Raw genomic sequence first — 144,179 nt, forward strand, 5'->3', positions numbered from 1 at the left:
TGCAGGTGCGTTCCTTCCGTCTACAGCCAGTTCTGGAACCTTTGAAAAGGCTCTGAGTCAGCAAGAGGCCAAAGGACCTGGGGGCTGAGCAGCGTCTTCTAAGGTGCTGACTCACCCTCGATGGTCCGTTTCCCCCCAACAGCCTCTACCCTTTTGGCCCAGAGGGTCGAGCTGAAAGCGGGACACGGGTCAAAGCCACTGCACCTGACGCATTCTGATCAAACAGAACGTGGCACAAGCACGGGCCCCAGCCCAGCTGGGGGCGAAGCGCTGCCGCTGAAAATCACGCCGACTCCTTAAATACGCTCCTGCTCCGCCAGGATCCAGGGCCGGGCACTCAGGGCAGCGGGTTTAAGAAGGTCCTGCCGTCTGTGAGCTGTTTTGCTGCACAGATGACCGTTGTGGGGCCCCCTCTCCCCAGAAGCTTCTGGCACCAGGGACCCCGAGGGCCCTGCACCCCTGCACCCCCAGGGCTTATGCCGTGCCCAGGTCCTCAGTACATGTTCACTGAATAAGACAATTTTTATAAAATATTTTATTTATTTATTCATGGGAGACACATACACACACACACACAGATCGAGAGAGAGAGAGAGAGAGAGAGAGAGAGAGAGAGAGGCAGAGTCACAGGCAGAGGGAGAAGCAGGCTCCATGCAGGGAGCCTGACATGGGACTCGATCCCGGGACTCCAGGATCACACCCTGGGCCAAAGGCAGGTGCTAAACCCCTGAGCCACCCAGGGATCCCCTAGTTTTTTAATGCCTTTGTCTCTGCAGTGAAATGGGAAGGAGCCTAAGCTGTTCCTCCTTCATGAGGCGCTCAGAGTGAGGAAACCCTGACCCTGCTGCCAACTGAAGGTCCCTGTGGGCTGGTGGTGGCCCAGCCCGGGGGCTCAGGGCTCGGCGGGGGTGGGGGTGGGCAGCACATGCTACCCAGGGGCCCGTCCTGCCCCGTCCCCATCCCTCCCCCCCATCCCCCCGCCTCTTCCGGGCCACCGGGGGCCCAGCTGACTCAACATGCAGGACAGGTGACAGCAACACGGGCCTTCCGCTCGGCCATCGGCACCGTCGCCTAGGCTCCTGGGGAAAACCAGCAGAGCAGAGACCAAGCTCACTATAAGTTCACCTTCTTTTTTTTTTTTTTTTTTTTTTTTTTTTTATTTTATTTATGATAGTCATACAGAGAGAAAGAGAGAGAGGCAGAGACACAGGCAGAGGGAGAAGCAGGCTCCATGCACCGGGAGCCTGATGTGGGACTCGATCCCGGGTCTTCAGGATCGCGCCCTGGGCCAAAGGCAGGCGCCAAACCGCTGCGCCACCCAGGGATCCCCTAAGTTCACCTTCTTGATTCCAAGTGAGGATCTTGGTGCTTTTTCGAAAATGCTTGATCCACCTCCCATCAGACCCTAGGACGTGGCCCAGGACGTTCACCCCAACACCTTCCTCTGCCCTGAGGATAGAACGGGTCTGTGTAGAACCCCCTCAGCTCCCCGTGTCTTCCCATTACAAAGGGTTTGAATTTTCGCTCATCCTCTCCTCTCTCTCCTGTCCCTCCTCCTTAGGAAGACCCCAAACCCGGCTCCCACCCTGGCACTTACTTCACCCCTCCCTCCCCCCTCCTTCCCTCCCTCCCTCCCTTCCTCCTCCAGTGACCCCGCTTCTCTCCCTCCAGATGCTTCCCCTAAAATCCCTGACTTGTCCGAGAGTCCACCAGGAAGAAATCTTGCCCTAGGCCTTTCCCCGGGCCCCTGCCCCCTTCCCCGGCCTCACCACCTCCGGCTCAGCCCCTGCCTCTGTCTCCAACCCTGGGGACTCTCCCAAGCAAGGGGGCCTCGGGCTGACACTGAGAAGAAACGAGAGGCCATGGAGCCCAACCCTCTCCTTTCTAGGCTGAAGGGTGGAAGGAGGGGACGGTCCTGCCCAACCCGAGGTCACAGGAGTCAGGGTGAGCCCGGGATCAGAGCCCTGTCACCCTTTTCCCATTCAGAGCCCCTCGCTGGCTCCCACAGGGCTGCCCATCCCGGGGTCCCCCAAAGGCCACACGCTCGATCCCTCGGTCGCCCACAGCCCGGCTGCTCCTCTTCCTGCTCCGACTTGGGCTGAGTTCGCCACGGCCTGAGGCGCTGCCCTCTGCGCACAGACAATCCTTCACTCCCCCAAGGGTGCCCTGGGTCAGGCCTTCCGACCCCTACGCGTCCTCCACGGGTGTGATGCCCTCACCCCTTCTCTGCCACGGGCTCTCTGCTTTCACTTCTGTAGGCTTTGCCTTAGAAATGGGGACTCCTTCCCTTCTTGTTCCATTCCTGTAGGAGTTATGAAGGCGGTGTAGACAGATGGCCCCCGTGTGACCCGCCCAGTGGGGAGAGGGTTGAGGCAAAATAATCCAATATCCAGTTATGGGTTTGTTGCACATGAGTATTTTCATAATTTCCTTTAAGCAGCATACGGGTCTCCTCCGGGAGGGCAGGCTGGGCAGTCCTCACCAAGTGCTGGCAGCAGCCTTCCAGAGTCTTGAGTTAAAGGAGCCCTCTGGGTTAGTCCCGTGGAAGAGGGAACTGAGGCAGTAGCATCTGATTGACAATTAGGGTCAAGACCCCTTCAGAAGCAACGCCTCAAAAAAAAAAAAAAAGTCGCAATGACTCTGGTCAGTTGTACCATTTTAGTCATTCGTTTCCCATTTATTTCTTTAACAAGTTGTGTTTCGGGGGTTGGTTTCTGTCTGGGTGGAGCACAGGTACGTGCTGTACACACCGTGGACAGCCCCTGCCTGGGCAGCTGCTCAGAGAAGTCCCTTCTTCCTTTCCTTTCCGTCCTGTCCACAAGTCAGTCCTTATGCAGAAAAAGGAAGAAAAAACCCAATTCTAGAACCTGTTTACTGCATCCCAATAACAGGAACCGTCAGCCTTTGTGGGATCAGCTGTAATGAAGCCGTTTGCAATATCATCCCTGCAAACACTTCGCTGTTTCCAAGATGCTTTCTTCTACTTTTGCCATCTCACAGAAAGATGCTAATTTTTAAAACATTTACATAATATGTATAAATGCAGGGTGGAAAATAACACAAGTCAGTGAGCAGCAGAGACCTCCTTGGGTGGGGGTGGGGGTGGGGGAGGCGGTGGGGGTGGTGGGGAGCAGACCAAGTTCTCAGCTCTCTGGTGAGAGCCGTGGCCAGGTTACCTCCCTTGGGCCTGAACCTCCTCTTCCACAAGGCGGGTGTCATCAACACCTGCCCTGCCGCGAGGCTGTCAGCAATTTTGAGATCACAGAACTAGGACGCCTACCTAGTAGGCACCTACCTAGGTGCTTGATGTATTAGATTCATAATAAATAGTAGTGACTGGAAAAGAAAAAAAAAAGAGAAAGAAAAAGAAAGAAAGAAGAAAGAAAGAAAGAAAGAAAGAAAGAAAGAAAGAAAGAAAGAAAGAGAAAGAAAGAAAGAAAGAAAGAAAGAAGAAAGAAAGAGAAAGAAAGAAAGAAAGAAAGAAAGAAAGAAAGAAAGAAAGAAAAAGGAAGGAAGTGAAGGTACAAAGGAAGTGAAGAAAGGAAGGAAGGAAGGAAGGAAGGAAGGAAGGAAGGAAGGAAGGAAAAAGAAAGAAGAAAGAAAGAAAGAAAGAAAGAAAGAAAGAAAGAAAGAAAGAAAAAGAGAAGACAGAGAAAGAAAGAGAAAGAAATAGGAAAGAAGGAGGGAAGGAAGGAAGAAAGACAAATACAGAAAGAAAGAAATAGAAAAAGACAGAAAGAGAAAGAAAGAGAAAAGAGAAAGAAAGAAAGAGAAAAAGGAAAGAAGGAAGGAAGACAGAAAAAAGAAAGAAAAAGAGAAAAAGACAGAGAAAGAAAGAAAAAGAAAGAAAGAAAGAAAGAAAGAAAGAAAGAAAGAAAGAAAGAAAGAAAGAAGGAAAGAAAGAAAAAAATTAAAAATGGGCAGATGTAAATAGGCATTTTTTCCAAAGAAGGCCTGCGGACAGCCAACACGTCCGTGAAAAGACGCCCAGCACCCCTCCTCACCAGGGGAAGGCAAGTCAAAGCACGTGAGGTCTGGCCTCACGCTCAGCGTGGATCGTATGGAAAACACGAGAAGTTACAGATGCTGACGGGACGCGGAGAAGGAACCCCTGTGCCCCGTTGATGGGAATGTGAATTGGTGCGGCCACTCCGGAAAAGAAAAGATTGTTCTTTTGCGTGGAGGTTCCCCCCAAAAACTAAAGATAGAGCTCCTGTATATCCCAGCAATGCCCCCCGTGTATTTGTCCCCGTGTCGCTCAGCGCCCCCCAACGAAGGGGGAAGTCACGCCTTCAGGACAACAAGGATGTGATGCCGAGCAACTGAGGAAGAGCGAGGCTTGTATCAGGGCAGCGGCGGTGCTTCCGCAGAGCACCCCAAGAATTGGGTCAGGGCAGTCCACGGCCACGGCTCACGGAAGGGGAGCCCCCGGCGTCCCCGGACAGCCCCGGTGTCTGCACCGAGTCTCCCCTTCGCTTTCACGGTCGCGTGTTTATCGCTGTCTGCGCGGCCCGGAGGGGGGCGTCCCAGTGCACCCCTCGGGGGACGCAGCGCAAGGGGCCCTCGGGGCACGCTGAGCAGCACTGCGAGGCCTGAGGTGAGGACGACAGCCACCGGGCAGTGCCGTGTGCCACCCACGGCAAGGTGGGCTGCCCCGGTGCCTGGCCTTTGCCGAGGGGCAAAGCGGGGCGTGGTGGGGGGCTGCAGGTGTGCACGAGGCGGTGCGCGGTGCCCCCACGATGGAGGGTGGGCAGGGAATCGGGGTGACGGGGCTGCAGCAGGGACAGGGCCCCAGCGCCTGAGGATGAGGATGGACGGGGGCGCTGGAGGGGGCAAGCCGAGGGCGACGCGCATATCGGACTCTGGGATTCTGGAGGGGTGGCTCCTGTTACCCGACAAGGCCAGGGCGTGCCAGGTGTGAATGGCCGAGGAGGAAGGCAGACCCCCAGAGAGGAAAGAGGTGAGGGGCCTGGCCTCAGGAGCACTCGAACAGTGGGCACCCACGTAGGCTCTCATCCACGCGCCCCCCGCTTGCCGAGGACAAGACATAGCCCCCGAGGGCAGGGACCCGGCTGTCATACCCGCGGGAGGCTGGCACAGCTCCCGAGACAGGAAAGGAGTCGGACGCGTGCTTGTTGATTGAATGAATGAAGTTCGGTTAAACAAAAGCCAGGTCGGGTGGAGACATCGGCTTTCCCCGGTCATCAGGGTCCCCTTGGCTGGTGCACCCCCAATTACGAATTGAGTCGGGTCCCGAGAACAGTCATTTGATCGTGGTGATGACAGTGTCTATTGGCACAAGAGCGAGGACATCCAGATGGAGCTGGTGTGAAAACTCTCTTTGGGGGGGAGGGGGGCCTGGGTGGCCCAGAGGGTCAAGCGTCTGCCTTCGGCTCAGGTCATGACCCTGGGTCCTGGGATCAAGCACATCGGGCTCCCTGCTCAGCGGGGAGTCTGCATCTCCCTCTCCCCCTGCCTGCCCCTCTGCCCACTTGTGGTCTCTCTCTCTCTCTTTCTCAAATAAATAAATAAAATATTTAAAAAAATCTGTTTGACAAGATGAGTTCTATCTGGCGGGCCCCATCAGTCTCCCTGGCTTTGGGGCGCCCGCGTCGAGTCAGGAACAGGCCCCAGACGGAGACACGGAGGGCGTGCTGGAGGGAGAGAGGGGAAGGGCAGCCCCGAGGGGCTCACCGCGGCCCTGCTCCCCTCCCGCCTGCCAGCCAGCATGGGGGGTGGCTCTTTGCCTCTCGAGAAAAAGCCAGGGTCGTGTCCTGAAACAAAACTAGGCGATCCTCGGCCACGCCAGTCATTCCCCTGCCCGCAGCCCGCCTCGGAGCCCTGTGGCAATCTCCCGGGCTGGAGACCGCGTTCCCCTGCCACAGCGTTCCTACCCGACGTCTAAAATAGGACGCAGGGACCCCAGGGAGCCGCGCTTCCCCCGAGGGCCGGTCGTCACCCGTGGCCTGCGCCCCTCCTGCCGCAGACAAACCCCCGTGCCCACGGCATGCTTATCCTGCCTTTGGTTTTTACTCTTTTTCCAGTTGCATGAGCTGAAGTAAGTCTTCGGGAAAAGACACTGATTGCAAAGGACAGCTCTTGTGAGGACACACGAGGAAATGCCCTAGAGCACGCGGGCCGGGGTGGGGGTGACCGAGGTCCTCAAAAAGGCAGCAACGGCCCAGGCGTAGAAACAACCCAAGTGTGCATCCAGGAGGGAAGGACAAACGGAATGTGCTGGAGCCGACCAACAGGGTAGGGACGAGCCTTGGAAAAGAAAGGTCCCCCCCTCCTGCTGCTGCGGCGGCGCAACGTTAGGGCAGGCGACAGGGCCTGGAAGGGCCAGGGCCGCGTGGGGCCCTTCCGCGACATCCCCAGAGCAGCCACGCTGATAGAGCTGTTTCCAGCGGCTGGTGGAGGGGGGTGCAGGGCCAGTGTCTAAGGGGGACAGAGGGTCAGTTTGGGGAAAAGGACACGTTCTGGTGGTGGACGGAGGTGATGGCTGACCAACAGTGCAAATGCACTGAAAGCCTCTGAACCGTACACTTTTAAAGATGGTTAAGGGATCCCTGGGTGGCGCCGCGGTTTAGCGCCTGCCTTTGGCCCAGGGCGTGATCCTGGAGTCCCAGGATCGAGTCCCGCGTTGGGCTCCCTGCATGGAGCCTGCTTCTCCCTCCACCTGCGTCTCTTCCTCTCTCTCTATGTCTATCATAAATAAATAAATAAAATCTTTAAAAAAAAATAAAGATGGTTAAAATGGTAAATTTATGTTACGGATTTTTTTTTTTTTTACCATAATCTTAAAAAGTAAATAAGAGAAGAAACAGAGGTATGCAGGGGGAGTCCCACACTCCCAGGGCATTGACCACAGGCAGCAGGCCTGTGCCAGGCTGCACACGGTGCCCACGAGGGTTCTGCGCGCACCCCTCCTGGGGTGGTCTGGGTAGCTGGCCTCCTCGGGGGGGTGCAGACCCGCTGATCTCCGCTGCCAACCTCCCACCAGGTGAGGAAGCAGAGACGAGGGCGCTGGAGGCTTCATTAAGAGCAGGGTCTGGGTGCTGATGGGCTGCTGGTGTAATGGAAGCCAGTGCCAAGGGGGCCCATCCCATGTCAGGGGCTCGATGTGCATGTGAATATTCAACACAAGCCTGCAGGTAGTACTCTTAGCTCCCACACTAGGCTCCAGGCTGAACTGTCCCCCTTACACTCGTAGGTTGGAGGCCCGACCTCCAGGCCCTCAGAACGTGACCTGATTTGGAGAATGAGTCTCTGCAGAGGGAGTCAAGTTCAAATGAGGCCGTTGGAGTAGACCCCAATCCAACATGACCAGCCCCGCCGTTTCCAGGGGCTGTGTGACGCCCTACCACGACGAAGGCGGGGGGCTTACACGGCCGGAGTGCATTTGTCATGCTTCCGGAAAGTGTGAGCGTAAGATTAAGGTGCTGGCTGACTTGGTTTCCCGGAAGGCCGTCTTCCCAGCTTGCAGGCGGCGGCCTTCCTGCCGTGTGCTCACACGGCTTTTCCTCTGTGTGCATGCATGTGTGTGGGTGCAGAGACAGGGAGCGAGCTCTGGTGTCCCTTCTTAGCGGGACCCTCATCCTATGGGATCAGGGCCCCACCCTCACGACCCCATTTACCTGTGGTTACTTTCTGAGAGGAGCCATCTCCAAATACAGTCACACAGGGGGTTGGGGCTTCAACACGTGAATTTTGGAGGGACACAGCCGTTAGTCTGTAACACCGGTGTCCTGATAAAAAGGGGGCATTTGGGCAGAGAGCCCAACACTCAGAGGGGATATTTTGTGATGAGCTATGAGCCAGCGACAGGGGCCCGCGACAGATCCTTCCTCGCGGCCCTCAGAGGGGACCGAGCTCGCTGGCCCCTCGAGCGCACGCCCCCGGCCTTCAGAACTGGAATTTAAACCCCAGTCTGCGGTCCCTGGTGGCGGCAGCCCAGAAGCTGGGGCGGGGGACGGGGTCACGGCTGGGCCCGGGGTCACGGCAGGGCCCGTCCCGTGATTAGCTGAGGATCACGGGGCGAGCAAGCGGCAGGCGGCCTGCTGTGCGCTGGCAACACTAGACTACGGGCTCCCGGGTGGGGTGTGGGGAGCCCTGCCTCGTGGCTTCGGCCGGTCGGCGTGGCCTCAACACCCCCACCTGCTTCCAATGCCGCCGCACTGACAAGGGCGCTGGGGAGAAAGGGCGGCGGGTGCTCCCAGCAATGCGTCGTGGGTGCTGTGGTGCTGCCCGTGCCTCGCTGCCGGGGATCCCGCTGGTCTGCCCAGGCTGTCCTCTGCAAGTGCTTTTGGTTTTTGTTTTCTGTTTTTTCTTTCACAAAAATGCTTTTATATGTATGGGCTGGATAGGGTAGAGATTGGGATAAAAACCAGGAGACTGTTTTCCCATTACTTCCCTTTACACTGTGTTAAAACAAGGACTGTGGGACACACGGGGGGCTCAGCGGTGGAGCGTCTGCCTCCGGCTCGGGTCATGAACCCGGGGTCCCGGGATCGAGTCCCGCAACGGGCTCCCCGCAGGGAGCCTGCTTCTCCCTCTGCCTGTGTCTCTGCCTCTCTCTGTGTGTCTCCCATGAATGAATAAATAAAATCTTAAAAAAATAATAAAAGAAGGACTTTGGCAGCTCCAAGGCTTAATTAACATTGAGACTTTGTGCAAGGTCTGGAATATCTTGTAGCTTTTCTGGTCATTTATCTAAAAAATAGGGTAGGGGGGAAATGGGGAGATGTTGGCCAAAGGGCACAAAGTTCCAGTAATGCCAGAGGAAAGAGTCCTGGAGATGCTACAGAGTGATGACGATGGTTAGCGATACCGGATTGTGTACCTGAAAGTTCTCTAAGATTTAAGAATTAAGATCCTGAATGTCCACACACGTGCACCCATGCCAGCTGGGCAGAGGTGATGGGTAGTGTGACCGTGGTGCTCATGTCAGGGTGCAAACCGATGTCAAAGCATCACATGGTACACCCGAAATACATACACTTTTCCTATGTCGAAGATATGCCAATAAAGTGGCTTAAAATAAAATAGTAAAATAAGGCAATGGGGTGGGGGAAGCAGTAACAATTGTTAAGATAAGTGGGTGAGATAAAGTCTGCCCCTTGTTTTGGAAATACAACATAAATTAGCCACTTAAGAGTGTCTCTGAAGTCTAGTCTACCCCATGCACACGGGGTCCTAGCATCATGAAACCCTGCCTCCATTGTGTCAAAACGGCCACATCAAGACGTGTGTCTAAAGGCTCCTGGCAGCCGCGTGGCTGTGTCCCCCGGCACCCAAATCACCAGGAGGGGCAGGTTCCTATTGTCCACTCAATAGCACCACATCTCCTGCAGGTCTGCACCATCATTTCCGTAACAGCTATGTCTCCTCCCAAGCTGTCCTCACTGGGGGGACAAATAGTCTGGAGGCCGCATGACAAGGCCCATCCGACACGTAGAGGACCTTGTCGGCAACCTCTGGGGGACCCAAGGACCCAAGGAATGTCTGTCCAGACAGGATGGAGACATTGGGGGAAAGCTATGTTTGCTGACCCGGCTGGCCCACAGTAGGTCACTAAGTGGCCACAGAACAGCCCACTCCGGCCTGCAGGTGCCCAGCAAGGATCTCCTCAGGCTTGGTGGTGTCGCAAGGAACAGAAAGGAATGATCCGGTGCTAACTTGGTACCAGGCTTGGCAGAGAAGTTGCTTAGGAAACGCCAGCTGCGTGAACACAGAGGGGGGTGGATGAGCGCACGAGCCATAGACTTGCAGGGTGACGTAGAAGGTGGCACCGCTGATGGCCTTGGGTCCCAGGGGTGGGGCTCTTCCGAAGCCGTGCGGAGCTCACCTGTGACCCTTGGCGGAGCATCTCTGGGGATTTTCCTGCTGCGTGTTGCAGGTGAATCCTGATCTAGGGCCAGGACTCTATTTTCCCAGGAAAAGTCATCATGGAGCGATGGAGTGTTCCACTTGGTAGGAAAGGATGCAGCCTGCCAGCTGGAGGTGTCTGCTGTCCACGTGCCCGTCCTACGAAATCTCTTCTCGGTCTATATCAAATGCGCTTAAAAGTGAGGTTTTATGATTAGTGTTATCATAATAACAGGAACCAAAACAATTCAGTTTTTCCTGAGATTAACAGGGAGATGATCTTCAGGGATGCAGGAAATGTTAGAGGGGACATGTTGAACGAACTGGATTTTTTCTAGGAGGGCAAGCAAAACACTCATCAGATACATTTGCCGTCTACAACAAACCCACGCTAGACTGAACTACTGATTTTCACGTAACTCATATAATATAGTTCCTGTAATTCATATATCTTTACGTCATAGATATGCAACTCATATATTTGTATAAACAAAATACTATTGGTAACAAAGTAATCTAGAATTCTTTAGCAAGGTTACTATTTAAAGGTTTTCCACTCGGGGCGCCCGGTGGCTCAGTCAGTTGGGCGTCTGCCTTCGGCTCAGGGCATGATCTCAGGGTCCTGGGATCCAGCCCCTTGTCGGGCTCTCTGCCCAGTGGGGGCATCTGTGTTTCCCTCCACCCCTCCCTCTCCTCATGCTCTCTCTCTTTCTCAAATAAAATCTAAAAAAAAAAAAACCAAAAACAAAAAACAAAACCTAAGGCATTCCAAACATTTTTAAAGCAAATGTTGGTATTTTGAAAGGAAATGATGATTTTTCTAATTTACCTGTTTCCGCTCACCCAGAAAACTACGTATACGTGAATCCTGCTACTTTACAGGTTTTGGTCTGTGCAGCCAACTTGCAGGGCTTTATCTATTGTTAGAAACATCCCCTGAAAATTGTATTAACTGCGTTTCAGAGTAAGTTCTTCAGGGATCCCTGGGTGGCGTGATGGTTTGGTGCCTGCCTTTGGCCTAGGGTGTGATCCTGGAGACCTGGGATCTAGTCCCACATCGGGCTCCCGGTGCATGGAGCCTGCTTCTCCCTCTGCCTATGTCTCTGCTTCTCTCTCTCTCTCTCTCTCTCTCTCTCTCTCTGTGACTATCATAAATAAATTAAAAAATTTTTTTAAAAAAGGAAAGATCTTAAATTGTTAAAAACAAAAACAAAAACAAAAACAAAACAAAGTAAGTTCTTCAGTCCAATAATTTGACTACCTAGAAATGTTCCGGAATTGTTCATCGGACTTAAGAGAACCTCAACTTCTCCACTTAATTTTCTTCTCTAAAGAGTTAGAATTCCTGATCAAATTCTGAAAAGGAAGCCTGTCTCAAGATGACACTGTCTGTGAGCAACCCTTAGGGCAGCTTGTTGCCCGTGCAAAAGCGAACGTCTACTCATCCTGGGAGCAGCAGGCATGGTTTGCACAAGGAACATCCATGCAGCCAGCGCTGGCCCACCGATCCCATGGCCGTGGTTGGGGAAACATTTGAGTTCTATCAGATGGACTCTCATGTTTCCAACAGGGTCAACGGTGCTGTGGTCAGACTCCGGGGAAATGAAGTAGGAAATGCTTCTGACATCGTGACGTGCGGAGGACTCCAGGGCTGTGATCTCTGCCATTCGATGCGGTTTTTCCATGTGGAAAGAAAGCAGTCACCTAGTCACCAGCCTCAGATTGCTCGGTGGCCAGTGGGAACCATCCTCACAGCACCGCAGACGTCACACGTGGAAAATCGTCCAGTCCCAGGAAGGGCATCTTGAATGACTCCACGGGCTGGGGCGATGAAGCAATGGGCTTCCACCCTGTCCCGAGGGAGGCCTGAAAATTTAATGACTACCCACAATTGTACATTTCCTCTAGTTCATTTGCCTGTTTACATTTGGGAAGAGGGTTTGTGTTTTTGGGTTCTATTTTTTTTGGAAAACCAAGCCAAAAGGCATTATTTATTTATTTATTTATTTATTTATTTATTTATTTTAATTTATTATTATTATTATTATTATTATTTAGCCTAAAGATAATCGTTTCTCATTCATAGAAAAACATACCAGCTTAAAATTCGTATTGATCTCCTTGGACTTCTTTCAGTGAATTATACTGTCTTCAGGTAATAATGGCAAATTTTTGCCATTATTTTTGCCAAGCACTTGTTATGCATCAGACGTAAGGCCGCGATCCCTCAGGGAAGGAACCTTTTCTCGATGCTGCAAATGAAGAAACCAGAACTCAGGGAGACTCTTAGCAGGACCAAGCCGCAGGGGCCAGAAGCCCGCGCTCGTGACCGCAGGACATGGGAGCCGAAGTCCACACTTGGTCACCTCCCTGCCCATGACGGCTTCGATCAAGCTGGGAACGGGCACATTTTAATCGTGACCCTAAGAATTATGAATTATGTTGCAGATTATACTTGGGCCCCTACCCTTGTTTTAATGACATTCTGAAACGCTCTTCTGGCCACGACCCGCTTCAGACCTCGCCACGAGCTTTCGGCGGCGAGATGCTCCACCGTTGCGTGAAAACAAGGGGTGACCGGTCGGGGAACAGGCTGAGGCTTGTTTCTCCTCCGGGCCGCCGGCCTCTGAAGTCCCCGTCCACCCCAGGACTCAAAGGCCGGGCTCTCTGTAATCCCCTCTTTGCGACTCTTGGAAACTGGCCTTTGCTTTCTATTTCTGGCAAATAGCTTTCCCCTGAGGTCCAGAGAGAAAGCACATATTTCTATTTCTGGGTATTTTGCAGTGAAAATCTGTCCGTCCCCCACATGTCAGCGGGACCCGAACCAGTCGTCCCCACAACGAGCAATCTCTGGCTAAGAGCCCCGGGCCCCCCACAAGGCAGCCCTCCCATTCCCCATCCTCCGTGGAGCCCGGGTTCCCGGGGTGTGAGATGATGGACGTGGCTGCCTGGGGTACAAAGTGTGGGGTGGACAGACACAAGCCACCCCTGTTCAGCCCTGTCCTTAAGGTGGGGAGCCATCCCTCCTCCACGCCACCTGGGTCAGAATCACCTGGCAGGTGCTTACGACAGACAGGTGGTTTCTGGGAGCCTCCCAGACCTAGTGACACAGCCTCTGCAGGATGGACCCGAGGGGTTTCGTGGCCAGACCGTCAGGGACACTAACCCCGTCCTGTCCCTTCCGTGGGCAGGCCGGGGAGTCGCCCTCCACGGAGAGCAAAGCTGATGGAAAACTCTGCCTCTGTTCTGGCCGCAGCTGGGAGGCAGGACGGAAAGGGGAGGGATGTGGAAAGGCTCAGGTCCCCGCGGGTCAAGCCAGGGTCTCCCACCCACGGCTTCTCTTTAAAGCAGGGCCCACGGGGTCTACACTGCTGTCCCCACCCCAGTGCCGGGCTGACCCACGACCCCCTGGCCTGAGCCCGGTGCCAGCCGCCCACCAAGTCTTGTGGTTGTAACCGTTTTTGTTTTGCACTGCACACCTTTGTATTTAAACTCGTGGATAGGGATCCCTGGGTGGCGCAGCAGTTTGGCGCCTGCCTTTGGCCCAGGGCACGATCCTGGAGACCCGGGATCGAATCCCAGGTCAGGCTCCCTGCATGGAGCCTGCTTCTCCCTCTGCCTGTGTCTCTGCCTCTCTCTCTCTCTCTCTGTGTATGACTATCATGAATAAATGAATAAAATCTTTTAAAAAAAATAAACTCGTGGATAAACACCTACTTCATTATTTCCCAGCTGGGCTTCAACCTCAAGAGACCAAAAGGCAGGGGGTTGGGGTGCCTGGGTGATGGGCACTGAGGGGGGCACTTGGCGGGATGAGCACTGGGTGTTATGCTATATGTTGGCAAATTGAACTCTATGAAAAAAACAAATAAATAAAAAGAGAGACCAAAAGCAAAAGGGGCACCTCTCCGTGCACCACGCCACCTCCACCGGGTGGGGCCCCATCCCCAGGCTGGAGGGTGGGGGGGTGAGAAGCCAGAGGGATGTCAAGAGCAGACAAGATGGTTGGCAGGAACAAGGAGAAAGGCACCAAAAACAAATGCACTAAATCTGGGGGCCCCTCTCGGACAGCCTCTGGGATGCTTCCCATGAAAACCAGCACAGACCTAAGCCCCTGCCCCCCACCCTGCAATGTGCATGAGAACCGGGGTGCTGGGAACCTGCCGCTTTCTGCCCAAGGGCCCACGTCGGTGGTGGTTGTTTGTCTCTGGGCCTGGCCTCTCGGGAGCTCTGTCCCCCCACAGGAAACCCCTCGGTCCCTGGGAGGGGCTTTTCTCCACCGTCCAGGCGCGGGCGCTGCGGTTACGAGGCTGGTTGTAAATCCTTCGGAGCCAGTAGGCTGGGCCCTCGTGGGGCAGAACCTTGCCACCCTTGCCCACGGTCCTTGTGGGGTTGCTGTCGGTCCTTGTGGGGTTGCTGTCGTGACAACTGTCCACCTAGGCCAAGCAGAGCCAAGTGGCAGCTGCCTGCAGGGAGCTGGGCCGGAGGCAGGGGAGCCTGCAGGGAGCTGGGCCGTCCCCCACCCTCCGCCCCTGCAGGCCTGGGGAAGGGTATACAGAAACGGTCAGCCACCCTGCACGTTACCCCGGTCACCTTTGATAACGGTCTTCTCCTCAAAGGATAGGGGAAGGGCTTTCCTCGCCCCCTAACGTATCCCCAGTTTGTTCGGAAGTAAAAGGGGCTGCAACCGTAGCCCCAAGTTTCAATGCCATAACCTCCTAGGTTGCTTCAGGCCTGCGGGCTTGGCGGATCCCGGGCATCCCGGCAGCTCGGCCGTTCCCCTCCTGCTGGGGGACCCTCCTGGGCGCCGAGCTGTGCCGGGTGCTGCATGCAGAGCCCCCTCCAGGAGACCGCAGCTCACCTGGAAGCACGCAGCCTGTGTCCACAGGCAGTCGGCTCCAGCGGCTGTCACAAAATGCCACCGACCCGAGGCCTGAACAGCAGGCGTGTGTTCGCCGCAGTTCTGGAGGCTCAAGTCTGAGGTCAAGGGGCCAGCCGATCCGGTGTCTGGGGAAGGCCCGCATCCCGGTTCATGCACCCTGTCTTCCTGCTGTGTGTCCTCACGGGGTGGACAAAGCCAGCCCTGGTGTTTTCCTCTTCTTATCGGGATGCCAGTTCCAGCCCTTGAGCCCCGTGCTCATGGCGTCTTCTCACCCAAGCGCCTTCCAAGGGCCCCGCCTCTGAAGACCACCACACTGGGGGTTCGGTAGGGCTTTCACATTAATCTCAGGGAGATGCATTCAGTCCATAGCAACCGGGTCATCAGGTTGTTTTTTTTTTTTAAGATTTTATTTATTTATGCATGAGAGACATAGAGAGAGAGGCAGAGACACAGGCAGAGGGAGAAGCGGGCTCCCCGTGGGGAGCCCGACGTGGGACTCGATTCTGGGTCTCTAGGATCCCACCCTGGGCCAAACGCAGCACTAGACCGCTGAGCCACCCCAGCTGCCCATGTCATCATGTTGTTTAACAAAGAGTGATCGTGCTGAGGAGGGGCTACTCGGCTCAGCGGGGGAAGACGAAGCCCTGAGTTGGGTTTTGAGAGACGTTTAGGAGTTTTCAAGGATGTTGTCACAGACCTCATCTGTAATGTATGGGGACTTCAGGTAACAGCGATTATTCTTAATTGTTCAGAATAGGGACACCTGGGTGGCTCAGTGGTTAAGCATCTGCCCTCGGCTCAGGTCGTGATCCTAGGTCCTGGGATGGAGTCCCACTTCTCCCTCTGCCTGTGTCTCTGCTTCTCTATGTCTCTCATGAATAAATAAATAAAATCTTTTAAAAAATTGTTCAAAGAGTAAGATTATGAATAAACCCCTCCAATAAATCACATCTCTGCAAAGCATTTGATTCACTCAAATGGGCATCCCTCAGTGAACAGCACCAGTAAGGGAGTCCTTATAGACTCTCCAGAGCAAGTGCTCTGCTACAGCGGACCTTAAGAGGTCTCCAGATGGAAGGACAAGTATTTAGAATGTCAGTACTAAGAGGTGTATAGATCCCGTGGGGCACCTGGGTCTTGATCTGGGGTCCTGGGATTGAGCCCCATGTCCGGGTCCCTGCTCATCAAACAGTCTGTTTCTCCCTCTCCCTCCGATTCTCTTCCTCCCTTGTGCTTTCTTTTTCTCTCTGTCTAAAAAAATAAATAATCTTTTTTTTTTTTTTAAAGAGGAATATAGATCTCAGTGATTTTAGGACGGCGGGGAGATTTGAAAGCCTCAAGGCCGTCTCAGTTCACCTGCACCTGGCACAAGCTCAGTGAACAGGTGATGTGCCTGCAGTGGTGTCCTCAACCGGTAACGTAGTAGGGGTGCGGAGGAAGCACGGCACCGGCAGACACGGAGAGGGGCAGGCCAGCCCCGCAGGGGCCCCAGCAGCCTCCAGAGAGGACGGGGCAGGACGGGATGGCACGCTGCTTTTCCGCTGGAACACAAACATCTGGGGTGTGAGTCCCACCTCCAGACAGCGGGTCCTCCTCTGAGCCCGGGGTTGATTTCTCCTTGCCCTCCGTCAGGCTGCTCGGGCTGCTGCGCTCACAAAGCACCACCCACCCGGAGGCTTAAACAACAGGAGGCTGGAGGTCCAGGGTCAAGATGTGGGGCCTCCGGAGGCCTCTCTCCTTGATGTGTAGATGCCACTTCTTGCTGTGTCCCTGCTGTGTGCCCCCCACCCCCGCCCTGGGTGCACACGCATCCCTGGGCTCTCTTCCAATTCTTACAAGGACACCAGTCAGACAGGATTAAGGCCCAACCCTGGTGACCTCATTTTACTTCCGTCACCTCTTTGAAGACCCTATTTCCAAATAGAGTCACATTCTGAGGTTCTGGGGGTTCAGATGTCAACATATGAATTTGGGAGGACACAGTTTGGGCCTTAACAACCCCCACAAGGCCGGAAGCACGTGCTCGCACAAGGCACATTGGTGGGGGGAGGGTTGAGGCATATGATGCACTGAACCCGAACAGCTTTCTGCTCCCACTGGACTCCCCTCGGCCCCAGAACAACGGGCTGCCTTGTCAACAGTGGGTTTACAGACCCTGAACGTGAGGGGACACTTTGCCAACAGGGAGATCTGTGCTGGACCGACATGCGGGGCAGGCCTGAGAGCCAAGGAAGGGGGCAGGCGGAGGTGGGGGGGGGGCTCCTTCTCGGAGAAAGTCCTGCCTGGTGTCCCCCCCTGCTGCTCAGCCCCCGGGGTTCACCTGGACCGAGCACGCAGAGAAAGCCCACCCAGCCAGCAGACGCCCTAACCTGAGCGGGGATGGAGGGCTCACCGTCCACCCCAAATCAGTCTTGGCCTCTGGCATCACCCGCGGTGGGCAGAGAGGGAGCCCACTGTCTGGGCATCGTCCACACTCGCTTTCTTCCAGATCCGCGCACCTCCTGTCCCCCTCAGGGGCCTGCCTGGCGACACCGGAGCCGCACACAGCACAGGAGTCCTGGAGGAGTGGGACCGGAGCGGCCTGTCCTTTCTGGGTTTCTGGCTGAGCAGGGACAATGAGGTCATGCTTTCTGAGTCACAGCTCCCCCCCCCCAAAGGAAGACACTTGGTAAACAGGAAGAACAAGTCGGAAACAGGATGAACCGCTGGAAGAATCAGCTGGGCTTTGGGGCGCGATTGGGCCGCCGGGCAGGTGCGCCCTGGGGCCGGACAGGTGAGCCTCAGCGCCTCCCCCGTGGTTGTGCACGGGTGACCCGCCCACGTGTCCCGAGCCGCGGGAGCCCCTGCGGATTAACCGCATAGGTGGGAACCGACCCGGTCGGGGCGCTGGAGGAGCGGCAGGAAGGTGGGGGCAGACCTGCCTCTGCAGGTGGGGGGTGGTGGGGCTTGAGGCGGCACGGGCGCCCCGGGGAGTGTGGGGAGCCGGGGCTGCGGGGCCGCAAACAGGGCGGCCTTGCCGGGTGCCCGGTCCTTGCCCGGTGTGCGTCCACGTGCTCAGCAGCGAGGCCCGGGTGGGCCCTTGGGGTAGGAGCAATGGGCAGGAGCGTGCGCGCAAGGGCGCGGGGCCGCGCAGGTGCAGAGTGGGTGCAGCGCAGGTGCAGAGCAGGTGCAGCGCAGGTGCAGCGCAGGTGCAGAGTGGGTCCAGTGCAGGTGCAGAGTGGGTGCAGCGCAGGTGCAGAGCAGGTGCAGAGCAGGGGTGCGGGGCCACGCAGGTGCAGTGCAGGTACAGCGCAGGTGCAGAGCAGGTGCAGAGCAGGGGCGCGGGGCCACGCAGGTGCAGCGCAGGTGCAGAGCAGGTGCAGCGCAGGTGCAGAGTGGGTGCAGAACAGGTGCAGTGCAGGTGCAGAGCAGGGGCGTGGGGCCACGCAGGTGCAGCGCAGGTGCCACACCACGAATGCCAGGGCGTGGCTCCCTTGCTTCTCCGCCCCTGTGCCCGTGGTCCTCTCGTCCCCCCACCCCCGCTGTCACGTGTCGCTGCATCCCTGGACCCCCAGACTCTGCCCACGGAACCCCTGGCTGGAGCTGCCTTCCCTGTCTGCCCTCGGCCTTCCTCTAGGACTACGAGCGGGTAAGGCGGCGGGGGGGGGGGGGGGGGACGGCGGGGGGGCTGTCCCCTGCCAGGTCTGGGGCTTGGCCCTCTTGGCTGCCAGGTGGGAACCACCACGCCTACTTCCTACAGGGGTGCGGATGTGGTGACATGTGTGAAACACCTGCTGCGTGGGGGCTTGGGGCCTGGTGACCTGGTCAGCAGGTGCCCTTGCCAGTCAGGTTCAGCTCAAGATCTGTGTGGCCTATGAAGCCACATTTCTTTTATTTTTTTATAAAGATTTTTATGTATTTATTCACGAGAGACACCAGCAGATGGAGAAGCAGGCTCCCTGCAGGGAGCCCAATGGGGGACTCGATCCCAGGACCCCAGGGTCACACCCTGAGCCGAAGGCAGGCGCTGAACCGCTGGGCCACCCGGGCTGCCCCGAAGCCGGATTTCTGCCTGGAAATTAGAAGCCCCTAGATGCAGTCCGACACTCACAGGTTGGGGTCACACCCCAGGCCAGTCACACGTCTCCCGCTGGGCTGTGCGTGGGGTGCAGGGTCGGTGGCAGCGGGCGCAGGTGGCCGTGCTTGAGATGTGAGGACGTCGCCACTCGGGGCCCCGAAGGCCAGATGAAGTGTGGCCGTTAGCGGCCGGCCTGTCACCGCCACCCCCTGAGCCTTGCCCATGACGCCTCCTCCCAAGGGGGCTGCCTGAGGCCTCGCTATGGTTTTGAGCGGACTTAAAATCTGGTGAGGAGGCATCAGAGCAGCTCCTCCTGTTATTCCGGAAGGTGCCAGACGCCAACCATGGAGTCGACCAGAGTTCGGCTGGGGTTGTCTCTCAGGGAGGACACGGGTAAGGCCACAGCCGGGCTGTGAAGGCTTAGGCATCACCTGCGCCCGTCCCTGGGCCTTCCCCGCAGGGTTAGCCCAAGGACCAGGTCAGTGCTGGGGGAAAGCGGCCGAGGGACAGCCTGGAGGACAGCCTGGAGGACAGCCTGGAGGAGGACAGCCTGGAGGAGGATGGCCTGGAGGACAGCTTAGAGGAGGACGGCCTGGAGGACAGCCTGCAGGGGGACAGGGGGGCTGGAGCCGCGGCCCCGAGGGGCCCAGGGCCTGGACCGGGCAGTGCCCTGTGGGGACCGCCTCCCGGGACAGCCCCACCAGCCCCCGCTGTAGCTCCTGCTGGAGAGGGAGCTGAGGAGGGAAGGAAGGCCCCGGGGAGCACGGTGTCCCCGCCCAGGGCCCCGGAGCCCCTCCTGTGCGGACCCAGGCAGGGCAGGAGCTCGGGCTGGCGGGGGGGCCCAGGCCTTTCTTGGGGCACTCGGAGATCTGGGGCAGAGGGCCAGGGTGTGGGGACACGGTTGCAGAGGCCCCTGAAGCTGGGGGATGAGGGCCTGAGAATGCATCCAGCCTGTGGAGGGGACGGAGCCTTGGGGGGCAGAGGGGGGTCCTGTGGGGCAGCCGCGTGCTCAGGGTGCCACCTACCACCGTACCCCTGTCCCTCGTCTGCTGCCTTGGTCAGGGGGCGACGGGCCTATGGGGCGGGTGCCGAGCAGCTGCGAGACCCTGCTGTCCCTCAGCCGCCACCATCCGAGGGACCGAAGCTCGGGCCCCACGGTCGTGGATGTTCCACTACTGTCTCAGGCCGGGTGGAGGCCTCCCCTCTTCCTGCTGCTCCGAGATGGCAGTCACCTCGTCACACGGCCTAAGAGGGGACCCTGGCTCCAGTCCCGCCCAAGGAGGGGGGCCCAGGCTAGCGTCTTCTCCACTCTGGCCTCAGCCTCATCCGGAAGTCGTGGCCCAGCTCCAGGATGTGGAGCGGCTGGGTGGCAGGGGGAGGGGGGTCAGGTCCTGGAGGGTGTGGGGCCCGGGAGCGGGTGCTGGGGGGCAGGTGGGGTTGGGTCCTGGGGGGCGGGGGACGGGTGCTGGGGGGCCAGGGGTGTGTGTGGAGAACAGGCCGTGGGGCTCCGCAGCCAGGCACAGAGCGTCGTGTCACCCGGGCCTCAGGAGACCGCAGCTGCACCTGCCCGCACCTGCCCAGACCCAGAGCCCTCCCCGCGTCGCTGCCCCGCCCCAGCCAGTGAGGATGGTGGAGATGCTGCCCCCGAGCCCTCCAAGGGTGTCTGCAGCTGGGGAGGGCGGGTCCCCAAATGTCCCCGAAGGGGACGGGGCCCCAAGAGAGGGATGTGGTCCGGGCAAGAAGCTGTGGGTTTGCGATTTGCCTGCAGGGCGGCCCGGCCGGTGCGAGGACACCTTTAAGGCCACCGCGGCAGCGAAAGAGGCTAGAGGGGTCCGTGGGACCGCACGTGAGGTCCTTCAGGGGGCGGGCAGGGCGAGAAGCCGCAGGGAGCAGCTGCTGTGTGTCCCATTACGTGAGGGCGCTGCAGGAGGCCTGCGAGGGTGCTCCCCCCTCGAGGGTGCTTCCCCCGCCAGGAGGGTGCTTCCCCTTCTCCCCACGAAGGTGCTTCCTTTCCCCCCCTACAAGGGTGCTTCCCCCCACCACGAGGGTGCTCCTGCCCCACGAGGGTGCTTCCCCCCCACGAGCGTGCTTCCTCCCTCACGAGGGTGCTCCCCCCCTTGAGGGTGCTTCCCACCACGAGGGTGCTCCCCCCAGAGGTCAGGTCTTTGTCTCACTCCGAGCACTTCGCTGCCCTGAAGCGGCCACCAGGGGGTGGCAGACAATCGTGGCAAAGACCTGGATCCAAGGACATCCGCGGGGTCTGGGCTGGGGCTCCTCTGGGGCCCCCACACTCCACCTGAAGCCCAGCCCAGCCCCGCGAGCGCCCGCGCCACTCCTCACGCGGCCTCCACAGAGGTCTTGAAGGACCCACGCCTCGGGGGTCCCCTCCCTTTTGCAGAAGTTAGTGGTCATGGCTCTGGGGGCGTCTGTGGTCCTCAGCGCCCCCCGCCCTGGTCCTTGCAGGAGGGGCAGCCGCAGGCAGTCTTGGGGCGCAGCTCCCGGTGGCCCTGCCCCGGCCGGGGCAGTGGATGTCCCAGAGGCCGACCCGGAGCCCCCAAGGGCGCCTGCAGCTCGGGTGGCGGTTTTAAAACCAACTACTCCCCGAGGGCTGTCTGGGGCCCCGTCCCGACCCGCCAAGGCCATCAGGAGAAAGTGGAAGGCGCGGGGCGCGGTGCCGACGCCGGGTGCTCCAAAGGGACCGAGCCTAAGGGCAGAGGTTGGCCCAAGCCTGCCCATGCTGGGAACACAGCGCAGCAGCACCCTGCACCTCCCCCCCCCCGGCCCCGGGTGAGCAGGGACCCTCCCCGGAGGTCACCGTGGCCAGGCCTCCACCTCAGAAACGAGAAGGCGGGCGGTCAACACCCTGCAAGAGCCTCGCGGTCCGCGGGAAACACTGCTCCGCCTGGGTTCGCACACGCACACGCACACGCACACGCACGTGTGCCTCGTATGTGAAGGCGATTTCCGAATCGTGCGTCTTCTCCCAGCCGTGGTCTGTCCTTACGATAGAGTCCCGACCATACTGGGTGGTCGCCTTCAACCCGCTGAGCAGCGGCAGGGCCGGGGCCTCCTTCGGTCCCCACGGCCTGCGAGATCCTAACCAAGCGGCCCCATTTCCGTCTGCTGCGCCCTGCGTCTGCATCTGGAAGGTGGGCCCGGCCCCGGCAGCCGTCTCACCCACGTCCTCAGGTTGTGGGCCCCTGGGCACCTGCCGGGCTGACCCACGGAGCGCAGGGGGTCCTCTAGCCTCCCAGGCACTTCTGGGGGTTATTAGCTGTTGCCTCGCGGAAACTCTCGTGCTTGTGCTGTCACCAATTTTTTTTTTAAGATTTTATTTATTTATTCAAAACAGACACAGAGAAAGAGAGAGAGAGGCCAAGACCCAGGCAGAGGGAGAAGCAGGCTCCATGCAGGGAGCCCGACGCGGGACTCGATCCTGGGACTCCAGGATCAGGCCCTGGGCCCAAGGCGGCGCTAACCCGCTGGGCCACCCGGGCTGCCCCTGCTGTCACCATTTATAATATGCCCTCCGAGGCCGCTATAAACAGTCTTGGTTTCCAACGCAGTTCATCCCAAGTAATTTCCTTTGGGAAGGGATGAAAGAGGCAGACAGAAGGAACAGGTCTTTAGCCCTTTATTGCAGGCAGACGCAACAGCGAACAATTATTTGCATTAATCATTGGGGATCGTAGAACCAGGGAACAGCGACTGACCACGGCCATTCAGATGCCGCAGCGTTCTCCGTCGTCCGCAGATTGGAAGACTCTGCGGATCCCTTTCACGCGTGGGCGAGGGGTCAAGGAGGAGCGGGGGGTGACTTACTGAGCCAGCGGAGCTGGCCCGCTACGGAATCGTCTTCATAGATAACATTGCTTCAGCAGGACCACCTGTGGGCCTAGATTTAACTTTTTTTTTTTTTTTAATTTAAAATTCAATTTAAAACGCAAGGATGCAGAAACAACAGAGACTCGTACGAGGTAGGGTCCGCTGTCAGCCCATCCGAAGTGACACAATTCAGTGTTTGTCACATTTCTTCGGATTCTGTTTCTTGGTTGTGCTTTACTGTCCTGCACACCAGTAATTCCTCGCCGATCCTTCCGAGTCATAACTTCCACATCGCTTATTAAACATTTACCGTGTACACCGTGTACTTTTAAAAGGGATTTGTTGGCGTCAGAGTGTAAAGTCAAAGCATACTTCCTTCAAAAATCTGTAATCATTTATTCTGATTAGACGGTTAATCTAATCATAAGATGTCGGGCTTCATATTTCGAGCTATTGAATCAACAATAGGCTTTCCTGTTGGGAGCCTGATATGAGCTGGGAATTGTGGTTAAGTCTCCAGGCAGGGAAGCCCAATAGAAATATATGCCAGACGTCTATGGAATCTTTAATTTTCTAGTAGGTACATTTTTTAAATTTAATTTTTAATTTTTAATTTTTTTTGGATTTTATTTATTTATTCATGACACATGCACAGAGGGAGAGACAGGCAGAGACACAGGCAGAGGGAGAAGCAGGCCCCATACCGGGAGCCCGACCCGGGCTTGATCCTGGGACCCCAGGATCGTGCTCTGGGCCAAAGGCAGGTGCTAAACCGCTGGGCCACCCAGGGATCCCCAGGTACATTTTTTTTTAAAGGTACATTTTTTTTTAAAGGCGAAATTCTAATACATTTAATTGAACACAATATATCCAATGTTATTACAATAATGTGTGAGCAATAGAAGTACTAAGGAACTACCTTTTCTTCTAATTCAACAAAAGTGTGCTATGCATTTCACTCTTCAGCACGGCCCACATTCCAAGGGCCACCGCGTGGGCAAGTGCAGGTGGGGGGCAGGGTTGTGGAGGGGAAGTGGGGGGCTGTGTCCTGGCCTAGAATCTGGGGGCCACGGGGCCCGGGGATGGGGGGCGGTGCAGGGAGGGGGTGAGGACAGAGGAAGCTGCTGGAGGCACGAGGCAGCCACCGTCAGGGGAACTTGCCTAAGGTCACAGGTGGTGGCGCATCAGGCCCAGCGGGCTGGGGCCGCGTGTGTGAGGGTGACAGGCGGGAAGGGGGAGGCTCGGGCAGCCGGCCCCGTCCGTAGAAGTGACCCCACACCCCAGGCACAGCTCCGGGACCCGCCAGCCCCCTCCCAGGTGCGGCTCGGCCCAGCAGCCCGTGTGCTGCGCTGCCCTCAAGCCAAGCCCGGCCTGGGCCTGTTGCCGCTGACACTGGGGTCAGCGGTGGGGCCTCCGGGGTCAGAGCCGCCACCAGGGGGTGCGGCCCCCCAGCCTGGAGCACCTGGGCCGGGACACGGGGTGCAGGGGCGGAGACACACGGATGCGCGGGTTGCCCTCGGGGTTTTTAATCTACTTTAGTTCGTTTCAGGCGAGGCTGCGTGGGTCAGATGGCGAAGAGCTCGGCGCACCAAGAAGCTAAAACAAGAACGTTCCTGGTTCTGGGGCAGAAGGCGCAAGTGAGGCGGTTCACGGCAAAGGCACGGGGGTGCAGGAACCGGCCCCAGGGGACCCCGACACCGGCTCATGGCCTTCGTCGGGGCCCAGGGTGCCAGGGGAGCGCTTCCCTCCAAGTGGCAGGTGCAACTCGGGTCCTCCAGGTGCGTCGCTCCACTTAACCCTCACGGCGGGACAGGCCACCAGCATCCATGGCTCGTGATGGACGAATGAGAGACGGGCCAGAGCAGGTGCCCGGGCTGGCGGGTGCCGGAGAGGGATTCGAACCCGGGGCCGCACCCTAGGGCACGCTCTCGCCTCCCCACGTCTCCTTCACCAGCGACAGACAGTAAGGGGTGGGACGACCTCGGGGGAGCCTGGCTTCCAGCAGCGGGGCCACAGAGCCGCGGGGCTGAGGCACACGGGGCGTGTGGCCCGCGACAGGGCCGTGGTGTGGCTCTGCTGCGCCCACATCGTCCGGCAGCGACCGCGTGGGCTCCTCGTGGCTGCGGGTGACAGCCACCTCCCGTCCAGGAGGGCGCTGGGCACGGGGGTCCCCCCGACGTGGGGGCTCCAGCAGGCCCACCTTTCACCTCCTCCCGCCTGGGCCTGCTGGGCGCCCCAGGGGACCCCTCGGGAGGGGCTGTGCCCCCGGCTGGAGCAGCCACGCGGGGGCCGGGATGCCCAGGCACCCAGGACGGCCGGCGGGGTGCAGCTCCCCCAGGTGCTGTCCAGGCGGACACGCTCCCGGCTCCTCCGGACGCTCAGCTGCGACCCCGAGCCCCTGTCGTCTGGTTCTCCTCCCTGAGGGTCCCGGGCCGGTGCTCCTCGTCCGGGCCGGGCTCCCACTGCCCCTGTGGACGGCAGGCGGCCCCGCCAGGCTCCGCGCGCTCACTGACCTCCCGCAGCACGGTGCTTCGGGCCAGTGAGCCCGGGGTTGGGGACCGAGCCAGGGCCTGGACAGACAAGCCCGAGCCCGTGGGACCCGAGGCACATGCAGGGCCACGGGCAGAGCCGAGCACTGGAGGCCCCGGTAACCACGCACACTCCTGCTGACGGAGCATCAAAACGCATTTTTAGGACCATCACCTGCAAGCAGTGTCCCTGGCCCTGGGGTCGCTGCCCTCATCGGGCCCAGGTCGCCAGGGCACCTGATAAAGGAGGGAGCGGAACAGGTAGAGCGTGCTCCCACTCCCGGCTGGGCTCCCCGCAACAGGCCCCCTGTCTGATGGGCTGGTTCCAACCTTACCGCACCCCTGCACCCCGCACCCGGAGAGACCTTGGGCCTTGCCGTCGCACGCCAGCCCTTGCAGGCCGGGACGGTGCGACCCCCCAGCCCTCAAGCCCACCTGGGGTCCGTTTGGAGACTGTGACTTTTTTTTTTTTTTAGACTGTGACGTTTTTGAAACAAATACCGAAAATCTGTCCTTTTGCAACCTCTGTGTTCTTTGATTTAGGTTTTATTTTTTTATTTTTAAAGATTTTATTTATTCACAAGTGAGAGAGAGAGACAGACAGACAGGCAGAGGGAGAAGCAGGCTCCATGCAGGGAGCCTGACATGGGACTCGATCCCGGGACTCCAGGATCATGCCCTGGGCTGAAGGCGGCACTAAACCGCTGCGCCACCCAGGGATCCCCTGATTTAGGTTTTAAACGAAACATCTCTGCGTGGCCACGATTACAGTCACGACCAAGGCCCTACAGGCACCCGGGAGTCTGAGATACCGCGTCGCCACACCTTGGTTAAGAGGAAGAGAACGGGCACGCGTTTCTGCTAGAAGTATCAGCGTGACTTTGGGTATTTTATTCCAACTCTCCGAGTCCCCTTTTCCTCACCTGCTGGGAACAGGAGAAGTTGAAGAACAAGGTTTACTTACTAGCACCTGCCACATTTCACGAACTACAACCTGTGCTTTTGTAACTTACTGAGTCACCAACGACCTTTTGAGGTAAATGCAATTATCGTCCGTGATTTACCGATGAGAAAACTTAAACAGAAACAGCAAGCGGGAACAGAAACTCTAAGTAACCAGTCTAAGGTGGAGTACCAGCTGGGAGGACCAGGGCTCAAACCCCGGCAGTGCGCTAGCGCCCGGGCTGAGCCACAGGACCCGGGGTCAACGTGTGTGGAGGGCGGGAGACACCACTTGGGAGGTCAGCACACGCCCGGCACACGGCAAGCACCCAACAGATCACAAGTTATCAAAACAAAACACGATTCTAAAATAACGCATCTCCAATAAAAAAAATAATAAAATAATGCATCTTGCAGCTATTTGGCGGTAAAACATGCACATGCACAAAGCATACGCACGTTTTCACATATATGTGAAGTAACTATCACCCAGATCTTTTGCCATCGTGTATCACGAAGTCACTCTTGAGATTTATATTTTCCTTTTTTTGTTGGATTAACGAAGCACCAGGAAAGCCAAGGACGTAAATCGGAATTTATTCTGAACATACCATAAGGAGACAAGACGGTTGGTCAAATATTCTCTCCTCCTGAACACAAAGGGATATATCAGTAGTATCTTCTCCTTCTTCTTTTTTTTTTTTTAAGACACAACGATTTATAAAACTGCAGAGCAGGTCTTAAATATTCACGTATAAAATCATGAACCAACATTAATCTGGAGTAACTGGCCATTGATAAACATTTACTGAGAGTGTGTTCTACAGAGGGTATTTTCTTTAGGACAGAATTAACGGAGCTTTCTATTTGGAGGGGCTGAGAAATGCCTCTCTTCTCTCGCCCTGCTTGGGAGAAGGGATCGGAGTCTCTGACCTCACCTGACCACACGGAGAACGACTCCCCAGTTAGTAAAAGTAATGGATTTATTTTCTTGTCCACAGACTGGAAACGGTATCAGATGAAATCCTGGGCATAATGTTGAGTCAGGGCTACTGTAAACGGAAGTAATTTATATACCTGGTACTTCAAAATATCTGAATGAAGCTTTAAATTCAACTATGTGGGTATTTTACCCACCCAGTTGTCAAACATCTCCATGTTTCTAAATTACTGGTTTGACTAAGGCCCGGCTCTTGTTCCAACGCTTGTGTTAGGTTAAATTAGTCTGTTTATAATAACAAAATACTAAATGGTAACGCGACATTCCAAGGTAGATGATCTCTCATCTAAAAGTAGGCATAACTCATCATAAAGAAATGGTCTAACCGCTTCCCCCCCCTAAAAAAAAAAAATCCTACTGACGGGTGACCTCCTGCAAGGTGGCATTGGACGTATCTGCCAAGACAGCCTTTTCTTCAATCCAAGACGTTAAGGACAAATACTATCATGGTTACAACCTACGATAGACATTTCTCTGTCTTCTTAAGTGTGAGTCAAATGTGTATCAGCAGTTACTTTGTGTCTGTACCTGGTGGGCAAATTTTTTATGTACTGTATTTTTATAATGGTCCATTTTTTTTTGTTTTTTGTTTTTTAAATGGTCCATCTATTTAAAAGATCACTTTATTGACACAGGTCTTCTCAGTGAATGTAATAATAAACCATGTAACTTTACAAAGGAAAAACAAAGCCTACGTCGTCATCGTCTGGATATAATGGAAACTTGGTACCACTTTAAATGAAACAAAATCACATGGAAATGGAAGACAAGAAAAAAAGTCATTAGTATGTAGGAAGCAGGCATTACCCAGATTGGCATGTTACTTAGCGGCCTGGCTGATTTTAGGCACTGGCCAAGTCTCAGTGGGACAGCCTCGATTACAGAACCGTCAAGCAGCTAATACTCGCCGCACACATCGTCTAAGATACACAGATGAGTTTATATAATGAAACCAATATATTGCTTTGCAATTATGAGTACTGTAATGTATTTTTAAAAACTTGCTCAACATTTACGAAAAAATATCATAACTTTGTAAGCTCAGAACGCAGGACCAGCCACAAAGCCTATCAAAGTAACAGAAGACCGCTGGGGAATTTCTGGGTCGCAAAATGTTAAATAGCACAGACATGAGAGACAGTGAAAGGTTTTATTTTTTCTTTTGCTTTCATCCAAACACACCCTTTTCTGGAAAACGTAAAAGCATGCACATTGATGGCATTCTTATAAAGAAAAACTAAGTAATAACTAAGCTGCAAATCAACAATGATAGTAAGACAAAGGCTTAAATGATATGTGAAAAGATGTACAGGTAGATACAGGGCTCTTCATTTTAGAAAATAATAATTCTAGTCATATCAACACATGTTAAAAAGAAGCTTCTAATTTTCCAAATATCTTGATACAAAATTTTTAAGCTAACAAATATATTTTATAGAACTTTTGTGAGAATATAAGTATGTTCATAAGAAACATGATGTTCAAAGTGATCTTATGCAGTTCACTGTGACTCCTTAAAATCAGTTATAATCAACATAATTCCAATGGTATTTCTTCTTAAAATTTAAATTTAGAGCATATCCATGATATTCAAAGTTAAGTTATGCAACTTGCATTTACTTTGATCTAATTAGAAATAGGTTCTAACTTTAGGGTTGTTTAAAAAAAAAAAAAAGTATTAACAGAGACACGGGATTGATTTGAATTTCACCTTACAAGTAAGAGAAAACGACAATTGGCATGAGAACACTTTTCAGTTTTACTGACCCCGCCACACTTAACCAGGCCGGCCGTATCCTGTGGGGATGTGTGCACACACACACTAACGTATGTACAATTCCCGCCACCCGGCTCCGCAAAGGTGCCGACATGGCCTCCTCTCTGGGTCTGGAGAACCCGTCAGGCGAAATCTCCCTTATTTATTATTTTCATTTTGTTCATCATGATTCAGCTGGTGTGTTTCATCTGGGGACACGGATACAATTTTACAACAAAAATCCATTAAGCAGAAATGTTATCTTAAGGGACTAGTAGGCAATCACGTTTAAGTTGTGACATAAAAACAGAGCAGATCCACAAAGGCCGTCCTCCCGCACAGGACAGATTTTATTATTTTGAGACTGAAAACCCAATTGTGTGATTTGGTTCCTGAAACACAGCTCTTGTGTGGAGGTGATGTGGACAGTGGTGTAGCCCCACGGGGACTCATGACAACTATACACATCCGTCCAGGCCTGACGGATGCAGTCTCCCGGGCTCGTGGAAGGTGACCTTGACGTGCGACAACCGCAAACCATCTGCCGCAGCCAGCGAGGCCGGCCCCGAGAGCGTGGAGGAAGGGCCTCTGCCGCAGCACTGACACGCCTCTCCCCGGCGTGTGTCCCATGCCAGGCACCGAACAGCACGCTGCCAGGAATCCAAAGGAAAAGAATCCAAACACGGTGGGAATCGACCGTGATGACATTAAAAAAGTGACTTCTGAATTAAAGGTTTTGCTAAACTCAAGAGTTACAGGCAAAAGGCACATGCTAGTGAATCTAGTCAGACGTCTGGAGGCTCCCATCACCTCAAATATCTGCGGACTCAGGTCCAACAACAGTTCACACTGATTATTTTGATATAAAAAATGATAGGAAACCTGCAGGTTTTCAAGTAGTTATGGCACAGATGTCGGGAAGCACTAAAAGCTTCGCTGAACTCTTCAGAAAGCCGGGCAATGGAAAGTTCTGCCACAAAGAATCAGGGTCACAATTCTAACTTAAACTTAATTCTCATATTTTATACATTATTCTTTTGTATACAATACAGGGTGTGCAAATTAAGCTGTTTCAATAAATATTAGAAATGTTAATTACTCTGCAAATATAAAGTAAAATCAGCTAACGATGCAGTCCACTAAAAGCATGCGCTACCCAGAGCTTCCTCCCCACGGACAACTCCTTGCCCTTTACCTTGTATCCCTCTTATATTTAAATACAATTTCTTTCACTCACTTTGAGAAATTAAGCAAACAGCAAAATATCACAGAGCTCCAAGATACTAAATACCGTAGCGAGAAAGGCTGGATTAGTCAAGTTGTAAAAAATTAAAAATAACAAATACAGTAAAATATACTGCAAATTAATGTTCATGAATGCAGATATTTGAATTACAAAACAATAATCATACAATCCTATTAATCTTCTGAAGATGACATTAGTTCACAGGAGATGCCAAGTGATAGCATACACTGCTTAGCTTTTCCCTTTCCAGCAGCTTCTGTTCTAAAGTCGTGAAACCACATTATGTTTGCCCAAGACCAACTGCATATTGGCTTTAATCAGAAATTCTATTTTATCCAATGTTCAATCAACAAGGCTTTATTTACACTTCTTATTAAATTCGGGAAACAATCTGACGTAAGGTGTGGCTGCCAATACTAAACCATGCAGCGCATCCCGCTGCCTGCGGACGGCTGCCTGTTCACGCCTTTATACTAACCCACAAGCAGCCAATTAAGGTTCCATAAATCCACGTTCTCACATAGAGTTTCCTTCCAGCCTCGGTCATGAGCATTCCAGCAGTCAAACCACTTAAGATCAACAACGATGGTAAAGTCTTCTTGAGACTTAATTTAGAATTAACACTTTCCCCAGGAAATTTGTTTCTTCTTTCTGGATCCAGTGAATCATAAAATTCAATAAGCAACCTGTGGCCAGAATGGAAAAAAAGAATTCAAGTTCAGGCTTAGTCATTTAATATTCCAACTAAACAAATAGCTACTGGATGCCTATCACATTCTGGAGAAGCTATAGGTCCTTGGGGGTGGGGGGGTGGGGGTGGTGAGATGAATAAGGAAATACCCAGAGACTTAATTTAGTTAGTTTCTGGAATTTAAAAATACCTTTAATATTCTATTGTATGTAATTCTTTTTAAAACATGGTTTTAAGTAATTTTATGATTTTATGATTTTTTTAAGCTTTAGATTTTTAATAATTTTAAACCACCAGACTCGCACAGGGTAATAGCCCATCTCACTTTGTTTCCACCTTCCCCATCTTTACTCTTCCTTCCTATAGCTCTCATTCCATCAGAAGTCAAAGAAAGAGCAGCAGCTCTTGTAACATACATGGGGTTTCTCCCCAAAAGCCCCTATTGGCATGGAATTATAAAAATAGGTACAAGAAGAGAAAAACAGCATAGTTACTTCATTTTCCTATCTAATTTTAAAACTGTAAAGTTATAACAGCAGAACAGACTCGGCATAAAACTCCCAAACCCAAGTACAAAAGTGGAAAGTCCTTCTATTACCTTAACAGCTTCCCTAGAGAGAACCACTGTTTTAAAAGGTCCAGACTCGTCCCAAGTATGTGTTGGCGCCTATTACACGACGTACATTGGATATTAAGCATACTGTTCAAGCTTTTTTTTCTGAGAACTGATTTCCATGTCAAAACACATGTATTTTACTTTAGAACTTTCTTCCATAACCAGAGTGGGTAGCACTGAGCGGCTGGTGGAATTAGGTCACGTACATCTGACGCGACGAAATACAGAAATGCAGCTCCTTGTCTATACACTTCATAAAGCTTCATTTTCAATGCAGCACACTTTTAATAATTTTAACTCTTTAAAGTTAACTCGCAAGGGTCAAGGAGGAAGTCATTTTACTGTAATACAACCACAAAAGGGAGAACAGAGCAGTCTGCTGAGAAGCACATTTGAATAAAACAGGAAAGATTTCTGAACATAAACCTAATTTTGGAAGTCTTACTTTTGAGTCTGTAAAAATTCCACACTTTTCAACGTGGTTTTAGTAAACGATGCATCCTATAATTAATGGATCTATTTTTTTCAAAAAGAGGATAAATAGTAGAGATGTTTAAAATATTCTTTCAAAAAACAGGATATGCATCAGAAAGGATAAAACTCCCATTGACAGCAAACAGTAAATAATAAAGCCTGAAGTTTTCATCCAAGAGAATTCAATTTCTAAATATCATGTCAAAACCTGAGATCTACTTTTTATCTTCCTAAAAAGAGAAGAAAATTCTAAAATGTTTTCCTTTGGAAAACTGTATTAAATCCAGGGGGTTCTAATATCCTCTGCAGGGGGCACCAGCTTCGTTCAGGTTTGCTCTTCAGTTAAGTGGGACATCACGACCCCTCCCTCAGTTTGACCTCTTTAAGCTGTGCCTCACCCAAGAGGTATCTAAAGACACCTGTAATTTGCTTCCAGGCAACGCTCAGCAAGGGTCAATCCTGTTGTTCACAGTGTTGTTTGCTCTGAAGTGATGTTATTAGCGTGAACGAACTCAAGGTGCATCCTAGAAACTGGTTAGGCCCCAAAGAACTCACGGCAAAAAGACCCTTTGGTCAGAACCACGTCACCTGCCCTTTCCTCTTCTGACACTTTCCACACGTACATCAGACACTCCTCCACCCACAGCCTCGCCTTCTGGGCATCGGGGGCATGCCAGCCAGGTCTCAAGCACGCACCACGTGGCGGGACCGGGGGCACTTCACAGTGGAAAGTCTGTGTGTGTGTGTGCGTGTGCGTGCGTGTGCGTGTGTGTGTGTGTGTGTGTCCCCTCTAATTTCATATCTCACCAGAGTCCTGTCTAGGAATTACTGCAAATAAAAGCAGGGAGCCCTCCTGTAGTAAGTTCTCTCACAGACTTTGTAACAGTGAAGTTTAAACACGAACAGATTGGACCTGAGTTCATTAAAAAAAAAAAAAAAAGCATTTTTAAGATAATAAGACTGCTTACATTAGTTTCAAATTGTTTATTTACAGTGAAATTTAGCTGAACTCAAGTTTTTGAAGTAGGAGAACCGCTGTTACTCACTTATCTTTGATTTCAAAACGCTCATGAAGCCATCTTCTCATATATGCTTGTTCTTCTGGAACATCCTTTTTGTCTATACGGTCAATGTGGATATGAATTTTTGGACATTCTTTGCAGAGAAATTCTAACAAGAAACAAAAAAAATTTCATTTTTTTGTTATTTTGGAACTCATGGGTTATGTAAAACAATTCAAAATGAGGTAAAAAATACTTTTAAATGATGAAAAGCATTCTTCAGCAAAAAAAAGAAAGAAAAAAGCTAAAAGAAAACAAGAACTATAAACTGATTCAAGCTGAAGTAGAACCGTGTGTTAGAATTTCCAGTCCACTGCAACTGCCCGCGTGGTAAGTTGAGGCAGTAGCCGTACGGTAACGCTGACTTCCGAGGCAGCCTGGGAGGAGAGGCTGGACCCTGCCAAGTACAAACCCAGCCTCTGAGGGGTCCCCAAACACCAGGCGCCCTGAGGCTCACTGGCCACCGGTTTCCAAGCACATCACTCTGCGTTCCCACTGGACCATGGCCCCAGCAGGGCGGAGATGGAGCCTGTCTGGCTCCCTCTGCCAGAGCGCTGGGAGCGCGGAGGCGCGTAGCCCGGCACCGACCGTCACACACCCGGACCCAGACGTGGGAACGACGGCCCCCGCTCCAGGACGAGCCACTGGTCTCCCCTCGCTGCTACTCCCCGCTCTGCTGGCCTCGGCCGTATATTCACATACCATCCTCAGCTTAGGAACCAAAAGTTCTTGGTGGCACAGCCACGAGCTCTTGGATGACAGTTCCTCCAGCGCCCTACCTTGAGCAAAGCAGGCGGTCCCTTTGCAGCCTGGGATGCCCAAGCGATGAGGCCAAGATTTACTCCCGGACAGGAAACCCTGAGCTGGGAAACTCCCTTCCTTGGAGGCGGCTCTCGGTGAAGAGGCGAGGTCGTTCACATACTTCAAGGCCTGGGAGAACCAGGAGGTGTTCCTGAGGGACGTGAGGAGACGAGGTTCCCTAGGTGAGCGTGCAAGGAGGAGGCGGAGGCCTGCTGCCTCAAGAGGACGTGTGTTCAGCCATCTAGAAGCGGTGACTCACAGGCTCTGCAGTTGGAGGAAGACCCTGAGCTCAAGAAGTCCCTGTTCTTCGGACTCCACACACAGCTCCTTTTTGCTTCGTATTCTCTACCACGGTTCTTCTCCATCACTGGTGTCATCAAGCCTTAATACCACGTGGCCTTTCCGTCATCAAAACTCTCCTACTGTCACATACTTTCCAGAGCGAGCTGGCTTTGATGATAAATGGGCAAAAGGCACTGCCAGAGGGAAGACTTCACCATTCGGTATTTTTGTCTTAGTTTTCCCCAACTTCTGTTTTCATGAATGTCATCGAATTGCCGCTGAAGAATATTTTAGCAGCGGAACCGTGCGGAAGGCAAGAGCCAGACAGGTGTGGGTGGCCCCCTGGTCAGCCCTGGGCAGACGTGTGAGCTCTCAGCGCGCATCTCCCAGTGTGTGAGCCGGAGACTCAGAGACGGGGGTGGGTGGGGGTGAGGTGCGGGGGTGGGGGGCAGCTCCCGGCTGACAGGGTTGCTGAGCCCCACCTGCTCCGGGCGGGGAGGCGGTGCATGCACACCAGATGCCCGACGTGCCCCTCTGCATCACCGGAACCACACATGCATCTACCCTGACACTGCGGGTGCGAGGAGATAGAAGTGAGCAGACTTCAAAAGTCAGAACTGGCACACGTGTAAACCACGGTGCCTGGGAAGTGACAGCAGTGTCCTTCATGGGACGTCAGCTGAGGAGGGCAGAGGCACAGACCCTGTGAGTAGGACTCCCGGCTCCAGAGGGGTGCTTTCAGGGTGTGCCCCCTAAGGTTTACGTGGTACTCTGGTGTTTACAACCGTGTCGTGGGCGTTATTCCATCCCACGTCTGGGAGTCCATGGAGCCAAGTGCTACCACGCTTGTCTCAGAGAGGACCCAGGGCGCACGGAGGCCTGGGGTGCATGGAGGCCCAGGGCGCACGGCGCTGGAGCCCATCAGCCGGCCCCTGTGTTGAGGACCCAAATGTAAACCGTGACAATCATCAGATAAAACACTACATGACTTTCAGGAGACACGAAAGAAGTGACATAAGTGTTTTCTTCAATATTTAATAAAGCTCATGTATCTATACTTGTAAGAACTATTTTAGTTGAAGGTTATTTCATACTGTGTGAGCAAAAAATTTTCCCATAATATTTAGAAATATATGGTAAAAGTGTTCTAATTAAGGTATACTGTTTTCCTCCTCAGAACTTTCCTAGTAGAGCCCCAGAGTATACTGACATGCTAGGGTAATAGGAGTCTTCCAGGTACTCCCATATGTCACAAGGACTAGTCTCTAGAGAAAATGAGCTGCGTTTGCTCTGTGCCTGGGGAGACGGGAGAGAAAAACCGGGCTCAGAGAGTGGAGCAGAGGACGTCCATGTGCTGACCTGGGACAACCTGCACACGCCGGGACCTCACCTGGCCCCCCACGCTGCTGGCTGGCTGGCTGGCTTACAACCCCTGCCCTCTCTTCCTCTAGGGCAAAAAGATGACCCAAATCCCAGAGTAGAAAGCTGGGTAAACTGTTGTAAAGTCACATCAAGGGGCATGATGTGGCATTTCTTAAACATTATAAAAGTGTATATACTGATGTGTAAGGATGTTTATGGACACCCTACTAAACAATTAAAAGCAAGATAATAAAGAAAACAATATATACAAATGACCTCATCAAAAAAAATATCCAAAGGCACAAACATACTGCAACATGGATACATTATAAAAAGGAAGATTTTGAGGAAAATAACCCATTTGTTAACTGCATCTGGACGGGTGAGCCTGTAGCATTTTATTCCTTCTTTGGGATTACCTGTAATTTCCCCCTCTAATAAGTCTAAGTTTCATATAAGAAAATAGTAACAGAAAAAAGCTACCCAGCACCCTATTAAATAGTTTAACAGAACCTTAGCTTAACAATGTATTACGCATACCATCCACTAGAGAAATGGATTTTAAATAAGCCAATGATCATCAGACTGGCCTCTCTCTCCTCTGCCCAATGGACATGGTCCAAGGAGGACAAAGACCTGATGACAAGACCAGAGGAACCACAAAGTGCATGCCCACTGGGCTCTGGTCAATATTCCCCTTACAAGGAAAGGCACCACGAAATGAGAAGCACAAGCAGCACTACTGCCGCCTCTCTAAGGCCCAAACTGGAAGACTCGTGAGCACAAGAGTTCACGGACACTGCAGCTTCTGCCCTCACCTGCAGCCCGTCCACCTTAGCAGTCTAGAGCAGCGCTGAGGCCCTGCACACTCAACAGTCATCCCAGGTGACTCCGATGGAACTATAATACTTCTACCCTGCTCTGAGAAAGGCTGGCCTGGGGCATATAAACGCACAATCTAGCAACCACGGGATTTAGCAACTATGGAAATAATGTTTTTAATTGGGGTGTCAAATACGAATCTTAAATGACAGTCCACTATGTATGGAGATAATATTCAATACTAATTACACTCACCCATCAAGTACTTACGATGTTCTAAGGTATGGAATTTTATACCTAATGCAACTTACATCATAAATTTAAAGTGCATCTTAATCTACACTAGATTAATGTAGGGCAGACTATCAATCGATTTACAAGGTAACGAGAGCAAGGACTTTCAAGCTACGGGTCTCAAACTCACAATTAAAAACAACATGGAACACAGAAAACCAGATGTCACCTCTCATGTGCACAGGTACATTGGTGGAGTAATTTCTCAGCAGTGGAAATACACGAGCACTTGCAAAGCGGGCACACGCGGCCAGGGCAGCTTCTACAGAGGCTGCACTGTCCTACGTCTCTAACAGCAAAGTACAGACATGACTCTTCTACTTGAAGTTCACCCACAGGGTCTGTCTTCAAACCTGATACTGGGATTTTTGCCAACGTGATAATAAAACATGTTATCTTGCTATAAATTTTAATTGCATTTTTCTTATTATGAATGAGATTGAGAACTTTTTTTATGTGAACTATTACACAGTTATTGATCATCTTCTTATCAATCTGTAGAAGCACTTTATACATCAAGGGAGTCTGGCTTTTTTTCCTGTGATCTAAGTTGCAAGTATTTTCCCACTTTGTCTTCAGTCTTCTGATTTTACTATGGTGTATTTTTCCTCGTGGAAATATTCACCCTTAATTGACTGAAATGGCAGATTTATTTTCCACATGGCTTCTGGGTGTGATAATTAGAAAAGCTAACCTCCTCAAAAAGAGACAATTTGTAAGGAAAACACAAAACCACTGTCAGCTAATGTGTATGCAGTAGAGGAAGCAGAGCAGTGGGAGGGGGTGCTGGTTTGGAATCTAGACAATGCAACTCTAAACTGGTTTTCTTCCTCAAGGCTTCTCACCCCGTTGGGGGGGGGGGGGTAAAGAACCACCATATGCTGCGGGCTAACCTTGTGGCATAAGCACGTAATGCCATGGGAGAGCTAAAGCAAGAGAAAGCAACTGAGCTAGGGGAGAGGAATGTTGGGGGGAGGGCAACAAAGGGAAGGGGTTTCACTTGGAAAGGAGGCCTGGCCTGCACACAGCCTTCATTCCAGAAGGCGAGGGAGTGAAAGAGCGGACAGCTAGGATACAGAGTCCTCGGAGGGCAGGCTAAAGAGGTGGGACTTGGCCCATGAGCACTGCCCAAGCCAGGAGCTCTTACGACCGGGACGGTGGCATAATGAAAGCATTTTGCAAAGGTTATTATGGGAATTATATGTTTCTCATGAACAATAAAAACATGTTCAATAAATCTCATTTTTTAAACAATGATAAACTAGTGATAATATTGTTGAACAAGTAAAAGCATGTCAGTTTTCAAATGTAAAAATAGGTCACTGACTCCTTGGAAGGTTGAATAAAAGAAAAATATTAACACGTTGCCTTTTTTATAAGAAGGGAGGGACTACAGGGTAAGAATGTAGACTTAATTTTGAACATATGATACACAAAAAAATTAAGAAAAGTAGTTACCTCTGGGCTGGGGAAGGTGGACTCGGGTGGTTGGGGACTTGGTAGAAAGCAAGCCATTTCACAGTATGCTTTATATAGTGTGATTTTTAAACTGTTTGATGTATAATATATTCCAAAAAATTCCATTTAAAGTGGAAAAAAATCTTCAGCTTCCTACGTGACAACTGCTCTGTGTTAAAGGCAAGTGTGAGAGCAATCAGTCTCACTACTTCAGATTTGTATTTTCAGCCACTGTGACCACTGTTCACCCCATCTGGCCCCCACTCACCCCCATCAGTGCTTCATCCCTGTCCTCTCCCCTGACCTGCTCCGGGCAGCTACTCTCTGTGTCTTCTAGACATAGTCTGAACATCATCGGCCTTCAGGAGGACCTACTGACCGAAACACTCTGATAGACCTGGTGTTTCGACCTTCCATAGCCACCAATGTGGCATGAAAAACCCTGTTCCCTCTCTTGATCACAGCTCTAATGGGCACTTCCTTGTCTCCCTAATCCTAAATTTAAATTCCTCTACCAGCAGAGCATATCTTTATGTTTAACTAGAATACTCTGCTCACTCAAAATTCGATTTTTTCTTGTTATATCTGATATACACATAGACAATAGCTAAAAGGTCTTTAAAGCCCAGCACAGGTTGGGGGAGCCTGAGTGGTTCAGTAAGTTAAGCCTGTGACTCTGGATCTCAGCTCAGGTCTCAGATTTCAGGGTTGTGGATTCAGGCCCCTCCACACTAGGCATGAAGCCTACTTAAAAAAAAAAAAAAAAAAAAAAAAAAAAAAAAAACCCTAGCACAGATTTGAAAAAAAGAGTCCCATTTACCTGTTTCTTCTTGACAAAGGTACTAAATTTTGTAAGTATCATGTAAAAGTACATAAAGGATGAATGCTGACCACTGCAGAGGTGAGCACTCTCTTCCTCATTCCCTCCCTTTGATTTACATAGCATTCTATTCTTATGGGTAGAAAGAAGCTAAATTAATGACAATGGGCAAGTCCAAAGGCCTAAAGAGAGCAACCAGGAAATACCAAACTTAGCAGGACTCCTGATATTCAAACTGGTATGGATCAGTAAAAAATACCTGAAAAACAGATCAAGTATATACTTAGAAAGTATATCAAGTAAATGTTATGAAGTACACTCACCCATTAAAGAGAATAATTACACATTCACAAATAAATGACATAATTCAAAATTTACACTCACCAGCCATGGATGGTGCTTCTTTCCGCTGCCCCTTATCATCAATAGTCCCTTCAAAAGCCACTGTCACATCATAAATTGCATCTAAATAATTCTTCATAGAATCAAAAGCAACATGAGTTGCCTTTATTCTTGGTGTCAGCACATGTTTTAATACTGCAAAGCCTAAAAAAAGAAGTGGATTCAGTGTGACCATAAATTAGTTACAAAACTCTTCATCAGAATATAATACCCAAATTGTTTTTAAATTCCCAAGAATAGGCAAGGATATATTAAAAGCCATAATCTCCTACATACAGGACTTGAGGTTTAGATAGCACTCTTATGACTTGATCTATTTGAATCAACATTCATTTATTTATTAAACATCTATAGATACGAGACGCTGGGGAAAACTCAGAACACCGGCCCTCAGGAAGCTATGACCTATGAGAAACCCTTCAGTTTGGTAAACCCTGACAAGGGCGGTTATTACAATCCTCATCTCTGGCAACAGAATAAACGGCATCCTGCCCTTCGCCACTTCAGATTCAGGAGCACGATGCGTAAGTTTTGACTCCTAATCCACGATCTAATTTTATTTCTATTTAAACAGGGAGGTTGGACTGCAGGAGCACCTAAATGACACCTGCTGTGTAGAGAACCTGAAGTAAGAGCTGGTGTGGCCTATATAAGGTGGAACCCCAGGCTTGATACCTACAATACTGCTTATTAAAAAAAAAAAAAAATTAAACCCAGAAATAATTTACACACCATAAAATTCATCATTTCAAATTGTGCAATTCAGTGGTTTTTAGTATATTCATAAAGCTGTGCAGCCATCACCACTATCAAATTCCAGGCCATTTTCATCTCTCCAAAGAACACCCTGGACCTTCTGCAGACACAGGACATTCTCCTTCCCTGGATTTGCCTGTTACGGACATTTCACATAAGGGGAATCAGACACCATTGGGGGCTTTTGTGTCTGGCTTCTTTCACTCGGCATAGTGTTTTCGAGGCTCATCCATGCTGAGGTATGTTATCAGTGCCTCGTTACTTTTTGGAGATGAGTAATACTCCACTGTATGGATATGCCACATTCGTTTATCTATTGATCATTTGGGTTGTTTCCAACAGGTGGCTACTATAAATAATGCTGCTACGAACATGCACATAAACCGTATGGGAATGCCAAACAAGTTTCCATAAGAACATAGGACTTCAATTCTCTTCAGTATATTTGAGACAGATACATACACACATATACTGTATATACTTTTCAAAGTTTCTGTAACTGAGAAAACACTGCACTTTATATAGGATAATCAATCATATCCGAGTGCTCCACTAGTGTTAAGAACTTGTCTTTCCCACCCCCTTCCTATTTCCCACTGTCTCCCTTTCTCTTGATTAGAATATTTACTGACAATTTAACAGAATAGAGTAGCTTTCTGAAGTGACATGAGAACAGACTGGCCTAAACTTGATTTGGATTTTCTCCTGCCTCTCTCCAGGGAAAGTTAGCTGCATCAGGAAGAACAGCTATAGTATGTTCAGATCTTCCTGCAGAAGAATTTTTAAAATGTGAAGCGGTGTGGGAAAGGAAAAGATTCCCACAACCACATATCTGACTGAAGTCCCTAGGGCAGAGGCAGCTTAATTTATTCACAAACTTATAACAAAATGCTGAATAGTATACCAGGCTGGGAAACATCCACTTGTCGATTAAATTAGTTAATACTTCCTTCTTTGCTACTGGAGTTCATCCAATTTTATGAAGTCCAAAGTTCCACAGATTCACCCTGCGGTATTCAGTGAGAACAAATTACCAGAATCCACTAAGTTAAGATAGGAAGACAGAAAAATACTAGTTAAAAAAAAATAACGAAAGCCTAAATAAATCAGCTTTGTGACAGATGAATAATAAATGCCCGTCACTAATACATAAGAAAAGCTAAGAAAAAAAAAATCTCACTGAGAAATGCACCAGGAGCCTGACTCCTCTAAACATGTTTTCTAGATCCAATCCACATCCTGCATATTTCAGCTTTTATCTTCCAACTCTTGAAAAAAAGAACAGCCAAGGAGGAGGGAGAAAAACAAGGAGACCAGGGTGACACAGAGGCCCCCCGAGAAGAAAACATCTCAAGAAGGAACTGGTCAAATATGCTGAATGAGAGACACGGAAAGACCCAGAACCGAGAAGTGACCACCTGGCCAAACAAAGGTCACGTGTTGCCTGGGTTAGTATTTTCCGTGGAATGGTAGGAAGGGAAGCTCAGGGAGGGGGTGGAGTGAGGTGAGAAAACAGCAACAGCCCATCCTTTCTTGTGTGGTTACTAACACGAGGTCTACTGACCACCCAAGGCTTAGAGGAACACAGGACACCCTCACTGTCACGGCAAACAGAGGCCGGCCCTTCTTGGATTGGAAATCACTTCGTGCTCCTAGTCTGAGTCCATGAACTCCTCCAGTCCACGTGGGGAATAATCTACCATCTCTGACGGAGGGGTCTTCAACTCTAAACCATGAGAGGGTGCTCACTATCCCCAAGCCCTGGGACATTATCATAAAACCAACTTCTAATGAACATATGGAGACCAAGTAGAATTTCAACCGAGAGCGCGTGCCAGGAAACGGGTGCTCATGATGAACTGCTGGAGCTGGAGCCCACTGTCCTGAGACCTGACTCTGCCTCCGGGGATTTGCACAAAGACCCAGAGCCCCACACAAGAGGAAAGCGGTGCTTCATTAAGTCTCCTCAAGATTTTTTTCAATCACTTGTATCTGATTGGTGAAAGCCTCAGGAAAAAGAGGAGCCTGGAGAGAGGCCAAGAGGGAGGGACGCAGGGTACGAGGTGGGGCCGAGACGACCGGGGACGGGGAGGAGTGGGGGCCTGTGAGGTCTGCGGAGCAAGGGTTCAGAGTCCGTGAGGAAGAGCGCTGAAGAGTAGGTTGGCGTCCCGGGAGAAGAGCTGCACATCCACAGGCGCTGGGCCCACCTGGCCTCTGGGACTCCACGGATTTTAGACCAAAGCAGAGACAGAATCTAGGTGCTGAGAAGAACATTTAGGGTTCTGAAATGCCTTGGGGCAGCAGGTCAGAGGCAGCCAAGTTGTGCAACCTGAAGAGAGAAAATGTTGCCAGGTGAGGTTATAAAAGCCAAATGCACAATGATTCAGCAACTAACTGAATGTGGTAAAAAAGGAGGAGTGAAACACAAGCAGCCTTCTGCCCCAGAAGACACGTGCAGGGCGTGCCGTACGCCACGGGAAGGGCCAGGTGGAAGAGCTGGGGGGATGTGTGCGCTCGCGTGGAGGCACCCGTCGTCCAGCAGCAGCAGCGACAGAGCAGAGGCAGGGACAGAAGAACAGAGGAGTTCAAACTGGGCACTCTGAGGTTGGAGCTGGAACGAACACTCTAGAAGCACTGAGAAATACGGTCTGTAAAACGGCAAGAACTATCTAGAGACAAATGGATCATCTGAATAGACACAGCAGCAGAGGTACTGGCTGTGGCTGAGATGAGAAGACAGAGGAGAATAAGGCCGTCCTGAATAATGTCAAAGCTGCATGTCCATGAATAGATACGAGGTGTGACAAAAACGATGACTGTTTGGTAAGTTGGAAAGGACTAGGTAAACGAGGAAGGTGGGAGGGTGGAAGGGGAATAAACTTCTGGGGAGTGGAAGGAGTCAAATGGGAAGATAAAAGGGGCCCAAACTTCTTAGGCATCGCCACAGGTGGGCTGCCTGTGGACACAAGCAAGCACACACACGGTTGGTTTATGTGACAATCAGACTGCGTCGGCAAGCCAGGGGACACCCAGCAGACAAGAGCGTGGGGGTGAGGTACACAAAATAAGTTATTAGAGCAGTAACATGAAAATCTTGAAACCAAGGATACACATGATTGTATGATGCAATCTTATCAGGAAAACAAAACTTCAAGGCAAAGACACCCTGGGATGTGAGGAGAAAAAATCTGAAAAAAAGAAGAGCTAGTCCAAAAGGGAAACTAGAACTGCTAAACGTCCCCAACTGGCAAAGAAGGGAGGAGGCAAAGCAGGTGACACAGGGCTGAGAACCAGCAAGGCTAACACATATGCAGGAGCGGGAGCTGCAGGGCCGGGCAGGCAAGGGCTACTCAACACCTGGAAAGCTAAGGAAGGGCCAAGGAAAGGGAAGTTCAAGCTGAGCCAAAAAACAGGCTTCGGGAAGGAAGAGCGAGGAAGAGACAGGAGCAGAACAGTCAACATAATTTGCAGGACCTAGGGCAATTTCGAGACTGTGAATGCACAGCTGCAAAGCAAGCACAGGATTCTGTGTAGGAAAGCAGATTTTCCCTAAAAGCCTCCAGAAAGGCCTGCAGGCCTCTGCTCACTTTGACTCTAGCCCGGTGAGACCCAGGTCAGACTTCCAGCCTCCTGAACTGTGAAAGAAAACATCTGGAGTGAATGTGCCTCAGCAGCCACCTCAGCTCCTAGCTGAAGGGACAGTGTTCCAGCAAGTCTGGGTCAACACTGGACAGTAACTTTCTTTTTTAATGTCTGCCAGGTTGAGCTGCAGGAAGGAAGAACGCTTGTTCATGTGTATGGACCATTCTTATCTCTTAAATTTCCTATTCATGCACTTTTCCCGTTTTTCTAGTTTCTATCTTTTCTTAACCAGCAAGCATTCCTTTTATACTGTTATTAATCCACCATATATTGCAAATTCTATTAGCTTGCATTTGCCACTTAAGTTTGTTAACATGGCATTGCAGGTATAATTATAATTTTTATTAAGTCTACAAAGGAAAAAAAAATTGTTACTATGTTTTAAAAGGTCAATTACACCTACACAATAGGGACGCCCGGGTGGCTCAGCAGTTTAGCTCCTGCCTTCTGCCCAGGGTGATCCTGGGGTCCTAGGATCGAGTCCCACATCGGGCTCCCTGCCTGGAGCCTGCTTCTCCCTCTGCCTGTGTCTCTGCCTCTCTCTCTCTCTCTCTCTGTGTCTCTCATAACTTTTTTTTTTAAACCTATACAATAGCCAGTGTTATTTATAGGATAAAAGCTAAATTTTACCCATAAATCCTAGAGATTTTTTTTTAAAGATTTTATTTATTTATTCATGAGACAGAGAGAGGCAGAGACAGAGGCAGAGAAAGAAGCAGGCTCCAGGCAGGGAGCCCAATGTGGGACTCCAGGATCATGCCCTGGACTGAAAGCAGACACTCAACCGCTGAGCCACCCAGGTGTCCCAAATCCTAAAGAGTTTTAAAACTACAAGGATCTTTTTGCTTGCTTAATATGAAAATTTGAGGTATTTGGATATATCCCTAAATTTAGGGTTACTAAGTCTAAATATGTCATCTTGGTAGCTGCTATAGTTAAACAAAAACAAAAACACCATGGGGCTCACTTTGATAAGTTCTAGAAGATTTATATTTGATTCCTAATTCCTTAGTAACCACTGAAAAGCAGTATATCTAAAGCGACTCTAAGGAAACTTAATCAGAACAAAAACACTTTGCATACGTGAGGGGGCGTCAGCTATTCCAGCAGCGGTGCCTGGCTGTTTTGTTTACAGGGCCCACATGGAGAGCCTCCCGGTACTGTCTAAGTCTCCTACAGTGGCACATAACTGCTACCAAATTGCCCTAGCTTTTAGTGAAACCTAAATATAAAATGAAGGCTTACCAATAAATACTAGATCCGCATGTTTTAGAAAACCCAAAAATCTGACCCAACTAACCTGCTGAGCAAATGACTAATCTTATTTAAACGTGATTCTAAAACTTTATGATGCATCAGAATCATGTGGAAGACAGCAGAGCCCTGCCCCTGGAATGTCTGATGTAGTAGGTCTGGGTGGCTCCTGAGAATCTGTATTTCAAGCAACTTCCAGGACAATGCTGACATTGCTGGTTCAGGCACCACTCACCTTAAGAAGCACCAACTTAGAACTTAGACCGTAGCTCGAGCCAATCAAGATTTCACAAATGGGCTGGTGAAGGAGTGAAAAGGCTGGAGGAATAACGGGTATTATTATTTTGGTAAAAAAATGTAAGTAAATGGGATGGAAATGGCTTCCAAGAGGCAAAACCAAACCCTCCAAGTCTCTGGACATTTGCTATGTCCAAAGCCCTCCACGAGCATTACGGTGGTGCCTAGATTCTCCCAAGAGCACCCACCCCCCACCGCTCCCCACTGTCATCTCTAAGGCTGTGACCTGACGTCGGCGCCAGCTGGAACCATGCTACTGAAAGGGCAAAAAAGGGGAGAAGAGTTGGCCAAAGGATGAGAATGCAGTACAGTGCTAATCCAGACACCGATGGAGAGGTTGGTATGCAAAGTCAATCAACCAGTTTCTTGAGCATCACTACAAATACAAATATAATTTGAAAGCTTCCTCACTCCCTTTATTCATCCCAACTCTGTTTCGAAAATGCCTGGCATACACGAATAAAAAAATTCTGGACCGGGGAATACCAGTCCCATTGTGGTTTTGAGTGGGGTCTTCCAATGTGATTCTTTTCTGTTTTTATATCCTGAACAATCTGTGATCTTTCACTACAATGTAATCAAGACCCGTGAGATTTAGTTTGCACCTTCCTAGCAACAGGCAGCATCTACACCCCACAAATCACTGCAAAGATTAACGGATGACTAACAAAACTGCACTAATAGCTCAAAAACTGACAAAGAAAGGAACTGCCAAGGGAGGTCAGAAGAGAAGAGGTCATTCCTCAGTTTGTTGGATTTAAATTAAAATAATCTAATTGGTCACTTAACAAAACAAACATTTTAGAAACACAATTAGAGAATTTTACCAATGATACCATTTTATTTATATATTATATAATACTGTTATATTTACATATTCTGTTGCAGCTTTTCTTACTGTATCACTACTGATTATATTTTTATTTGAGAGAGAGAGAGAGAGAGAGAGAGAGAGAGCACATGCACCCATGAGCAGGGGGTGGGGTGGGCAGAGGGAGAGGGAGAAGCAGCCTCCCCGCTGAGCAGGGACCCTGATGTGGGGAGGCGGGGGGGCTCCATGCCAGGATCCTGAGATCATAACCTGAGCCCAAGGGAGATGCTTAACCGACTGAGCCATCCAGACGCCTCTCACCATTTATTTTTTTTAAATGACAAGTTCCATGTTAGCCTTTCTAAAAATAAAATTCTCTTTTCCGTAATTTGCTATTACAAAATGGCAAAATGGCTTTCAATATACACCTTGCTTACTTAACATGTAATAGTTTCTTGAAGACTCTACCCATATTTCAAGACCTCTCAAAATGTTAATTTTTGTCTTGGAGAGATTGTAACTAAAAACAAAATCTTGACTAATTGATTTAGAAATATAAATAAGTCTTCTTTAAAGAGAACTAACATTCAGTGTGAAATGAGAAGGAAATTTAGAAAGCATTACAATGACAACCTTTGAAGTGAACGATATTAAGAATTCATTATACTATAACACAGACATTACCTTAAATAACAACCCTAATACTGAATGGACAGTTTGTGGTTAATGTTTTTGTTAATGTGTTAATGTTTTTGAAGTAAAACACTTCTAGGAAATAGCAATAACCAGAATGTTAAAATGTTTAGAGTTAAGACAGCAGACACACCCATTCCCATCACTCATACTTTTTAAGTCAGCCAATACCACTGCCAGCAGAAAACTGAAGAGTATAAAGTATAATTATTTAAATACATGAGCACATACCAAATTTTAAAAATCTAAATTAAAAAGCTCGATTTTGGTGTTTGTACTTATTTTTTAGGTCAGATGCAAAGGAAGGTAGTTTAGGAGCAATATTAATGTTTTAAATACCACAAACTAACAAGTGATATTAAGTTTCAATTTTCTTGATGGAAAATTAGCTTAACAGATGGAGAAACAAGTTCTTTCGTTTTTATTTTCAAGTTATCTCAATTAGTTGTGACCTAAGAGGAAAGAAAACAGAAAATACTTCTTCTAGATATATAGCTCACAAATCAATTTCTTTTGTATATGGTGGAAAATAATCACCTTTATAGTCACAAGAAAATACAGTTCTAGTAGAAAACAATAATTTTTCCAGTTGTAGAATTTAAAGAAAGAACAGTTGGCAATTAAAACTTATATACCTGTTAAGACAAATTATTCATTTTTTTCCCTTTTGGTGACTTTAAGATCTACAATTCACAGAAAGATGACAGAACAATAAATGATCAATTATAGGTGAGTAGAGTATCAATAGATTAAAAAGCTAGAGAATATATCATTTTTAAGCTATTTTAAGAATTACTTAAAAATACTTGAACTAGCATTACAAAATTAGTGTGGATTTTTAAAACTAACTTTTAGAAACTATATTAAACAATCATCTCAGTGAGACTGGAAAATACAAGGTAAATACTCAACGGTTTTAAAAACGATGAGAAGAAATACTGGTATTAAATATAATTACATACAGAAAGATAATTGAAGAGCCTGTTATGGACTGAAGTGAGTCTTGCCCATCCCCCCCCAACTCACGTTGACACCCTAACCCCTATGTGACTGTATCTGGAGAAAGTAATTAGGTTACATGAGGTCGTGAGCATGGGGCCCTCATCCAATAGGACTGGCATCCTTATAAAAAGAGAAACAGATATTAGAGACCTGTCTCTGTGAGCACACAGAGAAAAGGCCATGTGAGGACACAGCAAGAAGGTGGCCCTCTGCGAGTCAGGAAGAGAGGTTTCACCAGAAACTAACACTGCTGGCACCTGATCCGGGCTTCAGAACTGTGAGAAAATAAAGGTCTCTTGTTTAAGGCCCCAGAGTGGTGTCTGGGTACGGCAACCCAAGGTGATTAACCCAGGCCCTAGAATTTGGACTGAAATTACAACTCTGAGTAAGCATCACATAGTAAAACATTTATTTGCATATAAATGTTTGTTTTACCCAATTGAAAAAAAGTACGTATTTTTTTTTAAGATTTATTTATTTGAGAGAGGGAGAGAGAGAGAGAGGGAGAGAGAGAGAGAGATTAGAGAGTGGGAAAGAGGGAGAGAATCTCCAGCAGACTAGCACTGAGCATAGAGCCTGACAGCAGGCTCTATCCCACAACCCTGGGATCATGACCTGAGCCGAGCCGAAACCAAGAGTCGGACGCTCAACCAACTGAGCCCCCAAAGTACGGCAAGATTTAAATAGGAACACATACAAAGGTAAAGTTTACAGAAGAAGTCAAGTCCTTGAATTCTAAAACACACAGTAATTCTACATTACTCTTCACATAAACACAATAATCTGGGATGATACTCATTCTGTAATGCAAATTTATTATAAATCAACAACTAGTGATTTGTCCAGCAACAAGATATAATAAAATGTCCACGGCTAATTCTGTCTTGCTTAATATATTTAAAATTGAGGAATTAATCCATCAGACATTATAATAGAATTAAAGAGGCACCTGGGTGGCTAAGTGGGTTTAGCATCTGCCTTTAGCTCAGGTCCTGATCTCAGGGTCCTGGGATCAAGTCCCACATCGGGCTGCCGGCTCAGCAGGGAGTCGGCTTCTCCCTCTCCCCCAACTTGTGCTCTCTCTCACTATCTCGGTCGCTATCTCTCTCTCCCAAATAAATAAAAATCTTGGGATGCCTGGGTGGCTCAGCAGTTGAGCATCTGCCTTTGGCTCAGGGCATGATCCTGGAGTCCTGGGATGGAGTCCCACATTGGGCTTCCTGCAGCAAACCTGCTTCTCCCTCTGCCTATGTCTCTGCTTCTCTGTGTCTCTCATGAATAAATAAATAGAATCCTTAAAAATAAATAAGTAAATAAGTAAATAAATAAATAAATAAATACCTTGGAAAAGAAAAATAGTATCCTAAAGTTTTTGGAAACTGGATCATTACTGTGAAGCAGAATCGGAACCTCAATCAGTTGGACTCCTCTACTCTTACTATCATTAACCTACTATTAATCACAATGATGAGGTCACTTCTACAGTTAGGTCACAAGAAGACTGTGACTTCTGCCTTGCTCCACACTACTCCAGGTGCTCACTGTTCCACTACCTCTCCCATGCTGTCTCTCCACCCCATCTCTGCTCAGCAGATCTCCGCTGTCATGTCCTGGGGAGCTAGCCCTATGCAGAGGCCCAAGTGGCAAGAAACAGATTCCAGCCAAGAGCCATGTGAGCGAGCTTCTAACAGACCCTGCCCAGAGGAGCCCTGAAATGACTGTAGCCCCAGCACACACCCCAACTGCAGCCTGTGACAGGCACCAGCAAGAAGCTCCTGGCTAACCCACACCAGGACTCCTGACCCACAGAAACTGTCAGGTAGTTAACTCTTTTCTTTAAGCCACTAGGGTTTGGCATCAATAGATGATAAATACAATCCTGTTTCATTTCTCCTTTTAAATTAAAAATTCCTATGAAACATTAGAGTTGCTTCTCCCACCTTAGTGGAACGTTTTACATATTAGATATCTGACAAACATTTGTTAATATTTAAAGGTAGAATATTGTATTATTATTATTTAAAGATTTTATTTATTTATTCATAGAGACACAAAGAGAGGATGAGAGGCAGAGACATAGGCAGAGGGAGAAGCAGGCTCCATGCAGAGAGCCCAACGTGGGCCTCGATCCAGATCTCCAGGATCACGCCCTGGGCTGCAGGCGGCGCTAAACCACTGAGCCACCGGGGCTGCCCAGAATATTGTATTATTTTAAAAATAAAATCAGCAGACTCTGAGGATCTAAAGCATTTTAGTAAACCTTTCCCAAGGCCAGCTCTCTGGTCAATTCAAAAAACACATGTGTTTCAAGATATAATTGATTATTTAATGACAATAAAATACCTCAGATTTTACAGTACACATGAAAAGTAGCAAAAAAAAAAAAAAAAAAAAATCCCCATAGGTTTACTATTTCCCTTTCACCTTATCTAATCTAAAACTGTAATTCCTGGGCAGCCCCAGTGGGTCAGCAGTTTAGCACCTGCCTTCAGCCCAGGGTATGATCCTGGAGACCCAGGATCAAGTCCCATGTCAGGCTCCATGCATGGAGCCTGCTTCTCCCTCTGCCTGTGTCTCTGCCTCTCACTCTATGTGTCTCTCATGAGTAAATAAACAGAATCTTTTAAAAAAATAAATAAAATTCCTAAACAGAATTAAAGTGCTATAAGAGATGGTACACAAGAGTAGCTGAAAATACATACACTTTAAGGTCTACACTCACATTTATTGAGAATCACACACACACACACACAAAAAAAATCCCGTAACTAATTATAAGCTATTTTAAGCTTCAGAGTAAAGTCAGAGCTCGGCTATATAGAATCTTTAGAGAAGGAATCATTTCAGAGAGACATAATTATCTGGAACCCTAAGGATTTACCCCACAAAAAATCCCAAATTTTATTTAATAATTATTGATCACTGTTTTCTTTCTAAAATATATAAAATCAGAAAACAGCTTAATGAACAAAATCAGACATCTTAATAATTGGACCTGAGACTAATACATAAATGTGAACTGTACCTCCCAAAGGGAAGGAAATCAACATTCACTAAACACTTTTGGACATAAAACCCTTAAAAAAAGGTCACGGGTTCTGTTGTAGAATTTTTAAAATTTTTTGTTTTCGCTTGATATCATTTTTTTTCAAGTTTTTATTCTAATTTCAGTTGGTTAACATACGGTGTTACATCAGTCTCAAGTGTACAATATAGTAATCCAACATTTCTGTACATCTGGTGCTCATCACAAGTGCTCTCCTTAATCCCCATCGCCTCTTTTCCCCATTTCTCCACCATCTCCTTTCTCATAACCATCAGTGTATTCTCTAGAGTTAATAGTCTGTTTCTTGGTTTACCTTTCTCTTTTTTCCTTTGCTTGTTTATTTCTTAAATTCCACATATGAGTGAGATCCGATGGACATCCAGGCTCTTTTCATAACTTGACTATTGTTGATAATGCTGCTATGAACATTGGGGTGCATGCATCCTTTTTAATTAGTATTTCTATATTCTTTGGGTAAATTTCCAGGAGTGCAATTGCTGGATCACAGGGTAGCTCTATCTTTAACTTCTTGAAGAACCTCCATACCGAGGTTTTCCAGAGCGGCTGTACCAGGTTGCATTCCCACCAACAGTTCCCTTTCTCCACACCCTCACCAACACCTGCTGTTTCATGTGTTGTTGATTTTAGCTATTCTGACAGATGTGAGGTGATCTCTCATTGTGGTTTTGATTTGTATTTCCCAGAGGATGAGAGATCTTGAACATCCCTGGCCTTTGGGCCAGGCAAATGAAGGTCTCTCCTGGGCAGCTACACCTACAGGTCTAGAGTCAGACAGATATGGGTGGGAGAAAGCTTTTTGTGAGTCATCAGCAATCAAATAAATGGTAGCTAAACCTATGGATCTGGATAGAGGCTACAAGGAAAAACATGAACATGAAATCAAAGAGCGAAGTCAGACAACAGAAACAACATACATATGAAACAGGACAGAATGAAGCAGCAGAGGAGGTTAGAAAGGAGCCTGACCAGGAATACCGGGGGTGGGGGAGGTCTAGGGAAAGAATTTCACTAAGGAAAGTATCGAGGATTTTGTCACAGTGAATTAAAGTCAACAAAATTAAAGACTTATTTCCCCTGATGTACGCAGGACCTACGACACTGGTCAGAGCAGGTACAGAACACTACTATTGCTGCAGCAAGTTCTCCTAGACGGCACTGCACAGACCCTGGTGTGAAGTCATCAACAAGGCATTTATTTGTTCAGTAAGCGCCTGGTGATCAATGTACGGAGATGGTAGACTAATTCATAGTTAATATTCAGGGCAACTTTGAGAACACAGCACAGCCACTGTTTTCTGTTTCTATCCCAAATTGGTGAAACTGAATAGCTTATAGGTGTATTAGTTATCCAAGTTCCTAAAATATGGACAAAGGAACATTCCTGTCATTGGGGACTTTTGCTAACTTCCAAGTACAAGTGAGCCAACTTTGTGTCACATTCTCCAAAAGCAACTTCACACACTTCTAATGTATTTCTTACACAGAGCTAGGTGTAGGTATGCCTAGGAGGTACACATGACTTAAGAGATGAGGAAACAAGCTCAGTTCGTGAGGCAACTTGCACCCACACAGCTAAGAGATGTCAGAATTTGGATTCCACCCAGGCCTGTCAGCCCACAGAACGGAAACTCTTTCCATCACACAAAACCCACAATGTAGAAAAAGGCTCCATCTACAAAGTCAGGTACCCAGCCAAATTTTAACTAAATCCATGGGACTGGAATATGGATTTTAGCAAGCATTTGAACTTAATCTCTCAGATGTATATAATATGCATATGAATTAATGAAGAAACTTTCCAAGAGAGAATACATAAACTGAGGAAATGAATACATTTATTCACTGAGGAAATGAATACATTTATTCATTCCATTGTTGTCAAACATAAATATCCTCTTCAAGAACAAAAACCAAAAAGGTATTCATCTTTAAAAACTGTTTTTTCAAATACAGTCAAATTTTAACTTACCTTCTTGAGCAGCAAATGTTTGACTAGCTGAAATGACTTTTGTTAGTTCTGGATTATACCTTGTTCCCTCTGGGAAAATCACAAGATACATCTGTGAAACATAGAGAAACTTGGTTTGTTTTGTGTGAGCTTTTTTTGTCGTTCTTGTGAACTTACCAGTGCCAACCCTATTAATGCGAAGAGACTATTTCCTAAGGTGGGAAAAATGTACATTCATTTTATCTAGGACCTTCATTTCAAGTGGAGCAGCCAAAATGCAAAAATGCAATTAAATCTTTACATAAATTATATTTAAAATGCAGTCTCATGCACTCACTAGTAGGTCAATTGTTACAATTCTAATGTTTCTAATTATACACTAATATTCATTAATTAAAAATTTACCCATTAAATGCTAACTTATATAAAGCCTCAATTAATTAAAGAGCTTTTTTCCCCCTAAGATTCTGAAAAATGACACCTTTAAAAAGGTGCAAATTTTAGACATCAATGTCTGTTAAGTTTCAATAATAAAAGCATATCTCACTCAAAACAATGTCTACATTTCCACAATATAGATTACAGTAAGTATACATATTTCAAAGATTCCCATATTCTTATTTTACACAGCTCATTTAATGCATTTTACATAATTCAATTTATAAGCAGCTTCATAAACTGAAATAATGCACTTATAAATAAAGGAGAAAGCTAGATGTTTACTAATCAATTAGCCTAAGTTTTTACTTTAATCTTTTTGGGAAAATAAAGACAGAAATAGTAAAACTATAATAATGAGAAACTTTAGAACTGAGTTACCCAAACTACACCAGCATGGTTCCTTGATAGCCAAAATACACAACTAAGGCATTCATATCAAATCTTATCAAATGCAAACAGAATGCAGGAAACAAAGGGAGAGGAGGATAGCAGGAAAGAAAATTATGTTCATTTTATCCAACCTCATCTGATCCCGGATAATGCTATCTATACATCTGGTACAGAAACATCCCCTTATCTAAATGATCTATGATTTAAAGACTCCTACATAATAAACCTATATGACAGTTCATATTTTTCATTAGACAAAATTGTGATTAATCTCTTCCAAACTTTCATCTGAAAAACTTGTCTTAATGGTGGCTCTACAATTCTGCATTTTCAACTTCCCTGAAAATATATGTTTTTTATTCATCCAAATAAATTGTCTCTGCCTATCTCAGAAATTAACAGATTTCTATGTATCCTAATATTTGATAAGATTCATCAGAGCTGCCATGGAAATGTGGAAAAATGGATACAATTGGAAAAAAAAATGGAATTAGTTCCAAAACCCACAAATTCATTATCATGAGAATATATTGCAAATCAGCTTATGGGGCACCTAGCTGGCCCAGTCGATAGAGCATGGGGACTCCTTGTTGTGCAGTTACAGCCCAACAATGGGTATAGAGATTACTTAAAAAATAAAAATTAAAAAAAAATAAAATCTCTAAATCAGTGAAGTTTGTATTTGAAACCAGGATAGCAATTACTGATGATTTTTGGCTTCTATTTAGTACAAGGATTCAAAAATAAAATGATACATAATTTGAATGGTTATTAATAATTCATGTGGTATTATTTTCCCATCTCTTACATATTTAATTAAAAAAAAACCACTGATGGTCAATAAGAAAGCAAGAATGAATGTTCCTTCAGGGTTCATTTAAGAAATATTTCTTTTTTTTTTTTTTAATTATTTATTTTTGATAGTCATACAGAGAGAGAGAGAGAGAGAGAGGCAGAGACACAGGCAGAGGGAGAAGCAGGCTCCATGCACCGGGAGCCCGACGTGGGATTCGATCCCGGGTCTCCAGGATCGCGCCCTGGGCCAAAGGCAGGCGCCAAACCCCTGCGCCACCCAGGGGTCCAGAAGTATTTCTTATATATGTTTATGTGCCAGGTACTAGGATAATGAACTAGATATGGTCTTTAGAGATAAGTGAGAAAAAGTACATTAAACAAATTTTACAAAATAAATAAATAAATAAAAATAAACAAATTTTACACATGCAATTATACTTATATGATTGTGAAGAAAAAGACCACAACGTTACAAAGGAAAATAACAAAAGAATAACTGGAGTAGATAATGGGTCTAAGATTCAAAAAATGGTAAAAGAATGAGTGCTTTCACCAACATATGGGGAACAAAGCAGGGACACCACTCCCACCAGTTCAAGGTTGTACTAGAGGTTCTAGCCAGGGCACTTAGGCAGGACAAAGGAACAAAAGGCATTCAGATTAAAAGAAAGAGTACAACTGTATTTATACACAAATGACATGACTGTCCATGTAAAAAATCTAAGAAATATTACTATTTTTTAATGTTACTAGGTAATAAGTCTAGCAAGGTTACAGAACAAAAAGTCAATATACTGTGTGTTAGATGCTAACAATCATAAAATAAAGTCTAAAAAATATTGCCATCTACAATAGCATCAAAAAATATGAAATTAAGAATGTATTTCAGCAAATGTGGAGACCTTTTGCAAAAGATGTGTAAACTAACACACATTTATAAAAACCATAAAACGCTGCTGAGAGACATTAAAGAAGTCCAAAGTAAAGACTGTGTTTGGGAATCCAAAGATTCAACTGTTGTAACAGCAGTTCTTTTCAGATTCATAGATTCTATAGAATTTTCTATAGATTCAATGCAATCCAAATAAAAAAACCTGTAAGCTTTTATGCAGAAATTGACAAGCTGGTTTTAGAATTTATATGGGAAACGCAAAGGACCTTAAATAGCCAAGTGACTTTGAAAGACAACAAATTTAGAAGATTTAACTACATCAGATTTCAAACCTTATCATAATAAAGTAAGAGTAATCAAGATAGTGTGAGTACAGGCATGGAGACATCCATGTAGATCAGTGGAACAGAATAAATGGTTCAGAAAGAGACCCATATATATGCAATCAATTTATCTGAAACAATGGGGAAAAGATAACTTTCTCAGTAAGTGGTGATAAATGTCCATATTTAGATACACAAACACAAACCCTGACCTCACACCATATACAAAAGTTAACTTGAAATGGGCCGCAGATCTAAATGCAAACCAAAAATTTAAAACTTCCAAAAGAAAGCAAAAAAGAAAATCTCAGTATCTGAGTTTGAAGCCTTCTAAAATAGGACAAAGAAAGTAGAAGTTTTATGAGAGAAAAATCAATAAACTGGACTTAGGCAAAATTCTTAAAACTTGTGTTAAGACTTAAAACTTGTGTTAAGACTGTTCTGATATGAAAAGGCCAGTCACAGATGCAAAGAAAGACTCAAACAGGAATATTCTTAGGAGTTGTATTTTAATAGCCCCCAAATGGCCATCCATCTTCAAAGCAGGTGATTTTCTACAGAAAATCATATAGGACTGTAACTAGAGAAAGAACACAGAACAGCGTGAATACTTCCAGACTCCACTTACAGGCCCTGAGAACCAGGATAAACTCCTTACCCTCTCGGTGCCTGAAGCTTCTTGTTAACAAAATGAAATGACAGTGGTACCTATACCTCACAGAGATACTATAACGATAAAAGGTGATAATTTATGTAGTCTAATTAATATGGCACAAAATTATAGTGCAGTTTGCTGTTACTAAAATTAAAACAGATCTATCTGCTTTGGAAATGTGAGATGACGCATCCGGGGCAAAGAACAACATGACATGAGCAGCTGTGACTCGCCTTCCCCAGAAATCAGTTCTGCATGCTGAGTTCTCAAGAACAATGGCCTCAGCCTCGGCAGGCTATGGGACCAAAGCAGTTCTCCTAGTTCTGTCTCAAATGCGAGCTGAGCCGAGAGAGAGCACAGATGGAGAGTCAAGATTTTAAAGTAAAACTTTTTTCCTCCTTCAGCTGTTCGCACCTGATAACTTCTCCACCATTGCTTTCACACTGCTGACCAAAAAAAGGCAGCTATCTTCTTTAGTTCCCATGGAAATGGAGAAGGCAGCGACAGAGGAGGGAAAGGACTAGAAATGGAGCGTCAGGGCAAGAATTACTCTAGGGCAGTGTGTCATCTCTGGACCCACTTCTCAATTAAGGAAAATCCCTGCTCCAGGACAGGATGACAGGAAATAACTGGCAAAGAGTCACAAGCAAACCAAATTACGTACAAGATTATTGCTCCTATTCATAGAAATCTTTTATTCTGCTAAATTTTCATTTGGAAGGAACCAGCTTCTGCATTCTTTGATGAGGGCTGACTTTGCATAGAAGATCTATACTCAAGATGTGGTGCACCATTTTAAGCACAGATACTTCAGCCTCGAGTGGAAATCGGCAAGCGATTTCATATTAAGATTCTATTCAAAAAGAAAAGAGCTATTTAAGACTTTAAAATATATTCATTCATATATTCAACCAGTTATGGCACGGATGACTTTCCGTTAGAAACTTTCCTTTTCTCCATGCTTTGGATAAGTTGATTTACTTTTAATTGAGTCTCAGTTTCATTCCCAAATGAAGACTCGGGGTAGCTGTGAGCATTAAAGGATGTGAAATCATCCAGCGCCGTGCGGCAGGCACTTTGTATTGTTTCCTTCCCCTCTGGTTTTTAACGATTCTGTGTAGTTCACTAAAGAGTTTCAAAGCAGGCACATTTATATGGAAATAATATCTCAGAACTTAATAAACTTTGGTTAGCTAGACATCTTTTAATTACCACTTTCTCTTTAAAAGCCATTTCATATTTAGATGCGCAGAATATAAACAAGATAGTTCATCTCTGCTTTCTTCCCCTCAAATTAATCCAGTCTAGCAAATCACAACTGTTCAAAAGGGTTTTTCTACAATTACAATCAGAAACATTCAACTCATTAAAAATTCCATCATACATTTACAGAGGGGAAAAAATGCAAAAAAGTGGTGGGATACAAAGTAAGAATCTCTTTCCTCAAAGAGCTTGTTATTTAAGTATGGAAATGCTACACGTATGACCAGAAGACAATTACGAAGTCACACAAACGCGTCTGTGAATGTGGCAGGCAGAGTAATGCCCCTGCCCAAGAGGTCTGCATCCTATTCCTCAGAGTCTGTGGCTACATTATGGAACACGGCAAGGGGGATTGAAGACTGCGAGCACTGGACTGCAGGTTGAGGAGATCAGCCCAGAAGTCCAGGTGGGCCAAGGTAAACACGAGGGTCCTCAAGAGGAAAGAGGAAAGAGGAGGCAGAAGAGTCAGGACCAGACGATGGGTGCAAAAAAATAAAAAAATATAAAGCCCAAACCAGCCATTGCTGGCTTTGAGGACAGAAAGCAGCCACGAGCCAAGGAATGCAGGCAACCTCTACAATCTAAGAAAGGCTAGAAAATGTATTCTCCCTTCAAGTCTCCAGAAGGGACTTCAGCCCCAGAGACACCACGATGTTAGTCCAGTGAGACCCACCTGCACTGCTCATCTCCAGAATGGCTAAGGTAATAAATGTACGTTGCCACTTCTAGTTTTTTAAGGGTATCTTTGACAAAAATTGTACACATTGGAGGTAAACAATGTGGTGTCTTAATAGACGTAGACATTGTGAAATGATTGCCACCATCAAAGTTATTAACCTATCACCTCACATAGTTGTCCTGCTTTTTGCGTGTGGTAAGAACACTTAAAATCTACTCTTTTAAAAAATTTCAAGTATGCAATACAGTATTATGAACTACAGTCACTATGCTGTCCCTTCTGTCCTCAGAACTTACTCCTCTTAGGACCAAACGTTGGTACCCTTTGCCGACATATTCCCACTGCCTCCACCACTAAGGCCCTGGTAAACCACTGTTCTACTCCCCAGTTCTAGGAATTCAACTTTTTAAAATTCCACATGCAAGTAAGACCACGTGGTGTTTGTCGTTCTGTGTCTGGTTTATTTGTTAGTGTGATGCCCTCGAGGTTCATCCATGTTGACATAAATGACAGAACTTCCTTTTTTTTTTTTTTTTAAGATTTATTTATTTACTGAGAGAGAGAGAGAGAGAAAGGCAGAGACACAGGCAGAGGGAGAAGCAGGCTCCATGCAGGAAGCCCGATGTGGAACTCGATCCCGGGTCTCCAGGATCACATCCCAGGCTGCAGGAGGCGCCAAACCGTTGCGCCACCGGGGCTGCCCTTCCTTCTTTTTTTGACACTGAAAAATATTCCATTGTGTATACATACTACATTCTTTAAATCCACTCATTCGTTGATGGACATTTAAGGTTATTTCCATACCTGGCTATTGTGAGCAATTCTGGAATGAACAAGAGTACAGGAAATAATCCTATTTCCTTTGGATATATACCCAGAAGTGGTATTGCTGGACATATATTTTTTTTTTTTTAATCTTTTGAGGAAACTCCATTCCGTTTTTGGTAATGGCCATACCAATTTATATTCCCGTAAACACCGACTAAAGGTGCTCTTTTCTCTAAATTCTTAACCAATCCTTAACTTGAAAACTGAGAACAGTCATTCTAACAGGTATGAAGTGTTAACCTCATTACAGTTCTGCCCAGCATTTCTTTGATGACGAATGAGGTTGAACGCCTTTTCATATACTTATCAGCCATCTATTTGTAGGTCTTCTTTGGAAGAATGTCTATTTTGAGTCCTTTGCTCATTGCTTCAATTGGGTTATTTGGTTTTTTGCTGGTGGGCTGCCTGTTAATTTTGAAAATTAGCATCGGATATGTGGTTTGCAAATATTTTTTCCCGTTCTGCAGGTTTTCATTTTGTTGATTATTTCCTTTGCTGTGCAGAAACTTTTTAATTTGGTATAGTCCTACTTATTTATTTTTGCTTCTGCTGCCTGTGCTTTTATGGTCAGTGAGTTTGTGGTAATCTGTTACAGCAGCAATAGGAAACTACTATAATAAGCAGACTTTTCAAACATACTATTTAATCCTAGCTACCAAATGAAATAATTATTAACAGATTTAACATATAAAGAAAACAAGCTTAGAAAAGTCAAGTGACTTGGGCAAAGTAATAAAGTTTAAATGGCAGATGTGAGATTTAAACCCAGATCTGATCTGGCCTCAAAGTGACAACCACTTATGGCACTGCCAATCTATAATTCAGCATTCTTGCATAAACACCAAAAAGCTAGACTCCGGTCCTTGAAAAACAGAGAGGTTCTCTGGTAGCCCAAGTAAGAGACCAGGTTATTTGAACAAGCCTTCCCACTAAAAATTTTAAAAGCTGGATATAACATCATAACCTTAGGAGTATCAAAGAGCTGAAAAGATAAAAACATAAAAGAGCCCCAAGACCTTCTATTAAGAGTGGAAAGAAGTGAAGGGAACCTCAGAGGCTATACTCTTAGGGCAAAAGTAAACCAGAAGTCAAGCGGTCTCACAAGGACTTGTAACCTTGGTCCAGTGAACCTCACGCTTAGAATTTGGCTTGGGTGGGCTCACCCTGGAGAAGCCTTTAGGGGCCCAGCTAAAACAAATGCAAATATTGTCTGGAGGAAGGTACTTTCTATGCTTTCAGTTGATTTCTACAGATAATTTTCCAAATAGAATCAGCAGCAAATAAAGATAACCAAGGGATCCCTGGGTGGTGCAGTGGTTTGGCGCCTGCCTTTGGCCCAGGGCGCGATCCTGGAGACCCGGGATCGAATCCCACGTCGGGCTCCCGGTGCATGGAGCCTGCTTCTCCCCCTGCCTGTGTCTCTGCCTCTCTCTCTCTCTCTCTGTGACAATCATAAATAAATTTAAAAAAAAAAAATAGTAAAATCTTTAAAAAAAATAAATAAAAAAAATAAAGATAACCAAGTATATAAGGAAAGAAAGTACCATGAGCAAGAACTGGCAAAAAAAAAAAAAAAAAACAGGCCTTCACATACTGAGATCACTAAACACATATTTACTCAATACATCTTTTAAATGATGCATTCAATATTTGAAGAAACAAAGCTTGAAGATTAAAAGAAAAATAAGAGACCTGACAATAACCACACAGTACAGCATACCATGAGAAATACAATAAACATAGGCATTAAATGAATTTGTGGTACAGTGGATTGCATCTTGAAACCAAAAAGGACATCGGTAGATATGAATAGTTTGTAGAGTTCAATTAACTAGTATGACACCAATGTTTCTTTCTTAGTTTTGACCAATGTACCATGGTTAGGAAAGACATTAACATTAAACGTTAACATTAAAACTAGGTGAAGAATAAATGGGAAACTCTGTACTATTCATGCAACATTTTTGTAAATAAAAAATTATTCTAAATTTTACAACACATTAACATACAGGAGGAGGCTTCCATTTAGGACAAAGAATATTACAAGAGTATCGCTCCCAACCCAAGAAAAACAAGTGGAGAATCTGCAAACTGAACCCTTCAGAGTTGAGGCCGCAAGGTAACCAACTTGCTTGAACATCTAAGGGAAGAAAGGCAATTTAGGAGAGAGGAGATTCGTGCACTCATTCACATTCACTTGGGACACATGCCAACAGATGGCAATAAAAAGATTTACATAAAATTTTAACAAATTGCAAAAGGCTGAGTGTGGGCTCGTTCAACAGAAGAACCCCTAGGACTATAGACACAGGATCATTTACCACAATTCACAAGCTCTACTCCAGGGACCACTCTTTGTGTGTGCATGTACACATACCACACATGCACACACACCCCACATACACAAACCAAAAAGAAAAAAGAAAAAAAAAAGAGAGAAAGAGAAGAAAAACCCGAGTCAGAGGAATGTCCTGCAAACTCATCCTGATGATGATGATGACGATGCAGGCTTGGGGGAATACAGAAGCCAGTGCTGGGAAGGCACAAAGCCCAGCACAGATCCTTCCCCTCTGTCTCTCCTATGGAACAACATTCTTAAACTCTCAGGTTGATGAAAATCCAATGCAGCTGGGGGAAATGAACAGAAGGTTAAAACTCCCTACAGAGGATGGAGCAGGAACACCTCTAGGCACAGACTGGAAGCTGGGAGCAAGGCAGGATCAGAGAAGGCTCCACCCCAAGACCCTCCCTGAGATTTAGAACAACAAACCACCCCACCTCTCTGCCCTCTTTACCCTCCCGACTCCTCCGCCCCACCAAACTAACAGGACTTCAGGAACAAGCACCAGAGGACACTGGAGAAAGAGACATAACATAGAGAAGCAAGGGGAAACTGCATAGAGAACACTAAAATCCACATAGAGAGGGCCCTGTATGCATCTGTTTGGCATATACAATATCTCCAGAATCCCCAAGAAACCTCATGGCAGCTACCCTGCCTGGGTGACTGAGGGCTAGAGGGCAGAAGAGGGATGGACTCTTTAATGTAAGTCAATGCTGAAATTTTAAACAATTTTTTGAAAAGACAGTAAATATATATATTGCCAATCTATTCTGTCTTGTGGAGATCTGTAAACAGAGCCCCCCTTCTGCCCAAAGATACCAAATTGTTCAGTAAACAGACCCTTCCAAAGATTACACTTTGTTCTCAAGGGTAAAAAGTAGTAACAGGATAAAGGAGCACTGTTTATCTCCCTACATTCTACTCCAGGTCGTCCCCAAACAGAACGCAATTTCCTAACGTCAACATGACTAGAGTCATGTCAGCAAAGCTTGTAAGCAAAAATCTTGTAGGACACTTTATCAGCTGACTGTGGAAAGCTCGTCTTTAAACATGAGCTCTGGCTGCCACCTATGAGCCCTGGTGAGGAGAGGAAAAGAGAAAGGAAGGCAGAGAAAAACAAGGAGGAGGAGGAGGAGAGAGAAGGAGGGACAAAAAACCCCTTGTAGCCAATGAGCTAAGTTCTTGAGCACTGGTGACCAAAGCTCAAGCAGTCACTGGGATGGGGTGTGCTGCAGGGGAAAGAGGCCGGCAATTAGCATTCTTCGAAGAGAACACCGAGATTCCTTTTTCAGGGAGCAAAGTTTTATCAAACAATATTTACGCTGAATGACTTTTCATTTGCCGATATTCGTACTTTTTTTTTGACTTTTCAAATAACTCAATATAGACAAGAAATCCAAATTTATATGGACACACTGAAAAGTTGTTTCTTCTGAAACCATACGTGATCCTGGCGATGAGGAGTTAGCAGTTGAAGTGCAAGGTGGAGATGCACTTCCACTCCCAGAGCACAGACTCCCACTGTTCCTGCAGCTCCCTGGAGGTCCTTAATGAGGCCTCCACCGGAGGACTGAATCACCTGCACCCTCTTCCTGATGGCAACAACAACTGCTCACCTTTATCGAGATAGCTTTTACAGTCTCAACAAAGCTCTCAAGTATTTATTACCCATGGAATAATACATTTTCAAAACAATTCTTAAGTTCTAATTTAGTTCTTAAATTAAAAACTGGGGATTGATAAGGAAAATAATAAAAATGAGCATGTTCTTACTGGAGTTCCTGCATTCATGTAGTTCTGCAGCTTGCTTCTCATTTCCTTTTCATTAAATTTGGCACTTCGCTTTACATAGATCCCTCCGTGCTGCCACATTTAAAAAAGAAAATGGGGGCGGGGGGGGAAGTATTTACTATTAAAATATCCAATGGCCAGTAATCAAAAAGGTAACTTTTCTCCCCAAGAGTAAAGAACAAAATTACATTTTAGGAATTAAACAATATTTAATACATTCAAATATTAGTATCTAATAAACATTTAACTGAAAACTCTCCCAGGTTTCAATGTAACAAATAAAAACTGCATGCTACACTGTAGCGGAAAATACATGAACATTTACTTAAAAACGCTTTCATTTTCTAAAATAAAAAACTCAGTTGATAACATAGTTTTTAGCTCTCAATTTTTCCAACAGCATAGAATCACTAACGGTGTCCTTGACCGGTCAATATTCATGATCTTTAGGGATTTTTAAAACTGACCCAGCTATAGATGTTTATGCGGTATTGTTGTGAACTTAGCTGTGTTCCCCCCAAATTTATATGTTGAAGCCCTAACCCCCAGTGTGATGGTATCTGGAGATGGGGACTTTAAGAAGGTAATAAGGTAAGCGAAGTCATTAGGGTGGGTTCCAATCCAGGAGAACTGGTGCCTTATATGAAGAGGAGATGAGGACACACACAGGCACGTGTGCACAGAGGAAAGACACTGGGAGAAGGCAGCTGACTGCAAGCCAAGACAAGAGGCCTCAGCAAAAATCAATCCTGATAACACACTAATCTGGAACTTCCAGCCTCTAGAACTGTGGGGAAATAAATGTCTGTTATTTAAGATCCAGCTTGTTAGGGCAGGCCCAGCCAACAAACACAGGCATTGTCATAAGAGTTAAGGTATCCTTAACTCAACTTTGGAAGTGTACTTCACCAAAACTTTGCATCAAGTCCCCATATTATTTGCACTTGCTTCTGCTAATTTGAATTCATCTGTACAATAAACTGGCTGAATTTGACTTTGTCTTAACTAAGACTCTGAGTAAAAGGAAATGCACAGATAGAAGGAGCGGACAGTATAAGGAACACAAAGAGGAGAGGAAGAAGGTGGCCTTCCATCCTGGTTGTGGTTCCTTCCACCGTGGTTCCTACCCTGGCTTGCCTGAGTGCAGAGGAAAAACTCAAAGTGCTCTACACATACATACACTATGTATGTCACTGTTTACCCAAATAGAGAGGACTGATGAGAATAAATCCATTCTTGACTAACTCTTTAGAATTAAAAGCCACAGCACACATATACCACAATGTAAAATTTCGGCCCAGCTGTAGTGGACGTGATACCTACTCTTTACACACTAGTTCTCATTTGTCATGTAACATGCTTATTAAGGTCTATTTTAATTCAAAAAAATCTGGGTACTTTCCCAGGTATACAGAAGCTACAGAGGTGAAGACCAGGTATCTTTCCTTAGGAACTTAAAAATTAGTGGGGAGGTGAAATATGTATACAAGTGTAAATCCAAGAGAATTTGATAAGCGTAATAACAAAGACAGTCCAAGACAAGAGGCGGGTGGAGGGAACCACCAGGCCCAGGAAGGGTTTCATAACAGCATCTAAACTGGACCCTGGAGGCAGAGGAAAGCATATTGCTTTGAACTAAAGCAACAGCTCCAAGGAGGATAGGGAGGGAGAAACCAATTCAGGCTAGAAGGAGAAAGGCGGGTTTTCTAGGGAGATAGGAGATAGGTCACAGCAGACCATGAATGCTGCACACAGGAACTGGCACGTGATGCAGCTGAGAAACACATACCAAAGCAGATAAGTGGCTGGACCAAATGTCTGCTTGAGAAACAAATTAAGGGCATTTTGGAAAATACCATATAGTAAATGTTTATTATGGGCCTGACACTCATGCTCAACACTCTGCATGATAACCACACTAACTTTTATATCCTAAAATCAACTTTTACTATTAGTTTCTTAAGGTAATCATCTGTCAGATTCTATGCCTGTAAATTTTCCTAGTCCTTTGCTTTTCGTACATGTGTACTCTTCCTATTTAACTACCCGGGTGATCACACAGGTACATGAATGCACGCCACTAAAAATGCCCAAGGAAAATCACTTCCGTTTGGAACAAGTCACTCAACTATGAAAATAAAACCACCTACACAGTCATATTAAGTGCATGTTAAATCTCCAAATCTAAAGTTTTTATAAACTACATATATAATGAAGCATGGAAAAAGTTACCTGAGAAAAATAACACCCATACAATGGGAGCCACTTTAACCCGTCTTTCAGGACGTAGCGTACATGTCCAAGAGCATTCTGCCTCACGGCTAGAATATCAGCAATAATCCAGTCAACTGCAAAGACACAATCCAATTAGTGCGAAAATGAACTGTATGTGAACTCCAGCATTCCCTTCACAGAAACAGAGAAAGCCTCTTCACTAAGAATATACTTTTGGAAATATGAGTAAGAATTCTAAAATTTCTTTATATCAACTGCAGACATTTAAAAATTACAAATTCTATAAAAAAATTTTTTGTTGGTGTATTTTTTTTTTGCATTTCTTGAAAGGCCTTCCAGAGGGTAAAATGCAAAAAGTCAAAACCACCAACGATATGAAAGTAGCAGCAACAAAAAAATAACGCACCTCTAATTCTTAGTCTAAAAAAAACTAACAAAATTATAAGCAAAAAGTGGTTAAATGAAACTGTCGTATGCATCTAAGTACTGTGTATATGCTAATATGTTCAATATAAAGCAAAGACACTTCATCATTACTGAATTTCAGGACAGGACCCCACCCAGGTTACCATGTATGAACAAAGATCTCCTGAAGCTCACAACCGTGCTAGACAGATATGTGCCCCTTACAGGAATCAGAGCATGTGTACCCAGGTGGCTAGTAACAGTCATTACATGGGTATAATACTACTAACGAGTCACAAAAGCAAAAACAGGAAGACATGAGCATGTTGCTAATAGCAACAACAGTTCTACAAGAGAGAAGGAATTCTAAATGGGCTAGAAGGACTAGCCCACACCGAAGCAAAGAGCCAGACACCAGGCAACTGTGTGCAGAAGGCGGCAGACAGGGGAGATGGTTTAAAGAGTCAGAGGAATTGATAATACAATGAAGCGTGCAAATAGTAAAAGGTCTTAAAGACTTGGGTTTGAAAGCAAATGGCTATAACCTACTCCATCTCTTTGATAACACTGAAAACTGACCTGGGAGATGGGATCCTTGGAGAGCAAAAAAACAAAAACAAAAACCTACTGATAAGAATCTCTGGAAAAAAAAAATAGTCCTATTATAACATGTGTATCCAGGGGCATAGAAGCCAGAACAAAAGGACTGAATTAGAGGGGAAAATGTTAAAATAAAATCTAAGGAAAATAAAAGCCTGGAAATTAAAGCAGTTAACATAACAGTTTAAACCAAAATGGATAGTCTTCTGCAGGATTACAGCTCTGTGACATCCTTTAGACAATACTAGAGAGAATATCCCAAAGAAGACTTAGCCAGCTAAACACTAAAAATTGTGAAAAATCATTTTACAAATTCTTTCTGGATGCCTTAAGTTACACTTACACACATTATTTGTATTACAACTCCTTTTAAGTAGAGTGATGCAGATACTCTTCAACCAGGGATCCCGAGAAACTGCACCTGTCAGCTGGAGACACTTACGCTACAGAGTAATTATCACTTTACTCCCAAGTATGTAACTTCCTTTGGAAGCCACCTCCTTAGCCACTTCCTTCTAATTCAAACCACCTCAACAATACTGAGAAACACAGCTCTTTCTGATTGTCTTGGAAACCAAATGATCCAGCCTGTTATAGCTGTACCTAACGTAAATAAATTGTGAGAACTAAATGTGTGGGTCCTAGGCTATTGCACATCCTAGAACATAGCGGGGTACAAGGCTAAAAACAAGCTATTGTATCGTTTCCTGGAACAATTATTTTTTTTAAAGTTTGGAGGAATTTTTAATAACGTATTTTTGTATTGAAAGAAGCACGGCTACACATAGCCTGGGATGCATCTTCCAAGAACTTTTAAGATTAAGTGCAAAATATGTCATGTTGGTATTAACTCTCCTGGGTTATGATCCTAAACCCCAAACGTGTGCAAGTTTTAGTGGAAAAAGCTTAAGAACTAACTTAAGTAGTCAAAACACACACACTTTGTGCCATCAATTTTTGCTACTCAATTACCGTTACTTTTCTTGTTTGTTCTCAACTAGGTTTCTTTTTTTTTTTTTTTTTTTTTTTTTTTTTTTTTTTTTTTTTTTTATTTATGATAGTCACAGAGAGAGACAGAGACACAGGCAGAGGAAGAAGCAGGCTCCATGCACCGGGAGCCCAATGTGGGATTCGATCCTGGGTCTCCAGAATTGCGCCCTGGGCCAAAGGCAGGCGCTAAACCGCTGCGCCACCCAGGGATCCCTCAACTAGGTTTCTGATGGGAGATACCAGACTACAGCTGAGTTGCTGACAGCTGAGATGGGAATATGCACCTCGACAGTAATTATTCACAGTCTGTGTTCCAGCAGGAATACTTTAATTAAGAGATCAAGGAATGTGGCTATGTAAGAATTCTTCAATGGTGATTGATGCCATTAGCTCCGAAGAGAGGAGAGGGCTGTGAGGAGAGACAGCAGAAAAAGCAAGGCTTTCCTCATCTATGTTATTATGTAACACGAGTCCCTAAGTCACCAGGGTACTGTGTAGTGGAACAGAGATCCTGGGCAGGAAGCACTTTAACACTGCCTGCTCCTTGTTAGCCACCACCACCACCCCTGCTGTTAAATGCCCCCCATAAACCAGGCACACTGAGAGACTAGGGCTAGCCTCTCTGTAAATTGCCTAAAAATTCTGAGCAGTAGACATTACTCCTACCTATGAATAAGGCTAAGAGATAAGCTGAGTAATCTGCCCACTGTCTCACTGCCTACTGCAGGACAGCAGATGAACCACAGTCCGATGGCAAAGCCCGCACCGTTTTATGATAATCTACTCACCACACATTCTGTAAGTCAAGATGAGTATCAATGAAACCAAGAAAATGGTGCATTTCATGAGATTAAGGTAAACAGTATCAAAAGCAGGTGTTTGAAAAGGGCGAGAGGAAGGAACAAGAGCCACTGCATCCCCACAGCAGAGAAAGAAGTTCAAGGAGACTAAGAATACAGAGACAGCAAGGACACATCGAGTGAAAACAACAGGGAAGAGAAACTAGAACATCAACCATTTGGAATGCGAGGTGTAGAAGGGACATGTACTCTGGCAGGCCTCGTAGAGGGCGAACCACAAAGTCTAAGTTGAACGGAGTCCTAGAAATATTCTTTCTGCTAATCACATTTTTAGACACTCATCTGTGGTTCTTAAAATCTTAGGAGGGTCTTAGGATAGGGTACCCAGACAGCACTGGCCAAGGCCCCATGACCACGTAAGCTTCAGGGGCCTCTGGAACCTATAACTACACACAAATTTGTGTGCACCCATTTTTCTGGCCATAATCTCTCATAGTCTGGCTACAACCCGCAATTCTAAAGTAACTTTAAGTCACCCTCTAGTTATGTTCCTAAATCACGGGTTTTTTAAACGGCATTCAAAAAAGCACTCGCTCAAATCCCAAAGGCCAACTGGCACAGGACCTGTTATCAGAAGGCCCTGGCCCTTGCAGTGAGGTAAAGGGCCGAGGAGATGGCTCTGGAACCTGAGAAGTGAGACACGTTCAGGTTATAGTGGACTGACGATGGAGCTCTACTTCCCAGTACCTTCTAGTTCCAAACACAGAAGTGAGAAACACAGTGAAACTGTTTTCTTCCAAATGTTCTCCCAGAAGTCCTCCCTCTGAAAGACTGTATAGAAAAGCCAATATGTAGCCGACACACAAATGACAGCAGCGGTCCTCATGCTATTGCTGATGTTACTACCACCACCTCCAGCAACGTCAGAGTACTCATCCACATGGGTGGACTGGATCCATAGCTCTGGTCATACAAGTATTTTCACACTGACCTGGCAGAAAGAAAGTTGGCAGGGAGCCTGAACAAGGAATTTTGAGAGAGAATTCTCTTCAACACAGAGAAGACTTATATAAAGGAAATTTGTGTTGTCATGAGCCACTCCCTTCCCTGGACCCGTAAATCCTCTGCATTTGGATATTGGAAGCCTGATAGAAATAGGCCATCAGCAACAGCACTCTTGTCAGTAGTTGAAATCCAGTATGTTTGCAGAAATAGTCAAAATACAGGAAGAAGTAAGGCTGCTTCACAGGCCTGCGCTGAAAGCAGACACTGACCCTGTCGGGCTGGTTGCTTTGCTAAAGTCAAATGTAATTAAATCGTCTGAGGCGGTCACATTCAGAGAGGCAGGGAAAGACACAGATACATCAAAATTCCTATCAATCCTTTGTAGAATCAACTCTTGTCCCATAAAACTGAATGTAATCATTAATAAGCTAAATTGAGAAAAATATGTCAACTTCTTTTACTTTCTCTACTTTTCCTTTGGTGCAGGTAGTAATAAAAGCAACAAAATCATGAAGAGATACAGTTGACAGGAGGAAGATATAGAAAAGCCACAGGCTTAAGTGATTTTTCCATTATCCTATAATCCATCAGGTTGTTTTTAGCTTTAAATTTCTGGTATTCTATTTCTTAAATAAGAACAGAATTTAGGAAGAGTACATCAAAAGCAGTTAAAAGTTTGAAAAAAAACATGAAGTGGGATTTTCCTTGGATTGAATAATTTGTAGAACTAAAGAAGTACTTTAACCAATGTCAGTTTCTTGGGTTTTGATACTGTACAACAGCTATATAACATGTCATTGTTAGGGGAAAATTTAGAGGTCATGGGACTTCATAGAGTATTTTTGCAAATTCTCGAGAATCTATAATTATTTCAAAATAAAAAGTTTTTTAAAAAGTGCCTTAAAGTATAGACTGCACTATAATTGAAGACCAGAGTCTTCTGTGAGTCTTCTGACAGAACAGCAAGCTATAATTACACCAAAACATTTGATGAAGCAAAAGGGACTGCAGACATTAGAGACTGACACTGCCTGTAGGCAAGGAGTAGTCATGAGCACAACTTTCCTGCTTAACAATCAGAAAAGTAAAATGTGTATACACTTTGACCTAATTTTACTTTCAGAAACAGAACTCACAAAAAGAAGAATGCATAATTCATTTAAAGAACTCTACAAGAAACAAAATAAAGACAATGGCTCTTTTTCACCCATCAGGGGGAAAAAGGTACATTTGGGAAATCTGTAGGTTTACTTTTCCTGACTTTCCAAAAAAGTAAAATTACAAAAATACCAGGTCATGATTTAATACCTGCATTGAAAATTCATGTTTTAACAATACCCCTCCAAAATTTCATTTAAATAAAAACATTACTTTGAATGCCCATCTACCTTCTGTAGAAAACCTAAGTTTCATGCAAATGAAATACAAACCTGTGCTTTGATGATTTGCTAAATATATTATATTTTCTTTATTTTTTGGCAAATCTCCATATAGCAATATCTAAAAGATAAAACAAAAAGAAACATTATTTTAACATTTCAAAACATGCACTATTGTAACAAACAAAATAGGACGATGTCAAAAAATTGACAATACCATGAATATTTCCATCCATGATTAACAAAAATGAGATTTCTCTCAGAAGCATCAGAGACCATCAATGGCGCATGTTTATAAAGTAGTTAAGTTCAGGGCAGGCTGATGGTTATAAAGTGAAACAGAATGATCAACATCCTCATGAGAAAAATACGACAAGCATTTATTTACTGACTGCTTACAATATCTGAAGCTCTTTCTGTAAGATGCATTTTCCTTCAAAAACCCCACAGTGCAGTGGAAGAGACAGCCATGTAAACAGTAACCGTACAAGACCTAACATATTTTCACATTACGAAAATAAGGCACACTTTATATTAAAGAACTGTCAAGGGCAGAGCAGAAGCAGTATCCATTAGGTGTGGTTTCAGCAGGTGAGATGAAGGAAGGATGTTCATGAAGAGGTGGACACAGAGATGGAAGTGGAAGTGTCTGAGGCCCGTGGAGGTACCCCCAGCAGGATCACAGTCAAACCACGGCTGCATGCAGAGTTGGTGAGCTGGAGCAAGGAGACCCCAGGGAGATCTGGACCAGAATGGGAAAAGACTTTTGAATACCAAATTGAAGATTAAAACTTTATTTTGTAAGTAATAGGGAAACATGGCTCATGAACAGGACTCTATATCTCTGTAAAGAACAGAGAAAGTTCCCTGAGGCATCTGGCTGGCTCAGGGTTGTAAGTTCAAGCCCCATGTTGGGCATAGAGCTTACTTAAAAAAATAAATACAATTAGAAAAAAAAATACAGAGAAAGTTCAGGATATAGGTGACCTGTAGGATGGGGGAGGATGTGTCTTGGGAGGGGCACATGGTGGTTTCAACGCTAGCAGTAATGTTTTATTTCTTAAACTGGATGGTGTGTACACAGGTATTCATTATAGGAGTCTGTAGTTCTGTGTGTCTTATATACTTCATACAAATTATTTAAAGGAAAGACTTTTTAAAAAGATTTTATTTATTCATTTATGAATAGAGAGAGAGAGGCAAGACACAGGCAGAGGGAGGAGAAGCAGGCTCCATGTAAGGAGCCCGATGTGGGACTCGATCCTGGGAATCAGGGATCAGGCCCTGAGCCAAAGGCAGACGCTCAACCACTGAGCCATCCAGGCGTCCCAAGGAAAGAATAATTTTAAGGATTTTAAAGAAAGGACTGTTAACAGTGTTTTGTTTTGCTTTAATTCAGGGCATTTTAGTTTCTGTATCTTGTCATCACGGATTATGCAAGACTGTGAATTAACTAAAGGTTTTCGGATCTGTGTTTTTAGATGTCCAAACAGATCTTCTGGTCACAACACTCTTCATTAACAGCCTAACAACTGAAGAAAGAAAATGACATTAATGCAGCATCTCTGTAGAAAACTGGAACTAGATGACACAACATTCCGGAGGTCAGGGACTCACAGACTGAGGTCTCTATTATCTTACACTATACAGTGCTAAAGATGTAGTATGTGTCTAGATCCTTGCTCATTTTTTTATTAACAAAGTCTATCAGTACCAAAAAACAAAACCAAAAGCAAAACCCTAAACCAATCGCTTGATCCATGCAGGATTAAAAAGGGAGTTCTTGCTTGTGAAGATCCCCACTCTCCCTCCAAAGCACTGGGTACGACGCACTGCGCTTCAGTACTGCAGCTACACCACCGTCCCTGTTTTGGCTTAGGTTCCCTGGATGGGATATTCACATTTAAAGTCTCAGTCTAATTGATTCAACCTGTCCACCACTCTTTGGAGACCTGCCTGCCCCCAAGCTGAAGCCAGCACTTGAACCATCCAAGGAGAGACTCTCCTTTTCCTTCCTTGCTCTGAGCTTGTTAATAGACTGTCGGGCTGCAGCCTTTGAAGGCAGATAAGAGATTATTAAAAGGCATTTTTTAAAGTTTGATTACAGTTATGCATATTCCAACTGCATAGGGGTCGGCAGCACTGGCTGTGAAAGAAATCGCCCAGGGCAGAGCGTAGGAGATAGAAGTTTATTGAACACACCGCAAGATAGGCATGGGCAGGACGGCCAAGGAGAGACTGTCCGCCTGGAGGCAGGGGTGAAGGGTTGTAGCTACAGGGTGGAGGCATGCGGACACATGCAATTGTCCCTCTTTTGGTAACAGTGCCAGGTTGGAAGCAGCCCTTTGGTAGGTGAGGGCCCGCGGCCATTTTCAGGTGGGTGGTTTAATGAGCCTGTTTGCACTCAGCTCAAAGGTCCCAGTAGGCTCTTGGCCTTGCTCACTTTTCAACTGCTCAAGCCTGCTGCCTAAATGTGGACAGTATGTAGAGAAAGTTAAGTAATGAATTTAATTGCGCAAAGCAGATAGAGGAAACTGTTCTATGGCTAGATCACTGTGAAGATAAAAATAACAGAACACCTAATGCATAGCCACTGAAAGGGAAAGACACGCATACATCTTTCATACTTTTAAAGATTATTCAATATGCATAGTATCTCACTGAAATAAAAGTTATTTCCTAATAAAACGCAAAAAGATGGGGGAAAAAAGAGGGCAGGCCTTTCACAAAACATAATTTATTTATTTATTTATTTTCACAAAACCTAATTTAGTATCTTAAAGTAAATATTTGGATTGATTGGCTATTTAGATTTTTTCATTTGCCACTATAACTTGGTTGGAATTCAACAGAAATAAGAAGTTAGAAAAAAGTAGACCTTCATAATTAAAACCTGAAAAGATCTAAAAGCAAAGTAAATGAATCTATGAACTACAAACCTTAATGTAATAGCTGAAAATCATTATGATTTTGAAAAAATGTTGATTAACCAACACAAAGAATGCGTAATTACAATTTTAGGTATCAAATATATGCAGTTCTAAGGTCCTTCACTTGGTTTATTACCAAGGTTGCAAAGAAAATGCATTTCATTCTAATTTTAAATTGTCAAATTTCTTTCATTCATTCAAGTGGAAAGTTTGTTTTTAAATTTATTATCATGGAGGGGAAGAAAACATTTGTATTCTTTTAAGAATGCTGATTCTCAAAATACTTAATAATTATTACTACCTTATTAACAGATACGTGGTTAATTATAGCTGTAGTTTCTAAATTAAAAAAAAAAGCTCCTAAGAACTTCCAGAACACCCATACATATAAATTCTTAAATGATTCTGTAGGGGCCAAGGGCAGGCTGCCCTGGATGGGCCACTTTGGAGTAAAGATGAAGTTAGAAGTAATCAGACAGAACCCAGCAGGAAAAGTTCTCTGCCTGGCTCTCAAAGGCCTAAATTTGCATTGAAAAGGAGAGCCTATACCAGGAAGAGAGCTCTTACCAGACTCCCCTCTACCTAAGAAACTTATCTGCATAATAGGGCACTTCCTTTCACTTTCAGCTAACAGCCTTCTCCTGGTTGTATCCTAAGGACGCCCCTTCTTCTCTCTCTGTGAGCTTCCTGTTGACTCAATGTCCTGGACATCTCATGTGTGTGGAGTCCCCATACATACACCTAAATTAAACTTGGTTATCAGGGATAAACTTGGTTATCCCTGTGAATCTGTCTCATGGCAATTCTATTCTAAGTCCACCTAGAAGGACCACAGGGCAGTGCAAGGTCTTCCTCCCTGATAATTATAGGATGACCTATAAGTCTACGGCACAGTCTCACTGTAATCATCTTACATCTGCTCATCCTCAGCACGTATTTACCTCTTCTCTGAAGCCTTCCTGCCTTCTAACCCAGAGCCCAGAATTAATCACACACCCCCGCCTTTGCTCTGGGACAAACCCTGTTCACACTCCTATGGGAGCATCAACCATGTGTTGTGTACACTCATCTACAAGTTGAGTTTGTGTGCGTATCTCCCTACCCCTCGGGTTCATAAGCTCTTCTGTGGCAGGCTAATTTTTTCATAATTTTTCTACTCCCTGAGCCTAGCACTCAGTTTTCAGCACAAGTGTACTGAATCATTAAGTTGCACTTTTATTTTTCACAAGTAAATAAAGCTATGTCATTTCCAGCAGTAAAAGGTTTTGGAATAAACCTAAGTAAAATACTTTAAGTGTACCAGCGACTTTTTAATGCATTCTGTGAATCTTCTAGTATGTTTGTAATCACATTAATCAGGTTTTCTGCAGGTAATCTATTTGTTCCTTCAAAACAAGGCCCATGAAAAACAAGGCTTTTTTGTTCTTCCTAAGTCTTTAATTTTAGGTTCATCATAATTCCTCATCCATTTTGTAAAAGCTCATGTAAAGTCCCTACTAAAAAAAAAGTTTCCTTTTTATTAATTCAGAAGAAGACAATAAAAATGGTCTTTGAATAATTACCTTCATTGCAACTGATCCTCTAGTTACTATTCCTCATTAGTCAAGCAAACTTGTTTAACATGAAAAAATTGCCTCAGAAGGCAGCCTAGAAATACATGTGACTTCTTTCACCTCATTTTGACCATATCTTTATATTTTTTGAAATTTTCTCCCGTGATATGCAAACAACCTAGAGACTCTTTTGTATCCTAAAACAGGTAGTAAAATGGAATCTATAGTAATCACATGTTTAACACAGTAGAGCATCTAAAGAATACTACCAGGACAAAAATGTACAATATTCTTTTTTTTGTGGAAAAAATAGATTGTTAAAGATTTTATTTGTTTATTTGACAGAGGGAGAGCACAAGGAGGGGGAGCGGCAGGCAGAAGGAGGGAGGCACGGGCTCCGGGCTGAGCAGGGAGCCCAACTCGGGGCTTGATCCCAGGACCCTGGGCTCACGACCTGAACCAAAGGCAGACACTTCACTGACTAAGCCACCCAGGTGGCCGGAAAAAAAAAATAGATTCTTCATTTACCTCAATGATATCCATTTTTTTTTCAGCATGCAAAATGAAATATTTTTTAAAAAACTTTTTCACTGCTCTTAAATAGAGACTGTTGAGGGCGATCAGAGTGTGCTGTATCCGAAAATATGCCACACTGGCATAAGGATATTTTGAGATGAAGGCAAGTGAGAAACAGCAGACACAGGAAGACCTCTCTGGCCTCTCCCTTTCTGTCTGAAGCATAAGCTTTCCTTTGTAAGGGTGACCTTAATACCCATTCCTAAAGGTGTTCCCTTCTGGAGTGCAAGGAAGACCAGAGATAGCACGAGATATCCTTATCTATCACCCATTCCCTAGTGACCTGCCCACAGTTTACCAGCCCTAACAGCACAAAGCCCTTTCTCTGTCTAGTTATGTTTCCACAAGTTACTGCTCTTTGTTAAAATGAATTATATATAACCCGCCCCCGCCCCCCTCCAGGCTGATTCTATTCACTTCTTTTGGTTTTCACTTCTTTTCTGTGAAGCACTAATGCATAGAAAAATATTAACATGAGCAAAATGTTTATGTCTTTTCTGTTGTTTATCTGATTTTTGTCAGTTTAATTTGCAGACCTCAGCTATGAACCTACGAGAGTAGTTTTTCTTCCCCTACACTCAATACAATAGTCACTAAGAGCACAGGTTAAAGCAAAAAAAAAAAAAAAAAAGTCCCTTACCTCTCCACGTCTATTTCTCTACATGTAAAATCAATGTTCTAACAGCAACTACTCCTAATTAATGAGACCAGTTAAACTACTTCACACAATGCCTTGAACATAGTAACCATTCCCCCAAAAGCTAGTTGTTATTACTGTCCAATAAGGTGAGATTTTATTCACTACTGTGTTAAGTGGAAAAAAAAAAAACTGTGTTAAGTGATTAACGGTAAGAAAAAAAAAGTCTCTGATTACACACAAATGCAGCTATAAAGAGTTTGTTTTTAATAAGGTTACATATATAATTTAAACTGTATGTTTATAATCATTTGAAATGGATTTGTAAATGTATTTTTATGCCAATGAAATATATCACAAGTTAAACAGTACAAGATTTCCACTGTAATGCATACTAACACGATGGTCTTTTTCTGCCCAATCTCAAACAACACTTCACTGAACAGGAAAATTACAATGCCCTCTGAACCAAGATCAAAGTAGAGACATAGTCATTTGTCTAATAGGTAGTATGCTAAAATAATAATCACGCAACATTTAAAAGGAACCTTACAAATCAAAAAGCTTTCTCCTTTTTTAAATATTTTTAAAAAATTTATCTATTTGACCGAGAGAGAGAGAGAACACGTAAGCAGGGAGAGTAGTAGAGGGAGAAAGAGAAGCAGGCTTCTTGCTGAGCAGGGAGCCCGACATGGGACTGGATCCCAGGACCCCAGGATCATGACCTGATCGGAAGGCAGATACCCACTGACTGAGCCACCCAGGCGCCCCCAAAGCTTTCTTACACATTCCTCATGCTTGTCTCCTTGCACTGTCCTTCTCTATACGGTGTTTTGCTGAGCACCGATAACGTGCCAGTCACTGAACCCTTGAGCTGAGACGCTGACTTATTCAAGTGAACACATGCTATGGTGGAGAACCAGGAGTTACACTCAGGTTTCTCACACCAAGGTCCAAAACTCTTTCAAATGTTACACAACTGGGATCCCTGGGTGGCGCAGTGGTTTGGCGCCTGCCTTTGGCCCAGGGCGCGATCCTGGAGACCCGGGATCGAATCCCACATCAGGCTCCCGGTGCATGGAGCCTGCTTCTCCCTCTGCCTATGTCTCTGCCTCTTTCTCTCTCTCTGTGACTATCATAAATAAATAAAGATTTTAAAAAAAAATGTTTAAAAAAAAGAATTAAAAAAAAATGTTACACAACTATTTTCTGCAAAAATTCCAGATACAAACTTCAAATGAGAAAATTTCCCATATGTCAGAAGGTTATGTGATTTTTTTTCAGTCTGATACTAAAGAGAAAAGAAACTCGTGAAAAAAATTAAACAGACATAAAAAACTTTCCTCCAGAAATACAAATGAAGACTTGGGGGAACAAAGCAATATGCAAGCCCAGGAGAGCACAGGCTCCCTCCTGTGAAGGCCCTCCAGGGAAGCCAGCACTAGGAGGCAGCTGCAGCCCTCCAGTAGCCCCTGGCTCCGCATTCAGTTCTTTCTCTTAGAACTTATCTCATACACGCTTTAAACGACTTCCTTCTACGCTGCTGAACTGCGTTACTTGAGGTAGAGACTATTTTCTCAGTCTAAAACATGCGTGCCTAGCATGTGGTTGGCACTTTAGGTGATGCCTGGAAAGGAGCACCTAGTTTCTTTTTGCTCCTGAAATTCCCACCTGGAAACCAGGCAAAATAAAGCTGTCTTCCTAATGCCACTTCCACTTCTACACACAGTCCTCTAAAATACCCAAGCAACACTTGCTCATTCGGGGTTTCCACTGCTGGCTCCCACAGAGAAAGAGGAAACAAAACAAGCCTTAGAGAACTGCTAGGTTCCAAAGTAGCAATAAGTACAGGTTTTTATTGACAAGCAAACAAAGGTTTCTCTATATTGCTGGCTGTCTCAGAACTCCCTCTTTTATAAGGTCTCTGACCTTATTCTTTCTCAGTCTTACTTCTGAGGGGTACAGTTCGCATTTCCTTCCCCTTTATCTGTTTAAGTAAAGAATACGGTAAGAATCAATTAGACTCACTAGACCTACAGTCTCTAATGAATCAAAACCTGTCAATCAGTAAGCTCATTCAAGAACCCACCCCCCTAAACATGAGATTCATCTATATTTCCACAGAAACTCAGACCAATCTCCCCTGTAGAGTCCTCGGCCCTTTTGTTAAAAGAGAAAAATTAAGTCATGCTCTCCTTTACTGCCATTTCTGAAAGGTTACAATCGTAAAGGGGACAACATAGACATTAAAAGATGCTGTTATGTTAATATTACATAGGTTAATTCCATGTGTTAGGTGACCCTAACACCCAGAGGGGGTGAGGGAAGGCTGGGACTTCGGCTGAAACAAAGTATACAGAGAACAGTCCAAAGACACATGGCTGAAAATACACTGGTGACTTGGGGGGCTGGGGAGGAACAGCAGTTGGGCTACAGTGAAACCAGTAAATGGGAAAATTAGCCAGGGCAAAATCTGGACAGCTTTGAAGGCCACACTTAGGAGTTCTCATTTCCATTCAGTTATCCACTGAGGGCAGACTTTTCCTAAACATTCCACCGCCCTCGCTTCTGTTTGAAGTAAAGATTCAAAGCAGTTCAGAATAATTGATACAGCCTTCTTGAAGAATCCAGGCAAAGTTATTTTATCTTTCGGTCGCAAAGCTAACAAACACAAGCACTCCAATTTCAGTATTATCTTCTACCAGAATTGTTTGTTGGTATTTTTCCTAGTATGAATAAATTGACAGCAGGGATCTCATTTCAACCAACATAACCATACCACTTAGCAAAGCATCTTCAGAAAATGGAATTTTTTTTTAAGATTTTATTTATTTGATGAGGGGGGCGGGGCAGGGAGAGCACAAGTAGGGGGAGCAGCAGAGGCAGAGGGACAGGGAGAGCAGGCTCCCCACTGACTAGGGAGCCCGACGCGGGGCTCCATCCCAGGACCCCGGAATCATGGCCTGAGCCCAAGGCAGATGCTCTACCGACTAAGCCACCCTGATGTCCCCAGACAACAGATCTTGAAGCTAGGGTGCCTTGTACTGAATCCTGCCGAAACTACTACAAATGTGAACTACTGCCTCAGCTGTCATCCATAAAATGGAAAGAATGGTGCCTACCTTGTATCGGTGACATGACCGAACAGCACCTGGCACACAGTCCGCTCTCACTAAATGCCAATTGGTCATGAACCCCTCCTGCTCCTTTTTCTTCCACATCCAATCACAAAGCCCTCTCAGCTACTTCGAAAATAGCTCTGGGAATCTACATTCTGTCCGTGTCCACTCTGCCCATTCCTCTGACCACATTCTCTTGCCTGGGTTACTACAGCTCCTCCATGGCCCTTCTTCTGAGCTCCATGCAAATGTCACTTGCCGGAACAAACGTCCTCAACCCCCCAACCCCCAGCCTAACAATCTCACAGAGCACAGTATATTTTAATTTTCCTGCTATCATTTGTGTCTCACTAGAAGGTGAACTCCGGAAGGGCGGGAATCCTGTATACCTCACTGTATCCCCTAGCGCCCAGCTAAGGATCTGGAACGAGGTGCATATGCCAATACTGAATGAATGAAGGAATGACCAGGAGTTTCTAGGGATTCCTTAGAAGTTACTACTTAGTTGTGGATTGTATTATCAACGTGTTTAAGAAACCACAATAAAATAAGAAAATATTGGGATCCCTGGCTGGCTCAGTGGTTTAACGCCTGCCCTCGGCCCAGGGCCTGCTCCTACATCGGGCTCCCTGCATGGAGCCTGCTTCTCCCTCTGCCTTTCTCTTTCTCTCTGTCTCTCATGAATAAATAAAATATTTAAAAAATATATTAAAGGAAAACTTAACTTCTAATTCCATTTAGGAAGAGTCAACTCTCAGTTCATTCAGCTTCACAAATTCGGGCAAATTCACAAAAGAGGGAAAGTAAATTATGTCTATAGATTAAATTTTCCTTTCTGTATCATAACAGCTCAGAGGTGTCCCCATAGGTCACAGACATAGTGGGTGTAACTATAAAACCCATCCGAGAATTTAATTTGTTGGAGGAGTCTTCCCACAATTTACATTTATTTAAAAGCTCTTAAAAGAAATCTATAGTTACACACCAAATTGTTGCACACCTGGGAGAGGTGTGTATAGGCAGAGGGACCTTTAATTTTCTCAAGATATTTTGGCAGTGTTTGAATGTTTTATTGTATCTGTGATTTAAAATAGAAAAATAAGACATTAAAAAGAATCCTACACCAAGGCAACCAAAAAAAAAAAAAACTTGCTTGCTCCATCAGGGATTTTTATTTATAGAAAGTATGAAAACAAGGTTCTAATTACAGTTCTCTAAGATTTTCTTATAAGCCTATTCCCTAGTCAGATTTAAATGTGTTAGACTGCAATCCTATTTGATTTGGGAAATGTTTAATTTCCTCTATGAAAAGCTGGTGTCATTCTTTAAACACGCACACGCAGAAGCACAACCAAATCTGCCTGGCTCTGCTGTGCTCCAGCTAAACTGAAGGAAGTAATTTACGGTCTTTTAAGGTCTTCACATGATTGATAAATAACCAGAGGAAAAGGAAATTAAGGATACAAAGTATTTATATGCTTTTTAGGACTACTGACATTCAACTCTGGGCAACATTTTAGCAGAAATGCAGACAGAATCCAGATGTGGTAAAAAAAAAAAAAAAAAAAAAAAGGAGGTGGGCTTGAAGGTCTCTTCTCCCATTTTTAAATAAACATGTTTCATTGGTAAAGTTTAGCTGCCTTTAGCTACAAGATACAGAATACAAATTTAACTAAGAGTCTAGAACTATGTTTGATGAAACAGTGCTACAGAAAGAACCAGTTACAAATGGTCTCCAGATATGAATGCCTTGGTTGTTCCTGAGGAACTTGAAACAATGTTTCAATTAAATGTATGAATTATTAGAGAAGTTAAGAGTATTCTAAACTGAACACATTAAAAACCATCAAAATCTTAGGCTTTAATTCTGTATCTTATTTCCAGTGTTTTTTGAACTATTTCATACCTGAAGTAGGTCAGTTGAAAAACTAAATTTATCTTTTCTCAAAGTCCACATTTTGTTGTTCTATCACATTAGCATTTGAGGAAAAGCAAATTAGAAGATAGGGCCGTTAATGCGAAGTACATTTTAAAGTAAATTCCAAGTGTCACAAAATGATTTAGGCAGGAAAAACAACTGACTAAAATATTTATTAGTGTTAATGAGAAAGCATGTATTATTAATACTAAATGTTTTTGTCCTACAAATATCAATGATCAACTTTTAGTGCATTCTGTTGGAAGGAAGGAAAAGAGCAGAACCTTTTATTGAAAATGAGAAAAGAACTCTGACATTTAGAAAAAAAAAATTTATTAACTTTTACTAGCTTCCAAAACCACATGTTAAGATTTTTCACTACCTACCCTATTACATACAATTATTGTTTATGCAAGAATCTCAGCACTTAGGGATAGCATCCTGGGATAGAACTATGGTAAATCTGGTTCCCCCTAACCTTCCGCTGGAGTCCTCACTGCTGCCTCTACCAGTATGCCCCACTTTCTTTTTAGCTTCCTACAGGTTTTCCTTGCACTCCTGCTCCAAGAATAAGCAGGACTGAGTTAAGTTACTAATGTGTGGGGGTTGAATAGTGATCCCCACAAAAGACTATGTCTTAAGCGTGTAACCTATAAATGTGACCTCACTTGGGAAAAGGGTCTTAGGCTAAGGATTCTGAGTTTTGGAGCTCATCCTGGATTATCTGGGTGGGCCCTAAACCCAATGACAAGTGTCCTTAGAAAAGAAAGGCAGAGGGAGATCTGACACAGTCAGAAGAGGGGGAGGCAAAGAGAGCATGGAGGCAGATTGTGGAATTACATGGCTACAAGTCAAGGAATGCCAACAGCCACAGGAAGCTCAAAGAGCCAAAAAGGAAAGACTCTGCCCTAGAGCCTCAAGAGGGAGTACAGCCCCACAAACACCTTGATTTCAGACACTGGCCTCTAAAATTGCAAGACTCAATTTATCTTGTTTTAAGCCACTAAATCTGAGGTGATTTGTTTGGAAGCAACAGAAAAGAAGTACAATTATTTGAATCAGTGCCCCCCAAAATAATAAAGAGGTGTGTGTTAGTTGTCAGGGGTCAAGGTAAGAGAGATATGTGAAACTTTTAAAATCCTTATCGCTTATTCCAAAGTAAATGGTGAAGGTACCCTGTTGAGTTTCAGTACTTATAAGATTCTAGAACCTAAAGGGATAAATTATAAAGTCATTTTAGCAACAGTGATTGAAATGCTCCCGTGTCAGAAATGCACATGAAAATAAAGTTGTAGAAATAGGAAAGAACAGATATTTACCTAGAATCTGATGGAACATTCAAGTGTACCTGTTGGAACAGGTTTACTTTTCAAGCACAGATCACGAACTTCCTACTTCTCTTCAGCTTAAAAATTCTATACATAAAAAAATATTTTGTTACCCTACTATGAACCATTTCTTTTTTAAACCTAGACTTAAAAAGCATTACAACTGCATTTAAAAAATTCTACTCACTAATCAACAGGCAAATGCAAATCAAAACCACAATAAGTTATTACCTTACACCTGTCAGAACGGTTAGTAGGTTAGTATCAAAAAAGACATTTGGTGAGGATGTGGAGAAAAGAGAACCTTCCTGCACTGTTGGTGGGAACAGAAATTGGTGCAACCACTGTGGAAGTTCCTCAAAAATAAAAAACAGAAATACCACCTGATCCAGTAATTCCACTATTGGGTATTTACCCAAATAAAACAAAAACACTAATCAAAAAGATATGCACGTTACTGTATGTTTATTGCAGCATTGTTCACAATAGCCAAGACACAGAAGCAACCTAAATGTCCACTGGTGGATAAAGAACATGTGCTACACACACACACACACACACACACACACACACACACACCGGAATATTACTCAGCCATAAAAAGGAATGATCCTGGCACTGGGGACAACATGGATGGACCTAAAGGGTATTATGCTAAGTGAAGGAAGACAGACAAATACCATACAGTTTCACTTTATATGTGTTATCTGAAAAAAAAAAAAAAAAAAGGAACAGGCCGATAAATACAGAGATCAAACTGGTGGTTGCCAGATGGGAGGGGATGGAAAAAACTCTAATTTAAATATACTTCTATAATGTATATTATTTGATGGTAAACTTCCTTTCATTCAAATTGCTAACACTTCTTCAGAAATGAATCAACATTCTTTTATACAGAACAAAGCTGAGGATCATCTCTGGTCTTTGCAAATTAGAGGTGATAAACAATTCAAGTATAGAAAAAAAAAGTCCCCTAGCAAAATAAAAAAAAATTTTTTAAAAAGGCTAAAATGTTAATCAGAACTTTACACGGACAAAGTCAGTGATGAAAACTAGTAAGTAAAATTAAGAATAAGGTGACAGGATACCATCATTCATGCATTTGTAAAGGGACATCTGATGGCCCTCAAGGACAATTCAAAGTTTTACTTGGTGTGTGTTCTTTAAAATTTATTAGGAATTCTAGAACTGATTGCTCACTGACCATCAACAGATTGAATTTTTTAAAAACCCGTGTGCTGAGACCTCAATAATTAAATTGGAGGTCTACACTGAACAGGGTACAAGATAAGACATACAATTTAGAAACACTGAATTTTACAATCATTTCGAAAATAAAAAACTTGCTCAACACATAGTACTTCACTGTTGTATGTTATACATTATATTGCATGGGACGTGCTATATTCTTTGAACAAAAATGAAATAACCCACCAGAGGTAGTATTATTTTCCTAAAAGGAAGCCCGCCCACTTTGTCCTATATTTTGTCTGCATCCTAGCTCAGGTCAGCTGTCACAGGACGTGAAATTATTTAATCATGACAAAACCCTACATTTAGATGAATGCAGTGAAGTAAGAGCACAGGAGAAAAGGAGTGGTCTGAATTCCCGAAAATCTTAAACGAAGCCCCTCTTAAAAGTCAATCAAAAGGAAACAACCATCTGGAAGAGTGAAATTTCTTTTCTAGGAAGCACTTACAGATACTGGTTTAAATGTAGGCCCTGGCTTCTCCTACTTCCCTTCCCCCAAACAACCTCCAACTGGGGCAAACTCAGTCATCAGGGATCCACAGCAGTGCAACTGCAAACTGAAAATAGTAGCTGGTTGACAACAGGGTGAAAACAGCTGCTCAGGGGGGAAAAAAGACAAAAAGACAAATCCAATGCCATTTCATTCCCTTCAACTCAACCCCACTAGGAAAAGAAAAGGGGAGGGGGGAGGAGGAGAGGACTAACTGGAGATAAGGAATATCTTTTTTTTTCTTTTGTTTTGCAAATTGGCAAAAGGAAAATTCGAAATGGCTATTTTTGTCAAATAACTAAAGTGAAGGGGGTCTTCTACATTTTCTTTTTCTTTCTTTTTTTTTTTTTTTTTTTACAAATTTAATCTACAGATCCAATCTCTACAGATACAGTAACAGAAAGTAACCAGACCAAAAAAAAAAAAAAGAGCCACACATTCAAGCCTGGAGGTTGGCAAGAACTTTATCTACAGTAAGGCTTCTACAGTAACAAATGTATTCATTTCCTCGCCCAGCTTTCACTTCTACTGCGGAAGAACGCAAAGCAGTGTCGTACTTCTTGTCCAGACAGTGACACTGGATAGTTTGAAGAGGTCTCCGGTTTTTGAAAGCGCACTTCTGACTTCAAACACTACCAATCCTGCTTAGACCAGACGCCAAAAGCTTGTCAACCGCTTGCCCTACTTAGGCATTCATCTGCACCTACTTAAGCTGAGCTCCCAGATGGGGGGGGGGGGGGGGGCTGACCCCACGTGTGGCCTCCACACCGGAATCGCAGCTTCTCGGTGACCGGGGGTACCTGCCAGCGAGCATCCCGGACCAAACCCTACCAAGGTCGCGAACCTGCCCTCTCCTCTCGGTGGGAGGATGGGACGATGGCACGCGTCCTCCCTCCACATCTGCGGGGCAGAGCGGACCGATCCTAAAGTACCCTGGGGGGGATGGGGCGGGGGGGCGGGATGAAAGGTGCCCAGCGGGGACCTGCTGGGGGTGAGGCTGTGGGGGCAGGTGGAGATGGGGGGCAGGTGGGGATGCGGGGCGGGGGGGGGGGGGCTGGGAGGGCAGGATGAAAGGTGCCCAGCGGGGACCTGCTGGGGGTGGGGCTGTGGGGGGCAGGTGGAGATGGGGGGCAGGTGGGGATGGGGGGCAGGGGGGCTGGGAGGGCAGGATGAAAGGTGCCCAGCGGGGACCTGCTGGGGGTGGGGCTGTGGGGGGCAGGTGGAGATGGGGGGCAGGTGGGGATGCGGGGCGGGGGGGGGGCTGGGAGGGCAGGATGAAAGGTGCCCAGCGGGGACCTGCTGGGGGTGAGGCTGGGGGGAGGAAGGTGGAGATGGGGGGCAGGGGGGCTGGGAGGGCAGGATGAAAGGTGCCCAGCGGGGACCTGCTGGGGGTGAGGCTGGGGGGAGGCAGGTGGAGATGGGGGGCAGGTGGGGCTGGGGGTGTGGGGCAAGTGAGATGGGGGTGCTGGAGGGGGCCGGAGGGGGCAGGTGAGATGGGGGTGCAGGTGGGGCTGGAGGGGGCAGGTGAGATGGGGAGGCAGGTGGGGCTGGGGGTGGGGTGCAGGTAGGGCTGGAAGGGGCAGGTGAGATGGGGGTGCAGGTGGGGCTGGAGGGGGCAGGTGAGATGGGGAGGCAGGTGGGGCTAGAGGGACAGGTGGAGATGGGGGGCAGGTGGGGCTGGACAGAGCAGGTGGAGATGGGGGGCAGGTGGGGCTGGAGGGAGCAGGTGGAGATGGGGGGCAGGTGAGATGGGGAGGCAGGTGGGTCTGGGGGACAGCTGGGGGGCAGGTGAGACGGGGGGCAGCTGGGGCTGGGGGGCAGGTGCGGCTGGCGGGAGGGGCAGGGGCAGGGGCAGGGGCAGGGGCAGGGCGGCGCGGGGCGGCCGTGGCTCACCTGCACGCCGGTGTAGTTCTCGAAGAAGAAGAGCACCATGCTCTGGTAGACGCAGTAGAGCCGGTCGTCCACCGCCTGGTAGAGGCGCGCGGGCAGGAAGGCGGACAGCAGCCGCCAGGCGCCCCAGGCCAGCACGTAGGTGGGGGCCGAGCCCAGGAGCACGGCGGCCGGCAGCACGCAGCGCATCGAGTACATGTGGAGCACCAGGGACAGCAGCATCCTCCCGGCCGCGCGGACCGCCCCGCCGCCGATCACCCCGCCGCCCGCTCCCCGCCCCGCCGCCGATCACCCCGCCGGCCCGGGCCCCGCCGCCGCCCCCTCCGCTCCCCCGGCCGCCCGCCGCACCCGCGACGCCCCCAGCCGCATGGGCCGCGCCGCCGCCGGACAACACGCGGGCCGCGAGTGCGGGGCCGGGCGCGGGCGCAGGCGCAGGGGAGGCCGCGGCCGCCGACGCTCCCGAGCTCAGCGGCGCTCACACCCCATGACCCTCGCCCGTCACCCGGCGCCCCGGCCGGGGGGCGGGGCTCCGCGGCAACAACACGCCGCCCCATTGGCCTGCGGTTGCCATGGTCCCCCACGGGGCGGGGCTGCGTGGCACCAACGAGCCCCCTGATTGGTCGAGCGCGCTGACAGGGAAGCGCCGCTGCCGACCCGACGGGCGGGCGGCCCGGCTCCGTCCACTGCGCATGCTCCAAAGCTCGGCCTCGCTGCAGACGCGGGAAGACCGGTCGGCGGCGGCGGGGGAAGGTGGGTGCGGGCGGCTGGAGGAGGGCGCCCCGGGTGGCTGCGGGGCAGGCTCCAGCGCGCTCTGCGGGGCCCTGGACCCGGGATGCGCCCGGGGGCGAAGTCGCCCCGTTACTTGGGGTGCAGAGAAACGGCGCTGTCTCACCTGCGCTGCACACCCTCCCATCTCCGGGCGGGGGGACTCACGCAGCTTAGTCCGGGAGGCGGGAACGGCGAACCTGGGGCGGCACCGACGCCTTCCCTCCCGCATTCTCCGCGCCTTTTTGCGGAGGCCCCCAGGGCTGCGGTCCCCCCACCCGCAGGTGCACAGGACCCCCCCAATTCTCTCCCTTCACCGCCCCCCCGCAGGTGCACAGGACCCCGTCCCTCCCTTCACCGCCCCCCCCGCAGGTGCACCAGGACCCCGTCCCTCCTTTCTCACCGCCCCCACCGCAGGTGCACAGACCCCGTCCCTCCCTTCACCGCCCCCCCCGCAGGTGCACACAGGACCCCCGTCCCTCTTTCCACCGCCCCCCCCGCAGGTGCACAGGACCCGGTCCCCTCCTTTCACCGCCCCCACCCCGCAGGTGCACAGGACCCCGTCCCCCCCTTCACCGCCCCCCCCCCGCAGGTCACAGGACCCCGTCCCTCCTTTCACCGCCCCCCCCCGCAGGTGCACAGGACCCCGTCCCTCCTTCACCGCCCCCCCCCCGCAGGTGCACAGGGACCCCGTCCCTCCTTTCACCGCCCCCCCCGCAGGTGCAAGGACCCCGTCCCTCCTTCACCGCTCCCCCCCGCAGGATGCATCAGGACCCCGTCCCTCCCTTCACCGCCCCCCCGCAGAAGTGCACAGGACCCCGTCCCTCACCTTCACCGCCCCCCCCGCCCCGAGGTGCACAGGACCCCGTCCCTCCCTTCACCGCCCCCCCCCGCAGGTGCACAGGACCCCCCATCTCTCCCTTCACCGCCCCCCCCGCAGGTGCACAGGACCCCTGTCTCCCTTCACCGCCCCCCCCCGCAGGTGCACAGGACCCCCCCCTCCCTTCACCGCCCCCCCCCAGGTGCACAGGACCCCGCCCCTCTCTTCCCTCACCGCCCCCCGCAGGTGCACAGGACCCCGTCCCTCCCTTCACCGCCCCCCCGCCCTGGAGGTGCACGGGACCCGTCCCTCCTTCACCGCCCCCCCCCCGAGGTGCACAGGACCGTCCCTCCCCTTCACCGCCCCCCCCGCAGGTGCACAGACCCCCATCCCTCCCTTCACCGCCCCCCCCGCAGGTGCACAGGACCCCCATCCCTCCCTTCACCGCCCCCCCCCCCGCAGGTGCACAGGACCCCCATCCCTCCCTTCACTGCTCCCCCGCCCCCGGCAGGTGCACAGGACCCCATCCCTCCTTTCGCCCACCCCCCGCAAGTGCACAGGACCCCCCATCCCTCCCTTCACCTCCCCGCCCCCTTCCCGCATCGCTAGGACGGTGGTCACCGAAGTCCAAGCCAGCTGAAGTCCAAGCCAGCTGAGCGGCCTCTTCACGAGGCTCCTTCCACACCTGTCAGACCTTTCACCTCCCCGGGGCCTGGGGCTCTTGTCTTCCTTTTTTTTTTTTTTTTTTGGATAAAGAGCCTCATCTTTTTATGTAGTACTTAAAAGCATCCTGACTATACATGCACAGTAGGTGAAGGACTGACATACTTGTGAGCTTCACAAAAATCTAGGAAGGCAGAGCATTCACTTTATCAATGTAAAAACAGATCCAGAAACCTTCTGGATCCTTCTGCTGCCCTTTGGCTGCAGAAGCGGTTTAATGTGTAACCTGTTCTGGGGACAGTTGCACTTCCAAAGCGTGCCAAATGCCTTGAGAAAAAAAAAATTCTTTTAATTATTTTTTTAAGATTTTATTTATCCATGAGAGACACAGAGAGGGGAAGAGACACAGGCAGAGGGAGAAGCAGGCTCCATGCAGGGAACCCGACTCAGGACTTGATCCCAGGTCTCCAGGATCACGCCCTGGGCTGAAGGCAGGCACTAAACCACTGAGCCACCCGGGAGCCCGAAATTATTATTTTTTTCTTAATGCAAGCCTATGGGGTAGCTTTATGCAGGGAGCCGTTCTAATGGGGAACTCTAGCCAGAGCCAGGACAGTGGCTGCTTGCTTTCCATGGCTATATGTGATTGACATGATGCAACAGGACTGGTGGCAGATGGTTATCTTAAGGCAACGAAGCCCAGGTGAATGGAGTTCCCAAGGAAGAAGTGTTTGGACGAGCATTCTCATTGCCAACGGGAAGTGTCACAAAAGAAACTTTGAACGGGGTTTCCCCTGTCTTGCCCTGGAAGGCAATGGCCTGTACAGTGAGAAGAGGTAGGTTTCTTTTTGGAGGGAAAAAGTCCAGGGTGTGGGTAGTGTGCATATGCTTGTGCCACTCCTGCTTCCTTTAACAGAGACCACTGCAATGAGGAAAAGAAAAACGTGTGAAGAGATAAAGCAGGCTCGGGGCTCACATTATGACCTCTGTGTATGAAGTTAGTAAAGACGTGTGATGTGTGCAAATAACATCACTTTCGGCGAATTACCCCCAGTCACTGTCCGTCACCAAGTGGTAGAGCCCTGTGCGGTGTGGCAGCGTGCAGACGCCCAGAACTTAAGCTGCTCTCATCCGCGTTTATATCCACACCCAGCCCTGCCCGCCCGGTTACTCCGAGCCCCCCTCTCTTCCTGGGAACAGTGGCTGATTTCACTCTCCCCTCTGGCCACCTAGCCCCCTTGGGAACCTAGACCAACCCCCATTCTCTGCTTCTACTTCCTTGCCCTGTGCATTTGTTTAATCCCTCGCAATCTGAGTTCCCTTTTTACCACTCTAGAAAAAGGGCTGTTTTAGAGAAGCGCACACAGCTACCCCTGGCCTGCATACACTGGTGCTGGGGCGTAGTAGTGAAAAGACCGGTTCTGCTGGGGCCTTTCAGGTGCTCAGGGGTGGTGAGGGCTTACACGTGGGATGAGAACATAAGCAGGAGCTCCATAGAACTGTGGGAACATCTATTAAGGAGATTTCATTTAGCCTGGGACCAAGAACACTTCTCAAGCAGAGGGAAGCTTAAAATGAAACTTCACTGTGGAATCAGCTAGGCGACAGCTAGGGAAGGAAGAGGCTGCCAGGCGAGAACCGCATATCCGGAGGACAGAAGCTGAGAGTGTGCATTGTGCCCAAATGCTGATAAAAGCCCTGTGTGGAGATTGGAATGGACCACATTTTTTTTTTTTTTTAAAGATTTGTATTTATTTGAGAGTGAGAGACCAAGTGCACAAAGCAGGGACACGAGAGGGAGAGGGAGAAGCAGACTCTCTGCAGAGCAGGGAGCGGATGCAGGACTTGATCCCAGGACCCTGAGATCATGACCTGAGCCAAAGGCAGATGCTTAACAGGCTGAGCCACCAAGTTCCCCATGGAATGGGCCACATTGAAAGTCCCTTAGGCAGCCCGGGTGGCTCAGCGGTTTAGCGCAGCCTTCAGCCCAGGGCGTGATCCTGGAGTCCCAGGATCGAGTCCCGCATCGGGCTCCCTGCATGGAGCCTGCCTCTCCCTCTGCCTGTTTCTCTACCTCTCTGTATGTCTCATGAATAAATAAAATCTTAAAAAAAAAGTTCCTTAAAAGAATTGTATTTCCCTCTCACATTTTTAAGTTAATAGCTAAAATTGTTTTTATTTTAAGCTTATTTACAAAAGTTCTAATAATTTATGACATTTAAAAATGATTAGATATCAAGTGGTCTGAATGGATTACGAATACCATGGTGATTTATCACCCATCACCATCTGTTTAAATACTTAGGATTTTTACCAATTAGAATTTTTCATTGATCCTTTTTCTCCTTGAAAACATATTTCATTCCACTTGTACCACAGAATTTAACTTAATGGAATATCCTTTTATGATTCAAAGTCTTTTATTGGTCAGACTAGATCATCAAGTATCTAAGAGTAAAAATTTGTCCTGGATGGAGCTATTACTGTTAGCAATATATGGTGAATCAGTGTGTATCTCAAAATCTGATAATTAGTATAAATAGTTTTATCAACAACTGTCTTAATGATGCCTTATTTAAAATAAATTTTAAATTAACTTTTGGTGGGCAGCCCCGGTGGCTCAGTGGTTTGGCACCACCTTGGGCCCGGGTGTGACCCTGGAGACCCGGATCAAGTCCTGCGTCGGGCTCCCTGCGTGGAGCCTGCTTCTCTCCCTCTGCCTGTGTCTCTGCCTCTCTGTCATGAATAAATAAAATTTTTAAAGATTATCTTTTGGTGTCATCGAGTTTGTTACACCTTTCCACATCCACAATGCAGTACCAAGTAGTAAGATTTGAGGTGGACCAGGTGGTTGGAATGGTGAAATGGTGAAATGCAAGGTGGGTCTGAACTCGCAGGAGTCTTTTCAGGAAAGTTACACATCTGAAAGTTGGGTCCTTTAGAACGACTCGTGACCACATCTTTACATATTCTCAGGGATACCCCCATGGAGTAGTTTGAAAACAACTGGTGGAGAACTTGGTGCAAGGGAAGGAAACAAAGATGATAGTGGTTGAGTCAGGAGAGATCAACAAGAACCACCTAACAGTGGGGCTTATGAGACATGTAAAGGATTTTAGACCTTATCCCAAAGGATCTGGAAAGCTACTGAAAGGCTTAAAAGGGATTTTTCTTTTTTTAAGTTGATTAGGCAGTGGGAGAAACAGATCGGGAGCAAGTTGGAGATGTTGCTAGACTCCCAGCTAATGTAGGCTCAGACTTTCTTAGTGACCCTGTATGGAGAACAAGACATTAATTCCTCAAGTACAGCCTTTTGGGAGGGAAATTTGGATAGTATCCACCAAACACAGACGGATAGCCTTTGAATCAATACATCAAATTAAGTGAGTGTCCGTAGTAGAATGATCACATGAATTCACAAAGATGACAAGTGAAATGCTCTACTGCAGGTGGAAAGAAACAGATGGAAATGTATTGCCCTAGATGTCCAGGACATTAGGTGAAAAAAAGGTTGAATGATCTATGCGCTACCATCCCATTTCAGTAAAAACTGAAACAGTCTATTTCTACATACAAAGGTCTAGAAGCCACTGATGACAGGGATTATGTCTGGGGCAGGGAAGTAAGCTCAGATGAAGTGCAGCTGGGCTGGGGCGGGTGTTGTTTCAGGCTTTCACAAATACTGATTCAACAAGTGTATACGCGCTAACTATATAGCCCACCCACTCTGTTGGGGTTCAGAGAGAACAGATGAAGGCCCTGAGATCATGACCCCCGTGAGGTACGTGTGGAGGGGGGATGGGACTTCCCTATTGCATGGGCAAATAAAACTAAGACAAGAGCTGAAAGGTGTGATCATCCACAGGAGTTAATTGACTGGTGGTGATAAACGAGAAGGAAGGAGGGGAGAGGAATGCCTTCCAGGTTTACGCTTGAGTAACCGGGTGGAATTTCATTCGATGGAGTGGAAACAGGTTCTGTGGGGCCTGTTCAGAAAAAGCACAGTTTCCAAATACAAAAGTAGATGTGAACATGGATATTCATTTAGAATGAGAAAAGAAATCACAAAAAAAAAAATAGCTGCCAGGTCACAAAAATAAAATATCCATGAATATAACATTTTATTCTCTGTTGTGGATCTGTACAGTTTTCTTTCGATTGTGCAAACCATCTTATGTTTTCTACATATCGCAAGAAAAGTACTCATCTTTCCTCTAGTGTGATAAATGGAAATTTAGCTTTTATCACTGTTAGTAGTTATAAACTACTCAACCTTATGCTATGACTTTAATGCATATTCAATACAAATCTTTTTTTTTTTTTTTTTTTGGTGGGGGCAGGTGTGAAGGGGCAGGATAATAGTATAGTGGGTCCTTGACAAATTCATTCTAAAACTCATGAAGGAAAACAAGTAATTTTTTTAAATGGAGGAATACTGAGTGGCAGACAGAATGATACTCATCCGAACATACCAACATAATTTCTGCAACTTGTTAATTAGTTTACGTGGCAAAGGATCATTTGGGACACATGGAATTCAGGATTACCAATCTTGACAGAATCACCTTGACAGAATCCTAGGCTGTCCAGGTAGGCCCCGTGGAATCACCAGGGACCTTAAAAATAGAAGAGGGAGGCGGAGAGGGAGCTCAGAGAGATGCAACCAGAGAGGACTGAACTCCTGTTGGCAGGCTTTGAAGACTGAGGAAGGTAGCTGAGAGCTAAGGATGGGGGGCGGGCTGCAGAACAGATCCCCTCCCAGAGCCCCCAAGAAACCAACCCTGCTGACACCTTAACTTTAATCCGGGGAGGCTCATCTTGGACTTCTGATCTCCGAAACTATAAGATAACAGATTTATATTACTCAAGCTACTATGTGGTAACTTGTTACAGCAGCAATGGAAACAACACGCTGATGATGGGGGGGGGGGGTGCCTGCCCCAGTAGGCGCCAAAGCTACAGGCAAAGCATTTTCACTAATGAAGAAATAAATGGTTCAGCAGAGCAAAATGAAGAGCCCCCAAACCCATGTACGGCGTGTTTTATGGGTTTTTTTTTTTTTAAGTGGCATTTAAAACCAGAGAAAAAAGAATGAATTAGTCAAAAGGTAATATTAGTACGACTGTCCGTCTTTTGGAAAAACGTAAAATATGCCAACCAACGCCAAAATAAAGGCTAGCTGGGATTTAAAAACATTCATGAAAAAATTAAAAACACGGATATATTAGAAAAAAATAGAATACTTTTATGATATTCAGATAGAGGAGGACTTATCTGGGATCATCCTGAGACCATACTCCTACAGTGTAGATTGTTGAGAGATCTTGGAATCTCCACAGGGTAACCTGATGGTGTTGAGCAAACAATTATGTCTGTGCTACAAACTACAGAATGTTCACCCTGAATACTATGAGGTTTTAGGGTGTCCTTGGCTTGAGGAACGCCCACGTTGTATCTACATAAACTCAGGTGTGGAGTGTCCTTAAAGCTGTAACCTGACCACCGATGTGCAAACTGACTGTGCAGGTGGTAACACGGTGCGGATCTGAGGGCGTGGGGGGTTGCCCTTAGAAACAAAGGAAAACACTTGCCTCAGCAGTGCTGGAAGGGTCTCAACACCGTAACATCGTAGCCCAGTGCTCTGCCTCTATTGGTCAGCTACCACGCAAGCCTTTATTTTTACTTGTTAAACTAAAACAACCTTGTTCCAAAAGACCTAAACACTATTTAAAAAAAACAAAAAAAATCGGATGAAATCTGAAAGTCTCTTTCGGTGTTGTCCCAAATCCAACTGTCTCGCCTAGAGGTTAACGTTGGAATAACGTTCTAGTTCCTCACCTTTGGTTCTGTTAGTCGAGGTCTGTGCGTCTGTTTCCCTCTTGACCTGAAGATTTTCGTTCGGATCAGATGTCCATCCTTCCCCAACCAAGGTCCTGTCTGGGGGAAGCTGAATTTAACCCGGGCCTGTAGATGGGCCATGATTAGCGTCAGGCAGTGGTGTCTAAAGTGTGGGCCTGGAGCCTCTGAAGGCTCCCCCCCAAGACACATCCAGATGTTGTTTAAGTGCCCCCAGGTGAAAGGTTTCATAATGGCAGCAAATCCTGATTTGCCTTCCCGTGTTGAATTTTCAGTGATGTTGGGTAAACCTGCTAGCACTCTAGCACGTGTCAAAGCCAAAATACCAAAGCGTGCTAGTGACCACATGTTCTTCATCACCACATACTTGTGGCAAAAACACACTCGTTCACTTAATATCTTTGAAGCAATAAGAACACCAAGTTTATTAAATCCTTACCCTTTAACATTGTGTGTGAGTAAATGAGTATTTATGAAGCATGTGTGATTTCACCGAGGTACAATAGTTCTCTAGAGGAAAAACTTTCATTTTTTTTGGACTGAGCTAGCTGCTAGCTACTTCTTTTTATTTTTTTTTTTTTCGATTTTATTTATTTATTCATGAGAGGCATAGACATAGGCAGAAGGAGAAGCAGGCTCCAAGCAGGGAGCCCGATTTGGGACTTGATTCCAGGTCTCCAGGATCACGCCCTGAGCTGAAGGTGGCACTAAACTGCTGAGCCACTGGGCTGCCCGTTTTTTTTTTTTTTTTTTTTTTTTTTTTTTTAATGGAACATCCTTTTTACTTGAAAGAATAACCTAAGTTATTCTGGCAGAATTTTTTTCAAAAATGAACAAAATATCACTTCAAGGAAAATAATGGATAGTATTGCTAGTTATAAAACTTGAGCTTTCAATTGAAAATCAGAATTTTGGAAAGCTTAAGTTTGCTCTCAGGAGTTTGACATGTTCCCAATACTTGACTTTTAGAAATTCCGTGATAATAACCATTATGGCTTCTCAGTTTTGTATGTCAACATTTAGATTTGCAAAAATAAGTGAACCAATAATTTGCAAGCCACTGCTTGGTATCCAAATCATTGCATGGGTAAGGGATTCTTTCAAAATGCAAGAGAGATCAATGGATTCTAATGTGATAGGGTACAAAAATTTCCTATATTAAGCTCCATATTGCTAATAACCTTTAAGAACTTCTTATCTGAAAAGGCTTAACATTCCTTCCTTTTTTCCAATCACATATCTGATGGAGTCTGGGTTCTCTTCATTTGTCTCCACCAAACAAAAAACATGGCAACAGAGCAAATGCAGGAAATCCAGTTGTATTCAATTCAGCTACATAGTAAAGAGACTTGCAAGACCGTGTATGATTGTAGCCATTCTTCTAAATAAATTTAGTTTTGGAAGTTGTTTTTCTTTTTCCGTGAAAACCTTGTTAAAATGCAATGGGTTTTAAAGTGTTTTCAAAGGAACTAAATATTCTTAAATTCCTTTTACTTTCCAAAACAAAAAATATCAATAAGTATAACTTTTTTTAAGCTTTGTCTAAAGGTTTCTTGAATCATTGATCTATTACAAAGTAGCCCTGCTTGTGTTTCTGCAAAAATTGGTTGAGGGATGAAGTTCTAAGGGCTTCTGACACCCAAAGGCGATTAGAGTATTCTAAGAAAACAACCCTGTCCACTCTGCTAAAGGAGTTACCAGAAGAGATGCTCCTCTCTTTCTCTTCCGCTGAGTGAATTGAGGTGACACCTGGAATTTCATCGCTGCCTTGTTCTCTTATGGAAAGTCAGTTTTTGGATGGAGCGGACACCCAACAGAGAAATTGATAAAGACTTAGTGTGGATTTTACTGAGATGAGAGTATCTTGGACAGAAAAGTAATAAGAATCACCCTGGCTGCTGCATTCACTGGCTGGGGCTGTCCTAAAACAGCATCACAAGCCAAGTAGTTTGATTTAAAAAAAAAAAAAAAAAAACCTCCAGCTGCTGAATCAAAGCACCTATGAAACTCACTCTCAACCCTATAGTTACAGGAGCAAGCAAATATCTATGGAAGCCAGGTTGATATGGGCTTTTCTCTTATCTATTATCTACCCAGTTCTCCACATTAGAAACCCACAGGTTACTCTACGTTTCTCTCTTGCTCACTGTTGACACTAGGTCACTATTCACTCAATTGGTTACTGAATGCTTGTGTGCAAGGCCCTGGTACAGGACCCGGTGATATAGCCATGACCAAGGCAGATAAGATCCCAGTCTTGGCGTTACTTCCACGTCAGCACTAAGATGGGTAATAGCGTGTCAAGGAGTTTTAAGGGTAAGCAGTGAGCAAGGATAAGGTGATATGATAGTTGTAAAGCGACACCTTTACATCATGAGGTCAGGAAATGTCTCCCTAAGGAGACCTTTAAGTTATAATTGGAATAAGATCTAAGATGAGAGCATTTCAGGCTGAGGCAAAAGAGCAAAGGTCCTGAGTTTGGTAGGAACTGAGTAAGTAGCAGTTTTAACTTCCTGCTGGCTAAATCCTTTCAGTCCTTCTTCACTCTTCTTCCCCATCCTGCATGCAATCTATCAGCAAACTCTATTGGCTTCACCATATCAAAATACATCCAGAACCCATCTCCCCTCTCTACCTCTCATTGACCACCCTCTTAGCTATACAACTGTGATAGCCTCCTACTTAGTCTCCCTGCTGCTACTACTTCCCCTCATAATCCTGTTCACTATATTTGAATTGTGTCCTCAAAACTCCTACAGTGAAGTCCTAACCCTTCATCTCAGAATAGGACCTTTATTTGGGAGAGGGTCTTTATAGAGGTGGTCAGATTTAAGTGAGGCCCTTCTGGGGGGCCTTAATCCGTTCTGAATGGTCTCCATATAAGAAGGGGAAATTGAGGTCCTTGCACAGAGGGGAATATGATCTGAAGAGACCCATAGGGTCAAGGCGTCATCACAGCCAACAACAGTGGCCTGCATCCGATCCTTCCTGACAGCTCTCTGCCAGGACCTTGACCGCAGGCTTCAGCCTCCAGAACTATGCCAACAACAAATTTCTGGGTAAGCTACCTGGTGCACGATGCTTTGTTATGACGGCCCCAGTAAATGAATGCAGCAACCAAAGTGATCCTTCTGTTACTTCTCTGTCCAAGATCCTCCCGTCTTAGAGTAAAATCCAAAGCCCACCAGCACCCAGGAGCTGTCCTGACCACACAGAGAATGGCTGTGCCTCAGGCTCTGAGCTTCAGCAGTGCTGAAGTGACCTCACAAAGCCCTCCTCGACATGACCTTATTCTTTGCTCCAGGAAGTTCTTACTCGGAAGATAAGGCTGTAAACCAGTAAGTAACTCTGTTGCTTGCTTCATGAATCCCACCATTCCTTTGACGTGGACCACAGGCCGCTCAGCCAAACCCTTCTCAGGACAGCTGAGAGCTCACCTGCATAAATGGCCTTCTCTGGACAAACTATTCCACAGGGTGCTTAGCAGAGAAACATTGGTGTGTCAGACTTGCTCAGAAGCCCTGGCCCAGCTGTGCCTGCCAGTTGTGAACTGTTCTAACATTGTCCAAACTTGATTATGTCCCCACGTTGAAAGGTCTTCCTAAAACTATTCAAGCCCAGACCCTAACCCTAAACCCCATAAATGTGCTCCCTTCTCCCCTCTGGAATGCTAAGACTGTCTAGATGATAATCTTCTTACTGTGGTAAGGAAGCAGTGGTGTTGCTTGATCAATAAGTTCCTCTGGTCTTTTTGGAGAGCCAACCATCCTGACCTTTTGCCATCCTTCTTGTGCATTGAGCAGGAGGGCCTTCCCAGATTTGACATGTTCTTCCCGCACCTGGGAGCATGTTTGCTAGCCTCTTTCCCAGGCTTTGTCAAATGTTACCAGAGAGACTGTCCCATAACCTCCCTGTATGACCTCTGTGTCCCCTCTGTGTGATTACCGACCGTGTGTCAGAGGCTGCTAACTTCCACCAATATTCATACTCTCCTTTTGTGATTATCACATCCCTAATTCTAGGCACATCACAAAACCCACTTCCCAGCTTTTCTTGGACCTAGATGATTGGTTAGCCAGTGAAATGGAAAAGGAAGTAGCATATGTGTGGTATGGGATGTGTGAGGTAGCCTTCTCTTTTTAGATGCAGATGTGTGCCATAGCTGGAGTTTCAGCAGCCAAACTGGTAACCCATGGCAGGGCAATCCCAAAAGGAAAGTGAATTCCTGACCCCATGGAGTATCCTACTAGCATTGGATTTACCACCTCCAGATGTTACAAAAGCAAGAAAGAAACTTTAACTTGCTTAAGCTTATTTGTTGTTGTTGTTTCGATTTGAAACCAAACCTAATCCTAACTAATATAATCCCCCCCCGCCCCTATCCTGCCTTACATTACATTTATTTCTGTGTGACGTATATTTTGACTTTCCCTAACTGGAATGTAGTCTTCTTGAGATGGGAGACTATTTTGTCTTTGCTGCATTTCTGCAGCCTTGACCAATGCCTACCAAACAAGAAGTCAATAGAAACTTGTTGAATTAAAGAGGAGATTTGCACTCCAAGAGGATGTGCCATGTTCCCCCCCACACCCCAGGGCATGTTGAATAATCCTGACACACTGTCACTGTGTAGATACATATGGGGTGCTTTCCTAATTCATGCCCTCTTCTTTAGCATTGCTCCCCAAAGTCCCTGCTACATGAGATCTGCAGAATCTGGTTTGTACAAGGGAATCTCTCTCTTCAGCCCCTGGTGTTGGATCCACAGTAATTATGTGTCAGGCAATTGGAGACCAAGATTATGAGCCAAACAGAATTGAGCAGTAGGGCATAGACATCATGTAGAGTTACAGTCTTAATTGGCATCATGGAAACCCCAAATGACCTACATGTCGATGCTTTGGCAGACCTGGAGCAAGTGAACCAGTGGGGATCAAAATGCAGCCTATGCCCACAGCCCACATACCCCAGAAGAAAGGGAGCAAGAAAGAAAGAATCCTCGATTCTTCATAAACAACTCCTTTTTACCTAATATGCCTTGAGTTTGTGTTCCTTGTATTGGTACAATCCAGGCTAAGACCTCCTTTGATGTCTCCTGGGGCGTGTGCCCTCAGGGCAAGGCTGAGGCCCTTCCCAGTCGGGTCCGACCTGCCTTTCTGACCTCCTGTTTTATTGCTTGCCTCCTCCTAACCTGAGCTCTGTTCCCAAGCTCCTTTCAGTTCTCTAAGACAGCTGTGCCGTCTACTTTCTAAGCGTTCTCCTGCTAGAATGATCTTCCTCCCAAACTCCTCCTTTGGGACCTATCTCAAGTTTTCTCCCTGCCAGAAGTATCCTCAGACCTCGTCCCTCTTCCTTCCCCAGACAGTGGTGCACTCTCTTGCCCCTCAGTGGTCCCTCGAGCCCCCCTCTGCTACAGGACTCCCCATAAGTTACTGTGATCTATTGCAATGCTTGTTGGTGTTTCAGCAGACCATGTGCTTGGAAGCCGTGTCTTCTACCTCCTGGCAGCCTCCACCCAGACCATTGTCCCCTATAGGTCAGACGCTCAGTCCTACAGCCAACATTTTTCTGGCTGGCTGTGGTCCATCCTTATCCATCCAAAGTGCCTTGGCCACACAGCTGCTCCAGTTCCCCAAATAGTCTCGAGTGCGTCCATTTCCCTCTTTGTTTTTGGCTAATCCACTCTTTGCTGATGGCCCTCAAATCCGCAGATTGATTCTGAACCACAGGCACTTTCTAAAAATCTGCCTCCTTGACAGCTTGAGGATGCTACAAGAGTTTTAAGTGTTCTTAGCCGAAAGTGTCTACACAGTCCCTGCCCTGCTCTTCCCTGAATCCTCTCCATTTGATACTAAAAGACTCAAAATAGCCCCACTTTTCCTTTGGCTTCATCCATGCACACCACACCCTGCATGTTACACAATTGGCTAGTAGGGTTCCTTTATTCCAATTCCTCTTTTAAGAAATGCCTTTTGACTTACCCTGCCTTTTCCACAAACCCCCAACGCTATTTCTGCTCGACTGCTGTGCTGGTCCTGTAGCACCTGGCCTCCCACACAGCCACCAGAGCCGCCTTTCTGAAACAGAGCGGATCTTCCCCTTCTCCCTCTGAAACTCTTCATGGCTTTTCTAAAGATAAAGTCACACCTCCTTTTGGCCTCCAGTGCCTTACATGACCTGGCCCAGCTGGCTCTACAGCTGTGCCAGGCACCACTCAAGTGGAACAATGATGCCTCAGTACTGAGACGCTGGCCTGACCTACATCCACTTCCATCCTGTCCCACAAGTGGCAATCCTTCCTGCGGACAATAATATCCAGCCACCTGTTTCTCCTGGCCTCCTGCTTCAGATGTGACTCATGCTTTTGGCTTCATGCTTCAGAAGCAACTCTTCCTTTCTAATTTTGTGTCTCCCCAAAATATTTAAACTTGACATATGGTAATAACTTGTGTGTATTTCACTTTGTTACAAATAAACCATATGGTGGCTTACGATGATGCGTTCAGAATAAAACAAATAATGAGAAAACGAAATTGGGGAATCGTAGGTGCTCATATGGCAAGAGGAGGTCAGTGCCAGCAGACCTCTCTGGTGAAGTGAGGCCACAGCTTGTTCCTGAAGGAGGCTTCCACTTTTGGAGCCAAGTGTCCATAAAAGTTGCTCAAGAGAAGCACAGGCAGTGTTTATATTTAATATCAGAAAATAAGATCATCAACAATCTCTTTTACTTTAGGGATGGTAAGTAGAGGCTCTATAATGGTCTTGCCAGATCCAGATATATATAACTGGGCATCTGAGCTAGCTGAACTGTGAATTCCATATCAGTAATGTAGACAACTGTTTTTCTTCTTCCAGGTTGTGGAAGAAGAAAACACAGAGCTGCAAAAAAACAGTTGCTGGCATCTACTGATAAACGAGGAAACATTTTTTTGGGATGGAGGGAGACGCAGAGATTCCTAGTGTCCATTTTTTTTTTTACCTTTCTTTGTAGTAAGAACTTAGAATTTAAGCAGAGAAGACTGCCACGCAGCCCAGGGTTCCCCTAACCTCCCTTGCAGCAAAGCCTGGCTTCTTGACTGCATTGACTATGGAAAATGGGGTGTGAGCAGAGGTGTTCTCTGAGACCTCTGGGAAACCTCTTAAAAGGGAGTGCTCCCTTCATTTCTACTTCTGTTTTCTGGTTGGTGGAATGCAGAAATGTGACAGAAGAGTAAGCTGCAAGGAGCTGGGATCTTGGAACTTCTAGGGTTATTGCCTGGGGGATGTGTATGTATGAAAATTATAGCTCAAGTTAATCCTGAGAGAGAAGGATGTTGTTTGGAAATTAGAGTCTGTGGCTTTCCAATGGTAAGTCTGAGAAGATCAAGGATGATGGAGGAGCAGTGTACCATCTATTTTCCATCTGGCATTTTGGAGTAGGTTGAGTCCTTAGAGTCTTCATAAGCTTAACCACCCCCCCCCCACACACACACACACAAAACAACATTTTAATAAGAGAATGAATGAAACTCTGGGCAAAGTCAGAGGTTCTTTGTTTCTTGAGAGATGGTTCTAAAGATTTAGGAGAGAACCCTCCTCTGCACTCCTCTGGACTAACAGCTTGGAAGTAGCCAGAGAAGAAAGCCCTCATAGGGATGTCCTTGCTCTCCTCGTGGAAATGTTCTCTTGCTACAAATCAGTTCTATTGTGTGGTAATCTGTTAGGTGAATGGACTACGATTTACCTACTCTGTACATTTAGATTGAATCCAGATTTGGGCTTTTATGAATATAGCATTCTTATGGACCTATACACCCACTTGATCAACTCTGATAAATCAATTTAAAACTATACATTTCTTTCTATGCGTGCCATTAACTCAGTCCCACAAAATTTCATAAATCTTGTTTTTATTGTTCAAAGCTTTTCTTATATTCATTGTGATCTCTTCTTTGAACAAAGGTAACTTATTTTTGACAAAATCACATATATTAAGGTCTTTGTTGAAATTCTCATTTTGTGCATGCTGTTTTCTCCTGACCTCAATGAGCATCTTTATGACAATCATTTTGAGCTTTTTATCAGGGAAATCCATTATCTCTGTTTCATGAATGTTTATGTCTGGAGATTTATCTTGTTTTGTTTGGAACCTATTCCTATGTTTGTTTTAATTTTCCTTTGACTATCTGCTTTGGTTTCTCTGCATTAGATGAAATAGCCACCTCTTCTCATCTTGAAAAAATGGTCTTGTGTAGGAGTTGAAACTTAACTGTCAGCTTGGACCTAGCTCTTGATGGTCTTTCCAACCTTTGTCGTGGACCTCCTGTCCTCCATTTATTCTCATTGGCCTGCAGGAGTTGAGGGTGTATCAAGACCTATAAGTGTCCCGAAGGGCAGGAACTCAGCATCAAATTAAAACAAAACCCACCCCCCAAAAATAAAATAAAACAAAACCCAGTCAGCAACTTTTTAAAGTACGCAATGAGACCTTTTTCAGGTAAAGACTGGAAGATGGCATTTCTGTCTCCTCTCCTTGTAGGGAGCCTTGGGGAAATAGACAGTTAAGAATTATTTTGTTTGTCGTAGTCCTGGAGGACCTGTTAATGGAAGCTCTGTCGGTCACCACAGCCAGCCATTAAGGGATGTGTCCCCTGGGTTTGCAGCTGCAGAATTCAAGCTGGCACATCTGTACAAGCTCTTTTCAGGAAGATCCTGGTAACCTGGCATAGGGCAAAACAGAGAGCACGAGGATGGCACCTGCTAGCCTTGCCCATCTCCAGGGAGGATTCCATTCAGTGCCTAGATATATGTTAAATTAGAAGCCTAATTATTAGACTGCACCTTTTAACCTATTCATATAGGCTTATTTCATGCAAAGGCTGTGAGATGGGCGTTTCAGTGTGCTGCCTCTGTAGCGAGGCTTCTGGGTGAATCATCACTGGGATTCCCCTGAGGCCCCTGCGTTTCCTATAGTCTCATGGGTCTCATGGATGCAAGCCCTACTGGCTTTCAAAGCTAAGAGCCTTGGGGGCCTGTCCCTCAGGCAGAAGTCTTAAAAGTTGGGGGGCTAAATGTTGAGTTCAAACCCTTCACTCTTTGAGAAGCTTAGCGTTATGAATTTCCTCCTAAACATGTGGCTGTGAGGTTTATGTCCAGATTGTGTCTCAGACTCTCCTACCCATTTTGATGTGGATTTTTCCTCATTTCCCAATGTATAGGAGATGCTCAGCTAGTTTCTGGGTTGTGCTGGGGGTGTTTTTTTTTCCCCAGAAAGGATTTTTCCATTTGTGGCTGTATATACTGAAGAAGTGAGTCCAGGAACCTCCTATGTCGCAATCCTGAACCAGAACCCACCTATTTTTTTTTTATTTTATTTATTTATTCATGAGAGACACACACAGGGAGAGAGGCGGAGACCTAGGCAGAGGGAGAAGCAGGCTCCCGTCAGGGAGCCTGATGTGGGACTCGATCCCTGAACCCTAGGACCATGCCTTGATCATGAAAGCAGAGCTTAACCGCTGAGCCATCCAGGCATCCCAGAACCCACCTATTTTTAATCCTTCTATAGTGTCTGTACCAATTTAAGTTCCCATTAATGGTGCACAAGCATGTGCTTTTTTCCATATCTTCATCACCTTTCCTCTGTTGTATTTTTGAAGATAGCCCTTCAAGTCTATGGTGATCTTTCTTATTCTGGTTTTGATTTAGATTTCAATAATTACTGGTATTGAACATCTTTTATGTACCTACTGACCACTTAAATATTTACCTTGGAAAAATATTCAGGTTCTTTGTCCATTTGTTAATTGCAATTTTTTTCTATTGAGCTGTAAGAGTTCCTTATCTATTTTGGATACTAAATTCATATCATAATGTGATAGTGTGGTGTGCAAATATTTTGTCTCATTCTGGAGATAGCCTTTTTAACTTTCTTTTTAACTTTTTTCTCCTGTGCAGAAGCTTTTTAGGTTGCTGTATTTACTTTTTTTTTTTTAAATCTGTTTGTTGTGCTTTAGTTGTCCTGTCCAAAAAAATCCTTGCCAAGATCTACATTAAGCTTTTTACCTATGTATTCCTCTAGGAGTTTTATGGTTTCAGATCTTATGTTTGTTTTCAATCCAATTGGACTTGATTTAGTGTAAGACAGAGTTCTAGTTTTGCTGTGTTGCATTTGAATATCCAGTTTTTCCAGCACCAGGTATTGAAGAGACGGTCTTTTCACGGTAGAGTATTCTCGGCACCTTCACTTAACCATACATGAAGGGTTTATTTCGGGGCTTTTATTCTGTTCCCTTGGTGTGTCTGTCTTTATGAAATCACCATGCTGTTTTGATAACTCAATTTTTATTTTTTTTAATTTTTTTAAGATTGTTTATTTATTCATAGAGACAGAGAGAGAGGGAGAGAGAGAGAGAGAGAGAGAGGCAGAGACACAGGCAGAGGGAGAAGCAGGCACCATACAGAAAGCCTGACGTGGGACTGGATCCAGGGTCTCCAGGATCACGCCCTGGGCTGCAGGCGGTGCTAAACCGCTGTGCCACGGGGGCTGCCCTGATAACTCAATTTTTAAATATAGTTTGATATCAGGAAGTATGATGCCTTTAGCTGTGTTGTACTGAACTGCTATTTGGGGTCTTTGGTGGTTCTATATGAATCTTAGGATTGTTCCATTTCTGTAAAAATAAATCTGTTGGAATCTTGATAGAGATGGCATTAAATCTATAAATGGCTTTGGGTAGTATGGACATTTCAGTAATATCCTCCCAGTCCATGAACACAGATGCCTTTCCATTTGTGTCCTCTTTTTTTTTTCTTTTTTTCCATTAGCATCTTATACTTTTCAGCATAGAGTTCTTTCACCAACCTTGGCTAAATTTATTCCTAAGTATTTTATTTTTTAAGTTCTTGTAAATAGAATTGTTTTCTTTGTTTTTCAGATAGTTTGTTGCTTGTGTTTAGAAATACTACTTGGGGTGTCTAAGCGGTTCAATTGGTTAAGCATCTGACTCTTGATCCCTGCTCAGGTCTTGGTCTCAGGGTCATGAGTTCAAGCCCGATGTTGGGATCCATGAAGGGTGAGGAGTCTACCAAAAGGAAGGAAGAAAGAAAAAAGTACTGAATTTTGTATCCTGCAAATTACTGAATTTGTTGATCTAATAGTTTTTTGATGGACTCTGTAAAGTTTTCTATACATAAAATCATATCCTCATAGAGAAAATTTTAGTTCTTTCTAATCATGATGCCTTTTTTTAAAATTAATTTTTATTGGTGTTCAATTTACCAACATACAGAAAAACACCCAGTGCTCATCCCGTCAAGTGTCCACCTCAGTGCCCGTCACCCATTCCCCTCCAACACCCGCCCTCCTCCCCTTCCACCACCCCTAGTTCGTTTCCCCGAGTTAGGAGTCTTTATGTTCTGTCTCCCTTCCTGATATTTCCCAACATTTCTTTTCCCTTCCTTTATATTCCCTTTCACTATTATTTATATTCCCCAAATGAATGAGAACATACACTGTTTGTCCTTCTCCGATTGACTTATTTCACTCAGCATAATACCCTCCAGTTCCATCCGCGTTGAAGCAAATGGTGGGTATTTGTCGTTTCTAATTGCTGAGGAATATTCCATTGTATACATAAACCACAGCTTCTTTATCCATTCGTCTTTCGATGGACACCGAGGCTCCTTCCACAGTTTGGCTATTGTGGCCATTGCTGATAGAAACATCGGGGTGCAGATGTCCCGACGTTTCATTGTCATGATGCCTTTTACTTCTTACCTTATTACTCTGGTTAGGACTTCTAGGACTGTAGTGAAAGTGGGCACCCTTGTTCCAGATCTTAGAGGAAAAACATCCAATCTTTCACAATCAAGTATGGTTTTAGCTTTGGGCTTGTCATATATGGGATCTATTATATTGAAGTACATTCCTCCTCTACGTAATTTCTTGAATTTTTATGAATGGATGTCAAAGTTTGTCAAATCCCTTTTTGCATCTATTGAGATGATCATATAATTTAACTTTTATTCTATTACTATGATGTAGCACACTTACTGATTGGTGTATGTGGAACTGTCCTTGCATCCCAGGGATGAAACCTCCTTGCTGATGGTATATGATCCTTTTAATGTGCTGCCAAGTTTGGTTTGCTAGTATTTAGTTGAGAATTTTTGCATCTGTATTCATCAGGGATATTGAACTGTAGTTGGCTTTTCTTATGGTGCCCTTATCTGGCTTTGGTATCAGAATAATGTTGACCTACTATGGTGAATTTGAAAGTGTTCCCTCTCTTTTACTTTTTTGAAAGAATTTGAGAAATGTTGGTACCAATTCTTCTTTGAATGTTTGGCAAAATTCATGCATGAAGTCATCTGGTCCAGCACTTTTTGTATTAAGGGGTTTTTGATTACTGTCTTGATGACTTGTCATTTGTTTAGATTATTTTTTTTCCTGATTTATGCTTGGTATTGTATATTTCTAGGAATTTATGTCCTCTAGGTTGTCCATTTTGTTAAAGTTCGTAGTAGTCTCTGTGTTCCTTTATATTTATGTGGTATCAGTTGAAATGGCTTTTCTTTCATTTAGAATTTGAGTTTGCCCTTAATTTTCTTATTGAAATATATTTGACCAGAAAAATGTGGAAATTTAAGGTGTGCAACATATTAATTTAATACATTTATATATTGAAATGATTGCCATTCTGATAATTAGCACCTGTCATAATACATAATTATCCATTATTTTGATGCCAATATTCAGATTGGAATAATTAAGTTCTAGTTTTTTTAGCAAGTTTGATTATAATATGATATTTTCTGTATTTGTTATACTGTGCTTTTGATCACTAGAGCATTTTTACTACTTATTATAAATTTGTTCCCTTGAACAACATCTGTCCTATCCCCTAATCCCCCAACTCCAGATAACCACCATGGCATATTGGAAGTGTTACACCTTCTTTCCCTGCTCAGAATTGTTTTGGCTATTTGGGGTATTTGTGTTTCCTTACAAATCTTAGGATTGTTTTTCCTTCTTATTTAACTCCAAATATTATTTTACAAGAGAAGAAATGATTCATGATTAGTAACAATGATATGCTGACTCTCTCCTGATAATGTATCCAATATCCTTTCTACTTTTTCCCTGGATGAAATTGTAGAGTGAAGTTGCATGGGGTTTTGAAAGGTAAATATAACAATCACTATAAAATGGAGCAGGTTTAATCATCACTAGCTTCTGGCCTTTATTGCATTTTGAGTGTATTCAGAGTTCAGGCAGTACAGCCGACCCAATCTCTAGAGAAAAGTAATCAAATGACCCAAATAGGATTTATTCCAGAAATAAGAGAGTGGGAGGTGGTAAGCAATAAGAAGCAATGGCATGGGTGGTACAGAGTTTCAGCTTAAATAGCATGGCTTTCTTCATAGGTAGAGATGATGACATTACCCATCATCACCACCACGAGATTTTCATTTCTTCTGTACACTTATGCAAATGACAGCCACCTCTTAGGATTGCTTTTCTAGGTCTATGAAGAATGCCATTGGTATTTCACTGGGGATTATATTGAATCTATAGATGACTTTGGTTAGTATGGATATTTAACAATATTAATTCCAATTCACGAGCACTGGATGTCTTGCCATTAGTTTGTGTTTTCTTTGATTTCTTTCAGGAAAGGTTCATTGTTTTCATTGTACAGATCTTCAATTTTTAATGCTGTTGGAATGGCATAGTTTTTCTTTCAGATGTTTCATCATTAGTGTAAAGAAAAGAAACTGGTTTCTATTTGTTGATTTTTTTTTTTGCTCTGCAACTTACCAAAATTGCTGATTAATTCCAACAGTTATTTTGGTTTTTCTTTGAGGTTTTTCTATACGCAAAATCATATCCTCTGCAAAAAGTGAGTTTTTCTTCTTCCTTTCTGATTAGCATGACTTTTCTTTGTATTACCTAATTTCTCCAGCTAGAACTTCAACACTATATTGAGTAAGATGGGTTAGTGCATGCTATGCATTCCCTGTTTAGCAGAACCTGGTGCTTCGGGAGTATCTCCTATGTGTTGCATGTGCCCTGTTATTGTGGCTGAGCTGCTTTTTCCTTCAGTCTAGTGTTCTGCAATGGCTCTTTGCCTGTTGTGGGCAGGGTTAGATCCCTGTGTTATTAGTGGGTTACTTTTGGTCTGCCTTGGGCTTGAGTTTAGTCAGACCAGGTGTTTGTTAGAGATGCAGTAGCGTGAACTGCAAGTTGCTTTCTCTGTGTTGTCTCCTGAGGAGCTTTCTTTAGTTGGCAGGGTATGCAGTCAGGCCAGATGTCTTTTCCCAGCTCACTGCTGGGCCACAGTTGGACAGTTGTGTATGGTTATCTTGCCTTCTCCTTGGGGCAGGAGTCACTGGGAGTGGTGTTGGTCCCTGTTGGTGGTGGTTGCATAGGCTTATGGCACCACTTTGGATGGGTTTAGGCCAACTACATATTGGAGAGGGTGTCCATTGGAGAATGTGTGGGTAGGGCATGTGGTGGGTGCAAGGTCTTCATTGGTCTGGTGAGGGGGAGGAGGCCTATAGCTAGCTGGGAAAGCTCATGAAGAGGCCAGGAAGGTTGCATTGTGTGTGGGGGGGGGGCGGGGAGGGGATCTGCAGTCATGTGTAGGGGCAGAGCATGCTGTTAGCAAGCTAGGTGGAAAATGTTGGTGCTGCACTTGTAACCACTGGTGTCTGTGTATCTGGGCTGGGAGATGAGGGAGTGAAATAGTACTCATCACTTCTTTTGTTCTTGGAGGAATTTCTCAAGAGTCCCTGTCCTTCAGTACATGCTCTGAGATCAGTAAATAAATCTCCTTCTGTATCCCTTTGGTATTTTCAAACTGCTGTGTCTGAGCTATGTCTCTGTGGGGCTGTTTGTTGTGCTATTTAAGGACGGGGACTCTGTTTCCTATTACCATTCAGCTCTCCTAGAGCTAAGTCTTTTTTTTTTTTTTTTTTTTTTAATGTTCAGGTGTTAAGCTCCACTGTTGTTAGACTCCTCTTGTTTTCAAAGGCAAATAATATGGGATTTTTCTTCCCTGTGTGGGTCCCTGGTGCCTAGGGTGCCTGGGATGGGATCTGCTCCCTTCCTTAATCTGTGCCTGTGGTGTCTTCCCTTCCTCCTCTGGACAGTCCTTTGGTCATTTTGGTTCCCAATCATGTCCCAACCATATGGCCTCTTCTCTACGTTGAGTTGTGGATAGACTATTCTGGTAGTCTTTCGGTAATTTTTTGAGTTATTTACTCTGATGTGGGTGTTAGTGGGTGTATCTGTGGGATGAGGTGAGCTTAAGATCCCTTACTCTGCCATCTTCCAAGGAAAAACCATTGAAAGTCATTCTTGATGGTCATGCATTGATTGACATTCTGTTATTTGTGTTTTTACTCTTTTATGTTTTTTGTTACTTGCCTTCTATTTTGTGGTTTGATGACTTTTATTGTAATTTTAGATTTCTTCATGTATCTGTAAGTTTTTGCTTTGTGGTTACAATGAGGATAGCCTAGAACAACTTTTAATAGCCTGTTTTAAATTGATAATAACCAGTTTGAGTGCATTGTATACTGAGGCTCAGTATTCTTCTTCCTTCTGCCCACATTTTTTTATGTCAGAATTTACATCTTTTTATCCTGTGTATCCATTCACAAATTATTGTAGTTTGTTATTTGTACTGTCTTTTAACCTTCATGCTAGTTTTGTAAGTGGTTAATCCATCACCTTTACTGCATTAGATCATTCTGGATTTTCTATGTAGTGACTTTTACCAATGAAATTTGTATTTTCATATGTTTTCTTGTTACTGATTAGCACCCTTTCCATTCAGCTAAAAGAAGTCCTTTTAACATTTCTGCTAAGGCTGCTCTAATTCTGTTAGAATTCTGCTTTCCTGAAAAACTCTTTATCTCTCGTTTATTTGTGAATGATAACTTTGCTTATTATTTTTATGGGAAGTATTCTTGGTTGGCTAGTTTCTATTTCTTTTCAGTAAGTTGAATATAGCATGCTTTTTTTTTTTTTTTTAAATCCTGGCCTGCAATATTTCTACTGTAAAACATGCTGATAATCTTATGGGGGAGTTCCCTTGTATGTAACCAGTTGCTTTTCTTCCACTCTTATGCTTTCTCCTTGTCTTTAACTTTGGCACATCAAGTGTGTCTTAGCGGGAATATTTTTGTCTTTATTGTATTTGGAACTCTGTATTTCCTGGTTCTACTTCTATGCTTCCTTCCACAGTTAAAATTTTCAGCCACTATTTCTTCAAATAATTTTTCTGCCTCTTTCTCTTTTGGAGGTCCCTACAATGTAAATGTTGGCCCACTCAATGCTGTCCCAAAAGTGCCTTAAGCTGTCTTTGTTCATTTTTTTTTTCTTTTTACTGTTATAATTGAGTTTCATTGCTCTTTAATTCCAGTGCTCTTTTCTGCTTCATCTAATTTACTGTTGAATCCCTCTGGTGTAGTTCTTGTATTATTTTCAATGCAGTTACTGTATTTTTCAGCTGTTACATCTTTTTTGTACTTTTATTTTCCATCTGTTTGTTGAAGTTCTTATTCTGTTCATGCTTTTCCTGAATCAGTAGTTTTGAACATTACTTTGAATTCTTTATTAGGTAAATTATTTCATTACATTTTTTAAAACAAGGTATAACTTATTCTTTCATTTGGAATGTGTTTCTATCTTCATCTTCTTTGACTTTGCTTAGTCACATTCTGACTACCCTTGCTTTCTTTTAATTACTGTTTACCTAAATAATCTTTTCCATCCCTTCATTCCAGTCTATATACGTCTCTAAGTCTCTTGTAGACAGCTTATCATTGAGTCTTGTTTATTTAATAATTTATGCTTTTAGAGAGTTTAATCCATTTATGTTTAAAATAATTATTGATGGTAAGGACTTAATATTGCCATTTTGTTTTCTGAGTGTTTTCTAAATCCATTATGACTTGATTTTTCTTGCTGTCTTCTTATTGTAGAGTTTTCTCTATAGTTACCATGGTGCTTACATAAAATATATCTGAAACACCTTATTTTAAGCTGATAATTTTTATAGCGTTGTTAAACTTAACATTTTACTTCTCCCTGAGCCACATTTTTAGATTGCTAATGTTATAGTTTGTGTATTTTTTACATTATGTATTCAGTAACAAATTATTGTAGCTATAATTAATAATTTTCATGTTTATACTACTGTTATAATTATACACCACCATTACAATATTAGAGAATCTGATTCCAGCTCTTTATTTACTAATACCAGTGAGCTTTACACCCATATTCATGTTTTTATATTAATTAGAATGCTTTTATTTCTGCTTGATCAGCTCCCTTTAGAATTACCCTTTATAACTTCTTATAAAGTAATTCTAATGCCAATGAATTCCAACAGCTTTTCTTCAGAAAACTGTATCCTTCATTTCTGAAAGGTAGCTTTGTTCAATGTAGGTAGTTTTGGTGGACAGATTTTCTTTCCCTTTTCCCCCCCTCATTAAATATTTTGAATATATAGTATTTTTCGCTGTCTTGGAAAATTTCTGTTGAGAAATCTGCCCATACTCTTATGTGATTTCCTTTGTATGCCGTAACATGTTCCTTTTCCTTTGCTGCTTTCAAAGCTCTCACTTCATTCATCTTTAAATATGTAATTTTACTGTGTCTTTGTGGAGCCCTTTTTGGCTTTAATCTATTTGGCGTTTTTTAGGTTTCACATATCTAGATATCCATGTCCTACCCAGGTTAGGGAACTTTTCACCTATTATTGGTTTAAATATACTTTGTCCCTTTATCTTTTTCTCCTCCTCATGGGCTTTTAATAGTGCATATTTAATAGTGTGTAGGCTTTCTTAACTCTGCCTTTTTGCTCCTCTGACTGAATAACTTCAAATGACCTATGTTCTAGTTCACTATTCCCCCCCGCCCAGCTTAGTTGAATTTGCTCTTGAAGCTGTTGAAAGTTCAGTCATTGGATTCCTCAGCTCTAGCACTTCCATTATGTTTTTCCAATGATCCTCTTTCTTCATAGACCTTATTTTATTCATGAATTGTTTCCTTTTTGTCTTATTCTTGTATTTTACTAAAATCATTTTTTGTATGTTTTTTTTTAATTGGAGTTCGATTTGCCAACATATAGCATAACACCCAGTTAAGATAACTATTCTAAGTTCTTTATTAGATCACAAATTTACATTTCTGGGGCTGCCCGGGTGGCTCAGCGGTTTAGCACTGCCTTCAGCCCAGGGCATGATCCTGGAGTCCTGGGATCGAGTCCCATGTCAGGCTCCCTGCATGGAGCCTGCTTCTCCCTCTGCCTGTGTCTCTGCCTCTGTGTCTCTTATGAATAAATAAAATCTTAAAATAATTTACATTTCTTAGGGCAAGTTATTGAGTTCTATTAAGTTTCATTTGGTGGTGTCATCTTTACCTGATTTGTGTGTGTGTGTATAAATTCCTTATATTTGCACATTCCAGTATGCAGTTTTCTCTTCCAGACTTTACAGGTTTACCTTGGCAGGGACCGTTCTTTTCCAGTCCACTTGGCTGGTGGTTCTGATGAGTCAGCTGTAGCATCTTTGAGCACGTGGGCCTTGCTATTGCAATCTATTTTTGCAGTGAGGCCACTTCCTTATCTCTGAGGTCTGGGGAGAGGGGAGACATTGGCTAACTGGGAACTGTGGAGAGAACTCCTGGCTTGGTTCCCTGCCCATGCACAGCTGTAGGATGGGCTCTGCAGCTGCCTGGATTCTATGGACAGGCTTACTCTGTGGAGCAGCTAGGGAGTAAATGCAACAATAGGCAGAGCATGAATTAGTTTATCTGGGCAGGGTGGTAGAATGGGTCTCAAGCTGACAGGGCTCATAGTGTGGGGACTCAAATCAGGAAGAACTGCATGCTTCCTGAGCAGACAGGTTCACTTACTTTGCCTTGTTGACAGGCAGACCTGAGCTGGTCTCTGTTCATGTGCCATTTTAAGTAGGGTTGAAAGATAGGCAACTCAACTTCCTGGGTGCCCCCAAAGATGGGCAACTCAGCTTCCTGGATGCTCTGGTTAGGTTTCCTGGTTGGGTGGGGCTGAAGGCTGAATTCAGCAGTAGGTAGGGTTACCAGGTTTATCATTAGAACCGGCTCTAATCCTGGCAAGGCTAACTTTTTGGGAACCAAATCAGTCAAAACCAAGCTCCCTACATAGATAGGATCCTCATCTTGGCCTGCAGATAGGAGGCACTGGACAAGCCTCTCTGCTTAAATGCTGCTAAAATACATAGCTTCCTGCTTCTAGCTGCTAGAATACAATGCTTTGGACGGGTTTCTTGGTCAGGCAGGTCTAGGGGTGGCATCAAGCAACAGCCTAGGCTATAAATTAGCTTCCCTTACTGAGTGGTGTTGTAGAACAGACTGTAAGGTTGTCAAGGCTAGTTTGGTCCCAAATTAGGCAGAACAATACACCAAGCTCTCTGGGCAGATTGGGCTGCAGTCTTTGCAGCTGGGCAGAGCCTTTGTCCAGGCTCTCAGGTTAATTGGTGCTGGGCCACATGACTTTCCGGGTACTTGGGCTAGGTTTCACGGATGGGCAGAGCTGAAGGTTGCACTCACCCTTCAGTAGGATAGCAGAACAAATTCCAAGGCCAGCAACACTCCTTGTTTAAGTTCTCAAATCATGGGTCTCCTGCACAAGGTCCCTTGCCAGCCCATCTTGACTTGACCATCGTGTAGAGTCACTGGTCAGGGTTTCAGCTTGAGTGCCGCTAGGGTGTGTAGCTTCTCTAGTTCTCCAAATTGGCTTCCAAATAAGTCACATAAGATTGTGTTTGTGCTCAGCAATACTTGGGGCTAGGAATTCTGTTTCACTGCCTGGGCAAGTCAAGAGAATAGGCTTCAAAGCTGGCAAGGCTAGCTGTTTGACATTCTAAATATTCATATACTTGTGAATTTTCCACTGCACAGCAAACTTCTGTTTGGGAATACAACTTGGGTGTTCCATCTCTGTAGTCCTTCTACCAAGATCTGAGGGCTAGTTGCTAGGAGCTCCACCCCCTTTTGTCACAATCAGATTTCCAAAAATCAAGCCCTATGGACTCCCCTGAAATCCCTGAAAGGTGAGACATGAATGGGGTTCCAGGGAAGTAACCGTAATGCTGAAGGACCTGGATGTCTACCTTGGGCCCTCTTTTTCCCATTCGACCAAGGGATGCTCTCTGTGTAGTATTGCAGTTGCCTGGGCGTAGAGTGATGTGATCAGGTTATAGCTACTCCTCTTACTCTTCTAATCTCATCCTTCTTAGTCTCTTTGGTTCAGAGAGGGCCAAATTAGCCTACCCCCATGTTCCTGAATTTTTGCAATGATGTCTTTTATATGGACAGTTCCTAGTTTATCTTGTGAGGGGGACTGAAGTCTAGAACAACCTATATCACCATCTTGATATCATTCCAATATTTCATTTTATTGATGGTTCCCTTTACAGAGCAGGAACATTTTAGGTTGATGTAATACCACTAGTTTGTTTTGCTTTTATATATATTTGCTTTTGGTATCAACTACAAAAGATCACTGCCAAAAGTAATGTGAAGGAGATTCCTCCAATGTTTTCCTCTAGGAATATTGTGGTTTCAATGTTTAATCTTCTTGGTATTAAATACATTTAATACACATTTAATATATTTAAGTATTCCATCTTGAATTGACTTGTATATGCTGTAAGATAAGGGTCCAATTTCTTTTGCATGTGGTATCCATTTATTGAACAACATCATTTATTAAAGAGTGTCCTTATTGTATACTGTAGACACAGTTCTCAAGTTGTGTTGCCTTAATTCTAGATTCTCTGTTCTGTTTCATTGGTGTATGTGTGTGTATTTATGCTTGTGTGCCATATTGTTACAGCTTTCTAGTATAGTTCGGAGTCAGGAAAGTCACAGCTTTACCTTTCTTTGTCAAGATTGCTTTACTAAGGATCTTTTGTCCTTCCAGAAGAATTTTAGGACTTTTTATTTTTCTATTTTTCAATGCTAGTGGTATCACAGGGATTTCATTGGATCCATAGATCACTTTGAGTGGAATGGACATTTTAACAAAATTCTTCCAGTTCATGAAAATAGCTTATCTTTTTATTTTATGTTTTTTTAGGATTTTTATTTATCCATTCATGAGAGACAGAGAGAGAGAGAGAGAGAGAGAGAGAGAGAGAGAGAGAGAAAGAGGCAGAGACACAGGGAGAGGAAGAAGCAGGCTCCATGCAGGGATCCCAACATGGGACTCAGTCCCAGGTCTCCAGGATCAGGCCCTGGGGTGAAGGCGGTGCTAAACCTCTGAGCCACCCGGGCTGCCCAGCTTATCCTTTGATTGATTTGTGTTATCTTTCATTTCTTTTATCAATGTTTTATATAGATCTTTGATATCCTTGATTAAATTTAGTTTTAATATTTCTGTTGCTATCATAATTAGAAATTTTTAAATGTCTTTTGGATAGTTTTATTAATGCATAGGAATGCAGCACTTTTTTGTATGTTGTTTGTTTCCTGCAACTTTACTGAACTCCTCAGTTTTAGTGATATTTCAGTAAAACCTTTTAAGATTTTTCTATATATGATTATGTGTCATCTGTAAATAGAGATAATTTTACTTTCCCTTTGTTGTCTGGTTGCCTTTTATTTCTTGCCTAATTATTTCTAGTAATAGTACTAAGTACTAAGCTGGACAAAAATGGTAAACATGTGCATCTCTGTCTTCTGATCTTAGAGGAAAAGCTTTCACCTTTTCACCATTAAAATTGGGCAGCCCTGGGTAGCTCAGCGGTTTAGCACTGCCTTCAGCCCAGGGCCTGATCCTGGAGACCCGGGATGGAGTCCCACGGCAGGCTCCCTGCATGGAGCCTGCTTCTCCCTCTGCCTGTGTCTCTGCCTCTGTGTGTGTGTGTGTGTGTGTGTGTGTATCTCATGAAAAAGTAAATAAAAATCTTAAAAAAAATTTTTTTTAAATGATGTGGGCTTGTCATATACAGCTTTTATAATAAGCTACATTTCTTTTATACCTAATTTTTTGTTTTTTTTTTCATGATATTGCTGTTTTTGTCATGTGCTTTTCTGTATCTTTTGAGATAATGTTTCACACTTTTTTTTGTATATTTTTTTATTGGAGTTCGATTTGCCAACATGTAGTATAACACCCAGTGCTCATTCTATCACTTTTTTATGCTGTGTATACCATTTATTGACTTGCAGATGTTGAAACATTCTTGCATCTGTAGAATAAACCCATTTGATTATGGTGTATAATCCTTTTAATGTGCTGTTGAATCCCTTGCCAATATTTTGTTGAGGATTTTTGCATGTTATGTTCATCAGAGATACAGGCCTGTAATTTTCTCTTCATGTAATGCCTTTGTCTGGTTTTAGTATCAGGGTCCTGCTAGACTTTGAAAATCAGTTTGGAAGTATTCCCTCCCTTCCTTGTCAGTTTTTGGGAAAGAGGCTGAGAAAAATTGGCATGAATTCTTCCTTAAGTGCATAGTAGACTTTACCAGCGAATCTGTCTGGTGGTGGTCTTTGTTGGGAAATTTTTGATGACCGATTCTTCTTACTCATTCTTGGTCTGTTCAAGTATTTTATTGCTTTGATTCAGTCTCAGTACAATACATGTGTCTAGGAATTAATTTCTTGTATTGATTGCTATACAGTTACCCATAATAGTCCCTTATAATTCTTTGTATCTCTATGCTATCAATTGTGATGTCTTCTCTTTATTTTCTCATTTGAGACTTTTCTCTTTTTTGCTTAGTCTAGCTCTTGGTTTATTTTTTTAAAAAACCCAGATTTTAGTTTCATTGATATTTTTAAATTGGGTTTTCTTTGGGAGGGTTTATATTTTACTTATCCCTGATCTAATCTTCATTTCCCTTCTGCTAACTCTGGATTTCACTTGTTCTTTTCTAGTCTCTTGAGCTATATAGTCCAGTTTACTTGAGGTTTTTGTTTTGTTTTAAATATAGCCTCTAATTGCTATAAGCTTCCCAGCTGAAACTGTTTTTGTAGCATCCCACAAGTCTTGTTATATTGCCATTTCATTTCCGCATGTTTCAGATGCATTTTTATTTCTCTTTTGATTTCTTTTTTGCCCCATGGTTTGTTCAGGACCAGATTGTTCAGTATGCATATATTGGGAGATTTTCCAGCTTTTCTCTTTTTACTAATCTGTAGTTTCATACTATTGTAGTTGGAAAAGATACTGGATATTATTTCAATCCTCAATTTATTAAATATTGTTTTATGGCCTATCAAATGTGACGTATCCTGGAGAATGTCCTTGTACACTTGAAAAGGTGGTGTATTTGGCTATGTTAGAATATTCTGTCATTTAGCTTCATTTAGTCCTGTAGTTCAGGTCCAGTATTTCCTTATTTTGTGTGGATGATCTGTCCATTGTTGAAAGTGGGGCACTGAATTCAGCTATTTTTGTAATGCTGTCTATTCCTCCTTTCAGGTATGTTAATATTTGCTTTATATTTTTAGGTGCTTCAATGATGGATGCCTACATACATTTACTATTGCTATTTCTTCTTGATGAATAGACTCTCTTATACAATGACTTTTTTGTCTTTTATTACAGTTTTTGACTGAAAGACTATTTTTTTTTCTGATGCAGGTATATCAATTCCTGTTGTATTTTGACTTTTATTTGCATGAAATACCTTATTCCATCTCTACTTTGAGACTATGTCCATATAGCTGTAGTGAGTCTTTTAGGCAGCAAACTGTTGGGTCTTGTTACTGGTTCAACTACCACTCTTTTTTTTTTTTTTTAACCACTCTGTCTTTTAATTGAAAATTTTAGTTCATTTATATTTGATTATTGATAGGTAAAGGACTTTTTCATGCTATCTTCTTGATTGTTTCCTAGCCATTGTGTAGTTCTTTTGTCCCTCTCTTCCTGTCTTCCTTTGTGATATGATTATTTTCTGCAGTGCTATGCTTTGTTTCCATTTCTTTGTTGTAGAACTACTATAGTTTTGTGATTTATGATTGCTAGGGGATTTACGTAAAACATCTTATAATAATCTATTTTAAGCCTGTAACAACTTAACATTGTTGCCATAAAACACCTCGACACTTTACTTCCCTTCCCCACATTTTTTGTTTTTGATGTCACAATTTTTATCTTTTCGTATTGTACCCATTAAGGAATTATAGTAATTTTTAATTCTTTATTCTTTTAAACTTTATGCTAGTGTTATATGTAATTTACATCCTCTTTATAATAATAGTGTATTATGAATTTGACTATATGTTTACCTTCCCCAGTGAATTTATGCTTTGATCTTACCAGTGTGTTTCTATTTCTTCAGTTTGAAGAACACCCTTTAGAATTTTAAGTTAGGACTAGTGATGGTGAGCTTCTTCAGCTTTTGTTTGGGAATGTTTATGTCCCCTTCAATTCTGAAGGAAAATTTTTCTGGGTAAAGGTTTTTTTTTTTTTCTTTGAGCCCTTTGAATATATCCCCTCACTTTTTCCTTTTTCATTATAGGTGTCTGCTGAGAAATCCAATGATAGTTTTATTGAGGTTTTATTGGGGTTTCATTGAATGTGATGAGCTGCTTTCTCTTGCTGCTTTCCAGATTGTTTTTGATTTTTGACTGTTTTATTATAATGTGTCTCAGAAAAATCTTTGGGTTGAACTTTACCAGGGACTTTTGAGCTTCATGTACCTGAATGTGATTATCTTTCCACACACTGTGGAAATTTTCAATCTTTATTTCTTTAAATAAGCTTTCTGTCTCTTTATTCTTCTAGGAATTCAGAGTGCAAATATTATTGCTTTCATGATATTCCATAGGTGTCATTGATTTTTTTTCCTTTTATTTTTTTCCTGAGTGGATAATCTCAAATGAAGTATATTCAAATTAACTATTCCTTCTGCTTGATTAAATCTGCTGTTTAAGCTTTTTACTGAATTTTTAGTTCATTCATTTTTATTTTTTATTTTTTAAAGATTTATTCATGACAGACACACACACACACACACACACACACACACACACACACGGGGTGGGGGGAGGAAGAGACACAGGCAGAGGGAGAAGCAGGCCCCACACAGAGACCCAACGCAGGACTCCATCCCGTGTCTCCAGGATCATGTCCTGGGTCCAAGGCAGCGCTAAACTGCTGAGCCACCCAGGTTGCCTGAGTTCATTCATTTTTAATCATTCTGTTTTGCACCGGTAAAAATGTGTGTTGTGTTAATGTTTTCTCTTATTTAATTTATTTTGTTCTTACATTTTTTTTAAAGATTTTTCTGGTGTGTGTGTCCAAGATTCTTTTTTTCCCTTTCCTTTCCTTTTTTTTTTTTTTAAGAGAGAGTGGGGTGGGGGGATTAGAGAGAGAGAGGGACAACATGGGACTTAATCTCCTGACTTGAGGCAAAATCAGGAGTCCGATGCTAAACTGACAGAACCACCCAGGTTCCCCACTCTCCAACATTCTTTAGATCAATTATTTTGAATTCTTTCATTAGGCAATTTGTAGATTTCCATTTATTTGGGATCAGCTACTTGTACTTTATTGTGTTCCTTTGGTGCTGTGTATTTCCTTGATTAAACATGAGCCCTATAGCCTTGCATAGGTATCTGCACATTTGAAGAAGCAACCACCTCTTTGAGACTTTATGACTGAGTTCAGTAAAGAAAGACTGCCTTCTGCAGACTGGGTGCATACTTTAGCATACTGTGGTTCTGTGTCCAGTGGTGCAGGATGCCAAGGACAGGGGCATATGATAGCTGTGTTAGGAGGGTGGACATAGTGTCTCGCTGGCTTAGGCTATTGGGCTCATGACTTAGATCAGCTATGTGGGCCTTGGCATTGAAAGCTATGGGCATCCACAACAACTATAAAATTCCTTAGAGCAGCTCCTCAAGGTGTAGTGGTATGGGATTAGGACAAACATTGGTCACCAAAACCACTGCACACAGCTGCAGGGACTGGCTGTAGATGCCTGTGTGGTGGCAGGGGCTGGCTGCCACACAGTGGCGAGGCACATACACAGTGGTGAAGGCTGGGTTCAGCAGCAAGGGCCTGGGCAGACAGTACTCATGTGGCCAGAGGAGCTAGGTGTAGGCAGGTGAACAGCACCCAAAAGGTGATGGAAGTCATGGTTGGTGTGGTGGGTGTACAACTATAAGAACTAACTGTGGGTACACATGACAGTGCAGGCCAGTGACAGGATTCCGAGTTGCATCCAGGTGCACAAGCAGTGGTCAGGGCCTGGGCTATCCATACTCAGTGTCAGGGTGTGCACCAGAGTGCCTGTGACAGGGCTGTGGTCTCATAAATCAGTGACTACATGGACTTGCTATGTGTATGTGCACATGGTACAATTTGGTGATAGGAGGACAGGTTGACTTGGGGTCCCCAATCAGCTGTGCATGTGTGTATGGTAGTAAGCATTAGCCATAAAAGACTAAACTGGTGTGCATGCATTCAGCCAGAGGCTGAGGCTGCTGCTGGCTTGGAGTCATGAACCAACATGCCCTTAGTGGGGCTAGCCAGGTCAGCTCTGGCAGAAAGGCCTCAGACAGCTGAAGTGACAAACTGTGAAGCCCACAGCAGTCAAATATTCAGGAGCTGACCATTAACAGTTGAGTAGGCTCAACCAATGGTTGAGTAGGTTACCTCATGGGTAAAAGCTAGTGGGTTTACTGCAAAACAATACATTTGGAACCCAGTAGATCATAGCATATGGCTGATGACTGATAGCTCCCTTTCTTCTTCCTTGCTTGTAGGCATCTCTAGACATCTGAGACCTACCACTCTGTGGGTGATGACCCTGAAGCAGCTCCTTGGACCCTTAATGCAGGTCCAACTTTCCTTTTCCCAAATAGGAAATATTTTTTGCTGGGAGGTTGCCTTTTGGCATTGAGAAGTGACAGCCTGAGGGATAGGATAATGCAGGAAAAATGAAACTAATAGTCCTACCATTTTTGTGCAGTTATTCTCAAGACTTTATTGATTGAAGCTTAATAAGTAGATTCTCAGGTCCTACCAGAGCTATTTTTATTTGTAGATATTGTCTAATTGCTCTTTGTAGGAGGACAGAGGTTGGAGCCTCCTAATTTGCCATCATTGTGATGTCAATCCTTACCAAGGATAATTTAGAGTTGGTACTTAAAAGCTAGAAAATTCTAAATGTTTGAAAATTTTTAGTTCAAATTTTAAATGCTGTATCACATAGAATATTCGGTATGTTTTTTTCATTTAAATTCAATTTGCCAACATATAGTATAACACCCAGTGCTCATCACATCACGTGCCTTCCTTAATGCCCATCACCCAGTTACCCCATCCTCCCAGCCACCTATCATTCCACAACCTCTTTTTGCTTGTTTTTTTTCGCAGAGTCAGAAGTATCTCATGGTTTGTCTCCCTTTCTAATTTTTCCCCACTCAGTTTCCCCTCCTTCTCTTATTATGGTCCCTTCCACTATATCTTATATTCCACATATGAATGACACCATATGACAATTGTCTTTCTCTAATTGGTTTATTTCAGCATAATACCCTCCAGCTCTGTGTCGATACAAATGGTAGTTATTTATCCTTTCTGATGGTTGAGTAATATTCTGTTGTTATGATCTCTTTTAAATTTGTTGTGGTTTATTCTGTGGCGTAACATATCTATCTAGATAAGTATTCCAAGTAATGACAAACCTATTTCTTGTAGTTGAGTATAATGTTTGTATGTGTTGATTAAGTTAAATAGGCTATCTGGTCAGTTATTTTATGTCCATACTGATTCTTAATGCATCCTTAATCTAGTTTTTACTAAAAGATATGTGTTAAAATCTCCAATTATGGAGACAGGAAGGTGCCTGCCTGTCAGAGTAGAAGGACCCTAAGACTCACCTTGTCCCATGAATACAACTAGGTAACTAGTAAGTCATCCTAAATAGCCTAGAAATTGACCTGAATACTGAAAGAACAAACTCTAAGGGAGAGAAGAAGCCACATTAAAGAAGGCAGGAAGTGTGGAGATGTGGTTTAGTTGAGAAATGGATGATGGCTGCTGTGGAAAGGAATGAGCCATGGTTTTTGGAGGAGGGGGAAGGGAGGGGGTGGAGGGGAGAGGGCATACAGGGGAATGCACAGGAGACATTTCCCTAAAACCTTTGGCTTGGAAATTGAGAGGGGCTGAATTTCACGAGTTCTCGCAATGAGCAGTGCTTAAAGTCTGGAGTTTTAAAGGTGGGGGCAGCCCGGGTGGCTCAGTGGTTGAGTGTCTGCCTTCAGCCCAGGGTGTGATCCTGGAGACCCCGGATGGAGTCCCATGTCGGGCTCCTTGCATGGAGCATGCTTCTCCCTCTGCCTGTATCTCTGCCCCTCTCTCTTTGTCTCTCTGTGTCTCTCATTAGTAAATAAATAAAATCTAAAAAAATGTAAAGGTCAGTGGGCTTGACTGGCATAGAGCCCACAGGGCACCACACTGCTCCTGGAGAGAAGGCAGACAAACAACCAGGGGGCAGATAGCATGGAAATGACAAATCAAAGAATCCCTAGGTCCCACAGTGGGAGAGTATTTGCTCTTTTCAGATCCTGTACCCGAGGGCAGCATTCATGGAGATAGAATTCTCTAGGAAAAGAGGATCTGGATGACTCCATTTCTGCCACCCATGCCCCTCAACAAAAACGTAGAGCCACCTGCAAGAAGCAGCCCAGCTCATACACTGGCTGCCTAACTTGCTCATCCCAAGCCCTATACCCCTTCAATCCAATGGAACTGGCCTTCTAAATCATCCTTCCGTCAGTCCCAGCATGATGACCCCACTCCCCAGCAGATCAGCACAAACTCCTGCCCCTATCCCATCTCCCAACCAGATTACAGGACCTCAGTTCTTGCAGAGCTCTGTTCATTTCACAAGCAGACCAGAGCCGACCTACTTAAAACTTGCCACATTCGGGGGATCCCTGGGTGGCGCAGCGGTTTGGTGCCTGCCTTTGGCCCAGGGCATGATCCTGGAGACCCGGGATGGAATCCCACATCGGGCTCCCGGTGCATGGAGCCTGCTTCTCCTTCTGCCTGTGTCTCTGCCTTTCTCTCTCTCTCTCTCTCTCTGTGTGTGACTATCATAAATAAATAAAAATTAAAAAAAAAACATTAAAAAAAAAAAACTTGCCACATTCGGGATGCCTGGGTGGCTCAGTGGTTGAGCATCTATCTGCCTTTGGCTCAGGGCATGATCCCATGATCTGGTGATCGAGTCCCACATCCAGCTCCCTGCATGGAGCTTGCTTCTCCCTCTGCCTGGGTCTCTGCCTCTGTGTGTGTCTCTCATGAAGTAAATAAAATCTGAAACAAAAAAAAGCCCCCAAAAACCTGTCACATTAAGGCCAGGTACCAAACATTGGCCACAGTGAGCAAGGAGTGCCTCTGCACACAAATTGTCTGAAGGATAGAGCACCAGAACACAACAGCAGAGTGCACACAGCACACACAAGAGAAACCCCCTGAAGTACCAAGCCCTGGGCACTATATGACCTTTTCTCCCTAAGGCCATTACTTCCAGGGCAGGAAACCTAACTGGCTTTTCTAACACAGAAGAAGGCAGAGACTTGGAGAAAATGCCAAGAGGGAGAAATTGACCCGAAATGAAAGAACATGATAAGGCCACACCCAGAGATCTAAACAAAACAGAATTTAAAGCAACATTTAAAAAGATACTCACTGGGCTTAAGAAAAGACCTCACTGAAACCCTATGATTAAAAAAAAAAAAAACAGATGAATGCAATAAATGACACTAGAAACATACTGGTGTAATGAATAGTGTCTAGAAGAAGCCGAGGAATGAATTAATGACCTAGAAGACAAAATAATGGAACCAATGAAGCTGAATAAAAATTATGCAAAGTGACATTAGATTTAAGGAACTCGGTAACTCCATTAAATATAATATTCATATTATAGGAGTTCCTGCAGGAGAAGGAGAAAAGGGGCAGAAAATTTAGTTGAAGAACTAACAGCTGAGGGGAGCCTGGGTGGCTTAGTTAAGCATCTGACTCTTGATCTCAGGGTTGTGAGTTCAAGCCCCACATTGGGATCCACACTAGGCATGGAACTTACTTATAAAAAATGCATAAAAAAACAAATAATAGTTGAAAACCTCCATAAGGAAACAGACATGCAGATTCAGAAGGCACAGAGAACTTCCATCAAAATCAACAAAAGTAGGCCAATACCTGCTTTTGTGATTGAATTTGCAAAATATAGTGATAAAGAAGAAATCTTAAAAGCAGCAAGACAAAAGTTCTTAGCTTATGAGGGAAAAACCCATAAGCCTAGCTCAAGATTGCTCAAAAGAAATTTGGCAAGCCATAAAAGAGAGTGGCAGGATGTAGTCAAAGTGCTGAATGGGGAAAAAAAAAACTGCAGCCAAGAATACTCTAGCAAGTCTATCAGATTCAGAATACAAGGACAGATAGTTTCCCAAACAAAAACTAAAGGAGTTTGTTATCACCAAACCCACCCTGCAAGAAATATTAAAGGGGACCGTTAGAGTGGAAAGGAGATCAAAAGTGATAGTATAAAGAATGGAAACACAAAAGCAGTAAAAACGAATATTTCTGTAAACATCAGCCAAGGAACTCACACCAAAAAGGATATAAAATATAACAGCATATATTTAAAACATGTGGAAGATAGAAAAGAATGGGTTCAAACTTGAATGACCATCAACTTAATATAGACTATTTGCAGAAGAGGTTATATACAAACCAAATGGTACTCCTACATCAAAAACCACTAATAAACATGTAAAGAATAAAGAGAAGAAATCCAAATATATCACTAAAGAAAATTAGCAAATCGCAAGAGGGGAAACACTATGAATCAGAGAAAAACTCCATAAACAGTCAAAATGTGAGTAATGAAGAGGCAATAACTACATACCTATCAATAATTAAATTGAATGTAAATGGACTAAATGCTTCAATAAAAAGACACAGGGTGATGGATAAAAGAAAAAAAGACCTGTCTATATGCTGCCTATAAGAGATTAATTTTAGACCTAAAGACATCTGTGGATTGAAAGTGAGAAGATGGAGAAACATCATGCAAACAGGTGTCAAAAGAAAGCCAGAGTAGCTATACTTACATTGGACAAAATAGACTTTAGAGCAAAAATTGTGATGAGACAAGGGCACCATATAATAAACGGGACAATTCAACAAGAAGATACAATTGTGTAAATATTTACACACCCAGCATGGGAGCACCCAAATATATAAAAGAATAACAAATATAAAGGAACTAATTGATAATAGGGAACTTTAAAACCCCTATTATGTCAAGGGACAGATCATCTAAACAGAAAAACAAGGAAATGATGACTTTGAATAACACACTGACTAGATGGGCTCATCAGATAATTCAGAACATTCCATCTTAAAATAGAAGAATATACATTCTTTCACGTCCGCACTGACCATTCTCCAGAATAAATCACATGTTGGGTCACAAAACAGACCATAGCAAATACAAAATGGTTAAAATTATGTTATGTACCTTTTCTGACCACAAGATCTATGAAACCAGAAGTCAAGCACAAAAAGAAATCTGGAAAGTCCACAAATATATGGAGGTTAAACCACCTTCCATAGAATAATGAGTGGGTCAACCAGAAAAAATCAAAGAAGGAACAACAACAACAAAAAAAAAACACAGAAACAAATGAAAATGAAAACATAACAGTCCAAAAACATTCCCTAAGAGGGAAATACATAGCAATACAGGCCTACATCAAGAAGTAAGAAAAATCTCAACCAAACCTTACACCTAAAGGAGTTAGAAAAAGAACAACAAATTAAGCTAAAGCCAGCAGAAAGAAAGAAAAGAATAAATGTTAGAGCAGAAATAAATGATATAGAAACTAAAGGAATAATGGAACAGATGAATAAAACTAGGAGTTGGTTCTTTGAAAAAATTAATTGATAAATCTCTAGCCAAACTAACCAAAAAGGGAAAAGGACCCAAATAAATCACAAATGAAAGGAGAAATAACATCACAAGATACAAATAATTTTGAGACATTATGAAAAACTATATGCCAACTAATTGGACAACCTGGAAGAAATGGATAAATTCCTAGAAACATAACTACCAAAACCGGAAGAGGGATAGATTGAAAACTTGAACTGAATGATAGCCAGCAAACACATTGAGTCAGTCATCAAAAAACTCCCAACAAACCAAAGTCCAGGGCCAGATGGCTTCACAGGCAAATTCTACCAAACATTTAAGGAAAAATTAATACCTATTCTTTGCCAACTATTCCAAGAAGCAGAAATGAAAATTTCCAAATTCCTTCTACAAGGCCAGCATTACCCTAATACCAAAATCAGATTAAAAAGAGAACTGCAGGCCAATATACCTGATAACATGGATGGAAAATTTTTCAATAAAGTACTAGTGGACCAAATCCAGCAATACATTAAAAAATTAAACACCATAATCAAGTGGGATTTATCCCTGGGTTGCGGAGTGTTTCAACATTTGCAAATCAATGTGTGATATATCACATTAATAAAAGAAAGGATAAGAACCATATCATTTAAACAGATGCAGGAAAAAGATTGACAAAGTACAACATCCATTCATGATAAAAAAAAAATCCCTCAACAAAGTAGGCTTAGAGGGAACACACCTCAACATAATAAAGGCCATATTAAAAAAAAAAAAAGCCACCTCACTGGGGAAAAACTGAGAGCTTTTCTTTTATTCAACATAGTACTGGAAGTCCTAACTGTAGCCATCAGGCAACAGAAAGAAATAAAAAGCAACCAAATTAGCAAGGAAGAAGTAAAATTTACACTGCCGATGACATGATACCTTATATAGAAAACCTGAAAGACTCCACCAAAAAGCATCTAGAACTGCTAAATGAATTCAGTAAAGTCACAGGATACAAAATCAATGTATACGATGTATACATCGATCTGTTGCATTTCTATACACAAATAATGAAGCAGCAGAAAGAGAAATTAAGGAATCAATCTCAGTTGCTATTGCACCAAAAACAATAAATAGGTTTATTTTGGAATAAACCTAACCAAAGAGGTGAAAGGCCTGCACCCTGAAAACTATAAAACATTGATGAAGGGAGTGTAAAATGACAAACCAAATGGAAAGCTATTCCATGTTCATGGACTGGTGGAATAAATATTGTTAAAATATGTAGAATATTTGGGTAATATAGACATTTAATTCAATTCCTATCAAAATACAAACAGCATTTTTTTCACAGAGCTAGGAAAAACAATCATAAAATTTGTATGGAGCAACAAAAGACCCCTGAATAGACAAAGAAATATTAGAAAAAAAGACAAAGCTGGGAGGCATCATGATTCCTGATGTCAAGTTACAATACAAAGCTGTCGTGATCAGAATAGTATGGTAGAGGCACAAAAATAGACACATAGACCAATGGAAGAGAATAGAAAACTCAGAGACGAACTCCCAACTATATGATCAATTAATCCTTGACAAATCAGAAGAATATCCACTGGGGTATAGTTGTTATCTCTTCAACAAGTAGTGTTTGGAAGACTGGAGAACTACATGCAAAAGAATGAAACTGGACCACGATCTTATTTCATGCACAAAAATAAACTCAAAATAGAAGACCTAAATGTGAGACAGGAAACCATAAAGATCCTAGAGAAGAACACAGGAAGTAGCATCTTTGATATCAGCCATAGCAATCCCTTTCTAGATTTGTCTCCTGAGGCAAGAAAATGAAAGCAAAAATATTGGGACTTGATCATGATGAAAAGCTTCTGCACAGCAAAGGAAACAATCGAGTTAAAGGGCAACCTAAAGAATGGGAAAAGATACTGTGAAAGACCTATCTGATAATGGGTGAGTATCCAAAATAAGTAAGGGACCTATAAAACTCAACACCTCAGAAATGAATAATCCAATTAAAATGGGCCGTAGACGTGAATGCACATTTCTCCAAAGAAGAAATCCAGAAGGCCAATGGACACATGATCAGTGATGCTCAGCATCTTTTCATCAAGGAAATGCAAATCAGAAGTACAATGAGATCACTTCACACCTGTCAGAATGACTAAAATCAACAACACAAGAAACAACAGGTGTTGGCGAGGATGTGGAGAAAGGGGAACCAGCTTGCATGTTGGTGGGAATGCAGACTGGTACAGCCACTCTGGAGAAGAGTATGGAGAAAACTACCTTATAATCCCATAATCACACTACTAAATATTTACCCAAAGAACACAAAATACTAATTCAAGGGGATACAGGCACCCTGAGGTTTACAGCAGCGTATTTGCCAAACTACAGATGCAGCCCATGTCCATCGATAGATGAATGAATGAAGATGTGGGGTGTGTGTGTGTGTGTGTGTGTGTGTGTGTATGTATATATACATATATATATATAATGGAATATTACCCATTGACAAGAAAGAATGAAATCTTGCCCATTTGCCATGGATGGAGCTAGAGAGTATTATGCTAAGTGAAATAAGTCAGAGAAAAATACCGTATGATTTCACTCATGTAGAATTTAAGAAATAACAGAGCAAAGGATGGGGGAAAATAGACTATTAGCTCTAGAGAATAAATTGATAGTTACCAGAGGGGAGGAGTGGGAGGGATGGGTGAAACAGGTGATGGAGATGAAGGAGTGCGCCTATTGTGATGAGCACTGGGTGTTATATGCAAGTGTTGGGTCACTGTATTGTAGGCCCCAAGCTAATATTACATTGTATGTCAACTAACTGGAATATAAACACCTTTTAAAAAAGGAAGGAAAAGAAAGACACTTCCTTGAGTTAAAGGAACTCTTTTGATCAAGGTTGTTTGTTGGTTTAATTTTTAAATCTGCATATACTTCCAAAAAGCTTATATTCAAGAAAGCTAATAAAAGGCAACGTAGAGAATGGTCAGAGGGTTGACGGAGAGAGGTGGGGGAGGGATAGGCTAAATGAGTGATGGGTATTAAGGAGGGAACCTGTGCTGAGCACCCAGTGTTATGTGTAAGTGATGAATCACTAAATTCTCCTAAACCAATATTACACTGTATGTTAGCTAACTGGAATTTAAATAAAAATTTGAAAATAAAATGTAAAAAAGGGTGGTATAGATAAAAACTTAAAAGTATGTAATTATGATTTTTATGTAAATATCTCCTTTTGATTTTACTTTTTGCTTCATATATTTAGAAGCCATATTATTGCATTAGTTACATTCAAACTGTTATTTTCCTATTGAATTTACTTCATTATGACATATCTGTATCTCTAGAAATAGTCTACTTTGTCTGATACTAATAAAACCATGGCAGTTTTTTTGTTGTTTTGCTTCACATTTGCTAATCTTATATCTTTCCAATGTGTAACCTTATATTTAGAGTAGGTCTCTTGTAAATAGTACAGTAGAATCTTAACAGTTTTCCCTCTAACCATTGTCTTCGAAATAGAATAGTTTTCCATTTTGCAAATTTCTTTAGAAGGCACATTACCTACTTATTTGAAATCCTTCATTCTAGAAACATGTGGGGCCTTATAGCATAGATAAAAAGCTCAAGTAATTCTGACAAAAATCAACACAGAAAGAAAACTAGCTCTAAATCACAGTTAGATGAACATTATAATTTAATTTCAATTTAATTTTTAATTGGTGTGTGGTATAATTGCTTTAAAATATGTGTCCCTAACAGCCATGAGCTAAGGTCCTATCAGGATACTCATGAGGGGCTATCTGGGTGCACCTGGGTGGGGGTGATTGGCAATTTGAGTGACAACATATCTGGAACATCTATATCCTATTATTTTTTAAAGGTTTTATTTATTTATCCATGAGGGACACAGAGCGAGGCAGAGACACAGGCAGAGGGACAAGCAGGCTCCCTGTGGAGAGCCCAACACGGGACTCGATCCCAGGATCTGGGGATCATGACCTGAGCCAAAGGCAGATGCTCAACCGCTGAGCCCCCCAGGTGCCCCTCCTATTTGTTATTATTTATACATTACTTAGCGCCTGGATAGTCATCTGACAGTTAAAAATCTGTTGCGTTTAGACTTGTCTCAAAATAAGGTACAATGGAGGGACCACTCCCCTGCCCACCATGTGCACCTTTGCCCCCAAATACACTGGTGGACATTAATTTTCTGCCACAAGTCATGAAGTCACTCCAGGAATAGTACATTAAGCACATACTTACCACTTCACTGGTAAGAATACAACTCAGTTATATAATGGACATCCATGGTTCAAGATTACAGGTTACAGATTAACGAAGTTCATGAGTTCAAATTTTTCTGTTTAAAATCAGACTCTCGTTCCACCTACTGCTTGAATTTGCTATAGAGGGTTAAGGTAGGACCTTATATGCAAGTAGAGGAAGTCAAGAAATCTTCAGATCTGTGTGGGCTGGAGGGGCAATCATTAAGCTATTAATGTAATTACAGTGAGGAATGTATTTCTTTCCCCTAAAGATTTATTTATTTGAGAGAATGAGAGAGAGTGGGGGGCGGGGGTAGCGGCAGATGCAGAGCAAGAGAGAAAACCCCAAGCAGGCTCCATGCCCGGCCGGGACCCGATATAGGGGCTGGATCCCCTGACCTTGAGATCATGACCTGAGCTGAAATCAAGAATCAGAGGCTCAGCAGACCAATCTACCCAGCCATCCTGAGAAATGTATTTTTTTAAGGGGAAAAAAAGTTTGTAACAATAATTCAGGCCAGTTAACAAATTATTGCTTGAAGGAAAGAAATTATTACTTGTAGGAAATAAAAGGTGGGGTACATTTAAAAGGCACTAGATTCACTGACCCTAGGGCCATCCTGGAGACCCCATGCAGGAAATTTGGAATTATATCGTATTTTTCTTTACTGAAGTATGATCAACATGTAACATTAGTGGCAGGTGTACAATATAATACGATATTTGTGTATATTGAAAAATATCACCCCAGTAAGTCTAGTTAACATCTGTCAGCCTACAGAGTTAGAAAATTTTTTTGATATGAGAACTTTTAACTGTTTGCAGCTTTCAAATATGCGATACATTGTTAACTATAGTCACCAAAATTGTACCTTTTAACCTCCTTCATCCATTTTACTCAAACCCCATCAAATGGCCCTGGCAGCCACCAACCTGTTTGCTGTATCTGGCTTTGTTTTTACTTGTATTTTTTTTTTTAAAGATTCCGTGTATCAGTAAGATCATACAGTATTTGTCTAAATCTGACTCATTTCACTTAGCACAATGCCCTCAAAATCCATCTATGTATGGCAAATGGCAAAAATTCCATTTTTTATGGCTGAATAATATTACACTGTGTATACATCCTACATTTTCTTTACTTTATTCATTCATCCATCAATGGACACAGATTGTTTTCCTATCTTGGCTACTTATTAACACTACAACGAACACCTCTTTTGAATTAGTTTCCTTTTCCTTTGGAGAAATACCCACAACTGGAATAGCTAGATCATTTTGATAATTCTATTTTTAATATTTCTCTTTTTGAGGAATCTCCATACTGTTTACCAAGGTGGCTGCACCAATTTACAGTCCCACCCACAGTGCACAAGGGATTCTTTAATCCATATCCTCACCAACACTTATTTTTTCTTTTTGATGATAACCATTCTAACAGTTACAGAAATAATATTTCAGAAACAATAACAGAAATAACATTTCATTGTGGCTTTGATTTGTATTTTCCCTGATGATTATGATAGCAAACATCTTCTCATGTTACCTGTTAGCTATCTGCACATCTTCTGTGGAAAAAAATTGTCCATTCATATATTCTATCCATTTTAATCAGATTTTTTTTGTTGAGTTGTAGGAGTTACAAATTTCAGATGTTAACCTCCAATGAGATATGGTTACAAATATTTTCTCCCATTCAGTAGGTTGCCTTTTCATTTTTTTTTTTCCAGTGTGCAGAAGCTTTTTTGTTGGATGTGATCCCACTTACTTAGTTTTGCTTTTGTTGCTTTTGATATCAGGACCGAAAAATCATTGCCAAGGTTTATGTCAAATTTCTCAGCCTTATGTTTCCTTCTAGGACTTCCATGGTTTCGGGTCTTATATTCAAGCTATTAACCCATTTTGAATTAATTTGAATTAACTTGAATTTAAGCAATATAGTGGTCCAGATTTATTCTTTTGCACATGGCTGTCCACTTTTTCCAATACCATTTATTGAAGACACTGTCCTTTCCCCATTGTATATTTTTGACTCCTAGCTCATAACTTAACAATGTACGCATAGGCTTATTTCTGGACTCGGTATATTCTCTTCCATTGACAGATCCATTTTTATGTCAATACCACACCATTTTGATTATTATAATTTAGCAGTTTCAAATCCAGGAACATGATGCCTCCAGCTTTGCTCTTTTTTCATAAGACTATTTCAGCTGTTTGGGATCTTTTGCAGTTTCATGCAAATTTCAGGATTGTCATACTTAAGTGGACAATGTCACTAAAATTTTGATAAGGATTGCATTGAATCTGTAGATGGCTTTGGGCAGTGTATACAGTTACCAGCACAAATTCTTCCACCCCCATTTTTGTCATCTTGAGCTGTTTACATCAATGTGTTGTGGTTTTCAGAATACAGGTCTTTCACCTCCTTGGTTAAATTTATTTCCAGGTGTTTTATGTGTATAATGTAATGGTTTCATATCTGTAGACATTGTAAAATCACCACAAGTCCATTTAACATCTATCACCTTACATAGTTCAGTTTTTTCTTGTGTTGAGAATTTAAAGCTCTCTTTGCATAACAGCAAATATGCGATATAATACTATTAACTATAGTCTCTATGTTGGCCATTACACCTCCATAACTTTTATAACTCAGTTTGTACCGGTTCACCCATTTCCCCCACCATCTGTGCTCCATTTCTGACAACCACCAATCTGTTCTGAGTTGAATTCTTTGTTTTTAGATACAACATATAAGTGAGCTCGTATAGAATTTGTCTCCACTTATTTCATTCAGCACATGCCCTCAAGATTGTCACAAGTGGCAAGATTTCATTTTTTTATGACTGAATACTATACTCACATCTTCACTGTCCGTTCATCGGTCAGTGGATACAGTCCCCCCATATTGTGGCTGCTATTAATGCTGCAATGAATATGAGAATGCATAGATCTTTTCAAGTTAGTGTGTTCATTTTCATTGGGTGAATACCCAGGATTGGAATTGCTGGATCTCATTGTAGTTCAATTTATAATTTTTTTGGGGAGATTTCAATGCTATTTTTCATCGTGACTACACCAATTTATATTTCTACCAATAGTACAAAACTATTACCTTCACTCCACTCCTTGCCTACACATTATCTTGTTTGTTTTGAATAATATTCATTCTAACAGGTGATTAGCTGTTTTTTTTTTCTCAATAATATCTGTTAATGAGATGGTAGCTATTGTGGTTTTTGGTTTGCATTTCCCTGATGGTTAGTAATGGTGTGCATCTTTTCATGCATTTGCCGGCCATCTGTATATCTTTATTTATTTTTTCATCTGTATATCTTTAGGAAAAATATCTATTTAGCTCCTCTGTACATTTTCATAATCATATTGTTATTTTTTGCTATTGAGTTGTACAACTTCCTTATGTATCTTAAATATTAACTTTTTATGTGATACAATTTGCAAATATTTCTCTCATTCTGTAGAGCGTTTTTTCACTTTGTTGCTTTCCTTTACCACGAAGAAGCTTTTTAGTTTGATATAGTCCCTCTTGTTTTTGCTTTTGTTGTCCGCTCCAAAAAAATCATTGCCAAGAATGATGTCAGGGAGCTTACCCTCATGTTTTCTTTTAGGGATTTTATAGTTTCAATTCTTATATTCAAACTATTAATCCTTTTTGAATTTTTGTGTATAAACCAGTATCATGGTCTAGTTTTATTCCTTTGTATGTGGCTATTCAGTTTTCCCAGCACCATTTATTGAAGAGATTATTCCCGCATTTATATTTTTGGCTCCTTTGTTGTAAGTTAATTGACTGCACATGTGTGAGTTTATTTCTTGGCTCTCAATTCTGTTTCATTGATCTTTGTGTGTTTTCTTATGCCAACACCATACTGTTTTGATTACTATAGCTTTGTAATAGTGTCTGAAATCAGGGCATATAATGCCTCCAGCTTTGTTCTTTCTCAAGATTGTTTTGGCTGTTTGGGGTCGTTTGTTGTTTCATAAAAATTTAAGGATTTTTTTCCATTTGTGTGGAAATTGCCTTTGGAATTCTGATAGCAATTATATAGACCTATATCTGTTGATTGTTAATTCTTCCAATTTGTAAGTAAGAAATATCTTTAAATTTATTTGTCTTCAATTTCTTTCATTAATATAGTAGTCAATGTACAGGTCTTTCAGTCCCTTGATTAAATTTATTCTTAGATATTTTATTCTTTATGCAATTAAAAGTGGGATTGTTTTCTCAGTTTCTTTCTGATACTTCGTTATTAGTGCATATAAATGCAAGGGGGTGTTGTTTATTGATTTAGTATCCTGCAACTCAACTGAATTCGTTTATTAATTTAAGCAGTTATTTTTTTTAAGATTTATTATTTTTTTCATGAGAGACACACACAGAGGCAGAAAAACAGGCAAAGGGAGAAGCAGGCTTCCTGCAGGGAGCCTGATGTGGGACTTGATCCCAGATCCCAGGATCCTAGCCTGAGCCAAAGGCAGGCGCCCAACCACTGAGCTGCACAGACGTCCCTCAAACAGTTATTTGGTGGAGTACTTAGTTTTTTATTTATAATATGTCATCTGAAAATGTTAACTACTTTTTCCATTCTAATTTGAGAGTGATCTATCTTTATTTATTATTTTATTTTATTTATTTATTTTATTTTATTTTATTTTATTTTATTTTATTTTATTTTATTTTATTTTTTTGCCTAATTGCTCTGGCTGTGACTTCTAGTACTATATTGAATAAAAATAACAAGAGATGGTCCTGGTCTTGTAACTGCTCTTGGGAAAGCTTTCTTCACCATCCAGTATAATGTTAGCCATGCACTTGTCATATATGGCTTTTCTATTATGTTGAAGTATGTTCCCTCTATACTCAGGTCACTGAGAGTTTTTATTGTGAATGAGTGTTAAATTGTTCAAGTTTTTTTCTACAGATATTGAGGTGATAATGATATTTTTATTGAAGTATGGCTGACATGAAACATATTAATTTAAGGTGTACAACATGCTGGTTTGACATGAATGTACTTTATGAAGTGATCACAATGTCTGGTTCCCATCTGTCACACATCACTATTACAATCCTCTTGACTATATTCCCTATGCTGTACTGTACATCCCTGGGGCTTATTTTATAGCTAAAAGTTTGTACCCCTCAATCCCCTTGCAAGATTTTGACCAAGCTCCTGCCACCACCCACTTTGGAAGCCACAAGTTTATTCTCTGTATTTATGAGTCTGTTTCTGTTTTTGTTTGATTCACTTATTTCGTTGTCTTGATTCCACAAATGTGAAATCACAAGGTATTTCTCTGACTTACTTCAGAGAGTAACATAATACCTTCTAGGTTCATCCCTGTTGCTGCAAATAACAAGATTACAATATTTTTATGGCTGAGTAAAAATTCAATTGTGTATGTATAGACCACATCTTTATCCATTCATCTATTGGTGGATACTTAGTTTGCTTTCATATTGTGGTGATTGTTAAAAAAAAAAAAATGATTCAATGAACATAGGGTCCTGTACATCTTCTTCAATTAGTGTTTTCATTTTCTTTAAATATATACCTGAAAGGTAGAACTTTTAAATAGTATAATATTTCCATTTTTAATTTTTTTGAGAAAGAGTGATTCCTCAATAGTGACTGCACCAATTTGCAATTCCACCAACAGTGCATGGCAGTTTTCTTTTCTCCATATCCTGGCCAACACTTGTTAATTCTTTTCACTTTGATACTAGCCATTCTGGCAGGTGTGAGGTGATATCTTACTGCAGTTTTGATCTATATTTCCTTGATGATTAGTGATGTTAAGCATCTTTTCCTGTGTCTCTTTGGAGAAATATCTATTCATGTTTTCTGCCTATTTTTAAATTGGATTGTTTGCTTTTTTAGTGTTGAGTTGTATGAATTCTTTGAATATTTTTCATATTAACCCTTTATCACATATATAATTTGCAAATACATTCTTTCATTCAGTAGATTGCATTTTCATCTGGTTAATGGTTTCCTATCCACAAAAGCTTTTCTTTGTTAAAGGACAGATTGTGTGTTTTTGTCTTTGTTTTCCTTGCCTCAAAAGATATAAAAAAATCGCTAAGACAGAAGTCCATGAATTTACTGCCTATGTTTTCTTTTGGGAGTTTTATGGTTTCAAGTCTTATGTTTAGGTCTTCAATTCATTATGACTTCATTTTTGCATGTGATCTAAGAAAGTGGTCCAACTTTATTCTTTCATATGTAGCTGTCCAGTTGTCCCTGCACCATTTAATGAGGAGAATGAGGAGTCTGTCTTTCCCAATTGTATGTTATTATCTTCTTCATTGTAGACTGACTATACAAGTGTGGGGTATTGCTTAGTTCTCTATTCTGTTCAGTTAATTAAGGTTCCTGTTTTTGTGCCAGTATACACTATTTTGATTACTATAGTTTGTTAATATAGTTTGAAATCTGGACCATAATATCTCTAGCTTTGTTATCCATAAGATTGCATTAGCTATATTCAGGGTCTCTTGTGGATCCATCCAAATTTTAGAATTGTTCCACTTTTGTAAAAAAAAAATGCTGTTGGTATTTTGTAGAGATTGTATTCAATCTGAAGATGGCTTTGGGTAACATGGACATTTTAACATTAATTCTTCCAACCCATGAGCATTGTGTATTTTCCATTTATTTGCATCATCTTTAGTTTCTTTCATCAATGCATAGTAGTTTTTGGAGTACAGGTCTTTTATTCCATTGATTAAATATATTTCTATGTATTTTATTCTTATGCAAGGTATTTTATTCTTATTCCATTGTAAATGGAATAGTTTTCATAGTTTTTCTTTCAGATACTTGGTCATTAGCATATAAAAATACCACTGATTTTTGTATATTAATTTTTATTCTGCAATTTTATTGAATTTATTCTAATAGTTGTCAGTGGAGTCTTTAGGGTGTCTAAATATAGTATCATATCAACTGCAAATAATTTTTACTTGTTCCTTACCAGTTGTGATGTCTTTACTTCTTTTTCTTGTCTTATTGCTGCAGCTAGGATTTCTAGGACTATGCTGAATAAAAATGGAGAGAGTGGACTATATTACATTGTTCCTGATCTTAGAGGAAAATCTCTAGTTTCTCACCACTAGGTATGATGTTAATTGTGGTTATTTCAAATATGACCTTTACTATTGAGTTATGTTCCTTCTAACCCCACTTTGTTGAGGGCTTTTTTATCCTTAATGAAGGGCTTATTTTGTCAAATGCTTTTTCTGCATCTATTGAGATGAATATATGGTAATACAAATTTTCAGAAAGCAGGGGTACCCAGTTATTTGCATGATATTGACATTTTGACAATATTAACTCTTTCAGTTTGTGACCATGCACTGTTTCTATTTTTTAACTTTCTTAATATCTTTCATCAGTATCTTGTAGTGTTTGGTATACAGGTCTTTAAATTCCTTTGTTAATTTTATTTTTAGGTATTCTTTTTGATATATTTGTTAATGGAATTGTTCACTTATCTTTTTGATGGTTTATTGTTGGTGTATAGAAACACAACAGATTTCTGTATATTAATTCTGAATCCTGAAATTTACTTATTCTAAGATATTTTTGGGGAGTCTTTAGAGTGTTTCATATATAGTTTCATGTCATCTGCAAATAGTGACAAATTTACTTCTTCCTTACCAATTTGGATGCATTTATGTCTTACTCTTGCCTGACTGCTATTGGTAGGACTCTTAGTACTGTGTTGAATAAAAAAGGCAAGAGTAGGCATTTTTGTATTGCTCTATGTCTTAGAGGAAAAGCTTTTAACTTTTTACTATGAAGTATCATGTTATCTGTGAGTTTGTTATATACGGCCTTATTATTTTGGGGTATATTCCCTTCATATAGGCTTTGTTGAGTTTTATCATGAATGGATGCTGAATTTTGTCAAATGCTTTTTCTGCATCTATTGAAATAATACAATTTTATCTTTCATCTCGTTAATCTGTTGTATCATGCTGATTTGTGGGTATTGGACCATCTTTGTTTCCCTGGATTAAAGATCACATGATTGTGGTGTGTGATCCTTTTAATATATTGGTGAATTCAGTTTGCTAATATTTTGTAAGGATTTTTCTATCTGTTTATCTTGGATATTGGACTGTAACTTTTTTTTTAGTTTTAATGACTGGTTTTGGTATCAGGATAATGCTGTTCTTGTAGGATGAAATTAAGAGTGTTTGTTTCTCTCTACATTTTTTAGAATATTTTGAGAAAAATAAGTATTAACTCTACTTAAAATGTCTAGTATAATTTATCTATGATGATAGCTGGTCCTAGACCTGTTTGTTGGGAGTTTTTTGATTACTTATAATAAAATTGTATTAGGAAGTAGTCTGTTTAGATTTTTTCCCCATGATTCGGTGTTGGAAGATTATATGTTCACAGAACTGTATCTATTTCTTTTTTTGTTGACTAATTTGCTATTTAATTATTTGTAGTCTCTTATAATCCTTTGTATTTTCTTGGTGTTTTTTGTAACCTTTATTTCTGATTTTTGAGTCCTCTCATTTTTTTTTTCTTAATGAGTCTAGATAAAGTTTTATCAGTTAGATCTTTCCAAGAACCAGCTTAGTTTCTGTAGTCTTTTATGTTGTATTTTTATTCACTGTTAATTGATTTCCACTCTGATCTTTATTTCTTTCCTTCTACTAACTTTAGGCTTTGTTGCTTTTTCTAATTCTGTTAGGTATAAGATTAGATTGTTAGGGTTTTGTGGTTTTTTTTTTTAACTTTTAATTTATTATTTTTTTCTTCTTTAGCTAGGCCTGTATTGCTGTGTAGCTCACTCTTAAAACTGCTTTACTGTGTTCCAAAGATTTTAGAATAATATTTCCATTTTTATTTGTCTCAAGGTATTTTTGGATTTTTCTTTTGATTTTTTTTTCATTGACATATTGGTTGTTCAGCAGCATGTTATTAAGTAAACTCTTTGTTCTTCCAGTTTTTCCCCCCAGTAATTAATTTCTAGTTTCATATCATTATGGTCAGAAAAGATGCTTGGTATCACTTAAATCTCTTTGATTTATTGAGACCTTTTGGGTGGATTAACATGTGGTCTATCCTGGAGAACATTCTATGTGATGTATATATATTCTGCATTGTTTGGATGGAATGTTCTGTGTATACCTGTTAATTCCATATGGTCTAATGTGTTGTTTAAGGCCAATGCTTCCTTACTGAATTTTTTTTTGTACCAACTGCCCATTAAAGTAAATGGAGTGTTAAAGTTCCCTCCTATTACTGAATTACTATAAATTTATTTAATATTTGCTTTACATATTTAGGTGCTCCTATGTTGGGTATATAGATATTTACAATTGCTGTATATTCCTGTGGTATCGATAACTTTGTTATGTAATGCCCTTGTTTGTCTCTTGCTACAGTCTTTGTTCTAAAATCTGCCCCCCTCCCCCTATAAGTATTGTTACCCCAGCTTTTAAAAATTTCATCTACTTGGAATCTTATTTTTCACTTCCAAACTAGATGTGTTTTTAGTTATTATGTGAATTCTTGTAGGCAGGATATGGATGGGACTTGTTTTTTAGCCATTTAGTCTCTTCTATCTTTTGATTGGAGCATTTAGTTGATTTACCTTTAAAGTAATCAGTCAGTAAAGCTGGCTGATAGGTATGTACTCCTTGCTATTTTGACCCTGTTTTCTGGTTGTTTTTGCAGTGATCTGTTCCTTTATTGTCTTGCTCTTATTCCGTTATTTGATAAATTTAGTGTTAATATTCCTTTCACTTTATTTTTGAGTATTATAGGGTTTGGTCTTATGGTTACCATGAGGATTATTTATAATACATGGTGTATATAGTGGTCTATTTTAAGTTGATAACTGCTTAATGTCAAATATATTCTAAAAGCACCATTTTTTTGCTACCTTCCTGTATATTTGATATAATATTTGTTATGGCCTTTTCTGCTAAAGAAGACTCTAGCATTTCTTGTAAGACCAATTTAGTGGTGATGAACTCACTTAACTTTTGTTTGTCTGGAAAAATCTTTCTCTTTCAATTCTGAATGATAACCTTGCCAATTAGAGTATTCTTAGTTTTAGATGTTTTCCTTTTTAAATCTTTGAATATATTTTGCCATTCCATTCTGGCCTGAAGTTTTATGGGTGATACCATATATATAACTAGTTGTTTTCCTTTTGCTGGTTTTAAGACTCCCTATCTTTAACTTTTGAAATTTTAGTTACTATATGTCTTAGTGTGGATTTCTTTGGGTTTATTTCATTTGGGGATCTCTGTTTTCTGGACCTGAATATCTGTTTTCTTTTCCAGGTTAGAGAAGTTTCAGAAATTAAGTTTTCTGCCCCTTTCTCTCTTTTGGCCTTCTGAAATTCCTATAAGGCAAATATTAGCATTATCTCAGAGGTCCTTTTAATTATTTTTTTTTTCTTTTTGCTGTTCATCTAGGATGATTTCTATTACCATGTCTTTGAGATTGTGTTTTTCATTTCAGTTATTCAATACTGTTTCTTTTTTTATATTTTCTATCTCTTGGTCAAAACTCTCACTGTCATTCATCTGTTTTTGGATTCAGTGAGCATCTTCTATGACCTTTACTTTGAACTCTTTATCAGGTTCATTGTTTATCTCCATTTCACTTAGTTCTTTTTCTGAGTTTCTGTCTTTCCTTTGGAATAGATTTCTCTGCCACCTCTATCTGTTTGTTTCTCTGTGTTAGGTAGATCACCTATTTTGTCGGGTCTCGAAAGTGTGGTCTTGTGTTAAGTGAATCTGGTGGCACCAAGGAGCGCAATCTTCCCGAGTCACCAGAACCAGTCACTCCACCGGTCTCCCCTGTGGGCACCCTTCTCCCCTGTGACTGCTCAGGCAAACTGGTGGGTGGGGCTGGCCCCTGGAGTGGCTAGCTGAGAGGACGGTCTGCATCTGCCAGGGCATATGGGGGGGCAGGGATAGCCCCAAGTTTGGCTGGCTATTAGGCAAGTTGTGAATGTTTGCAGGCATGCAGAGAGGTGAGGGTTGCCCTGCCTATGGCAAGGGACCCTTTGGAGGGATGCAGTCTTCCTATTGGATGTGGCAGGACAGCAGCCACTTTGTGGGGTGATGGTCCCATCTGAGTCCATGCATCAGGTTTGGCAGAGGATCCAAAGGAGAAGGAAGAGGATGACAGCACTGGCTGTGGATTCATTGCTGGGTTTTCTATTTTGTTCTATTGATCTATGTGTCCATTTTTGTGCCAGTACCAACCCGTTTTGAACACTACAGCTTTGCAATGTAACTTGACGTCAGGAATTGTGATGCCTCCAGTTCAGCTTTTCTTAAAGTTGCTTTGTCTATTCAGGGTCTTTTGTGGTTCTATACAAATTTTCAGGGTTGTTCTAGCTTTGTGAAAAGTGCTGTTATTTTTATAGGGGGTTGCATTAAATGTGTAGATTGTTTTGAATAGCATAGACAAGTTAACAATATTTGTTTCTTCAATCCATGAGCAGAGGATATTTTTCCATTTTGATTGTGTCATCTTCAATTTCTTCAGTGTTGTATTGTTTTCAGAGTACAGGTCTTTCACCTCTTTGGTTAGGTTTATTCCAAGGCATCTTATTGGTTTCGGTGCAATTTTAAATGGAATTGATTCCATAATTTCTCTTTCTGCCGCTTCATTATTTGTCTTTAGAAATGCAACAGATTTAAGTATATTGGTTTTTGCATCCAAAATGAAATGAAATCGTTCATCAGTTCTAGCAGTTTCTTGTTGGAGTCTTTCTGGTTTTACTTAGAGTATCATGTCATCTCTGAATAGTGAAAATTTGATTTTTTTCCTTACCAATGTGGTTGCCTTTTATTTCTTTTTGTTGACTTATTGATATGAAAAACCATATTCCAACAAATTGGACAACCTGGAAGAAATGGATAAATTCCTAGAAACATATGAACTACTAAAACAGGAAGAGATAGAAAACTTGAGCAGACTGATATCCAGCAAAGACATTGAATTAGTAATCAAAACATTCCCAACAAACAAAAGTCAAGGACCAGATGGCATCACAGGTGAATTCTACCAAACATTTAAAGAAAAGTTAATACCTATTCTTTTCAAACTATTTCAAAAAATAGAAATGTTAGGAAAACTTCCAAATTCATTCTCTGAGGCCAGCACCACCAAAACCAGATAAACTACACTATAAAGGAACTACAGGCCAATTTTCCTGATGTACATGGGTGTAAAAAATCTCAATAAAATATTAGCAAAAAGAATCCAAGAATACATTTAAAAAAATCATTCGCTACAATCAAGGGATTTTATTCCTGAGTTGCAACAGTGTTTCAATATTTGCAAACCAATCAACATGATATACTACATTGATAGAAGAAAGTTTAGGAACCATATGGTCATTTCAATAGATGCCAAAAAAAAAAAAAAAAGGATTTGACAAAGTACAATATTCACTGATGATTTAAAAAAAGAATCCTCAATATAGTAGGTTTAGAGGGAACACAACTCAACCTAATAAAGACCATATATGAAAAACCCACAGATAATACCATTCTCAATGGGGGAAAAACAGAGCTTTTTCTCCATGGTCAGGAAAATGATAGAATGTTTACTCTGACCACTGTTATTTAACATAGTACAGGCAGCAGCTTTTTATTTTTTATTTTTTATTTTTTTAATTTTTTTTAGGCAGCAGCTTTTAAAGTGTGAAAATGTATGCAATTCTTTGGCAGTACAACTTTAAATCCTTGTGACCTCTGGAACAGGTGATCTAGAAGTATCTCCTGGTTAACAGTTGCAAAAATTGGGGCTCTGGTTGAGTTACCAGAAATCTGCAGTGAGGGAGAGAGAAGGTGCAAAGATGGTATTCCTTGGTTTGTGCTTCCTGATAAGAACTGTAGACTCTAGATATATGGTAAACCTGAAGCCTGTCCCTTTAGCTGAAGCTCCAGGATAAGCAAAGAGGTCTCCTTCACAGAAAGTCTGGGAGCAGAGGGCAGGTTCTGTTACTCTCTGTGTGGTACTCTCTGGGGGCGATGGACAGCCCAAAATTGTCTGTCTGTTAGAACCATTAGAGACCTAGGAACACCACAAGCTTCCTTGGCCAAAAGACCCAGGCAATCACGAGACATCCCCTGGTTTGGCAGCCACAAAAGCAGAGCACCAGGCATAAAAACTAGGGAACCAGATCTATAAAAGTGTTCTCTTTGGAGTGATACTTGTATGGCAGCAAAAGAATAAGAAAATAGTACCCACTGTCAGAGTTCTCTGGAAAGATCTACAGTGAGCACTTAGATTAAACACATGTTTAAGAATCCTGCCCCCTCAGCCTTCTGCTTGATAAGCTAACAGGCTTCTTTCACAGAAAGATTGAGTTCCTGGGTTTGTTGCCTCTTGCCACGCTGAGTGTGGCAGGTGTTTAAAAACTCTTTATACGTTGGTTATAGTCCTATGGGACCTGTGAGCGTAAATGTCGCTGGAGCCTGGTGATTTAGAGGTATGCTGTGGCAGCAGCTGCAAAAGTTGAGGTACCAGACAAAGGTATAAACTCCTTTTGGGGAGATATTTTCAAGCTGGAGGAAGGCAGAGGGAGATCACAAAGGTAGTGTATACCAGCCTCTATTTCCTGAGAGGGACTCTCTGGGCCCCTGTATGTGTTGCAGACCAGAAGC

General features: G+C 43.7%; 2 protein-coding genes across 3 annotated transcripts; one reads left to right on the forward strand and one right to left on the reverse strand.

Annotated features, from left to right (window-relative positions):
* Nucleotides 1-19,150: 19,150 nt before the first annotated feature.
* LOC121489470 (translation initiation factor IF-2-like) lies at nt 19,151-20,055 on the forward strand. The gene is made up of 2 exons (XM_041752535.1): nt 19,151-19,165; nt 19,273-20,055. Exons 1-2 carry the CDS (start codon nt 19,151-19,153, stop codon nt 20,053-20,055), a joined length of 798 nt encoding a protein of 265 aa, XP_041608469.1.
* Nucleotides 20,056-28,237: 8,182 nt separating this feature from the next.
* AGPAT5 (1-acylglycerol-3-phosphate O-acyltransferase 5) lies at nt 28,238-86,519 on the reverse strand. 2 transcript variants are annotated; one of them, XM_041752050.1, is made up of 8 exons: nt 86,168-86,519; nt 70,523-70,592; nt 65,290-65,405; nt 63,040-63,129; nt 52,678-52,768; nt 39,169-39,330; nt 32,931-33,054; nt 28,238-30,789 (listed from the first exon to the last, which is right to left on the reverse strand). In XM_041752050.1, the coding sequence occupies exons 1-8, from the start codon at nt 86,384-86,386 to the stop codon at nt 30,564-30,566; spliced, it is 1,098 nt and encodes a 365-aa protein (XP_041607984.1). In that variant the 5' UTR covers nt 86,387-86,519; the 3' UTR covers nt 28,238-30,563. The 2 variants fall into 2 exon arrangements, with proteins under 2 accessions (XP_041607984.1, XP_041607985.1); XM_041752051.1 differs by lacking the exon at nt 32,931-33,054 and having other exon boundaries at nt 30,652-30,789.
* Nucleotides 86,520-144,179: the final 57,660 nt, after the last annotated feature.

Source organism: Vulpes lagopus, chromosome 4 (assembly GCF_018345385.1).
Source record: "Vulpes lagopus strain Blue_001 chromosome 4, ASM1834538v1, whole genome shotgun sequence".
Lineage (NCBI taxonomy): Eukaryota > Metazoa > Chordata > Mammalia > Carnivora > Canidae > Vulpes > Vulpes lagopus.

What these genes read in the sequence shown, in the direction of transcription:
- AGPAT5 (XM_041752050.1), bottom strand. Translation starts at nt 86,386, where the DNA reads ATGCTGCTGTCCCTGGTGCTCCACATGTACTCGATGCGCTGCGTGCTG. An exon ending in ATGGGTGTTATTTTTCTCAG is followed by an intron (nt 63,130 to 65,289) that starts GTAACTTTTTCC and finishes TAAATGTGGCAG; the next exon opens with CACGGAGGGATCTATGTAAA. An exon ending in ACATGAATGCAGGAACTCCA is followed by an intron (nt 52,769 to 63,039) that starts GTAAGAACATGC and finishes TATGTTTCACAG; the next exon opens with ATGTATCTTGTGATTTTCCC.